Below are 144,179 nucleotides of genomic sequence, written 5' to 3'. Positions count from 1 at the left end.
ACAATGGTAGAACCGAGCGGCATCCTCCGAAAGAGTGGCTTGAATTCGCTCCCCATAGAGGTAATCAAGCTCATTGTTTCGCGTGTGGACAATCTCAGTACCATGCCGCTCGTCGCGTGCTCGTCGGGGCTGTACCGTTTACTCAAAGCCCTCAGGCCGGATCTTTTTAAGCTAGCTCCTTGCTTGCTGATGCCGCCTGATCTTCAGAAATGGCGTGTCACGCAGCATAACGATCATAGGGTGGAGAGCATTAACCCCCTTCACTGCGATCCGATCCCCGTCAGCCTTAGCTACATTAACGGTATGTACTGGGTCGGCATGAACACGTCTTGGATGGTGCTCGTCGACGATCACGGCAGCTGGATGCTCATGGAGCTCTACACCCGGTGATTGATCCCCCTTCCTTCGATTAACACTGCACTGCTTTGGCACCACGGCCCAGAATACTCGGAATCTTACAGTAGCCAACATGATACCAAGTTTGATTTGCTCAAGGTTGTAATCTGCCAAGTGCCCACAAGATCTACGAATTATAAAGATTTTAGGCTAATTGCATTCTTCAACCGCGGTCTCGCCTATCTGACAGGTCACTGCGGTAAGTGGATAAATCTGCACGTCAATCGCAGGATCATACATCCTCCATGGTTCTCTGATGCCATTGAACACAAGGGCTTCATTTACGCTGTCGACTCCTTCTATGGCTGGACGTATTGCTGGCCTACTCTAGTCATCGCTACAAGCGGCTGTTACAGCAGTATGTTACTTTCCTATGATATCATGATGGCTTGCTTATATTACTGTCAACATTTACTGAAAAAATATTCATGCTCATAACATGTTGTTCTTAAGATTGACTAAATCAAGAGCCCTTTTTTATTTGACTCCAACTTGATATGATGTTGTAGGCCGCCTGGTGTCCCTACCCTTCCTAATACCAGAACCTTTCAAAGAAAAGCGGCATGGCAGTTGCAGGTGGTTCCTGGCTCGATCAGACAACGGTGAAAGATTAATGATCGTTCACACATACCGGACGTGTTGTTTCACGGAATACAATCACAGTCACTGCAAGGTCTTTGAGCAGGATCCCAGCTTCTCTGGGCCTTCAGGAATTTTTGACTGGAGGCTGGTAAGTAGCCTTGGTACACGCTCTGTGTTTGTCGGACTGAATTATCCGATTAACCAGGAGATAACCAACGGCAAGGATCATGATGGCAGCACGGTTTCGTTCATCAGGCAAAACTGTGTGTACACAGCATACCATGCGTCTCTGCATGCACCATACCCTGATATGTGCCGCCACGCTCTGCAGCCCAAAGTAGGAGAGAGGGTCGGAAGTATCAGACTTCGACCTGCTGGCTGGAGTTTCCCCCGTCAGGCACCCATCTGGTTCAAGCCATCAGCCAATCTCCACAGCTTAGCAAATAATAACGTCTAACTGAGCCAGTTAGTTAGATGCGTACACTTGGTGTAGTAGGATCTTTATTTAGTTTGATGAATAGGCTTGTTCTTTTTTTGTATCCCTTTTGTAATGATGGCTGATGTTTGGTTTGGAAGAGAGAGTTGCGTCTTCACTCTTCTGGCATGCTTACTGCTTCTGTTGCACCCCCAGCCCTGGTTGCTGCTGCTGTTGTTTTCAATGTACAATCAGTAGTATATTTCATCTGTTGGTTGAATAAATGTGTTGTTAGAACGACAAACACGATGTTTTGGAAGTCGTTGCATGGTTCGATCCTTTAGAGCCCCGTACCGTACGTAGCTCATACTATTTTTCGTACGGAACACATTTTCCACTTGTTCATAACATGCAGCCCGCTAATGAAGGCCCAATAGAGAAGCCCATAATTGACTGGAAGGGAGGCTCTCACATGAATCCGGTCCAGGTACATGCTCATGGTCCCCTAAACATAAATAAGTAAATAAATAAATAAAGCTAAATGCTCATGCACCAGTTCTTTGGGAAAATAGGTAGCCCAGTATTTCTTTTTGAAGAATACCCAAGCTAGGCCTATTTGTTTTCTCTGAATTACTGGGCTGCAAATCTTTCAAGTCGAGGAGGGATGTATTCTGTCCTGGCCAAAGAGTATGGTCAATGTCTGTTAAAACTAATATCAAAAGGGTTGAAAATTCCAAAAAAAATATAGAAAATGGGATATTAGTTTTTTTTTAAATTTTGTTCTTCACTGATATCTTATACGTATTTCATTGGATTTAACATGACATAGTACTAATTTATTTTTAAATTATTTCAGTATGGCTATTTATTTTTGGATTAAGAATATTTCGTTCCCCAGCAAAAATTTCCCACATATTTAGTTAATTTTTTTACCCTGGTACTGACCAGAAAATGGCCGGCAATTCTAAAAATGGAAAACGGGCGGCTGACTTGTTTATGCAAGGCTTTGTTAGTGAACACACGATTCTAGCCGCCGTGCTTCTTCAATCTCTGATCTTCCTGCTCCAGCCGCCTAAACTAGCACCGGCGGGAGTGCCTGCTCCCTCCTCTCGTGGCCTGTTGTGATGCCGCGCAGGCTTCCCCGGTGTCGGTGTCAAAACCGGCGGATCTCGGGTAGGGGGTCCTGAACTGTGCGTCTAGGTGGATGGTAACAGGAGACGAGGGACACGATGTTTTACCCAGGTTCGGGCCATCTTGATGGAGTTAAAACCCTACGTCCTGCTTGATTGATATTGATATTGTGGATGTTTACAAGAGTGGATCTACCACGAGATCAAGGAGGCTAAACCCTAGAAGCTAGCCTATGGTATGATTGTAATGGTTGTTGTTGTTCTGTCCTACGGACTAGAGCCATCCGGTTTATATAGACACCGGAGAGGGCTAGGGTTACATAGAGTCGGTTACAATAGTAGGAGATCTACATATCCGTATCGCCAAGCTTGCCTTCCAGACCAAGGAAAGTCCCATCCGGACACGGGGTGAAGTCTTCAATCTTGTATCTTCATAGTCTTGGAGTCCGGTCGATGATGATAGTCCGGCCGATGATAGTTCGGCTGATGATGGTAGTCCGGCTTTCTGGACACCCCCTAATCCAGGACTCCCTCAGTAGAACCTGAACCAGGCTTCAATGACGATAAGTCCGGTGCGTATATTGCTTGGCATTGCAAGGCGGGTTCCTCCTCCGAATGATAGAATATTGTGAACACCAGGATAGTGTCCGGCTCTGCAAAATAAATTCCACATTTCATCGTAGAGAGAATAATATATACACAAGTTCGATCTGCTGACATTTTTTTGTGGCATGACGTCAGGCCACTACCAAGCCATTACTTGAATCGTTTTTTAATCTACCACCTCAGCGCATTTAGCGAAGCGGTTTCCTCGGCACGTCTTGTCGAAGCAGAGATCGTGTTCCCCCATAATCCGAGATTCTGATCAATATGGACGTGGGTAACCCAACCGCGCCCGTCGCCACGCCCCCTCCATCGAAGGCGAGTCCGAAACGGTCACGGAGACGGCTCTTGGTATTCTCCCTCTTTATAACGGGACCAAGGCTCGTTTCTTTTCTTCAATCCTCCATCGAATCCTCTCCCCGCTCCAAGTTCCAGCACCTAGAGATCCAGATTCGAGCGCTTCGGACCTTCAATGATGTCCGGTTCCGACCTCCAGGGCCGGTGGATGCCCTCCTCCGTCACGGAGGAGGACGTGCTAAAGCTGCGGGAGGCCAAGTACCTGGCTTATGAGATTTTGCACAGGTTGCCTGCCGAAGGGCAGGCCATCCCCACCCCCGAGCCTAGAGAGTATGTCGTCTTTGTATCCCACCTCCATCGGGGTTTAGGCTTCCCAATGGATCCTTTTGTGAGAGGGCTCATGTTTTACTATGGGTTGGAATTCCACGATTTGGCTCCGGAGTCCATCCTCCATATTTCTGCATTTATTGTTGTCTGCGAAGCCTTCCTCCGCGTCGCCCCTCACTTCGGCCTGTGGCTGAAGACCTTCAATGTGGCGCCGAAGATGATCGGGGGGCGTCAAGCAGAGTGCGGCGGGGCGGCCATAAGTAGGAGGGCCGATGCCCCGTGGCCTGCTGGCTCCTTCCAAGAGGAGCTCGGCCTGTGGCAGCAAGAGTGGTTCTATATCACCGTTCTGAGGGGCCGCAGACAAAAGCCGCCACCCTCATTCCGCCTGGGACCTCCACGACGGTTGATGTCGTGGGTCAACCAAGGGCTCAACTGGGGGCCGTCAAAGGACGTTCCCCAACTGCAGGGCCGGGTTCGAGATCTCCAAACGAGGGAGTTCGATATGGTGGTGGTAATGCAGGTTATGCTGATTAGGCGTATCCCGCCCTGCAAACGCCGCCCTCTCTGAGTGTGGGAGTTCAATCCGGAGGGCCCACGGATTATTCAACACTTCATGGGTATGACACCCCTGGAGATGTACAAATTATTCTTCGGATCGCAAGAGGCGCGTCCGGAATTGACCGAGGATGCTGGCCTAAGCTGCAATCGCCCGGATACTCAAGTAAGTAGTTCCAAGTTCGGACATGCCGTTTGTTTGCCTTTCGATAATTTGCCTTATGACCAACTTCCTTCTAAACAGGAGTGGATAGCGGCAGCAAAATTGATACGGTGTCCGGCCCCCCTCCCCGAGACCACGCCGGATTCCATGCTGGTTTGGATGCTTGAGGTTGCGCCTCCAGAGGAAGGTGAAGGGGAAAGCAGGAAAGCTACTGCCTCGCCTAAGGAGGCTCTTGAAAGAGGGGGGATCGAGAATCCCTCCCTCCGAGGGGAGAAGAGGACTGCCTACGAGGACCCGGGGGCAAAAGCCCCTAAACGGGGGAAGAAATCTTCGCCAGAGGGTACTGTGTCCGGGGAGGCCCCGGCCGCACAATCTCCCTTAAAGAGTCAGCCCTCCAACGAGCCGTAAGTAGAAAGAAAGGAGTTTTATAATAAGGGACATCCCTATTTGTGCTTCTGAGGATAACTAAAGTTTTTACCTTGTAGTTCGGATCTCCGTCCTTCGCAAATGAGCTCGTCTTCGGGGGACCTTCGTCCGAAGATGATGGAGAGCGAGACGCCTCCGTCCGGGGCACCGTCGGATAGGGCGGACGAGCCTTAAGTGTCATCACGGAGGGAGCCCCCTGGTTTGGCAGAGCCGGATAGTTCGGCGCCAACTGGTGTACGGCTGAAGGATCTGCTTGAGAAGGCGTCTATCTCAGAAGATCACCACGCATTGATGAGCATGGTGATTGAAAGGATTTCGTCCGCCAAAGGCGGGTTGCATAATGCCGTCAGGAGTTTGCTGGCGGGGTTTGAGGTGCGTAAAAATGACACACCTTTTAACAGTTTAGCATATAGAATGCGCCCTGTATAGATAGTAGCCCCTGAGACTCGGTAGGTTGTCGAAATCGACAGCGTGCCGAGGATCAAAATCACAGGTTTAAATTTCCGCCGTGCCGATGCAGGTGGCGGGTCGTCCAGGGGCCAGCCAGACTGATGGAGTTGCTGAACTAAAGCGGCAACTCGCTGTTGCGGATGCGGACATCACGCTAGTCAACAGGCGACTTGATGAGTCGCAAGGTAAGTGTTTTTATGCGGTCACTTGGTAAGGGGGCCGAGGCCAGCTCCTTACAACATGTGCGTGAAATGCAGATAGTGCCGCTGCTATGGAAAGCCTTCGGGCCGAACTTTCTCAAGCCAAGGAGCAGGCCAGAAGGAGTAATGCGGCGGCCTCGAGGGCGGCCGAGGAGTTAGCGGCAGAAAGGGCCGCACACTGCCGGAGCACGGAAGAGATGGCCGAAATGGCCGTGAAGTTAAAATATGCTACCAACCGCAATGAGGCTCTTGGGAAGGAGCGCCTAGCGGGGCAAGAAGACCTGGAGAAGGCCACCGCTGAAGCCAAGGATGCCCGCTCTGCAATGCGGGCTATAAAGGAAGAGCTACGCCAGGCCGGAGATATTGTAGCTAGCAAGCCTTTTCTGCTGTGCCGAAGGTTTACGGATCCAAAGTATGCTCACCTGGGCCAACTGTGGGGTCCCGAGGACCCTTATAAGAACTTAGCAGCGAGTGCGGCGGATGCCGTTGTGCATTTTCGAAGCCAGAAGGATCACAAGACGGAAGAGCTCTACTGGTCTCAATTCCATAGTCCGGAGCGTTCACTTCCGCTGACCGATCGTTTGGCCGAGTGGGATGAGCTAAATAGGTTGTCCGGGCTTGCTATGAAGGATATAGTGACCCATGTCCGGCCGGATAGGCCCGAGCCGAAGAGTTACTTTGGCTTATTGCAGCAATTTCTTGGGGCGGTGCCGCATATCAAGGCGATGAAGCGGTCGGCCTGCATAGAGGGTGCGCGGATGGCACTCGCTCGTGTGAAGACACATTGGACAGAGATGGATGCCACCGCTGTTGCGACCCCGGGTTTGGATGACAACCAGTTACCCGCCGAGCACCATTTTGGCGAAGTGATGCATGGTTCTTGTGTAATAGAGTCGCAGTGCTCAAAAAATGTTACGTTCGAATGAACGTTTTTATGATGTAAAACAATATTTAAGATGTAAGCGCCTTTTATACTTATGTGTTCAAGTAATAGAATATCTCCTATGCGGCCGTTCATGTATACGTGTGTATAACCTAAAAGATGGCAGTCGTCGGCTTCAGCCCCCACACACAAGGTGCGGGGGTGTTCGCAACAAATAGCGCGTTTTCACACTTAATCCGACGTCTCGGTCCTGTAAAGGAGGTGGTAGCGTAGCAAACGAGGCAACCGGACTATAATGCTTTATCACTTTCACTTAGCCATGGAGTTCGAGGGTGGGGCTACGACATAGCCCCTGGGGGCACCGCGCATTCCGAATTTGGGCTGCGTATGTGCCTGACCGGGAAACGGCCCTTCGTCAAAGCGGAGGAATTCTAAACATTCCCATGGTCGATCGAGTGGTTGACCAGTCTCTCGCTGTATCATGACAGTCAGTTTTCGGCTTTCTCTACTGAGGTGCTCGCCCAGCCGAACTGGGGCACAATCGCAGTAGTTCTCCTGGTGCCGCGTTAGCCGATGATACGGAACGTAAGGCAGCAAAACACAGGAGCTGGGCAAACCCAACATTTGACCAAAGACATGATTCAGAGCTGATGCATATAAGGCCTAACTCGAGACGCCGAACACTCCCGAAGGTGTTCGGTCTTTACAATAGCGGGCAAAACAATGCCCTAAGCCCCATGTGTCCAGGTACGGGCAAGTTCTTCTGGCGCGGCCGATGCCAAAACGCCAGGCTCCACTCTGGTTATAATGAGAAAACAGGGGATTATAGAAACAAGAGACAGTAAGAAAGGTTTACGTAGGGTCTTAGTCTGAAAAGAGTCCTTGCAACGGGTCCCTACTGCACATCTGCGCCTGTGTCTCCGTTGTGCCGTATCCTAGACGGGTGTGCACGCTGTTCATCTGTAAAAAGAGAGGAACTTAGTTTGGAAAAGAAATCGTGCGAGAAAGTGCATAAAAATTGAAATATAGATTAATAAAGCTGAGCATATGCTAGCTCATTATGGCTTATATGTACAAACCCTTGTGAAGTGGTGTGCGGCTAGGTAGCCCCTAGCTTATTCATTCCGGACTCGTCCAGCCGTGTCCGGGGTCTCAGGCGACCTTTTAATGAAATGATGCCACGTGGACCGGGCATTTTAAGCGTAAGAGACGCGTAATGTGGTATTGCATTGAAGCGGACGAAAGCTTCCCGTCCCAGTGATGCTTGATAGCTACTTTTAAATGGGGCGGCATGAAAGGTTGGCTTTTCTCGTCGAAAGTTGTCAGGTGACCCAAACACAACTTCTAGTAATAATGAAACTGTGCACCTGGCGTAAGGGCCTGGCGCCACTCCTTTGAAGGAAGTGCGGCTATGCCGAATTGTAGTAGGGTCTATCCCAACTTGCGGATTGTGTCCGGATATAGCAGGTTTAAGTCACTGCCGCCGTCCATCAAAACCTGCGTGAATTGTAGTCCGTCTATTATGGGATCCAGTATCAGGGCAGTCTATCCTGCGTTCCGGATACTTCTGGACTAATCCAAATGGTCGAAAGTGATTGGTTTTGACATCCAATCTCGGTGTTCCGCTGGGGTGGACCGTGCGATACTTGTCTTAGCAAGTGCCGTGTTGGTTTTCCGTATTATCACATGAAGTGAGTTTACTATTTTGACTTCTTGTGGGAAAGTCTTTTGACTTCCGGTGCTCTGCTGGTGGGGTTCGTCATCGTTCTCGCTTGGCGCATCGAGCCCCTTGTGTCCAGCGTTGAATCTGCCGGACTGTTTAAAAACCCAACAATTTCGGTTGGTATGGTTTGCAGGCCTTCCGGAGGTACTGTGGATTTGACATATCCGATCTAAGATTTTGTTTAAATTTGATAGCTCGTCGCTGTTGTCCTTAAGAGGCGGTGTTTTATTGTTTGGCCGCGAGCTTTTGAATCCGGCGTTGACCGCCGTGCCCTTTGGGCTTTTTTCTTTATTCCGGCGCTGATCTTTCCTGCACCGTGATTTTTCGTTTCCATCTCTGATCTCGGATGTACTCAGGTCGCTGGTGCTACATCTTGCTAGCCAGCTGTCTTCTCATGCGCAAAAGCGCGTCATGAGGCTTGTTAGTGCGGCCATTGTTCTTGGCTTCTCTTGGCTGAGGTGTCTGGCGAGCCATTCGTCTCGGACGTTGTGTTTAAAAGCTGCTAAGGCTTCCGCGTCCGGACAGTCGACTATTTGGTTCTTTTTGGTAAGGAACCTGTTCCAGAATTTGCGCGCTGACTCTCCGGGTTGTTGGGTTATATGACTCAGATCGTCTGCATCCGGAGGGCGGACATAAGTCCCTTGAAAATTTGCTCTAAACGCGTCCTCAAGCTCTTCCCAACTTCCAACAGTGTTTTCTGGGAGGCTTTTGAGCCAATGCCGAGCTGGCCCTTTGAGCTTGAGGGGTAAGTATTTTATGGCGTGGAGATCATCTCCTCTGGCCATGTGTATGTGTAGTATGTAATCTTCTATCCAGACTCCGGGGTCTGTTGTGCTGTCGTATGCCTCTATGTTTATGGGTTTGAACCCTGCTGGAAATTCATGATCCAGCACCTCATCGGTAAAACATAGCGGGTGTGCGGCGCCCCTGTATTTGGGTGTGCCGCTGTCTTCGAACACTTGTCATGTTGTGTTACTTCCTGGGGCCCTCTTTTTTGGCCCGTAGATGGACCTAGTTGGGCCGTCTGTTTTCCCAGGATCATAAGTCGGCTTTAGGCCTGTCATCTGGCCGTCTATCCGGCCAGGCGGCCTCTTTATTTTTTGACTGGGAGGGCTCTATGGCTTCCTCGTCAAATTCTGGCAGCAGCTTGCGCTTCGGGTAGCTCTTTGTTTGATGGCCATTGCCATATCTGTCTGCGGACTTGAGTATTTTGCTCCACTTCATTCTGAGTATGTCTTCCACTGTTTTGAACTTCCTTTTTTCCTTCTTCAAACTTCTTGCAGTGGCGACGAGTCTTTTGTGAAGGTTCTTATGCTCCGGTGGTGTGTCCGGACTGTTGATTGCTCCGTGGAGGGGTTGATTATCCGGTTCGTCCTGTTCGGATGGTTGCTTGGTTGTATGTTCGTCGTCCGCTAGTTTCCCTGCTCTATCGCTGGGTCGTTAGGAATGCTGCTTTGATCGAGGCGGGACTTAGGGCGGCGTCTACGTCGCCGTTTTGATTGTTTATCGGCGGGATTATCCTCTGCCGCATCCCGTTGTTCCTCGGTATCGCTTCCCCTTGGGGTGTCCACCATATGTATGTCATGTGACGAGGTGGCCTTCCAGTGCCCTGTAGGCGCTGGTTCTTGATCGTCTCCGGCATCGTCATCCATACCGTTGATGTCTTCGGAGTCGTAGCTTAGCACGTCGGTTAGATCATCGACGGTGGCTACGAATTGGGTGGTGGGTGGGCTCTGAATTTCTTCATTGTCCGCGTCCCGACCATCCTGGCCGTAGTTCGGCCAGGGATCTCCGGATAGTGAGAGATGCTTCAGCGAATTTAAGATATCCCCGAAGGGTGAGTGCTGAAAGGTGTCCGCAGTGGTGAATTCCATGATCGGTGCCCAATCGGATTTGACTGGCAGGGGCGCAGGAGGTTCGGAGTCCGGCAGAGAGTCCGGCACCTCGGAGCCATGGGCTTTATGCGGGACAAGGTAAGTGTTCGGCTCCATCGCCGTAGAAGTTGTAGCTCCCGAGGCGGTGTCCAGCCATCCGTCCTCGATCTGAGCGATCGGCTCCGGACTATGGGTCGGAGCGGATTCGGGTGCGGCCTCCAAGGTGCTGTCCGGTGGCAGAGTTGGGTCGCGCCCATCGTGACAGCGCGGCCTGCTCGGCTGTGGCTCAGATCCATCGAAGATCAAGTCCCCGCGGATATCGGCCGTGAAGTTTAGGCTTCCAAACCTGACCTGACGGCCAGGGGCGTAGCTTTCGATCTGCTCCAGATGGCAAAGTGAGTTGGTCCGCAGTGCGAAGCCGCCGAATACGAAGATCTGTCCGGGGAGAAAAGTCTCACCCAGGACCGCGTCGTTGTCGATTGAAGAGGCCAGCAAGCCTATCGGTGACGACACAAAGGAACTCTCAATGGAAGCACCAATGTCGGTGTCAAAACCGGCGGATCTCGGGTAGGGGGTCCCGAACTGTGCGTTTAGGCGGATGATAACAGGAGACGAGGGACACGATGTTTTACCCAGGTTCGGGCCCTCTTGATGGAGGTAAAACCCTACGTCCTGCTTGATTGATATTGATATTGTGGATGTTTACAAGAGTGGATCTACCACGAGATCAAGGAGGCTAAACCCTAGAAGCTAGCCTATGGTATGATTGTAATGGTTGTTGTTGTTCTGTCCTACGGACTAGAGCCATCCGGTTTATATAGACACCGGAGAGGGCTAGGGTTACATAGAGTCGGTTACAATAGTAGGAGATCTACATATCTGTATCGCCAAGCTTGCCTTCCACGCCAAGGAAAGTCCCATCCGGACACGGGGTGAAGTCTTCAATCTTGTATCTTCAAAGTCTTGGAGTCCGGTCGGTGATGATAGTCCGGCCGATGATAGTTCGGCTGATGATGGTATTCCAGCTATCCGGACACCCCCTAATCCAGGACTCCCTCACCCGGCCCACCCTACTCCCTCCGCTGGCTTGGCCGCACGCAATCAACTACCTCCTTATTACGCGAAAAAATGATTCCTCCCACTGACATCTGGGGCGCACCGATTGGGAGGATGACCTGTGGGCCTACTACGTTGACGTGTACACAGGGCTTGTCAACTTAGTCAACAAACGATTCTAGCAGCACTAACCGTTGGATTTGAATCAAACGGTCATGCTGCTTCTTCAATCGCTGCTCTTCTTGCACCAGCCGCCCAAACCAGCGCCGGGGAGACCGCCTACTCCTGCCTCTAGTGGCCGGCTGTGCTGCCGTTGAGGCCTCATCGCCCCCTACTACTCATACCGCTAGCCAGGCCCTGCGGCGACGGCAGCCTCACACCGCAGCCGAACCAATGAACCCTCGCACTCCTCTCCGCGTGGGCATCCACTGCCGTGTCTTCCCTGGCTCCGCGTCATCCCCTTCCTAGGCCTCGCCGTCGTCCACCGCCTTGGTGCTCTCGGCGCGGCGTGGTCAATGTGGTCAACGACATTCCATCGGAAGAGTACTGTACATGGAGAGGCTGACAGCTGGGTCCACGGCCACAGCCTGGTATTTTTGTGATTTGCCAAGTAAGTCGGTTTGCAGGCCTGTTGCGCTGCAAATCTTTCAAGACGAGGAGAGCTTTCATTCGGCTGGCCGAGAAAATGGCCCATCAGTAATGAGAAATGGGTTGTACATTTTTAAAACACATCAAACCGGCAATTAGTTTCAAATATCTTTTTTTTCATTTCGAGATTTTAAATTACATTAATTTTTATGCATGGAGAATTTGTTGGATTTTATATTGATATACATTTATTTTTAAAATTAGTTTGAATGTGAGTCGAAATTTCGGGATTAAAAATAGTTCGGACCGCACCGAAATATGCAAAATTTCATATAAGTTTTTAACTGTCGCCACAATATGGGCTATAGTGCTAACAAAAAGAATATGGGCTCCAAAAAAACATTAAGAATTAGCAAATGGGCTGTAAATTATTAAAAATAATGGCAGATGGGTTGTATGTTGTTTTCCAAAGATTTGAGGATTTCCTAAAAAAAGGTTGACGCACAAGCAGTTACTGTTGGATGGCCATCCAACGGCTTTCGTGCTTCTTCAATCTCTGCTCTTCCTGCTCCAGCCGCTCAAAGAAGCGCCGGCGGGACTGCCTGCTCCCTCCTCCCCGTGGCCGGCTCTGACAGCTTGGACCCACCAGCTATATCTTCGTACGCAAGGAAGTGCCTCCTTATTACGCACAAAAAAACTGAATACTCCCCCTGTTAGCTGGGACCCAGTATAGTGGCAGGCTGACTTGTAGGCCTACTAAGTTGATGGGGAAGTAGGGCTTTGTCAACTTAGTCAATATGCACGATTCTAGCTCCAGTGACTGTACGAAGTCCATCCAACGGCCGTAGTGCTTCTTCAACCTCTGGTCTTCTTGCTCCAGCCGCCCAAACCAGCCCCGGTCGTGCTTCGTGATCCTTCCTCCCGTGGCCGGCTACGATGCGGTGGAGGCCTCACCGCCCCCTACTACTCCCACCGCTGGCCAGGCCATCCCTCTACTCACCCACACCCCATGTTATTCTGCGGCGACGGCATCCTCACACCTCAGCGAACCAGTGAACCCTCGTACTCCTCTACGCATGGGCATCCACTGCTGCGTCTTCCCCGGCTCTGCGTCGTCCCCTTCCTAGGCCTCGCCGTCGTCCATCGCCCTGGTGCTCGCGGTGCGGCGTGGTCAACATGGTCAAGGAACGGCTTCCATCGGACGTGGACTGTACGTGGAGAGGCTGACAGCTGGGTCCACGGCCGCAGCAAGGAAGTGCCTCCTTATTACGTGCAAAACAATTATTCCTCCACCTGACAGCGGGGACCCACCGGACGGGCCACCATATTTTGCAAAAAAAATGTTTCCCCCCTGACTGCTGGGACCCACCAGCTACACCCTCGCACGCAAGGAAGTGCGTCCGCGCAAAAAAACGATTCGCCCCCCTGACTGCTGGGACCCATCAGCTACACCTTCACACACAAAGAAGTGCGTCCAGGCAAAAAAAACATTCGCCCCCCTGACTGCTGGGACCCACCAGCTACATCTTCGCACGCAAGGAAGTGTGTCCGGGCAAAACAAACGATTCGCCCCATTACTGCTGGGACCCACCAGCTACATCTTCGCACGCAAGGAAGTGCCTGATAGTCGGGACCCACCTAGTCGAAGCGTATGTAGAGTTGTCATTATGGTCGCGAACGTGTACGTACATATATACTGGTGGATGTAGAGGCGCGCACGTGTCGTAGTAGAGGCGCGCACGTAGCATGTACACGTACGTACTGCGGCGAGGGTGCTCGAAAGAAAATACGGCCACGTACGTACATACGGGAAGGGTCTCGAACGCCTACTCGCGCATACGTACATGGCTGGGTCAGAACGGAGAAACAGTGTCGTCGTCGTGTTCATGGGGAGCCAATCGGCTGGGTCAGAACGGAATGTGTGGTCGTGTTCATCGGGAGAGCTTGGACGGAACAGACGATTGAAACGAGGCCTAGCGTCCCGCACAACGGAGGAAACAGACCTGCTACGTTCGGAACGGGGTCCTGTTGATTGGGAGGGGTGTGGTGTACCGCAAAACGAAGGAAACGGACCTCCTACGGTCGAAACGGGGGTCCTGTTGATCGGGACGGGTGTGGCGTACCGCAAAACGGACAAAACGGACTTGTGTTGGAGCGCTACGGTTGAAACGGGGGTCCTGTTCATCGGGAGGGGTGTGGCGTACCGCAACACGGACGAAACGGACTTGTGTTGGAGCGCTACGGTCGAAACGGGGGTCCTGTTCATCGGGAGGGGTGTGGCATACCGCAAAACGGGACTCCACGGGATACTGTTCATCTCCACCATCGACCTCCTCCAGCCTCCACGGGGTACCGTCGACCTCCTCCAGCCTCCACGGGCTCCTGTTCATCCAGCCTCCACCGCGTGCAACTCCACCGGCTACTATTCAACTACCCCTCCACGGCCACCCCTCCACCTGTTGGGGAACGTTGCAGAAAACAAAAAAATTCCTATAGTTTCACCAAGATCAATCTATGAGTTCATCTAGCAATGAGAGAGAGGAGTGCATCTACGTACCCTTGTAGATCGAGCGGAAGCGTTCAAGAGAACGGGGATGAGGGAGTCGTACTCGTCGTGATCCAAATCACCAGATATCCTAGCGATGAACGGACGGCACCTCCGCATTCAACACACGTAAGGTCAGTGTGAGGTCTCCTCCTTCTTGATCCAGCAAGGGGGGAAGGAGAGGTTGATGAAGATCCAGCAGCACGACAACGTGGTGGTGGATGGAGCAGGGATCCCGGCAGGGCTTCGCCAAGCGTCTGCGGGAGGGAGAGGTGTAGCAAGGGGGAAGGGAGGCGCCAAGTGCAAAGGTGCGGCTGCCCTCCCTCCCGCCTCTATATATAGGGTCCCCAGGGGGGGCGCTGGCCCTAGGAGATGGGATCTCCTAGGGGGGGCGGCGGCCAAGGGGGGTGCCTTGCCCCCCAAGGCAATTGAGGCGCCCCCTCCCCTAGGGTTGGGGGGCCCAAGGGGGGGTGCACCAGCCCACCAGGAGCTGGTTCCCCTCCCACTTCAGCCCATGGGGCCCTCCGGGATGGGTGGCCCCACCCGGTGGACCCCCGGGACCCTTCCGGTGGTCCCGGTACAATACCGGTGACCCCCGAAACCTTCCCGATGGCCGAAGCTCGACTTCCCATATATAATTCTTTACCTCCGGACCATTCTGGAACTCCTCGTGACGTCCGGGATCTCATCCGGGACTCCGAACAACTTCCGGTTTCTGCATACAAATATCTCTATAACCCTAGCGTCACCGAACCTTAAGTGTGTAGACCCTACGGGTTCGGGAGACACGTAGACATGACGGAGACGGCTCTCCGGTCAATAACCAATAGCGGGATCTGGATACCCATGTTGGCTCCCACATGCTCCTCGATGATCTCATCGGATGAAACACGATGTCGAGGATTCAAGCAACCCCGTATACAATTCCGTTTGTCAATCGGTATGTTACTTTCCTGAGATTCGATCGTCGGTATCCCAATACCTCGTTCAATCTCGTTACCGGCAAGTCACTTTACTCGTACCGCAATGCATGATCCCGTGACCAAACACTTGGTCACTTTGAGCTCATTATGATGATGCATTACCGAGTGGGCCCAGAGATACCTCTCCGTCAAACGGAGTGACAAATCCCAGTGTCGATCCATGTCAACCCAATAGACACTTTTGGAGATACCCGTAGTATACCTTTATAGTCACCCAGTTATGTTGTGATGTTTGGTACACCCAAAGCACTCCTATAGTATCCGGGAGTTACACGGTCTCATGGTCTAAGGAAAAGATACTTGACATTGGAAAAGCTCTAGCAAACGAACTACACGATCTTGTGCTATGATTAGGATTGGGTCTTGTCCATCACATCATTCTCCTAATGATGTGATCCCGTTATCAATGACATCCAATGTCCATAGTCAGGAAACCTTGATTATCTGTTGATCAACGAGCTAGTCAACTAGAGGCTCACTAGGGACATATTGTGGTCTATGTATTCACACATGTATTACGATTTCCGGATAACACAATTATAGCATGAATAAAAGACAATTATCATGAACAAGGAAATATAATAATAATCCTTTTATTATTGCCTCTAGGGCATATTTCCAACAGTCTCCCACTTGCACTAGAGTCAATAATCTAGTTACATTGTGATGAATGAAACACCCATAGAGTTCTGGTGTTGATCATGTTTTGCTCGCGGAAGAGGTTTAGTCAACGGATCTGCGACATTCAGATCCGTATGTACTTTGCAAATATCTATGTCTCCATCTTGAACATTTTCACGGATGGAGTTGAAATGACGCTTGATGTGCCTAGTCTTCTTGTGTAACCTGGGCTCCTTGGCAAGGGTAATAGCTCCAGTGTTGTCACAGAAGAGAGTGACCGGCCCTGACGCATTGGGTATGACTCCTAGGTCGGTGATGAACTCCTTCATCCATATTGCTTCATGTGCTGCCTCCGAGGCTGCCATGTACTCTGCTTCACATGTAGATCCCGCCACGACGCTCTGCTTGCAACTGCACCACCTTACTGCTCCATGATTCAACATATACACGTATCCGGTTTGTGACTTAGAGTCATCCAGATCTGTCTCGAAGCTAGCATCGACGTAACCCTTTACGACGAGCTCTTCGTCACCTCCATAGACGAGAAACATGTCCTTTGTCCTTTTCAGGTACTTCAGGATATCCTTGACCGATGTCCAGTGTTCCTTGCCGGGATTACTTTGGTACCTTCCTACCAAACTTACGGCAAGGTTTACATCAGGTCTGGTACACAACATGGCATACATAATAGATCCTATGGCTGAGGCATAGGGGATGACACTCATCTCTTCTTTATCTTCTGCCGTGGTCGGGCATTGAGCCGAGCTCAATCTCACACCTTGCAATACAGGCAAGAACTCTTTCTTGGACTGATCCATATTGAACTTCTTCAATATCTTATCAAGGTATGTGCTTTGTGAAAGACCTATGAGGCGTCTCGATCTATCCCTATAGATCTTGATGCCTAATATGTAAGCAACTTCTCCAAGGTCCTTCATTGAAAAACACTTATTCAAGTAGGCCTTAATGCTGTCCAAAAGTTCTATATCATTTACCATCAGAAGTATGTCATCTACATATAATATGAGAAATGCTACAGAGCTCCCACTCACTTTCTTGTAAACGCAGGCTTCTCCATAAGTCTGCATAAACCCAAACGCTTTGATCATCTCATCAAAGCGAATGTTCCAACTCCGAGATGCTTGCACCAGCCCATAAATGGATCGCTGGAGCTTGCACACCTTGTTAGCATTCTTAGGATCGACAAAACCTTTCGGCTGCATCATATACAGTTCTTCCTTAAGATAGTCGTTAAGGAATGTCGTTTTGACGTCCATCTGCCATATCTCATAATCATAGTATGCGGCAATTGCTAACATGATTCGGATGGACTTCAGCTTCGCTACGGGAGAGAAAGTCTCATCGTAGTCAACCCCTTCAACTTGCCGATAACCCTTAGCGACAAGTCGAGCTTTATAGATGGTAACATTACCATCCGCGTCCATCTTCTTCTTAAAGATCCATTTGTTTTCTACCGCTCACCGATCATCGGGCAAGTCTGTCAAAGTCCATACTTTGTTTTCATACATGGATTCTATCTTGGATTGCATGGCTTCGAGCCATTTGTTGTAATCTGGGCCCGCCATTGCTTCTTTATAGTTCAAAGGTTCACCATTGTCTAACAACATGATTTCTAGGACAGGGTTGCCATACCACTCTGGCGTGGAACGTGTCCTTGTGGACCTACGAAGTTCAGTAGCGACTTGATCCGAAGTACCTTGATCATCATCATTAATTTCCTCTCCAGTCGGTGTAGGCACCACAGGAACATTTTCCTGAGCTGCACTACTTTTCGGTTCAAGAGGTAGTACTTCATCAAGTTCTACTTTCCTCCCACTTACTCCTTTCGAGAGAAACTCCTTTTCCAGAAAGGATCCGTTCTTGGCAACAAAGATCTTGCCTTCGGATCTAAGGTAGAAGGTATACCCAATGGTTTCCTTAGTGTATCCTATGCAGACACATTTTTCTGACTTGGGTTCGAGCTTTTCAGGTTGAAGTTTCTTGACATAAGCATCGCATCCCCAAACTTTTAGAAACGACAGCTCAGGTTTCTTCCCAAACCATAATTCATACAGTGTCGTCTCAACGGATTTAGACGGAGCCCTATTTAAAGTGAATGTAGCTGTCTCTAGAGCATATCCCCAAAATGATAGCGGTAAATCGGTAAGAGACATCATAGATCGCACCATATCCAATAGAGTGCCATTACGATGTTCAGACACACCGTTACGCTGAGGTGTTCCAGGCGGCGTGAGTTGTGAAACGATTCCACATTTCCTTAAGTGCGTACCAAATTCGTGACTTAAATATTCTCCTCCACGATCTGATCGTAAGAACTTTATCTTTCGGTCACGTTGATTCTCTACCTCATTCTAAAATTCCTTGAACTTTTCAAAGGTCTCAGACTTGTGTTTCATAAAGTAGGCATACCCATATCTACTTAAGTCATCGGTGAGAGTGAAAACATAACGATATCCTCCGCGATCCTCAACGCTCATTGGACCGCACACATCAATATGTATGATTTCCAATAAGTTGGTTGCTCGCTCCATAGTTCCAGAGAACGGAGTCTTGGTCATTTTGCCCATAAGGCATGGTTCGCATGTGTCAAATGATCCATAATCGAGAGACTCTAAAAGTTCATCAGCATGGAGCTTCTTCATGCGCTTGACACCAATGTGACCAAGGTGGTAGTGCCACAAGTATGTGGGACTATCGTTATCAACTTTACATCTTTTGGTATTCACACTATGAATATGTGTAAAATTACGTTCAAGATTCATTAAGAATAAACCATTGACCATCGGGGCATGACCATAAAACATATCTCTCCTATAAATAGAACAACCATTATTCTGGGATTTAAATGAGTAGCCATCTCGTATTAAACAAGATCCAGATACAATTTTCATGCTCAAACTTGGCACTAAATAACAATTATTGAGGTTTAGAACTAATCCCGTAGGTAAATGTACAGGTAGCGTGCCGACAGCGATCACATCGACCTTGGAACCATTCCCGACGCGCATTGTCACCTCGTCCTTCGCCAGTCTCCGCTTATTTCGCAGCTCCTGATTTGAGTTACAACTATGAGCCACGACACCGGTATCAAATACCCAGGAGCTACTACGAGCACTCGTAAGGTACACATCAATTACATGTATATCACATATACCTTTAGTGTTGCCGGCCTTCTTGTCCGCTAAGTATTTGGGGCAGTTCCGCTTCCAGTGACCCTTCCCTTTGCAATAAAAGCACTCAGTTTCAGGCTTGGGTCCATTCTTTGACTTCTTCCCGGCAACTGGCTTACCGGGCGCGGCAACATCCTTGCCGTCCTTCCTGAAGTTCTTCTTACCCTTGCCTTTCTTGAACTTGGTGGTTTTATTGACCATCAACACTTGATGTTCCTTTTTGATTTCTACCTCTGCTGACTTCAGCATTGAAAATACTTCAGGAATAGTTTTCACCATCCCCTGCATATTGTAGTTCATCACAAAGCTCTTGTAGCTCGGTGGGAGCGACTGAAGGATTCTGTCAATGACCACCTCATCCGGGAGGTTAATGTCCAGCTGGGACAGGCGGTTGTGCAACCCAGACATTTTGAGTATGTGCTCACTGACAGAACTATTTTCCTCCATCTTACAACTATAGAACTTGTCGGAGACTTCATATCTCTCGACCCGGGCATGAGCTTGGAAAACCATTTTCAGCTCCTCGAAAATCTCATATGCTCTGTGTTGCTCAAAACGCTTTTGGAGCCCCGGTTCTAAGCTGTAAAGCATGCCGCACTGAATGAGGGAGTAATCATCAGCACGTGACTGCCAAGCGTTCATAACGTCTTGGTTCTCTGGGATGGGTGCTTCACCTAGCGGTCCTTCTAGGACATATGCTTTCTTGGCAGCTATGACGATGATCCTCAGGTTCCGGACCCAGTCCGTATAGTTGCTGCCATCATGTTTCAGCTTGGTTTTCTCTAGGAACGCGTTGAAGTTCATGTTGACATGAGCGTTGGCCATTTGATCTACAAGACATTTTTGCAAAGATTTTAGACTAAGTTCATGAGAATTAAGTTCATCTAATCAAATTATTTAATGAACTCCCACTCAGATTGGACATCCCTCTGGTCATCTAAGTGTTACATGATCCGAGTCGACTAGGCTGTGTCCAATCATCACGTGAGACAGACTAGTCATCATCGGTGAACATCTCCATGTTGATCGTATCTTCCATACGACTCATGTTCGACCTTTCAGTCTCTTGTGTTCCGAGGCCATGTCTGTACATGCTAGGCTCGTCAAGTTAACCTAAGTGTTTTGCATGTGTAAATCTGTCTTACACCCGTTGTATGTGAACGTTAGAATCTATCACACCCGATCATCACGTGGTGCTTCGAAACAACGAACTGTCACAACGGCACACAGTTAGGGGGAACACTTTCTTGAAATTATTATGAGGGATCATCTTATTTACTACCGTCGTTCTAAGTAAACAAGATGCAAAAACATGATAAACATCACATGCAATCAAGTAGTAGTGACATGATATGGCCAATATCATTTAGCTCCTTTGATCTCCATCTTCGGGGCTCCATGATCATCTTCGTCACCGGCATGACACCATGATCTCCATCATGATGATCTCCATCATCGTGTCTCCATGAAGTTGCTCTCCAACTATTACTTCTACTACTATAGCTAACGGTTTAGCAATAAAGTAAAGTAATTACATGGCGTTAAATAATTGACACGCAAGTCATACAATAATTAAGACAACTCCTATGGCTCCTGCCGGTTGTCACACTCATCAACATGCAAGTCGTGATTCCTATTACAAGAACATGATCTCATACATCACAATATATCATTCATCATTCATCACAACTTTTGGCCATATCACATCACAAAGCAATTGCTGCAAAAACAAGTTAGACGTCCTCTAATTGTTGTTGCATCTTTTACGTGGCTGCAATAGGGTTCTAGCAAGAACATTTTCTTACCTACGAAAAAGCCACAACATGCTTTGTCAACTTCTATTTACCCTTCATAAGGACCCTTTTCATCGAATCCGCTGCAACTAAAGTGGGAGAGACAGACACCCGCTAGCCACCTTATGCAACTAGTGCATGTCAGTCGGTGGAACCTGTCTCACGTAAGCGTACGTGTAAGGTCGGTCCGAGCCGCTTCATCCCACAATACCTCTGAAGCAAAATAAGACTAGTAGTGGCAAGAAAGTTGACAACATCTACGCCCACAACAGATTTGTGTTCTACTCGTGCAAAGAGAACTACGCATAGACCTAGCTCATGATGCCACTGTTGGGGAACGTTGCAGAAAACAAAAAATTTCCTACGGTTTCACCAAGATCTATGAGTTCATCTAGCAATGAGAGAGAGGGGTGCATCTACATACCCTTGTAGATCGAGCGGAAGCGTTCAAGAGAACGGGGTTGAGGGAGTCGTACTCGTCGTGATTCAAATCACTGGAGATCCTAGCGCCGAACGGACGGCACCTCCGCGTTCAACACACGTACGGTCAGCATGATGTCTTCTCCTTCTTGATCCAGCAAGGGGGGAAGGAGAGGTTGATGAAGATCCAGCAGCACGACGGTGTGGTGGTGGATGCAGCAGGGATCCCGGCAGGGCTTCGCCAAGCATCTGCGAGAGGGAGAGGTGTAGCAAGGGGGAAGGGAGGCGCCAAGTGCAAAGGTGAGGCTGCCCTCCCTCCCCCCCCCCTCTATATATAGGGTCCCCAGGGGGGCGCCGGCTCTAGGAGATGGGATCTCCTAGGGAGGCGGCGGCCAAGGGGGGTGCCTTGCCCCCCAAGGCAAGTGGAAGCGCCCCCTCCCCTAGGGTTCCCAACCCTAGGTGCAGGGGGGGCCAAGGGGGGCGCACCAGCCCACCAGGGGCTGGTTCCCCTCTCACTTCAGCCCATGTGGCCCTCCGGGATGGGTGGCCCCACCCGGTGGACCCCCAGGACCCTTCCGGTGGTCCCGGTACAATACCGGTGACCCCCGAAACCTTCCCGATGGCCGAAACTCGACTTCCCATATATAATTCTTTACCTCCGGACCATTCCGGAACTCCTCATGACGTTCGGGATCTCATCCGGGACTCCGAACAACTTTCGGTTTGCTGCATACAAATATCTCTACAACCCTAGCATCACCGAACCTTAAGTGTGTAGACCCTACGGGTTCAGGAGACACGTAGACATGACCGAGACGGCTCTCTAGTCAATAACCAACAGCGGCATCTGGATACCCATGTTGGCTCCCACATGCTCCTCGATGATCTCATCGGATGAACCACGATGTCGGGGATTCAAGCAACCCCGTATACAATTCCCTTTGTCAATCGGTATGTTACTTGCCCGAGATTCGATCGTCGGTATCCCAATACCTCGATCAATCGCGTTACCGGCAAGTCACTTTACTCGTACCGCAATGCATGATCCCATGACCAGACACTTGGTCACCTTGATCTCATTATGATGATGCATTACCGAGTGGGCCCAGAGATACCTCTCCGTCAAACGGAGTGACAAATCCCAGTCTCGATCCGTGTCAACCCAACAGACACTTTCGGAGATACCCGTAGTATACCTTTGTAGTCACCCAGTTATGTTGTGATGTTTGGTACACCCAAAGCACTCCTACGGTATCCGGGAGTTACATGATCTCATGGTCTAAGGAAAAGATACTTGACATTGGAAAAGCTCTAGCAAACGAACTACACGATCTTGTGCTATGCTTAGGATTGGGTCTTGTCACATCATTCTCCTAATGATGTGATCCCGTTATCAATGACATCCAATGTCCATAGTCAGGAAACCTTGACTATCTGTTGATCAACGGGCTAGTCAACTAGAGGCTCACTAGGGACATATTGTGGTCTATGTATTCACACATGTATTACGATTTCCGGATAACACAATTATAGCATGAATAAAAGACAATTATCATGAACAAGGAAATATAATAATAATCCTTTTATTATTGCCTCTAGGGCATATTTCCAACACCACCGTCTACTGTTCATCCAGCCCTCCACACCACGGGGTCCTGCAACGCTCAGTGTTCATCCAATCAATCGGCTTCAGTTAGCAGCAGTAGCGAAGGAATCGCTCCATCGGGTGTAGTTAACAACCATCGATCGATCGCTCGGGTTCAGTAACGCGTAGCCTACAGTGCAATTGCTCGGGTTCAATTAGAGCCCAATGCCTCGCTCGGGTTGAGTTAGAGCCAACACCTCGCACACACGCGCGTACGTGTATGAGAGAAACGCGCATCGCTCGGCCCCCGGCCTCCCACCGTAACCGGTAACTCCCCGAAATTTTCCTCCCCTCACTTCTACCACGGTTTTTTCCGTCATGGACGGCCCAAAGAATGTCATGCAACTGCGTCTCCGGCCCACCCAGGACGAAAATCCCATTTTCTGTCATGATTTTTTGTCATAGAAGTAGGAGCCCACCACATCTATGATGATACTGGGTTTTTTCACAATTATCGTCATAGAAGTGTCATATGTATGACAGAAAAAAATTCGTTCAGTCCAAAATGTCACGGGTGTGTCTTTTTTTGTAGTGATGAAGGCTTTTTACCCTGAAAAAATTGTGGGCAAGCTTACGGGACGAAACTGCGCCGTCACGAGGCTGAACCTTGGCGAAACCAATCTAGATCTCCGGCAGAGCTGTTCTGCCGAGGACACTTCCCTCCGGGAGGGGGAAATCATCACCATCGTCATCACCAACGATCCTATCATCGGGAGGGGGTCAATCTCCATCCACATCTTCATCATAACCATCTCCTCTCAAACCCTAGTTCATCTCTTGTATCCAATCTTGTATCCAAAACCACAAATTGGTACCTGTGGGTTGCTAGTAGTGTTGATTACTCCTTGTAGTTGATACTTATTGGTTTACTTGGTGGAAGATCATATGTTCAGATCCTTAATCCATAGTATTACTCCTCTGATTATGAACATGAATATGCTTTGTGAGTAGTTACCCTTATTCCTGAGGACATGGGTGAAGTCTTGCTATTAGTAGTCATGTGAATTTGGTATTCGTTCGATATTTTGATGAGATGTATGTTGTCTTTCCTCTAATGGTGTTATGTGAACGTAGACTACATGACACTTCACCATTATTGGGCCTAGAGGAAGGCATTGGGAAGTAATAAGTAGATGATGGGTTGCTAGAGTGACAAAAGCGTAAACCCTAGTTTATGCGTTGCTTCGTTCGGGGCTAATTTGGATCCATATGTTTAATGATGTGGTTAGGTTTACCTTAATACTTTTTTTGTAGTTGCAGATGCTTGCAATAGGGGTTAATCATAAGTGGGATGCTTGTCCAAGTAAGGGCAGTACCCAAGCACCGGTCCACCCACATATCAAATTATCAAAGTACCGAATGCGAATCATATGAACATGATGAAAGTAGCTTGACGATAATTCCCATGTGTCCTCGGGAGCGCTTTTCTCATTATAAGAAATTTTCCAGGCTTATCCTTCGCTACAAAAAGGATTGGGACACCTTCTGCACTTTATTTACTTTTATTGCTCGTTACTCGTTACAATTTATCTTATCACAAAACTATCTATTACCTACAATTTCAGTGCTTGCAGAGAAAACCTTACTGGAAACCGCTTATCATTTCCTTCTGCTCCTCGTTGGGTTCGACACTCTTACTTATCGAAAGGACTACGATAGATCCCCTATACTTGTGGGTCATCAAGACTCTTTTCTGGCACCGTTGCCGGGGAGTGTAGCGCTTTTGGTGGGTGGAACTTGGTAAGGAAACATTTATATAGTGTACTGAAATTTTTTGTTACTTGTTACTATGGAAACTAATCCTTTGAGGGGCTTGTTCGGGGTATCTTCACCCCGACCAGAAGAGCAAAGATTTGCTCCTCAACCTACTGAACTTTTTGAAAATATTTACTTTGAGATTCCTTCGGGTATGATAGAGAAACTGCTAGCTAATCCATTTACAGGAGATGGAACATTGCATCCCGATTTACACCTTATCTTTGTGGGTGACGTTTGTGGATTATTTAAGCTTGCAGGTATTCCCAATGATGTTTTCAAAAGGAAGGTCTTCCCTTTATCTTTGAAGGGAGATGCATTGACATGGTATAGGCTATGTGATGATATGAGATCTTGGAATTATAAATGATTGAAGTTGGAATTTCACCAGAAGTTTTATCCTATGCATCTTGTTCATCCTGATCATAATTACATATATAATTTCTGGCCTCGCGAAGGAGAAAGCATCGCTCAAGCTTGGGGGAGGCTTAAGTCAATGTTATATTCATGCACCAATCATGAGCTCTCCTGGGAAATGATTATTCAAAAAATTTATGCTCAGCTTTCTCTCAATGATCGCAACCTGCTCGATACTTCCTATGTTGGTTCTTACATGCTGAAGACTATTGATTTCAAATGAGATTTATTGGAAAGAATTAAACGCAACTCTAAAGATTGGGGTTCCGACGATGGTAAGGAGTCAGGTATGACACCTAAGTTTGATTGTGTTAAATCTTTTATGGATACTGATGCTTTTCGTGGATTTAGCGCTAAGTATGGACTTGACTCTGAGATAGTAGCTTCTTTCTATGAATCTTTTGCTACTCACGTTGATCTCCCTAAAGAGAAATGGTTTAAATATAATCCTCCCGTTGAAGTGAAAGTAGTTGCACCTATTACAGTTGAAGAAAATACTATCACCTATAGTGATCCTATTGTTCCTACTACTTATGTTGAGAAACCTCCTTTCCCTGTTAGGATAAAGGATCATGCTAAAACTTCAACTGTTGTTCGTAAGAGTAATACTAGGACTTATACACCTCCTGAGAAAATCAAAGTTGAACCTAGTATTGCTATGGTTAAAGATCTCTTGGATGATGATTTAGATGGGCATGTTATTTATTTCTGTGGTGAGACTGCTAATATTGCTAGACCAGATACTAAGATACATAGACCTGTCGCAGGCATGCCTGTTATTTCTGTTAAAATAGGAGATCATTGTTATCATGACTTATGTGATATGGGTGCTAGTGCTAGTGCAATACCATATGATTTATATAAAGAAATTATGCATGACATTGCACTTGTTGAATTGGAAGATATTGATGTTACAATTAAGCTTGCCAATAGAGATACTATTAAACCTTTTGGGATTGTTAGAGATGTTGAAGTCTTGTGTGGGAAGGTCAAATACCCTGCTGATTTTCTCGTTCTTGGTTCTCCACAAGATGAATTTTGTCCCATTATATTTGGTAGACCCTTCTTGAACACTGTTAAAGCTAAGATTGAATGCGAAAAGGATGTTGTTACAATTGACTTGGATGATATGACTCATGAGTTTAACTTTGCTAAATTTCATAGACAACCTCATGATAAAGAATCACCTAGTAAGGATGAGATTATTGGTCTTGCTTCCATTGTCGTACCTCCTACTGATCCGTTAGAACAATATTTGCTAGACCATGAAAACAAAATGTTTATGAAGGAAAGAAGGGAAATAGATGAAGTGTTCCTTAAACAGGAACCTATGCTGAAACATAACCTTCCTGTTGAAATTCTTGGGGATCCCCCTCCACCCAAGGGTGATCCCGTGTTTGAACTCAAACCATTACCTGATAATCTTAAGTATGCTTATCTTGATGAGAAGAAAATATATCCTGTTATTATTAGTGCTAACCTTTCAGAGCAAGAAGAAGAAAGATTATTGAAAACTCTGAAGACGCACCAAGCTGCTATTGGATATACTCTGGATGATCTTAAGGGCATTAGTCCCACGTTATGCCAACACAAAATTACAGTGGAGAAAGATGCTAAACCAATTAGAGATCCTCAACAACGACTGAATCCCAAGATGAAAGAAGTGGTAAGAAAGGAGATACTAAAGCTCCTTGAAGCAGGTATAATTTATCCTGTTGCTGATAGTGAATGGGTAAGTCATGTCCATTGTGTCCCTAAAAAGGGAGGTATTACTGTGGTTCCTAATGATAAAGATGAATTGATTTTGCAAAGAATTATTACAGGTTATAGGATGGTAATTGATTTCCGTAAATTAAATAAAGCTACTAAGAAAGATCATTACCCTTTACCTTTTATTGATCAAATGCTAGAAAGACTATCCCAACACACACATTTCTGCTTTCTAGATGGTTATTCTGGGTTCTCTCAAATACCTGTGTTAGCGGGGGATCAATCTAAAACTACTTTTACTTGTCCTTTCGGTACTTTTGCTTATAGACGTATGCCTTTTGGTTTATGTAATGCACCTACTACCTTTCAAAGATGCATCATGGCTATATTCTATGATTTTTGTGAAAAGATTTGTGAGGTATTCATGGATGATTTCTCTATTTATGGATCCTCTTTTGATGATTGTTTGAGCAACCTTGATCGAGTTTTGCAGAGATGCGAAGACACTAGTCTCATCTTGAATTGGGAAAAGTGACACTTTATGGTTAATGAAGGCATTGTTTTCGGGCACAAGATCTCCGAGAGAGGTATTGAATTTGATAAAGCTAAAGTTGATGCTATTGAAAAGATGCCATGTCCCAAGGACATAAAAGGTATAAGAAGTTTTCTTGGTCATGCCAGTTTTTATAGGAGGTTCATTAAGGACTTTTCTAAAATCCCTAGGCCTCTGACTAATCTATTGCAAAAAGATATTCCTTTTGTCTTTGATGATGATTGTGTAGAAGCATTTGAAATACTTAAGAAAGCTTTGATCACTACACCTATTGTTCAACCACCTGATTGGAATTTACCTTTTGAAATTATCTGTGATGAAAGTAATTATGTTGTAGGTGCTGTTTTAGGGCAAAGAGTTGATAAGAAATTGAGTTTTATCCAGTATGGTAGTAAGACTGTTGATACTGCCCAGAGAAATTATGCTACTACTGAAAGAGAATTCTTAGCAGTTGTGTTCGCATGTGATAAGTTTAGACCTTATATTGTTGATTCCAAAGTTACTATTCACACTGATCATGCTGCTATTAAATATCTTATGGAAAAGAAGGATGCTAAGCCTAGACTCATTAGATGGGTTCTCTTGCTCCAAGAATTTGATTTGCATATTATTGAGAGAAAAGGAGCTGAGAACCCCATTGCAGACAACTTGTCTAGGTTAGAGAATGTTCTTGATGACCCACTGCCTATTGATGATAGCTTTCCTGATGAACAATTAGCGGTCATTAATGCTTCTCGTACTGCTCCGTGGTATGCTGATTATGCTAATTACATTGTTGCTAAATTTATACCACCTAGTTTCACATACCAGCAAAAGAAAAAGTTCTTTTATGATTTAAGACATTACTTCTGGGATGACCCACATCTTTATAAAGAAGGAGTAGATGGTGTCATTGGACGTTGTGTTCCTAAGCATGAACAGGAACAGATCCTACGCAAGTGTCACTCTGAATCATATGGAGGACATCACGCTGGAGACAGAACTGCACATAAGGTATTCCAATCCGGTTTTTATTGGCCTACTCTCTTCAAAGATGCCCGTAAATTTGTTTTGTCTTGTGATGAATGTCAAAGAATTGGTAATATTACTAGACATAAAGAAATGCCTGTGAACTATTCTCTTGTTATTGAACCGTTTGATGTTTGGGGCTTTGATTATATGGGACCTTTTCCTGCATCTAATGGTTATACACATATTTTAGTTGAAGTTGATTACGTTACTAAGTGAGTAGAAGCTATTCCAACTAGTAGTGTTGGTCATAACACTTCTATTAAAATGCTTAAAGAAGTTATTTTTCCGAGGTTTGGAGTCCCTAGATATCTTATGACTGATGGTGATTCACATTTTATTCATGGTGCTTTCCGTAAGATGCTTGCTAAGTATGATGTTAATCACAGAATCGCATCTCCTTATCACCCGTAGTCCAGTGGTCAAGTAGAGTTGAGCAATAGATAGCTCAAATTAACTTTACAAAAGACTGTCAATAGATCTAGAAAGAATTGGTCCAAAAAAACTTGATGATGCATTATGGGCCTATAGAACTGCATAAAAATCCTATGGGTATGTCTCCTTATAAGATGGTTTATGGAAAAGCATGTCATTTACCTCTTAAACTTGAACATAAAGCGTATTAGGCTATTAAAGAGCTCAACTATGACTTCAAACTCGCCGGTGAGAAGAGGTTGTTTGACATTAGCTCACTTGACAAATGGAGAACCCAAGCCTATGAGAATGCCAAGCTATTCAAAGGAAAAGTCAAACGCTGGCATGACAAAAGAATACAAAAGTGTGAGTTTAACATAGGTGATTATGTGTTATTATTCAACTCTTGTTTAAGATTTTTTGCAGGAAAACTTCTCTCTAAATGGGAAGGTCCTTACGTTGTCGAGGAGGTCAATCGTCCTGGTGGCATAAAAATCAACAACTTCGAAGGCACAAGTCCGAGGGTGGAGAACGGTCAAAGAATTAAACATTATATCTCAGGTAATCCTATCAATGTTGAAACTAATATTATTAAAACCGTAACCCCAGAGGAGTACATAAGGGACACTTTCCAGAATGTTCCAGACTCCGAAAAGGAATAGGTATGTGGTACCGCCGACTCTAAAACAATTCTAAAGGCATTTTTTATCAGTTTTGGAATATTTAAGAATTTTAGGAAGAAAGAAGTAGTCCGGGGAGGACACGAGGCCTCCACGAGAGTGGAGGGTGCGCCCACCCTTACTGGCGCTCCCCCCTGTCTCGTGGACACCTCGTGTGTCTCCCGGACTCCGTTTTCTTGCATGTTACGTATTTTGGTCGATAAAAATTCATTATATAAACTCTCGAAAGTTTTGACCACCGTATCACGCAAATATCCTCTGTTTTCGTTTCGAGATGTTTTCTGTTATAGAGCTAGAGCACCATGGCGTCACCCTCCTTCAACAATGAAGACCGGGATGCTTGGCTATTGAAGATAGAGCTGAAAAGAGAAGAACCGGAAGAGATCAACAAGGATGAATGGATTAAGAAGGCCATTGAGGTTCAAGCCCCGGCAGTGAAAGAAGAAGACATCCCTCAACCATTACCTAACCTCTTTACTGCAGCTGAGATTGAAGCTTTCAAGATGATTGAGTTAGCTCGCATATAGAATAAGTATCTCACACAGGAGAATATTTTGTTGAAGAATCATATCGCTGGACTCAAGGGCATTATCTGCAAGTTGGAGGAGCTTTTACGCTCGATGTGCGATTATCCATCATCATCACCACCTCCATCACCTCCGAGGACATAATCACGTGGGTATGGCACTCCCCTTGGCAATTTCCAAGCTTGGGGGAGGTACCCCGGTATCGTATCACCATTGCACTCCTATCTTTACCGTTTTATTTAGTTTGATCCTTTTAGTAGTATCTTGATCTAGTAGATTGAAGTTTTAGAAAGTAGTTTTGAGTTTTGCTTTGTGATCTCTTTATGTAATCGAGTCCGTGAGTTCCTATAATAAAGATTAGTGTTGAGTCAAGGGCTTTGCTATCTTGCTATGATCTTGAAAGAATAAAAAGAATAAAAGAGTTCCTATTGATCTTATAGATAGTGATGACTTCACACATAGAAAGTATGAGGCATAAAAGTTGTTGAGAGTTGATAAACGTAGTTTTGGTCATTGTTGCAATTAATAGGAAGTAATAAGGAAAGAGAGGTTTCACATACAAATATACTATCTTGGACATCTTTTATGATTGTGAGCACTCATTAAGTATGACATGCTAAAAGAGTTGACATTGGACAAGGAAGACAACATAATGGTTTATGTTTTCTCACATCTCAGTTAAAGTATATTGTCATTGACCTTCCAAACATGTTGAGCTTGCCTTTCCCCTCATGCTAGCCAAATTCCTAGCACCAAGTAGAAATACTACTTGTGCTTCCAAATATTCTTAAACCCAATTTTTCCGTGAGAGTCCACCATATCTACCTATGGATTGAGTAAGATCCTTCAGGTAAGTTGTCATCGGTGCAAGCAATAAAAATTGCTCTCTAAATATGCATGACTTATTAGTGCAGAGAAAATAAGCTTTATATGATCTTGTTATGGAAGCAATAAAAGCGACGGACTGCATAATAAAGTTCCATATACAAGTGGCAATATAAAGTGGCGTTCTTTCGTACTAAGATTTTGTGTATCCAACCCTAAAAGCGCATGACAACCTCTCCTTCCCTCTGCGAAGGTCCTATCTTTTACTTTATGTTTTTACTTTATGTCCTCTCTTATGTCCATGCTTGGTCGACGCTACGTACTATACATAGAGGCCCTCGACACGCTAGCTAGTAAGAAAATGAAGGGAACCATTAAGTACAGAAGTCGTCATGCATACCGAGAGAAGTGATCGATCGACCTCTCCTTCTCCGAGAGATTGGTCGAACAACAAGTTTTTGTATTATCTATCTGACGCTACTAGCTACATACATATACAATATGTAAGATCTCTTACAATCCTTCTTGCACCGTCATTGGGTCACCGGAGCCGTCCTCATGGTCTCCTTCTTGCACCAGCATTGGGTCAAAGGAGCCATCATAATTGCCTGCTTCTTCACCCTGTTCTTCCAGACCATCAATGTCGTTCAGAAATGATAAGACGGCATCACTTCCATGTGCGATTATCTCCTCCAACATCACTTCCGTTGCTTCGTCTCGGGGGGTGTCCATAGTTTCTACAAATATTTACAACATGGCAATTATTATTCAAACATGATAGATTTGGATATATTAGTGGCAAACGTAGAACTAGCTAGCTAATCACAGTAAGGAATCATATTAATTAGTGGCCTCCACGCTGCTTCTCTAGGGTTTGGGGTGGCCTCGACAACGCTTCAAGGGTTTGGGGTGGCCTCGACACAACGCTTCAAGGGTTTGGGGTGGCCTCGACGACAACGCTCTTTTAACTTGGTAAATTTGGGTGGCCTCGAGAGAGTTTGTCGGGTAGGGGCGCGACGGGAGGGGGTAGAAGACCAACATAGTTTTTTTCTCTAGGGTTTGGGTGTCCTCGAGAGTTTTGGTCGAGTGAGAGGGCCGATGGGTTGCTGCCGTGGTATAAGTTATCATGGTCGAAAGGGGTTGTATATATCGACCACCCCTCATGTCGAAGTTATCCGGGAGGGGTTATATCGACAACGACGACATACATACATGAGAAAATAATGTTATCGGGGAGGGGGTATATCGACCCCCCCCCCTCGTGTTGTAGTTATCGGGAGGGGGTATATGGACAACGACATACACGATAAAAATTAAGAAGACAAAAGAAGAAATAAAAAGAGGAGAAGAAGAAAGGAATAGAAGAGAAGATCGAAGAAAAAAAATAAGAAAAAAAAGAGGAGAAGAAGAAAGGAATAGAGGAGAACAAGAAAAAATAGAAAATATTCTATTTTCTCTTCTTCTCCTCTATTCCTTTCTTCATTCTATTTTTTCTTGTTCTCCTCTATTCCTTTCTTCTTCTCCTCTTCTTTTTCTTCTTTTTTCCTCTTCTTATTTATTTCTCCTCTTCTTCCTCCCCTCTTCTTCTCCTTTCTTCCTCTTCTATTTTCCTTTTTCCTCTCATTCTTTCTCTTCTTCTTCCTTTCCTAGCTAGATATATAAAAAATTTCTAAAAAATAAACTAACCTGAAATGTACTAAATCATAGAACATATATAGATAAAACTTTTCTAAAAATCTAACTTTTGCATATATGTATACTTTAAAACATCATTAAAATTGAAAAAATACATACATACATACAAAAAACATGTAAAAAATGCATACATGCATATATGAACAGACATAAAAAATACATATATCTAAAAAATACATACATACATATATGAATCTAAAAACATATAAAAAATAGCATGTATAACTAAAAAAATAGCACGGCGGCGGCGGGGCCGCAGAGGCGCGGTGCTCAAAGAGGGAGGAGTGCACGGCGGGCGGTGTCGGGGCGAACAGGGGCACGGGGAGTGGCGCCGCGACGGCGTCGGGGAAGGAGCGGCGCGCGGCCGGGCAGGGGCGGCGCGTGTCGGGGCAGGGACGGCGCGCGGCGACGGCGTCGGGCGAGGGTGCGGGCGACGGCGAGGGCGCGGGCAGCAACGACGACGGGCGCGGGCGACGGCGACGGCGACGGCGGGGGCGGCGGGCGGCGTCGGGGCAGCCTAGCGGCGACGATGTGCTCGGCGTCGTCGGGGGGCAACTATGGTGATGAACTCTGCAAAATTGCTAAGTGCTACTTATATACTACGAGCATTGGTCCCGGTTCGTGGCACCAACCGGGACCAATGCCCCCTTTAGTCCCGGTTGGTGCCACCAACCGGGACCAAAGGCCTCTTTTCAGCAGCCCAAAGGGCGGGAAGCGGCGGCCTTTGGTCCCGGTTGGTGGCACGAACCAGGGCTAAAGGGGGGGCATTGGTCCCGGTTGGTGCCACGAACCGGGACCAAAGGGTGGCATTGGTCCCGTTCGTGGCACCAACCGGGACCAATGGCCTTGCACAGCGGCGTGATGGTGGGAGTTTAGTCCCACCTCGCTAGTTGAGAGCGCCCCGCACCTATTTTATAAGCACTGCTGCCTCCTCTCTCTCAAACTCCTCTGAACTGCAGGCCTATGGGCCTAATCTGACACTGCTTTGCCTGTGGACCTGCTGGGCCTTCTGCGGGCCTGGATCCTGGCCCATGGTAGGGTTTCTAGTCGTATTCAGGCCGTGGGGGCCCAGTAGGAGGCACTTTTTTGTTTTTTGTTTTCTTTACTTATTATTGCTATTTTTATTTTTTGTCCAGTTTTTTTGTTTTGTTTTCTGCATTATTTATTTTCTTTTGTTTTTTGCTTTATTTTTTAATTCTTTTTGCTTTTAGTTATAGGAAAATTATAAACTTTCTGTTAGTTCCATTAGTTTTCAAATTTGAAAACACTTTTTTTTTGTTTTTTTGTTTTCTTTCTTGCTTTATTTATTTTATTTTGTTTCTACTTACAACAAAATACTTATTGTTTCCATTTTTTATTTTTTTCTAGTTTTTTTGTTTTGTTTTCTGCATTATTTATTTTCTTTTGTTTTTTGCTTTATTTTTTAATTCTTTTTTGCTTTTAGTTTTAGAAAAATTATAAACTTTTTGTTAGTGCCATTAGTTTTCAAATTTGAAAACACTTTTTTTCCTTTGTTGCTTTATTTATTTTATTTTGTTTCTACTTACAACAAAATACTTATTGTTGCTATTTTTATTTTGTTTCCAGTTTTTTTGTTTTGTTTTCTGCATTATTTATTTTCTTTTTTTGCTTTATTTTTAATTCTTTTTGCTTTTAGGTCAGCAAATTTATAAACTTTCTGCTAGTGCCATTAGTTTTCGAATTTGAATAGTTAAAATTTGAATTCTTTGAAATTTGTTTGAATCACAAGTTTGTGATTAACTTTACTAAAAAATGAACATAGATGCGCCTATAGAGAAAATTCAACGTAAATTCATAATAAATTTCTATGAATTTCAGAGAAATTCACTATGAATTTAGGTCAAATTCCCTATATAGGGAGCATCTATTTTCACTATGAGAGGAGCTCAACAAGGCAGAGAGGGACGGGCTTATAAACCGGTGTGAGAGCCCTTCGGTTGGCGAGGTGGGACTAAACTCTGAGCGCAACGAGGACCAACCCTTTAGTCCCGGTTTGTGGCACAAACCGGGACTAACGGTCATGGGCCAGGGGCGAGGCGCATTGGGCCCAGTTCGTGCGTGGAACCGGGACCAAAAGGTCGAGACGAACCGGGACCAATGGCCCACGTGGTTGCCCTCTTGAGAGTGTTCTTGGTGAGAACATAGTTGACAAGGAGCGAACCGGGATTAATGGTATTATGAGGGCCGAACCATAAGACATTAAAGCATTTCAAATGAACCCTGGAAAAGTTGAAAGTTGGCATGGTATCATAATTTCACCCACATAGCATGTGCATGTACAAAACAGATAATGGTATCATACTCGTCTGTTACAAAGTTGGCATGGTATCATCATAATAGTTGCGGGAGAAAGTCTTCACTTTTTCATCGCTTGTGTCATTTGCTTATTGCGCCGTAACCATGGATAATCTTCATCATTTATCAGGATGCTGGGGTCAGCCTTGACTTTGAAAGGAGGAATTTCATGAAACTTTTCATAATCTTCAGACATGTCTGTCTTGCCTTCCACTCCCATGATGTCCTTTTTTCCTGAAAGAACTATGTGGCGCTTTGGCTCATCGTATGATGTATTCGCTTCCTTATCTTTTCTTTTTCTCGGTCTGGTAGACATGTCCTTCACATAGATAACCTGTGCCACATCATTGGCTAGGACAAACGGTTCGTCAGTGTACCCAAGATTTTTCAGATCCACTATTGTCATTCCGTACGGTGGGTCTACCTGTACCCCGCCTCCTGACAGATTGAGCCATTTGCACTTAAACAAAGGGACCTTAAAATCATGTCAGTAGTCAAGTTCCCATATGTCCACTATGTAACCATAATATGTGTCCTTTCCCCTCTCGGTTGTTGCATCAAAGCGGACACCACTTTTTTGGTTGGTGCTCTTTTGATCTTGGTCAATCATGTAAAATGTATTCCCATTTATCTCGTATCCTTTCCAAACTGTAACAGTCGAAGATGGTCCCCTGGACAACAAGTACAGCTCATCACAAATAGTGTTGTCACCTCTGAGACGTGTTTCCAACAAACTGCTGAAAGTCCTGATGTGTTCACATGTAATCTGGTGGTCGCACTGCTCCGGGTGTTTGGAGCGCAGACTGTTCTTGTGTTCATCGACATACGGGGTCACCAAGGTAGAGTTCTGTAGAACTATGTAGTGTGCTTGAGACCAAGAATATCCGTCCCTGCATATTATTGAGTCCCTTCCAAGCGTGCGTTTTCTAGTCAGTCTCCCCTCATACCGCGATTTAGGGAGACCTATCTTCTTAAGGCCAGGAATGAAGTCAACACAAAACCCGATGACATCCTCCGTTTGATGGCCCATGGAGATGCTTCCTTCTGGCCTAGCGCGGTTATGGACATATTTCTTTAGGAGTCCCATGAACCTCTCAAAGGGGAACATATTGTGTAGAAATACGGGCCCCGGAATGACAATCTCGTCGACTAGATGAACTAGGACGTGCGTCATGATATTGAAGAAGAATGGTGGGAACACCAGCTCGAAACTGACAAGACATTGAGCCACATCACTCCTTAGCCTTGGTACAATTTCTGGATCGATCATCTTCTGAGAGATTGCATTGAGGAATGCACATAGCTTCACAATGGCTAATCGGACGTTTTCCGGTAGAAGCACCCTTAATGCAACCGGAAGTAGTTGCGTCATAATCACGTGGCAGTCATGAGACTTTAGGTTCTGGAAATTTTTCTCTGGCATATTTATTATTCCCTTTATATTCGACGAGAAGCCAGTCGGGACCTTCATACTGAGCAGGCATTCAAAGAAGATTTCTTTCTCTTCTTTCGTAAGAGCGTAGCTGGCAGGACCTTCATACTGCTTCAGAGGCATGCCGTCTTTTTCGTGCAAACGTTGCAGGTCCTCCCATGCCTCAGGTGTATCTTTTGTCTTTTCATACACGCCCAAGAAGCCTAGCAGGTTCACGCAAAGGTTCTTCGTCACGTGCATCACGTCGATTGAAGAGCGGACCTCTAGGTCTTTCCAGTAGGGTAGGTCCCAAAATATAGATTTCTTCTTCCACATGGGTGTGTGTCCCTCAGCGTCATTCGGAACAGCTAGTGCGCCGGGACCCTTTCCAAAGATTACGTGTAAATCATTGACCATAGCAAGTACGTGATCACCGGTACGCATGGCGGGCTTCTTCCGGTGATCTGCCCCGCCTTTGAAATGCTTGCCTTTCTTTCGACATTGATGGTTGGTCGGAAGAAATCGATGATGGCCCAGGTACACATTCTTCCTGCAGCTTCCCAGGTATATACTATCGGTGTCAAGTAAACAGTGCGTGCATGCGTGGTATCCCTTGTTTGTCTGTCCTGAAAGGTTACTGAGAGCGGGCCAATCGTTGATGGTCACGAACAGCAATGCCTTTAGGTCAAATTCCTCCCGTTTGTGCTCATCCCACGTACGTACACCATTTCCATTCTCACAGCTCTAAAAGTTCTTCAACTAATGGCCTTAGGTACACATCAATGTCGTTGCCGGGTTGCTTAGGGCCTTGGATGAGAACTGGCATCATAATGAACTTCCACTTCATGCACATCCAAGGAGGAAGGTTATACATACATAGAGTCACAGGCCAGGTGCTATGATTGCTACTCTGCTCCTCGAAAGGATTAATGCCATCCGCGCTTAAAGCAAACCATACGTTCCTTGGGTCACTTGCAAACTCATCCCAGTACTTTCTCTCGATTTTTGTCCACTGTGACCCGTCATCGGGTGCTCTCAACTTCCCGTCTTTCTTACGGTCCTCATTGTACCATCGCATCAACTTGGCATGCTCTCCATTTCTGAACAGACGTTTCAACCGTGGTATTATAGGAGCATACCACATCACCTTCGCAGCAACCCTCTTCCTGGGGGGCTCGCCGTCAACATCACCAGGGTCATCTCGTCTGATCTTATACCGTAATGCACCGCATACCGGGCATGCGTTCAGATCCTTGTACGCACTGCGGTAGAGGATGCAGTCATTAGGGCATGCATGTATCTTCTGCACCTCCAATCCTAGAGGGCATACGACCTTCTTTGTTGCGTATGTACTGTCGGGCAATTCGTTATCCTTTGGAAGCTTCTTCTTCAATATTTTCAGTAGCTTCTCAAATCCTTTGTCAGGCATAGCATTCTCTGCCTTTCACTGCAGCAATTCCAGTATGGTACCGAGCTTTGTGTTGCCATCTTCGCAATTGGGGTACAACCCTTTTTTGTGATCCTCTAACATGTGATCGAACTTCAGCTTCTCCTTTTGACTTTCGCATTGCGTCCTTGCATCGACAATGACCCGGTGGAGATCATCATCATCGGGCACATCGTCTGGTTCCTCTTGATCTTCAGCAGCTTTGCCCGTTGCAGCATCATCATGCACATCGTATGGTTCCTCTTGATCTTCAGTAGCATCACCGTATTCAGGGGGCACATAGTTGTCATCGTACTCTTCTTCTTCGCCGTCTTCCATCATAACCCTATTTCTCCGTGCCTCGTCCAAACATTATAGTATGGCATGAAACCCTAGTAAAGCGGGTGGTGTGAAGGATTTTCTGGTCAGAGTAAGACTTCGTATTCCCACATATAGGGCATGGACAACACATAAAACCATTCTGCTTGTTTGCCTCAGCCACTTCGAGAAAATCATGCACGCCCTTAATGTACTCGGAGGTGCGTCTGTCACCGTACATCCATTGCCGGTTCATCTGCGTGCATTATATATAATTAAGTGTGTCAAAAATCATTACAGAACATCATGAATAGATAATTAAGTGACCAAATTAATAGAAGTTCATCACCACATTAAAACCAAAGTACATACATAGTTCTCATCTAGCAGCATAAAGCTCTGCAGAGCATCTAAATTAATTAAACCATACATTGAAACCATGTAAAATATTTCAATGCGAAAACAAATGCGATCATAATCGCAACCAAGGTAACAACTTATCCAATGGCATAATGATACCAAGCCTCGGTATGAATGGCATATTTTCTAATCTTTCTAATCTTCAAGCACATTGCATCCATCTTGATCTTGTGATCATCGACGACATCCGCAACATGCAACTCCAATATCATCTTCTCCTCCTCAAATTTTCTTATTTTTTCCTTCAAGAAATTGTTTTCTTCTTCAACTAAATTCAACCTCCCGACAATAGGGTCGGTTGGAATTTCCGGTTCAACAACCTCCTAGATAAATAAAATCTATGTCACATTGGTCGGCATAATTGTCATAAACAATAAATGAACCAAATAGTTATGAAAAGATAATATATACCACATCCGAATCATAGACAGGACGAGGACCGACGGGGGCGGATACCAAAACCATCGCACTATATAAGATGCAATAATAAAAGTAAGAAAATAATACAAGTATCTATCTAAACATACAAGTAAGAATATTTTTCCTTTCAGAAAGAAGATAAGAACAAGAGGTTCACCATGGTGGTGCCGGCGATGAGATCGGCGCGGGTGATCGGCGGCGGTGAAGACGGGGACGGGGCGTGACGGACCGCTAAACCTAGACAAATATTGAGGAAAATGGAGTTTGGAGGTCGAGCTTGGAGAGGAGAAAGCTTAAGTAGTGTGGCTCGGGCATTCCATCGAACACCTTGTGTGCATAGGAGGTGAGCTAGAGCACCACCAAGCCCTCTCCCCCTCGGCGGCCAGAAAAAACAGAGTAGCGTGCTCTACTCTTACGCGAGGGGATATATATAGGCACCTCATTGGTCCCGGTTGGTGGCACGAACCGGGACCAAAGGCCCTTTGGTCCCGGTTCGTGCCACCAACCGGGACCAATGGTGGTGGGACAGGAGCGAGGCCCATTGGTCCCGGTTCGTCCCACCAATCGGGACCAAAAGGTCCAGACGAACCGGGACTAATGGCCCACGTGGCCCGGCCGGCCCCAGGGGCTCACGAACCGGGTCCAATGCCACCATTGGTCCCGGTTCTGGACTGAACCGAGACTAATGGGCTGACCCGGCCTGAACCATTGCCCCCTTTTCTACTAGTGATATCGCAACAGAAGAAACAAAAGGCTTTGAGGGCGAATATGAGATTTGGGCAGTTAAAATCGTGTTGTTAGTGTTTTTCTACAGGAAAGTCTATCAAGAGACACGTCTTTTTTGCCGAGAGACTTACCTCCTTCACATCAACCATTATATCTCTCCCGCTATGCTCACCACCACCAGATCTAGCTGCTCCCAGCCATGGAGAAGGATCATGATACCAATAGTCTATGGACTATTTGTAGTAGAATGAAAAAATTAGTCCACAAATGTAATTTTGACTGGGCAGGATGATTTTCCATGGAAACACAAAATAAATGTGACTATTCCCTAGCCAATTCAAGCACAACCAGAAGTTTCTATCACATATAAAATGGCTCATTTGCGTGTTTACCTTACAAGAAAATAATGGTGAATAGTTTTCACCCGGTCAAAAAACCATCCTCGGTGAAATCTCTGGTTCCTTCTCTTTGTACAAAACGTGATTAAGCTTCTTTGAAAGAAACGGTATTAATCATTTTGTAGAAATTATAGAAGTGGTTAATTAAATACTTAGGAATATGGTTTTGAATTTTGTGTACTACTACTTGACAATGTTGCAGTTTGGCAAACTTATTGATAACTAAATGAAGAGTCGACTCTCATATGTTGCTCAATTAGCAATGGTGATCATTGTCATGCTTACATCACCTCTAGCAGATTCTTCCTCTTCCTCGCCTCTGATGGCCTCTCCCTACCCCTCTTCCTCTCCACCGTTGTCCACGTATTAACATAATTACCTTCCAGGCAAAAAGGTTGAACACCTTGCTGGCATCAGGAGCACCAAAAGTCGGTGCATTAAAGAGAGTTGTGGAGGAGTCATCGGGTTGGCAAGAGGAGCATGTGATGTCCCTAACCCCTTGTCGGGGCAACCCGACCTTGTGTAGGATGCTATCGAGCTGGTGGTGGCAAAGGATGAGACGGGTGGGTCGCACATGAGGAGGAAACGACACAGAAGTTGGGGAGACCTACAGGGTCTGAAAAAAGGTTGTTGGACATTGTGGAGGCCTCAACGAACGGTGACAATGCCTTAGAGGAACAGGAGCCAGCGCTGTCACATGACCCGACAAGTCTACGGTTGGCGGTGGCATGGCGGACGCATCATTGGTCACGGACATTGTTGGGTGGAGATATACAGTTGAGAGGAGGTGGTCAGAGGGCGGAGCGGGGTTGTCCCGAGGCGGCTATCAAACCTGGGGAGTCGGGCAGTGCACATGAGAAGAAGATGACATTCGCCGAGGGAGGGGGTCCGCTCCAACGGTCGGAACCATTACACATACTAGATGGTGCTTTTTAAGGAGTGTTTGTTGGATAAATAAAGGACAATGAATTTGCTAGAGAGGGTATTTTATAAATAATAGTTGTGAGAAAATTGCAGTAATACACAACATTTAGTGCTGACATAACACAAAACCATAAGTCCAAGTGTTTTTAACTAATACCCACAACTCAGGAGGTAATTAGTAACAAAAATTAAACCACAAGCATGTCAAGAAGTTCAACAAACTTAACAAGTACACTGGCATCAAAACTGATTTAGCTCAAATCCTCGTTTAGGTTTTATCACCACCACCAGCTAGCTGCCATAAACTGCCCAACAAAATTATGCTCCATTGGTGGCCATTGCCTGAAATGCTTTGTTGAGATGATTCACCTCACTTTATTTTTTTTTTCGAAACAGAGGCAAAAGTTTTGCCTCATCCATTAATTAAGCAGAAGAGAGTTGCTCGGTTAATTACTGGGAAACCGGGCGAAAACCATCACAAACCGCTGAGCGGCACACACTGGATACCCCCCCCCCCCCCCACACACACACTCCAACAAGGGCATCATCGAGACAGTACGCGGGCGTCATCGTCATCACTTCTCCCCTAGTGGCCTCATCGCCAATCCTTAAACACCGAGCAAACGACTCCGACTTTGCCGTAGACGATCATCCACCCAACCCATACTGAAGAGGCCATGAGGAGCTACATGAAGACCCATGCCAGAACTCAGCCACCTGCGGCAAGACAGCGCAACTCCAACTCTGATGAAGAACTACGAAGGAGAACTAGGCAAGGTTGGCGCCATGGAGGATCACCGAACGGACCACCCATCACACTTTATGAACCAAAAGGGCTAGGCTGCATAAATGAAGTTACAATATTTTGTCACTACAGTTGTCGTGTAAGTATATTGAGAATTGACCAATAATTTAGATATCTGTTTGTCATAACATAAAGAATGGAAGGCCTATAATTGTATGATGCCATATTCGACAATAATTTTTAGTTAATAGAGATCCACAATTAATAGGCATAAGATAAGCTTAATTTATGTCTCTAGTTATAAGAAGGTTAACAAGTAGAAAGAATTGAGCAAAACTGACCTGCTCATTGGTTCTTGCTCCTCTCCACTTCACCACTTTTATTGTCAGCTACGTACCATAGGAGCAATACTATGTCTTGCAGTACTATTGTTCTGGAATATAATTGCAAGTGGTGTAAAATTTTCAAATAGTAGGCACAGATCAAACGATATAAATTTAGCACGAAAATACCTTTAACTGTAAGTAGTCACTAACATCTGGGTTGTATGGAAGATCCAATACCTCATTTTCATACATTAGTTCGTTTATATTTTTCAGTAGCATCCCATCAAAATCACTACAAGATAACCCGTTGATTAGATAGATATGCAGAAAAAAAACAGAGAAAATATTTAGAGATGAGGCTATAACGTATTATCTCATATATTGTATATAAACCTGAAGAATCCTTTGCGGGCATGGCATGCAATATTTGTTAGAGTATGAAGCGCACTATGACCATTCGCCACCTGAGGTAAAATGCATGCAATATTTTAGACTAGTCCAGATATGACCTACATAAATAAAAATACAGAAGCATTAAGATACAAATAAATTACCTTGTCTTCAGGGGCAAATAATGGTTTGTAAGGTGGCGCTACAAAAACTCGTCGTTTATCTCTCTCATCCCAAACATCCCTACGGTCATCAAGCACCATGGCCATACTTGGATGACATAAGCTATCTCGAAACACAAGTTCAAGTGACTTCTTGGAATCTGACATCCAACAAAAAGAAAGAGCGTGAGGTACGAGCAAGAGACATAATCAGTGTTACTCAGTGTTCCATCCATCGGCATATGTCTCATTAACTCATATGTAAAGATTTTATAGTGTTTATGTTTGTATTATTAGTTTGTTTTAAGTCAAAATGCTATGCAACACTAGCTACATAAAATTAACACAAAGAAATATATTATCTGTTTTCGTGTATAGTGTTCAAGAAATACTACTTGGCAGCTAGTAATCTACGTACTTATTCCTATCCAGCGTAGCTATCACTATTTAGCATGCAACCAGCGTGAGTCTTATGATCGAAAATAATCAAAATTCGTGCTTAATTTTACCTGGCCTCACACATATTAAACGTTGTGAAATCTCATTTAGGCTGATCAAACGGCCTTCTGGATCAAGCAGTCTCCATATCTCAAGAGCATAATCTCTTCCGGCCATTGTGCAAACATAGACTTTAAATCTTTGGCGCCCACCGGCAGTAATCAAATAACCCTTCAAATCATCCCAACCAGGCCTTATGTTTACAAAATAACCAGTGCTTGGATCCTGAATGGCATGTAATATTGCAAGAAGTAAGAAGCGATGATATAAGTAACTAAATATTGACAAGAAAATATACGAAGATTTCAAACATATATTGGAAAATCCCGAAAAACATATACTTGAAAATAACTGGTGCATAATAAATTAAGAAAACAGAATCGAGCATGTAAATTTTAGGACAGGAAGAGCTGCGAAAACATCCACAATTAACGTTGTACAGAGAACGCTATTTTAGTATACATGTGATGTGAGCATGCTGCTACTAGCACAGGTGTGGTTCTTCTGGACTTTGTTTATTTGGCTTGCATAAACCAGCTTATTTGGAACTAGACCTACATAATACACAGATAATAACATTTCAAGAATATTGACCTGATTAAATTGGGTTCAATCTTGAGATCATGTCACAGTCGCTTGAATCCAGATTAAACTCTGTATTTTATGTTGGCTTCTCGTTATAAGCTGGAAGCCCGAAACCATATGCCAAATGTCTAACAGAGTAATATCATTGACGTCTAGAAAAAGAAGGAACTTCTATGATAAATTAAACAAAACAATGTAAAGAACAATATAATGATCATTTATGGACTTTTAAGATTAGTTTGTATGCAACGTATATACTAATCAGCTACAAAAAATATTAATCTGCTACAACAAAAATACTATGGATATTGTGGCTTAATTTGATGAGCATCACTGAAGAAATTTTCAAACAACATTTCAAATAGCAACTTATTATATTAAGGATACTTTGGTGATTTACAGTATAGTATTAAACTAGGTCATACCATTGGAGCGATGCGAGTCAGTACCGCATTCCTGCCCGGTACCCTGATTATAGGACGGGTAATAAGCTCGAGCTGTCCATTGGGTTTACGCAACATGCCCTGTTCACCATGGCTCCTCACTGTCTCGAGACAATTTGTAGTTATAGTACCTGTTTCGTTGAAATCGACAAGCAACTGTTTATCGTTAAAAGTCCGATTGAACTCGTCGGACATTGCTGATTCGTTAGCAGCATCAAGCTCTGAATCGTCCAAGCCTGACATAATCTTGTCCAAACGTCTTTCGAACATTTCCGCTGTGTTAGAAAACACAACGGTTTCATCAAGGTCAAGCACGAGGGCTAGACATCGCTTATTAAGCATCTGATGGCAAGCCGTGTATAGCCCCGTTGGTGCAGACCAACACCAGAAGCAAGCTAGACCTTTCACCTGCTTGCTTTGCATCGCAATGAGGTGTAATTCCTCCTCTCCGGCCTCCACCACAGCAGTCTACACAGCACAATGATTTGATGAGACGAATTAATAATTTACACATATCCACATACCTCGGTTAATTGAATCAGAAGTCATGGGAAGTTCATGTCATCCTATGCTACGTCTCAACTATATGTATATTATTGGTTCTACACATGATTATAATGCAATATGTGTACCAAAACATGGAGCTACTGCACTCGAAGGATACAATTACCTTGAACCTTCCGGCAAGTATGAAGTGCACTACTAGTGGAGCAAATCAAGGGGGACCACTATTTACCTGATGTATCCTTGTTAACTGTTAAATGAGTTGATATGATGTTGGTTCGGATAAGAACCATGAGACTTTGTCGCCTGGATAAAAACCAGAAATTCGGGATACTACATCTGAACTATATATATTATTGGTTCTACACATGATTTAATCCAGTATTATTTGTAACAAAACATGGAGCTACTGCACTGGAAGGACACAGCCTTGAACCTTGAAGCAAGTATGAAGTGCACTACTGGTGGAGCAAATCAACAAGACCACTTTTTACGTGTTGTATCCTCCTTGTTAATTCTAAAATACAAAAATAATGGAATTGATATGATGTTGGTTCGGTTAATCCAGTAACATGAGGCTTTGACGCCCAGCTAGAAACCAGAAATTCGGGATGTATATCCTAAACCTAAAAATGTGCAAGCCATGGGAGATCCCAAAAAACACAAATCGTAGGCCATAGATGGCTAGACGAGATGCTATACGTACCATGCCCTTCTTCCAGCAGGAGTCGTGGAGCCTGTGCAGGAGGGATGTGGGATGGAGATCCGCTGCTTTGGCCTGGAGCTTGCAGCGCAAAGAGTAGGCGCTGATCACCTGTAGCACGGCCAGCGGAGGGCACCTCTCGCTCGCCGGCGACCGGCAGCTGATCCGGATCTCGTTCCTGGGGAACACGGCCGGTTGGCGGAGATCCATGCAAGATGACGATGCGCTTTCAGTTCCTGGTGGGAAGAGCACGTCGACGTCGCCAAGGAACACGCTGCCGTCGAACAAGGGCATGCTCCTCCTGGTCACAGCGCCGGCGGCGGCCATCATGGTGGTGTGCTTGCTGATGGTGGCAGGGGGCGGGGGTTGGTAGGTGGGAGCCTCGGAGATGGGTGTGAACTGTAACGAGAGACGTCGCCCGGTTGGCCGGCTCCGGCTGGAAATGGAAGGTATTTCATGCATGGCTCCGGCAGGAAATGGTAGCTATTTACATGGCTCCCCAAGGAAATGGTAGGTATTACATGCGGGGGGCTGGCTGGATGTGGGCCCGGACTGCCATGGATCGGGTGAGCGTTATTCAGAAAAAAAAACAATTCTAGAAAGCCTGCTCGGGCTACATTTCCCCAGAGGCTCTTGTTGGGAGGGAAATATCTATTGAAGTTTTTCCAAAAAAAATCAAAAACTATGCTGCTGTCTTTTTTTATAAAGTATTCCCTTCGTTTCTAAATATAAGACCTTGTAAATATTTGAATATGGACCACGTGTGGAGCAAAATGAGTCAATGAACACTCTAAAATACGTCAATATACATCCGTATGTAGTCGGTATTGAAATCTCGAAAAGGTCTTCTATTTAAAAACAGAGGGAGTACAATTTGTTCGTACCAACAAAATACCAATTACACATGTCTTTTGTAACAACACGATATAAAGTGTTAGTCAACAACTCAGGATCGAGAATGTATTATACAATCAAATTCTTAAAGACAACAGGACAGTTCCCCTCCCCCCCCCCCCCCCCCCCACCCACCCTCCCGCCGCCCGCGGCGCTCCTGCGGCGGCTCGGGCGGAACCCTAGCCCGCCGCCGCCACCACCTCCTTTGTGCGTCCTTCCCCCTCGCCGCCGCCGGAGCTCCTTCGCGCACCCACACCTCCTATGGATGGGGAGGCTCCACCTTCCGATCTGCTCCACTCCGGCTGTCGGCGTAGCCCTGGCGCGGTCCGGCGGTCACCAGGCGGCGCGCTCCTCTGGATCTGGCAGCCCCCGGCGCGGTCCTGTGGTGGTGACCTTGGGAACTTTCGGTCGTGACATCGCCCCTGCCCTCCGGATCCGGCCGGCCTGGTGCGGCGGGCTGGTGACCAGGGCTCCATTGGCTTGTTGGTGTGCGTCCTCTGGGTGCTGACGGCGGATGGCTGTGTGGATGGTGCGTATTTGGGTGGTTGCCGGTTCTGGACGTGCTGCTAGCGTTCGTGGGCAGTGAGACAGAGCTTCTGGTGGCTCTCGGTGGTCGACGCAAGGGTTTTGCGGGAGGTGTGCGGGCTAGCAGAGGCACGGTGCGTGGGGGTGTGGTGTTGGGCGGTGCTCCTGGCGAATGCTTGCTGGCCTCTTTCGGCCAATGGCGCTGGCAGCCGTGGTCGCCATTACACCTTCTTGGAGGAATCGTCGAGGAGTTCACCCCATGCACACCTCGGATTCGGTTCTTGGATTCGTCGTCGAGGTGATGTCCAGGTTTGCAACGATGATGATGGCTAGCGGTGCAAAGTCGTGGCAGGGCTTCGGTTATCGGTTCTTCCCCGACGTGCTTGATAGGTCTCTTCTACATCTCCCCATGCCATCGCGGAGTCGGAGCTACCCTGGAGTGCTAGGTGGTGATGATGACAAGTGGCTGGTGGTCTTCGAGGAGGTGTTGGTTGGCGCCAACTCTGCCCATTTCTTCTGTATTTTGCTGGTCTTCTTAGTCGGAGCTGTCTTGGCATCTACACTAGCGGTCGCTGTTTGGCATGGGCCGGCTTGGGTTTCGGCGTTCGTGGCGACGAGGGCTTCGTTGGCAGAAGTCAATGGTGAAGTCGGAGTCGCTGGATCGTGGAGGAGTGATGACGATGACGCTTGGTGACAACCTCGACTTTGTGGTTCTTCTCTATGATGTTTGTGTTTCTCCGTGTGGGTGGCCAGGTCGGCCCGTTTTGCCCTGTGTGAGTTGTTGCAACACTTTTAGCCTGGTTTTCCATTAATTAATCGGGCAACCACCTTCTTTTTTTATGAAATCGAGATCCTTAGGGGCCGAGTTTGAAAAAAAAGAGACAAAAGAACAATGGTGATCCACATGGACAGCGAGAATGGTTCTCAAGCAACCAACTAAATATGGTCCATCGCTTATAACACATGGACTGCAAGAATGATTCCACAAATGTAACACCCCCAGAAATGAAATGACACGCGATCGTTATTGCTGAATCCAATCACTTATCATTTAAGGCTAGACCATGGGTTTTTACCTGATGTCAAGACTGAGCAAGCTGCAAACAGTACATTCAAGAAGGGAGCAGCACGAAAACACCATCATTGTCTTGAATATATTTTTGTCATTAGTTCCGGCCATCGTGGTTCGGCTTAAGGATTGAAGTTTTTTCCCATGTCATTTTGTCCTTAGTTTCAATCATCGCGGTTTGGATCAAGGACTGCATATGTTTTTGTCCTTAGATCTGGCCATCATGGTTCGGATTATGCTCCGTACATGGTTTTCTTTACGGAAATTCCTTTGACGTGAGCCATAAATAACTACAACGCAAGCTATCCTCGACACATGACTTCTCCAACATGAATTCTATGACATGGGGCATAAAATTCTAAAATGTTTGATTCTTATGTTATACTCAGTGCATTTCTTCTCTATGAATTCCATGACATGAGCACAAAATGTTTTCACAAGTTATGCTCTAGGCATGAGTACTTTCTATTTGTATTCGATGACATGGTCAATAAAATATTTAAAATACAAATTATGTTTTGCGCATGGATTCTTTATGTGGATTCCATGACATGAGCACAAAATGTTACAATCACAAGTTTCCATTTGTGCATCGGTTCTTTTGTATGAATTCTATGAAATGAGCCATAAAATACTTAAAATATAAATTATGATATGTGCATGGATTTTTATATATTATTCCATGATATTAGACATAAAATACTTACAATACATATTATGCTTGGAGCATGGGTTTTTACATGATATCGTGACATGAGCCATAAAACACTTAAGAAATATAAGTCATACTCTGGGCATGCATAGGTTTGTTTCTGAATACCACAACATGATTCACCAATTTTGCAAAACATATATCATAAAAGTATGGGTTCCACAAGAATGTAAAATTATGTCATAAAGCTTCAATTGGTTATGCTAAACATGGGCACTATGTTGGTGTTACACGGTGTTAGGCCAACTCCAACGCACGTCCCCAAACAGAAGCCCGTTTTGTCCAGATCTCGTCTGTTTTGGTAGGGAAATGGGGTAGCGTCCAGCCGTTTTCGTGGATGCCCTGGTCCTCCGCCCAATGCGCGGACGCATCTGGTCCGCCACGGCTGGCTAGTTCCCTTATGTATACATTTTTTGGCCATGTTTCTTTTATTATTTCATCAACGGAATTTTGATACATGGGAGTACATTCACCAATTCTTGACTAGAATAGCAAGATAAAAAAACAAGAACCACAATTAGATTTTAAATGATATCCAATTTCCATAACTGCTCCCACAAGTTGGATTAGTATCTTCTCAATGCCTTCATTGTTTATATGTGGCTTCTCAATCTTGCAAACTTCTTTCTTTTTCGATTCTAAAGAAGTAGACGTTGATTCGCGTCTAGTCTCATCTCTAGCCTCTATTCTAGCAACGAGTGCACGAACTTCTATCAAATTTCTTCCTATCAATAGATCGATGTATTCTTCTCCCCAATACCAAAACATGCATCCATCCTACATATAAATTTGAGTATAAGAAAAGAGCTACAAAAAATACGCCGAATCCGAGAGCACAACAGAAGGAAAACAGCACATACCCCATCGGTTTTGCACTTGACGAACACCCATACGGGATATTCTGGCATTGTATATATGCGGCGCACGACCTACCATGGGCAGCCGTCGCACTTTATGGCAGCAACGGTGAGTCGGCGAGACGCTGGGCAAGCACTGAGCCCGGACAACGGCCGAGTGTGTCTTTACTAGGGAACCACTGAAGGGATAGATCCGAGCGGCTAGAGGAGGAGTCAATACCTGCATGCGACATGGAGGCATTGCCAGGGCCGTGCGGTCCGGTACCCGGCCAATCCATGGCAAGGCGCTCATATCCGGCGGCCGGATGCGCTCAAATCCGGCAGTCGGGCTGGATAGCGAGGTGGGCGAGAGCAGCGGCTATGGCGGGGGTAGGGCCGGGGGCAGCCGTGCTGGACAGCGAGGTGGACGAAAAAATAGCGGTAGCGGCTACGGCAGGGGTAGGGGGCGAGGGCGGCTGGAGGGGGCAGTGGAATGAAAAAGGGTCGTCTGTGTCGCCGACGGGCGGGCCAGGGGAGGACAAGGGCACGCGTCTCGCCCGTCCACGCATGTCCATTTCGAGGCAAACGCGGCCCTAATTTGGGCTGGAAATGGGTCGAAACTCAACGAAAAACGGACGTTTGTCTGTTTGCTCCCGCGCGCTGGGCCGCGTTTTGTCTCCATTTACTCCCAAACGGATGTAGCCGGACCATTTGGAGTTGTGAGTTGGAGTTGGCCTTAGTCATATATAACGTACAAGTATGGCAGAACCTAATGATAAAATGTTTGATGTACATGCGCCACTTGGTAAGCGAAGCAGGAACCACAAAAACGAAGGCGCATATCATGAAGGCGACCTCCAAGGCAACAAGTTACATGTTGCACCGTCACATCCGGTGTGTCCAGAGAGCTATTGGACCGCCCCAGGGTCTACTCAGAACCTCTAGGCCGACATCATACAGAGAGTTGCTAGATAGCCCGGAACCTGACCCGGAACTTCTGAACCGATGTCATAAATCCTCTGGATAAGTCAAAACCCGGCGGGAGGAGCCTTGGAACCTCCAGACCATGCCTAAACGCACCAAAACAGGCTAGCCCGCATATCTATTCCTTCCAACCCGCCCCTTCATGAGAAACATATAGAAGAAGGGGCAGATGATGCGAAGCAGCCTACTGACATCACCATCTTGAATTCTGCAACGCCAAGTGACAAGCGTACAAGACCTACAAAGGTGAATCTTCTCCTATTTCTACTTTCCACTTTCGAGGATGGTATAATATTTGGCATTCCTATTGGTTTGATATGAGCATCATGCAAGCCGCAGAGGAGGTCATGCACAGGGAGTGCCTATGCCATCTATGAGACAAGCATGGAAGCAAAGAAGAAAATGTGAACACGGACGCCTGGAACACATAGGAGGGCTCCAAGTCAACAAGGTCGGTGATGGTGGACTTGGGAGTCCTGTACAATTTCATCAGATTATCAAGCACTTTTTTTGGCACCGCTTCAGCTATGGAGGGATGTTTTAGTGGAAGAAAATTAGCATATTTCATGTAGCTATCCACCTCGGCCAGATGAAGCTGCATAAATTCGAAGTGGGATATTATATCTAGAAGTATTGAAGTCCTCACAGGACATTTTTTTTATCAAATATAGGTTTCATTTAATATAATTATGTGTAGTACATTAGTTGGAGGTAGTGAATTCTGAACTTATGTATGTGCAGATGTAGCCCAATCCTATCAAATCTTATGCAAAACAAGTTGACAGTTATTTGTTAGTGAAATAAGAAAATCAGAAGTCTCGGCCAATGAAGTCGGCACACTTTGGTCGTTATTTGTTTAGTTATGAAACTTCAAATTAACATGCACTTGAATGTATTGTGATCCTTGCTAAATAGTGCACCTCTATGGAATTCAAGAATTGTCTTCTTTTAGAATGTGGCGGAGTCAAGGAATTGATGGCTGCAAACACGCAAATGTATGCCAGGGTGGATAGAGTGGGTTGGCTTTTGGGCTCGGCTTGGGACTCACTCCAGCCCGTCCGAAGAAGGAAACAGGCTGAGCCAAGCTCCGTAATGGGGCTCGTCAAGCAGGGATCCTATTTATTGCACGGGCTGGAGAATAGCTAGCAAACGCGGACTCCCTCCTTCCTTTTTTTTTAGGTAAACATGACCGCTTTATTGATCAATAATAATGGGTACAATAATACTAGTGTCGTTTGGCTGTAGAACCAAACATGGCGGCCATGATCTAGTGCTAGAGTGCTCTTTACAAAAAAATGAAAGATCCAGCAATCGTTGGCGTTTCATTGATTGATAGCAGGAAGCAGCTGGAAAATATAAAATGGAGTTTGTTCTAGAGTGAGGAGGCTAAACCACAAGTTGGTTAGGCCTCCCAATATAAAAAAAATAACAATTCCTCACGGTGGCTCCCCAGAGGGGCTCTCAATACACTTGGCGCCAGCTAGCCTCCATTATTTCTGTAGTCCTCTTCTCTACGGCCCTGCTGCATGGAAACTTCTTTTTGAAAGTGCATTGGTTGCATTCTGTCCAGATTGCCCAACATGTTAACAGCAACATTGTCCTCGCCCCTTTCCTCCATCTCTTCTAGGTTTCTTCGTGAATGAGTTGCACAATGGCCTTGCGCTTGATGTGAATCCAGTCATCGTTGGGGATGAATGCAGAGCAACCTCACCATTGCCCGATCTACAACCATACAGCTTGGCCCTTCGGGCATGCCCAGAACAGGTGTTTGCATGTTTCCAGATTCCGAATGCAGAGTTGTCAGGAATATTCATTGGGCCATCCTCTTCTCTGCAACCTATCATTACACCAGAGCATGTTCTGAAACATAAGCCATGCCAGCATCTTCAAGCCCCCGGACGCCCACACCTTCTAGGTGAGTTGATCAAAATTGGTAGACATCCTCCCCTGGAATTGCATCTGATATGCCGATCTGGTTGAGTACTTGCCTGAACTCTCTCTAATCCAAGAGATGGTGTCTTGCATACCTTCTTGAAGCTGTCCGGCGCCATTCCCATCGTCCCTGTGCATCGACTGGAAATCATGCAACGGGTTCTACGCATCTTCGTGGGAGAGATCCTTGATCCAAGTCTACATAGTTAGAGCCTCTCTGATCGACTTGTTCTTCCTTTTTGAGTGGCTGTATAGGGACGGATATTGTTGTGCAAGGGTACCTTGTCCAGTCCAGGACGAGTTTCAAAAAGAAGACGTTGCCCTTTCCCCAATCGGCATGCTCGTCGCTGCCGCAAACAAGGCCCGATCGTCTGTGTCTCAGGGGAGTTCTGAGCCCACCCACGGCCCCTCCGGGCGGTGCCATGCTATCCAGAGCCAATGGAGCTGGAGTGCCCGCCCGGACCGCTACAGCTCGTGAATTCCCAGTCTTCTGAATTCTTTTGGTGAGCACACCGTCGGCCAATTGATCTTGCAGCTCACCCCCGAAGTTTCTTTATGGTGGCGTCACAGGAAGTGTCGCATGCACTTGCCCACCTCCCGGAATAGCTTCTTTGGCACCCATAGCACAATGAACGCGAAGGTTCGCATTGTGCTAAGAACGCACCGGACCAGGACACGCGACCTGCGGACGGCAAGAGTCTCCCCTTCTAGCCTGCTAGCCAACCTCAATTGATGATGAACTGGAGATGGACGAGTCGGAGGTGCTCCGGTGTGACAGGTGGCCCTAGATATTTGATTGGGAATGGCGCGACCACTCCCCCCAAAACCCTGCACCACTTCATGTATATCAATTCCATCGCGTCTAATCGGTGACACCGAAGACTTAGCTGCATTTATGCGAAGGCGATATGCAATCCTGAAATCATGTAGGATGATCATAAGGGCGTCGATCTCCTGCCGCTTAGGGTAGACAAAAATTACTGCGTCGTCAGCGTACAGACACACACGGAGCCGGAGGTCTCGTCCCAGAATGGGCTCTAGAAATTTTTGTTCTGTTGCCGTCGTGAGGAGGTGATGGAGGGGGTCGTTTTATAAAATAAAGAGGAGAGGTGATAAGGGATCCCCCTTCCTTACGCCGTAGCGATGTGCAAGTAAGATAAAAGCAAATAAAATGTAGAGGGGTTGTCAATCCCTCAAAGGTATTGAAATATGATAAATACATAGGTTGATAGATGCAAATAAGATAAAAGCAAATAAGACGCAACAAAGTATTTTTGGGTTTTTGGTAATATAGATCTGAAAATATATGATACGAAATAGACCCGGGAGCCGTAGATTTCACTACTGGATTCTCTTGAGGAAATATCATACCGTGGGTAAACAAATTATTGTTGGTCAATTGATAGAAAAGAAATAATTATGACGATATCCAAGAAGATGATCATGTATATATGCATCACGTCCAAGATTAGTAGACTGACTCCTGCCTCATCAACCACTTTACTTCACACATCGACTGTTATCCAGCATGCATCTAGTGTATTAAGTTCATGGAAAAATGGAGTAATGCAATAAGAATGATGACATGATGTAGACAAGATCTATTCATGTAGGAATATGCCCCATCTTGTTATCCTTAATAGCAATGATACATGCGTGCCATGTCTCCTTCTGTCACTAAGATTGAGCTCCGCAAGATCAAACCCATTACAAAGCACCTCTTCCCATGGCAAGATAAATCAATCAGTTGGCCAAACTAAACCAAAATATCAAAGAAGAAATACGAGGCTATAATAATCATGACCCCTGGGGCGATGGCCCATGACCCCTGGGGGCATAGGTTTAGTCCGGTGTGCTGGCCTCTCTATTAAGTCTAGGTCGGGTGGCGGCGTATTGTTTGGCCGAGGCCGGACATGACCCAGAAAAAGTGTGTCCGGCCGGAGTTAATCAAGCGTGGTGGGTAAGTTGGTGCACCCCTGCAGGGAAGAAAACATCTATCGATAGCCTGTCCTACGGTAACGGACACTTGGAGTTGTATCCCGATCGATAAAACTAGAACTGGATACTTGTGATGAGAATTGGATTGTGATGAGTAATGTATAGTACGGCTCTGGGATTTCTTTCTCGCAGGGAGTCGAGAAAGGATCTCTGGCCGAGGTTGATAACACTACTACTACTTTACTTTATGCTACTCTACTCCCTCCTGTTTGCTACAAGATGGTGGTTTCCAGAAGATGCTAGTCTTCGATAGGACTAGGCCTTCTCTCTATTCTGGCATTTCTGCAACCCAGTCAACATATACAGCCTTCCTTTGATAATGTTGCATATGTAGTGTAGATTCTTGCTTGCGAGTACTTTGGATGAGTATTCACGGTTGCTTTGCTCCCCCTTTTCCCCCTTTCTTTTCTTTCCAGTTGATGCAACCAGATGTCGGAGCCCAGGAGCCAGATGCCACCGCCGTTGCCTACTACTACGTGGAGCCCGCTAATGACCAGGAGTGGATAGGAGGCTCCCAGGCAGGAGGCCTTGCCTTTTCGTCTTAAGGCAAACTTGTTTAAATTATGTCTGTACTCAGATATTGTTGCTTCCGCTGAATCTTGTGTTATCGAGTTTATGTATTCGAGTCCTCGAGGCCCATGGCTTGTAATATAAAGCTTGTATTATTTTATTTATGTCTAGAGTTGTGTTGTGATATCTTCCCGTGAGCCCCTGATCTTGATCGTACACATTTGCGTGTATGATTAGTGTACAACTGAATCGGGGGCGTCACAACGTGAGACCTAAATGTTATTGTGAATATGCTTAGTTCATGATCTTTACTGAAAACTTGAATGTTGGCTTTACATATTTGAAACGACAAGATCAAACAGAGTTTATAAAAGTTTTTCTTTATCACTTTCAGTTTGTCAACTGAACTGCTTCAGGACAAGCAATGGGTTAAGCTTGGGGGAGTTGATACGTCTTCATCATATCTACTTTTCTAAACTCTTTTGCACTTATTTAGGAACATTTTATGAATTTTGTGAACAAAATTTGAAATGCATGAACATTTTAAAATCGATGATCATCTTTTGAGATGTAGGAACAATCTTTGAAAATGTCAACAGTTTTTGAATCGATATTTATTTTTGAAATTTATGCACACTTTTTGGATCGATGGAGATTTTCTGTAACTCGTGAATATGTTGTGAATATATTTAACATTTTAGAAATATGTGATAAATTTTCCGATTTACAAAGATTTTCCAAAATTTCCTGAATTTTCAAAAAATAAAATCACTGCTTGTTCAGTTTAAATTCCCACATTAGCCATGTTTTAAAAAGAAAAAAGACTCAAATCCAGTTTAGTTTTTTTTATTAAAAAACCAGTCTAGCAACCTGCTTAATGCCAGGAAAAAAACAGCAAATCGAATAAGTGGGCCGGCCCCATAGCATGCGGCAGCCAAGGCCAACAAGCGCGTCTGCTGACTATCCAGTGCGCTCCGTGCTAAATAGGACGTCCCCTCGTCAAGGGAAAATCCTATTTGACGCTAAGTGCTTCAGAATGTCGAGCTTTGGCATAGGGCGATCACATAAACGCGAAAACTGGGCCGGACCACATCCCCACAGTGAGGCAGCCGGTTTTGGGAACCTTCCAGAAGGTTCCCTAAACCCATTTTTATTGTTATACTAGTTTTCTGGTTTTCTTTTGTTTGTTTGTGCATTTTTCTTTCTTTTTCTTCTTTCTTTCCTTTTTATTTTTCCTTTTTTATTTATCATTTTTCTGAAAATTGTTCGGAATTTTCAAATTTTGTTCGTATTTCTAAAAAACGTTCAAAATTTTAGAAAATATTTGGATTTAAAAAAATTGTTAATAAATTTTTAAAAAATTAGCATTTTTCAAAGATCGTTTCGGGATTACAAAAAATGTTCTTGTTTTGCAAAAATTGTTTGGAATGTTTTTCTTTTGTTTAATTTTCTTTTAAAATGTTCCCTTTTTGTTTTTATTTTGCCTTTGTCTAATTTAATTTTTATTCTTTATTTTGTTAAAAAAATTCGAATTTTGAGCAGATTTTCAAAAAATGATCCTCTTATCAAAAGTTGTTCGGACATTAAAAAAATTTCACATTTCAAAAATCTTCACAAATGTCCCTCTTTTGAAAACTTGTTCATAAATTCAAACAATGTTCTCGTTCTCTAATTTTTGTTCACGTACTAAAAAATTCTTCCTGCTTCATATTTGTTTGGGATTTCAGAATTGTACACCATTTCGAATTTTGTTCTAAAAATTCAGAATACGTTCGTGATTTTAAAATTTTGTTCACAAATTCGAAAAATGTTCATGTTTACGAAAAAGTTCGAAAATTCACCTTTCAAAATTTGTTCAAAAGCCCAAAAACAGTTTTTTTCTAATAAAGTTCCCATTTCCAAAAAAATCACAAATTAAAAAAAGTTCACATGGTTAAATTTTGTTCACAAATTGGAGAATGTTTGGGAATTTCAAAAAATATTCATGTTCACATGTTCAAAAAATATTTTCCATTTCAAAATTTGTTCACATATTCATGTTTCAAAATTGGTTTACAAATTCAAAAAATGTTTGCATGTTTCTTTTTTGTTCAGAAATTATAAAATGTCTCCTGATTTCAAAAAATGTTCTTGTTTTAAAAATTTGTCAAAAATTCAAAAAAATTACAGTTTCAAAATTCTCGTCTTAAATTTTGTTCTTTCTTTTGCGAAAAATGTTTGAGATTGCCAAAAACTGTTCACGTGTATACTAGATGTTTATGTTTTAATTTTATTCGACAATTTTTTTAAAATGTTCGTTATTCAAGAAAAATGTACTTTTGTCAAGAGTAAAATGAGGTTCAAAATTTCAGAAAAGTCCGTGGCTTATAATTATTCAAACAGGGTTTTTATTTATAGAGAACAAATCGCAAAAACTATAGTAGCTGGCGACACGATTGACTCATGGAGGTCGTGTGTTCAACTCCTCCTGTTCACGTACAGTTTTTTCAGATTTCTATTTAATTTTTGTCCCTGACGCTCGTTTCTTTAAACTTCAGGCTGCTAATATTTCACTCATGCGAGCTGGTTGCGTTGGTAACAGCTCGGCCAGATTTGTAGGTGGTCGCGGGTTTGATTCCCAGCCCGTGTACTGATTTGTTGATTTTTATCTGCGTGCTACCGCCAATGGGCCGGCCCAAGTCAGCTCTCCCCTGTGCGAATCCACGACTAGCTGCCGCAGTAAGCGGCATATAGGAGGTCTCCTCGTCAAGGGCGTACGAGCCGAGGCTTTTCTAGTCCTGGTACATGGTATTCTTCAGTACGGCGCCGCCGCGTCCACGAGGGCGCGGCGGTGGAGGAGCTGTGTTTTTCCGGCGGATTTAGGGGATGGGCAAAAAAAAAACAGCCCGACCAGGTCTGGTAAAAACGGCATGGCTCGTAAAGCATTTGCAGGAGGCCCGTAAACGGCCCTCCATTCAGGTATATATGTCGGCTCCCGGTCGATTTAGGGTATCCGTCCGCCTTTTCCCCCATCCTTCTCCGCCGCAATTCGTGTACTTCGGCGAGAAATTGAGCGAAATCCAACTGCGTTTTGCGGCTCGGTTTTCCACCGGAAGCTGCCGGACATGTCGGTGGCGGGTGCCAGTCGTGGTGGCGGCGGGGGCTTTTCGAAATTGGGCAACAACACATAAAATTGGGGCTAGAAAATGGATAGGGAGACTCCAAGGTGTGAATCAATCTAAGCTCTGATCCAAGATGATGTAAGGTGGAACCCTAACACTACTAAGGTGGAACCCTAACACTACTAGGGAAAATCCTAGCAGTAGCGCGGGTTTGTGGCCTAACAGTAGCCCGCGCTACTGATGTGGCGCTACAACTAAACTTTAGTCGTAGCACGGGTTGGACCCCCACTACTGCTAACTATATGTAGCAATAGTGTGTTTCCCTAAACCGCGCTACTGTTAAAGCCTGGCTGCTGCTACGTGCAGGCCCCATGCTACTATTATTTTTTTTCTTTTTTTCTGCAGCGTATTTCATTTGTATTTGTACATGTTTTATATATAGAATAAAATCATCATATCGTACACATACAAATAGTCTCATCAAATCATGTCATCATCATCCAACACAAATTATGTCTCTCATCATCATCGATCTCGAAATAGCGATACAAGTTATGATATGTCTCAGAATATACACCTACAACTTTATTATTGTCTCAAATATACACATACAACTTTATTATTGTCTCTAGGCATATTTCCAACAAGATTGCCACACATGCTAACAATTCGATAAAGGCATGCATCATCATTCCGATATCGCAACAGAAGAAACAAAAGGCTTTGAGGGCGAATATGAGATTTGGGCAGTTAAAGTCGTGTTGTAAGTGTTTTTCTACAGGAAAGTCTATCAAGAGACACGTCTTTTTTGCCAAGAGACTTACCTCCTTCACATCAACCATTATATCTCTCCCGCTATGCTCACCACCACCAGATCTAGCTGCTCCCAGCCACGGAGAAGGATCATGATACCAATAGTCTATGGACTATTTGTAGTAGCATGAAAAAAGTAGTCCAGAAATGTAATTTTGACTGGGCAGGATGATTTTCCACGCAAACACAAAATAAATGTGACTATTCCCTAGCCAATTCAAGCACAACCAGAAGTTTCTATCACATATAAAATGGCTCATTTGCGTGTTTTCCTTACAAGAAAATAATGGTGATTAGTTTTCACGTTGTTTGCTCTTTTAGGTCGAAAAACCATCCTTGGTGAAATATCTGGTTCCTTCTCTTTGTACAAAACGTGATTAAGCTTCTTTGAAAGAAACGGTATTAATCATTTTGTAGAAATTATAGGAGTGGTTAATTAAATACTTAGGAACATGGTTTTGAATTTTGTGTACTACTACTTCACAATGTTGCAGTTTGGCAAACTTATTGATAACTAAATGAAGAGTCGACTCTCGTATATTGCTCAATTAGCAATGATGATCATTGTCATGCTTACATCACCTCTAGCAGATTCTTCCTCTTCCTCGCCTCTGATGGACTCTCCCTACCCCTCTTCCTCTCCACTGTTGCCCACGTATTAACATAATTACCTTCCAGGCAAAAAGGTTGAACACCTTGCTGGCATCAGGAGCACCAAAAGTCGGTGCATTAAAGAGAGGTTGTGGAGGAGTCATCGGGTTGGCAAGAGGAGCATGTGATGTCCCTAACCCCTTGTCGGGACCACCCGACCTTGTGTAGGATGCTATCGAGCTGGTGGTGGCAAAGGATGAGACGGGTGGGTCGCACATGAGGAGGAAACGACACAGAAGTTGGGGAGACCTACAGGGTCTGAAAAAAGGTTGTTGGACATTGTGGAGGCCTCAACGAACGGTGACAATGCCTTAGAGGAACAGGAGCCAGCGTTGTCACATGACCCGACAAGTCTACGGTTGGCGGTGGCATGGAGGACGCATCATTGGTCACGAACATTGTTGGGTGGAGACATACAGTTGAGAGGAGGTGGTCAGAGGGCGGAGCGGGGTTATCCCGAGGCGGCTATCAAACCTGGGGAGTCGGGCAGTGCACATGAGAAGAAGATGACATTCGCCGAGGGAGGGGTCCGCTCCAACGGTCGGAACTATTACACATACTAGATGGTGCTTTTTAAGGAGTGTTTGCTGGATAAATAAAGGACAATGAATTTGCTAGAGAGGGTATTTTATAAATAAGTTGTGAGAAAATTGCAGTAATACACAACATTTAGTGCTGACATAACACAAAACGACAAGTCCAAGTGTTTTTAACTAATACCCACAAGTCAGGAGGTAATTAGTAACACAAATTAAACCACAAGCATGTCAAGAAGTTCAACAAACTTAACAAGTACACTGGCATGTGGCATCAAAACTGATTTAGCTCAAATCCTCGTTTAGGTTTTATCACCACCACCAGCTAGCTGCCATGAACTGCCCAACAAAATTATGCTCCATTGGTGGCCATTGCCTGAAATGCATTGTTGAGATGATTCACCTCACTTTATGAACCAAAAGGGCTAGGCTGAATAAATGAAGTTACAATATTTTGTCACTACAATTGTCGTATAAGTATAATGAGAATTGACCAATAATTTAGATATCTGTTTGTCATAACATAAAGAATGGAAGACCTATAATTGTATGATGCCATATTCGACAATAATTTTCAGTTAATAGAGATCCAAAATTAATAGGCATAAGATAAGCTTAATTTATGTCTCTAGTTTTAAGAAGGTTAACAAGTAGAAAGAATTGAGCAAAACTGACCTGCTCATTGGTTCTTGCTCCTCTCCACTTCACCACTTTTATTGTCAGCTACGTACCGTAGGAGCAATACTGTGTCTTGCAGTACTATTGTTCTGGAATATAATTGCAAGTGGTGTAAAATTTTCAAATAGTAGGCACAGATCAAACGATATAAATTTAGCACGAAAATACCTTTAACTGTAAGTAGTCACTAACATCTGGGTTGTATGGAAGATCCAATACCTCATTTTCATACATTAGTTCGTTTATATTTTTCAGTAGCATCCCATCAAAATCACTACAAGATACCCTTTGATTAGATAGACATGCAGAAAAAAAACAGAGAAAATATTTAGAGATGAGGCTATAACGTATTATCTCATATATTGTATATAAACCTGAAGAATCCTTTGCGGGCATGGCATGCAATATTTGTTAGAATATGAAGCGCACTATGACCATTCGCCACCTGAGGTAAAATGCATGCAATATTTTAGACTAGTCCAGGATATGACCTACATAAATAAAAATACAGAAGCATTAAGATACAAATAAATTACCTTGTCTTCAGGGGCAAATAATGGTTTGTAAGGTGGCGCTACAAAAACTCGTCGTTTATCTCTCTCATCCCAAACATCCCTACGGTCATCAAGCACCATGGCCATACTTGGATGACATAAGCTATCTCGAAACACAAGCTCAAGTGACTTCTTGGAATCTGACATCCAACAAAAAGAAAGAGCGTGAGGTACGAGCAAGAGACATAATCAGTGTTACTCAGTGTTGCATCCATCGGCATATGTCTCATTAACTCATATGTAAAGATTTTATAGTGTTTATGTTTGTATTATTAGTTTGTTTTAAGTCAAAATGCTATGCAACACTAGCTACATAAAATTAACACAAAGAAATATATTATCTGTTCTCGTGTATAGTGTTCAAGAAATACTACTTGGCAGCTAGTAATCTACGTACTTATTCCTATCCAGCGTAGCTATCACTATTTAGCATGCAACCAGCGTGAGTCTTATGATCGAAAATAATCAAAATTCGTGCTTAATTTTACCTGGCCTCACACATATTAAACGTTGTGAAATCTCATTTAGGCTGATCAAACGGCCTTCTGGATCAAGCAGTCTCCATATCTCAAGAGCATAATCTCTTCCGGCCATTGTGCAAACATAGACTTTAAATCTTTGGCGCCCACCGGCAGTAATCAAATAACCCTTCAAATCATCCCAACCAGGCCTTATGTTTACAAAATAACCAGTGCTTGGATCCTGAATGGCATGTAATATTGCAAGAAGTAAGAAGCGATGATATAAGTAACTAAATATTGACAAGAAAATATACGAAGATTTCAAACATATATTGGAAAATCCCGAAAAACATATACTTGAAAATAACTGGTGCATAATAAATTAAGAAAACAGAATCGAGCATGTAAATTTTAGGACAGGAGGAGCTGCGAAAACATCCACAATTAACGTTGTACAGAGAACGCTATTTTAGTATACATGTGATGTGAGCATGCTGCTACTAGCACAGGTGTGGTTCTTCTGGACTTTGTTTATTTGGCTTGCATAAACCAGCTTATTTGGAACTAGACCTACATAATACACAGATAATAACATTTCAAGAATATTGACCTGATTAAATTGGGTTCAATCTTGATATCATGTCACAGTCGCTTGAATCCAGATTAAACTCTGTATTTTATGTTGGCTGCTCGTTATAAGCTGGAAGCCCGAAACCATATGCCAAATGTCTAACAGAGTAATATCATTGACGTCTAGAAAAAGAAGGAACTTCTATGATAAGTTAAACAAAACAATGTAAAGAACAATATAATGATCATTTATGGACTTTTAAGATTAGTTTGTATGCAACGTATATACTAATCAGCTACAAAAAATACTAATCTGCTACAACAAAAATACTATGGATATTGTGGCTTAATTTGATGAGCATCACTGAAGAAATTTTCAAACAACATTTCAAATAGCAACTTATTATATTAAGGATACTTTGGTGATTTACAGTATAGTATTAAACTAGGTCATACCATTGGAGCGATGCGAGTCAGTACCGCATTCCTGCCCGGTACCCTGATTATAGGACGGGTAATAAGCTCGAGCTGTCCATTGGGTTTACGCAACATGCCCTGTTCACCATGGCTCCTCACTGTCTCGAGACAATTTGTAGTTATAGTACCTGTTTCGTTGAAATCGACAAGCAACTGTTTATCGTTAAAAGTCCGATTGAACTCGTCGGACATTGCTGATTCGTTAGCAGCATCAAGCTCCGAATCGTCCAAGCCTGACATAATCTTGTCCAAACGTCTTTCGAACATTTCCGCTGTGTTAGAAAACACAACGGTTTCATCAAGGTCAAGCACGAGGGCTAGACATCGCTTATTAAGCATCTGATGGCAAGCCGTGTATAGCCCCATTGGTGCAGACCAACACCAGAAGCAAGCTAGACCTTTCACCTGCTTGCTTTGCATCGCAATGAGGTGTAATTCCTCCTCTCCGGCCTCCACCACAGCAGTCTACACAGCACAATGATTTGACGAGACGAATTAATAATTTACACATATCCACGTACCTCGGTTAATTGAATCAGAAGTCATGGGAAGTTCATGTCATCCTATGCTACGTCTCAACTATATGTATATTATTGGTTCTACACATGATTATAATGCAATATGTGTACCAAAACATGGAGCTACTGCACTCGAAGGATACAATTACCTTGAACCTTCCGGCAAGTATGAAGTGCACTACTAGTGGAGCAAATCAAGGGGGACCACTATTTACCTGATGTATCCTTGTTAACTGTTAAATGAGTTGATATGATGTTGGTTCGGATAAGAACCATGAGACTTTGTCGCCTGGATAAAAACCATAAATTCGGGATGCTACATCTGAACTATATATATTATTGGTTCTACACATGATTTAATCCAGTATTATTTGTAACAAAACATGGAGCTACTGCACTGGAAGGACACAGCCTTGAACCTTGAAGCAAGTATGAAGTGCACTGCTGGTGGAGCAAATCAACAAGACCACTTTTTACGTGTTGTATCCTCCTTGTTAATTCTAAAATACAAAAATAATGGAATTGATATGATGTTGGTTCGGTTAATCCAGTAACATGAGGCTTTGACGTCCAGCTAGAAACCAGAAATTCGGGATGTATATCCTAAACCTAAAAATGTGCAAGCCATGGGAGATCCCAAAAAACACAAATCGTATGCCATAGATGGCTAGACGAGATGCTATACGTACCATGCCCTTCTTCCAGCAGGAGTCGTGGAGCCTGTGCAGGAGGGATGTGGGATGGAGATCCGCTGCTTTGGCCTGGAGCTTGCAGCGCAAAGAGTAGGCGCTGATCACCTGCAGCACGGCCAGCGGAGGGCACCTCTCGCTCGCCGGCGACCGGCAGCTGATCCGGATCTCGTTCCTGGGGAACACGGCCGGTTGGCGGAGATCCATGCAAGATGACGATGCGCTTTCAGTTCCTGGTGGGAAGAGCACGTCGACGTCGCCAAGGAACAAGCTGCCGTCGAACAAGGGCATGCTCCTCCTGGTCACAGCGCCGGCGGCGGCCATCATGGTGGTGTGCTTGCTGATGGTGGCAGGGGGCGGGGGTTGGTAGGTGGGAGCCTCGGAGATGGGTGTGAACTGTAACGAGAGACGTCGCCCGGTTGGCCGGCTCCGGCTGGAAATGGAAGGTATTTCATGCATGGCTCCGGCAGGAAATGGTAGCTATTTACATGGCTCCCCAAGGAAATGGTAGGTATTACATGCGGGGGGCTGGCTGGATGTGGGCCCGGACTGCCATGGATCGGGTGAGCGTTATTCAGAAAAAAAAAACAATTCTAGAAAGCCCGCTCGGGCTACATTTCCCCCGAGGCTCTTGTTGGGAGGGAAATATCTATTGAAGTTTTTCCAAAAAAAATCAAAAACTATGCTGCTGTCTTTTTTTATAAAGTATTCCCTTCGTTTCTAAATATAAGACCTTGTAAATATTTGAATATAGACCACGTGTGGAGCAAAATGAGTCAATGAACACTCTAAAATACGTCAATATACATCCGTATGTAGTCGGTATTGAAATCTCTAAAAGGTCTTCTATTTAAAAACAGAGGGAGTACAATTTGTTCGTATCAACAAAATACCAATTACACATGTCTTTTGTAACAACACGATATAAAGTGTTAGTCAACAACTCAGGATCGAGAATGTATTATACAATCAAATTCTTAAAGACAACAGGACAGTTCCCCCCCCCCCACCCACCCTCCCGTCGCCCGCGGCGCTCCTGCGGCGGCTCGGGCGGAACCCTAGCCCGCCGCCGCCGCCACCTCCTTTGCGCGTCCTTCCCCCTCGCCGCCGCCGGAGCTCCTTCGCGCACCCACACCTCCTATGGTGGGGGAGGCTCCACCTTCCGATCTGCTCCACTCCGACGGTCAGCGTAGCCCTGGCGCGGTCCGGCGGTCACCAGGCGGCGCGCTCCTCTGGATCTGGCAGCCCCCGGCGCGGTCCTGTGGTGGTGACCTTGGGAACTTTCGGTCGTGACATCGCCCCTGCCCTCCGGATCCGGCCGGCCTGGTGCGGCGGGCCGGTGACCAGGGCTCCATTGGCTTGTTGGTGTGCATCCTCTGGGTGCTGACAGCGGATGGCTGTGTGGATGGTGCGGATTTGGGTGGTTGCCGGTTCTATACGGGCTGCTAGCGTTCGTGGGCAGTGAGACAGAGGTTCTGGTGGCTCTCGGCGGTCGGCAAGGGTTTTGCGGGAGGTGTGCGGGCTAGCTGAGGCACGGTGCATGGGGGTGTGGTGTTGGGCAGTGCTCCTGGCGAATGCTTGCTGGCCTCTTTCGGCCAATGGCGCCGGCGGCCGTGGTCGCCATTACACCTTCTTGGAGGAATCGTCAAGGAGTTCACCCCATGCACACCTCGGATTCGGTTCTTGGAGGCGTCGTCGAGGTGACGTCCAGGTTTGCAACGATGATGAGGGCTAGCGGTGCAAATTCGCGGCAGGGCTTCCGTTATTGGTTCTTCCCCGACGTGCTCGATAGGTCTCTTCTACATCTCCCCATGCCATCGCGGAGTCGGAGCTGCCCTGGAGTGCTAGGTGGTGATGATGACAAGTGGTTGGTGGTCTTCGAGGAGGTGTTGGTTGGCGCCAACTCTGCCCATTTCTTCTGTCTTTTGCTGGTCTTCTTAGTCGGAGCTGTCTTGGCATCTACACTAGCGGTCTCTATTTGGCATGGGCCGGCTTGGGTTTCGGCGTTTGTGGCGACGAGGGCTTCGTTGGCGGAAGTCAACGGTGAAGTCAGAGTCACTGGCTCGTGGAGGAGTGATGACGATGACGCTTGGTGACAACCTCGACTTTGTGGTTCTTCTCTACGATGTTTGTGTTTCTCCGTGTGGGTGGCCAGGTCGGCCTGTTTTGCCCCGTGTGGGTTGTTGCAACGCTTTTAGCCTGGTTTTCCATTAATTAATCGGGCAACCACCTTCTTTTTTTATGAACTCGAGATCCTTAGGGGCCAAGTTTGAAAAAAAAAAGACAAAAGAACAATGGTGATCCACATGGATAGCGAGAATGGTTCTCAAGCAACCAACTAAATATGGTCCATCGCTTATAACACATGGACTGCGAGAATGGTTCCACAAATGCAACGCCCCCAGAAATGAAATGACACGCAATCGTTATTGCTGAATCCAATCACTTATAATTTAAGGCTAGACCATGGGTTTTTACCTGATGCCAAGACTGAGCAAGCTGCAAACAGTACATTCAAGAAGGGAGCAGCACGAAAACACCATCATTGTCTTGAATATATTTTTGTCATTAGTTCCGGCCATCGTGGTTCGGATTAAGGATTGAAGTTTTTTCCCATGTCATTTTGTCCTTAGTTCAATCATGGCGGTTTGGATCAAGGACTGCATATGTTTTTGTCCTTATATCTGGCCATCATGGTTCGGATTAAAGATTGCATAATTTTTCTTATGGGCATACATATCCTTAGTTTGGGCTATCATAGTTCGGATTCATCATATTTAGTCATTCCTCGCATATCTCTACGGGTCATTCTCCTCTTAGGTTCGGTCCTCCAAAAAGGTATACATGTCAAGATGGTAAAGAAAACCACTCTGACAATAGCGCATGGGAAACACATGAAATACCTAAAGCACAAATTATGCTCCGTACATGGTTTTCTTTACGGAAATTCCTTTGATGTGAGCAATAAATAACTAGAACGCAAGCTATCCTCGACACATGACTTCTCCAACATGAATTCTATGACGAGGGGCATAAAATTGTAAAATGTTTGATTCTTATGTTATACTCAGTGCATTTCTTCTCTATGAATTCCATGACATGAGCACAAAATGTTTCACAAGTTATGCTCTACGCATGAGTACTTTCTATTTGTATTCGATGACATGGTCAATAAAATATTTAAAATACAAATTATGTTTTACGCATGGATTCTTTATGTGGATTCCATGACATGAGCACAAAATGTTACAATCACAAGTTTCCATTTGTGCATGGGTTCTTTTGTATGAATTCTATGAAATGGGCCATAAAATACTTAAAATATAAATTATGATATGTGCATGGATTTTTATATATTATTCCATGATATTAGACATAAAATACTTACAATACATATTATGCTTGGAGCATGGGTTTTTACATGATATCGTGACATGAGCCATAAAACACTTAAGAAATATAAGTCATACTCTGGGCATGCATAGGTTTGTTTCTGAATACCACAACATGATTCACCAATTTTGCAAAACATATATCATAAAAGTATGGGTTCCACAAGAATGTAAAATTATGTCATAAAGCTTCAATTGGTTATGCTAAACATGGGCACTATGTTGGTGTTACACGGTGTTAGGCCAACTCGAACGCACGTTCCCAAACAGAAGCCCGTTTTGTCCAGATCTCGTCTGTTTTGGTAGGGAAATGGGGTAGCGTCCAGCCGTTTTCATGGATGCCCTGGTCCTCCGCCCAACGCGCGGACGCATCTGGTCCGCCACGGCCGGCTAGTTCCCTTATGTATACATTTTTTGGCCATGTTTCTTTTATTATTTCATCAACGGAATTTTGATACATGGGAGTACATTCACCAATTCTTGACTAGAATAGCAAGACCAAAGAAAACAAGAACCACAATTAGATTTTAAATGATATCCAATTTCCATAACTACTCCCACAAGTTGGATTAGTATCTTCTCAATGCCTTCATTGTTTATATGTGGCTTCTCAATCTTGCAAACTTCTTTCTTTTTCGATTCTAAAGAAGTAGACGTTGATTCGCGTCTAGTCTCGTCTCTAGCCTCTATTCTAGCAACGAGTGCACGAACTTCTATCAAATTTCTTCCTATCAATAGATCGATGTATTCTTCTCCCCAATACCAAAACATGCATCCATCCTACATATAAATTTGAGTATAAGAAAAGAGCTACAAAAAATACGCCGAATCCGACAGCACAACAGAAGGAAAACAAGCACATACCCCATCGGTTTTGCACTTGCCGAACACCCATACGGGATGTTCCGTCATTGTATATATGTGGCGCACGACCTACCATGGGCAGCCGTCGCACTTTATGAGCAGCAACGGTGAGTTGGCGAGACGCTGGGCAAGCACTGAGCCCGGACAACGGCCGAGCGTGTCTTTACTAGGGAACCACTAAAGGGATAGATCCGAGCGGCTAGAGGAGGAGTCAATACCTACATGCGACATGGAGGCATTGCCGGGGCTGTGTGGTCCGGTACCCGACCAATCCATGGCAAGGCGCTCATATTCGGCGGCCGGATGCGCTCAAATCCGGCAGTCGGGCTGGATAGGGAGGTGGGCGAGAGCAGCGGCTATGGCGGGGGTAGGGCCGGGGGCACCCGTGCTGGACAGCAAGGTGGACGAGAAACTGGCGGTAGCGGCTACGGCAGGGGTAGGGGGCGAGGGCGGCTGGAGGGGGCAGTGGAATGAAAAAGGATCGTCTGTGTCGCCGACGGGCGGGCCAGGGGAGGACAAGGGCACACGCCTCGCCCGTCCGCACATGTCTGTTTCGAGGCAAACGCGGCCCTAATTTGGGCCGGAAATGGGTGAAAACTCAACAGAAAACGGACGTTTGTCTGTTTGCTCCCGCGCGTTGGGCTGCGTTTTGTCTCCATTTACTCCCAAACGGATGCGGCCGGACCATTTGGAGTTGTGAGTTGGAGTTGGCCTTAGTCATATATAACGTACAAGTATGGAAGAACCTAATGATAAAATGTTTGATGTACAGGCGCCACTTGGTAAGCGAAGCAGGAACCACATAAACGAAGGCGCGTATCATGAAGGCGACCTCCAAGGCAACAAGTTACGTGTTGCACCGTCACATCCGGTGTGTCCATAGAGCTATTGGACCGCCCCAGGGTCTACTCAGAACCTCTAGGCCGACATCATACAGAGAGTTGCTAGATAGCCCGGAACCTGACCCGGAACTTCTGAACCGAGGTCATAAATCCTCTGGATCAGTCAAAACCCGGCGGGAGGAGCCTTGGTACCTCCAGACCATGCATAAACGCACCAAAACAGGCTAGCCCCCATATCTATTCCTTCCAACCCGCCCCTTCATGAGAAACATATAGAAGAAGGGGCAGATGATGCGAAGCAACCTACTGACATCACCATTTTGAATTCTGCAACTCCAAGTGACAAGCGTACAAGACCTACAAAGTTGAATCTTCTCCTATTTCTACTTTCCACTTTCGAGGATGGTATAATATTTGGCATTCCTATTGGTTTGATATGAGCATCATGCAAGCCGCAGAGGAAGTCATGCACAGGGAGTGCCTATGCCATCTATGAGACAAGCATGGAAGCAAAGGAGAAAATGTGAACATGGACGCCTTGAACACAAAGGAGGGCTCCAAGTCAACAAGGTCGGTGATGGTGGACTTGGGAGTCCTATACAATTTCATCAGATTATCAAGCACTTTTTTTGGCACCGCTTCAGCTATGGAGGGATGTTTTAGTGGAAGAAAATTAGCATATTTCATGTAGCTATCCACCTCGGCCAGATGAAGCTGCATAAGTTCGAAGTGGGATATTATATCTAAAAGTATTGAAGTCCTCACAGGACAATTTTTTATCAAATATAGGTTTCATTTAATATAGTTATGTGTAGTGCATTAGTTGGAGGTAGTGAATTCTGAACTTATGTATGTGCAGATGTAGCCCAATCTTATCAAATCTTATGCAAAACAAGTTGACAGTTATTTGTTAGTGAAATACGAAAATCAGAAGTCTCGGCCAATGAAGTCGGCACACTTTGGTCATTATTTGTTTAGTTATGAAACTTCAAATTAACATGCACTTAAATCTAATGTGACCCTTGCTAAATAATGCACCTCTATGGAATTCAAGAATTGTCTTCTTTTAGAATGTGGCGGAGTCAAGGAATTGATGGCTGCAAACAGGCAAATGTATGCCAGGGTGGATAGAGTGGGTCGGCTTTTGGGCTCGGCTTGGGACTCACTCCAGCCCGTCCGAAGAAGGAAACAGGCTGAGCCAAGCTCCGTAATGGGGCTCGTCAAGTGGGGGTCCAATTTATTGCAAGGGCTGGAGAATAGCTAGCAAACGCGGACTCCCTCCTTCCTTTTTTTAAGGTAAACATGACCGCTTTATTGATCAATACTAATGGGTACAATAATACTAGCGTCGTTTGGTTGTAGTAGCCAAACATGGCGGCCATGATCTAGTGCTTGAGTGCTCTTTACAAAAAAAATGAAAGATCCAGCAATCGTTGGCATTTCATTGATTGATAGCAGGAAGCAGCGGGAAAATACAAAATGGGGTTTGTTCTAGAGTGAGGAGGCTAAACCACAAGTTGGTTAGGCCTCCCAATATAAAAAAATAGCAATTCCTCATGGTGGCTCCCCGGAGGGGCTCTCAATACACTTGGCGCCGGCTAGCCTCCATTATTTCTGTAGTCCTCTTCTCTATGGCCCTGCTGCATGGAAGCTTCTTTTTGAAAGTGCATTGGTTGCGTTCTGTCCAGATTGCCCAACATGTTAACAGCAACATTGTCCTCGCCCCTTTCCTCCATCTCTGGGAGGTTTCTTCGTGAATGAGTTGCACAATGGCCTTGCGCTTGATGTGAATCCAGTCATCTTTGGGGATGAATGCAGAGCAACCTCACCATTGCCCGATTTACAACCATACAGCTTGCCCCTTAGGGCATGCCCAGAATAGGTGTTTGCATGTTTCCAGATTCCGAACGCAGAGTTGTCAGGAATATTCATTGGGTCAGCCTCTTCTCTGCAACCTATCATTGCACCAGAGCCTGTTCTGAAACATAAGCCATGCCAGCATCTTCATGCCCCCGGGCGCACACACCTTCTAGGTGAGTTGATCAAAATTGGTTGACATCCTCCCCTGGAATTGCATCCGATATGCCAATCTGGTGGAGTACTTGCCTGAACACTCTCTAATCCAAGAGATGGTGTCTTGCATACCTTCTTGAAGCTGTCCGGCCGCCATTCCCATCGTCCTTGTGCATCGACTGGAAATCATGCAGCGGGTTCTACGCATCTTCGTGGGAGAGCTCCTTGATCCAAGTCTATGTAGTTAGAGCCTCTCTGACCGACGTGTTCTTCCTTTTTGAGTGGCTATATAGGGACGGATATTGTTGTGCAAGGGTACCTTGTCCAGTCCAGGAGGAGTTTCAAAAAGAAAACGTTGCCCTGTCCCCAATCGGCACGCTCGTCGCTGCCGCAAACAGGGCCCGATCGTCTGTGTCTCACGGGAGTTCCGAGCCCACCCACGGCCCCTCCGGGTGGTGCCATGCTATCTAGAGCCAATGGAGCCGGAGCGCCCGCCCGGACCGCTACAGCTCATGAATTCCCAGTCTTTTGAATTCTTTTGGTGAGCACACCGTCGGCCAATTGACCTTGCAGCTCACCCCCGAAGTTTCTTTGTGGTGGCGTCACAGGAAGTGCCGCATGCACTTGCCCACCTCCCGGAATGGCTTCTTTGGCACCCGTAACACAATGAACGTGAAGGTTCACATTGCACTAAGAACGGACCGGACCAGGACACGCGACCTGCGAACGGCAAGAGTCTCCCCTTCTAGCCTGCCAGCCAACCTCTATTGATGATGAACTGGAGATGGACGAGTCCAAGGCGCTCCGGTGTGACAGGTAGCCCTAGATATTTGATTGGTAATGGGGCGACCACTCCCCCCAAATCCCTGAGCACTTCATGTATATCAGTTCCATCGCATCTAATCAGTGACACCGAAGACTTAGCTGCATTTATGCGAAGGCGACATGCAGTCCCGAAATCATGTAGGATGATCTGCGTCGTCAGCGTACAGACACACATGGAGCTGGAGGTCTTGTCCCAGAATGGGCTCTAGAAATTGTTACTCTGTTGCCATCGTGAGGAGGTGATGCAGGGGGTCGTTTGCTAAAATAAAGAGGAGAGGTGATAAGGGATGCCCCTTCCTTACGCCGTAGCGATGTGCAAATAAGATAAAAGCAAATAAAACGCAGAGGGGTTGTCAATCCCTCAAAGGTATTGAAATATGATAAATACATAGGTTGATAGATGCAAATAAGAGAAAAGTAAATAAGACGCAACAAAGTATTTTTGGGTTTTTGGTAATATAGATCTGAAAAAATATGATACGAAATAGACCCGGAGCCGTAGATTTCACTAGTGGCTTCTCTTGAGGAAATAGCATACCGTGGGTAAACGAATTATTGTTGGTCAATTGATAGAAAAGAAATAATTATGACGATATCCAAGAAGATGATCATGTATATAGGCATCACGTCCAAGATTAGGAGACTGACTCCTGCCTCATCTGCTACTTTACTCCACACATCAACTGTTATCTGGCATGCATCTAGTGTATTAAGTTCATGGAAAACGGAGTAATGCAATAAGAATGATGACATGATGTAGACAAGATCTATTCATGTAGGAATAGGCCCCATCTTGTTGTCCTTAATAGCAATGATACATGTGTGTCATGTCTCCTTCTGTCACTAAGATTGAGCTCCGCAAGATCAAACCCATTACAAAGCACCTCTTCCCATGGCAAGATAAATCAATCCGTTGGCCAAACCAAACCAAAATATCAAAGAAGAAATACGAGGCTATAATAATCATGTATGAATATATCTGATCATAAAATCACAATTCATCGGATCACAACAAACACACCGCAAAAAAGAGTTACATCAAATAGATCTCCAAGAACATCGTATCGAAGTTCAAAAAGCGAGAAGAAGCCATCTAGCTACTAACTACGGACCCGTAGGTCTGTGCTACACTACCCACGCATCATCGGAGGAGCACCAATGAGGATGATGAGCCCCTCTGTGATGTGTTCCCCTCCGGCAGAGTGCCGGAAAAGGCCTCTAGATTGGATCTTGTGGTTCTGGAACTTGCGGCGGCTGAAACAATTTTTCGTCGACTTCTCTAGCGTTTCCGGAATATTATGGTATGTATAGAGTTGGAGATGGGTGGAAAAGCCTCCTGTGGGCCCCACTACCCACCAAGGCGCGCCAGGGGCCTCTTGCGCGCCCTGGTACCTAGTGGGCCCCACGGGCCTCCTCTGGTGCACCTCTTGGACTCCCTGGGTGTCTGGTGGGCAGAAAAAATCTCTAAAAAGTTTTGTAGCAATTTGGACTCCGTATGATATTGATATTCTGCAAAGTAAAAAAAAACAAGCAAAAAAAGCAACTGGCACTGGGCACCATGTCAATAGGTTAGTCACAAAAAAATAATATAAAGTTGCTAGAAAAGGTATGTAAAACATCAAAGATTGATAATATAACAGCCTGGAACAATCAAAAATTATAGATATGTTGGAGACGTATCAGTCACCGCTCCCAGCTGTAGGGATTGTGATAGTGCTGCCCTGAGGGTGTGTCTTGCGAGGGACAACGCCGTCCCCAAGTCCAGCCCGCGTCACCACCACCGCACCCAGCTCCATCCTCCTCCATGAAGCTCAGTGGCTTGTTTGTCTTTGGTGCCGCAACCGCGTTGATGTCGTGTGCCCTCTAGTTGTTGCGTGATTGAGCGGGCAGCTCCTTGTCTTGCTCAGCGAAGAACGCAGCAACCGGGTCCGGCTCAGCTTTGGGTGGTACAGCCTTGGTCATTGGCCGCGGTGGGGCTGGGAGAGGGTTGCACGTTCGGGCAGCCGCCTTGTACGTCGATCTGCATGTTGGCTCCTTGCTCCGGCTCGTGGTTTTCGCCTACTGCGCACTGCCAAGGCCCAGACTGCCATGGTGATCACATGGTTCTCCCTCTCAGTGTCAGGAGACAGGAGTGCGACTCTGGTGACACATGGATAGAGAGACCGTCAGCGCCATCTCCTTCCCACGGATCCTACTGAGCAGCGCGTCCTTCCATGATCTTTTATGACCACCGTTGTCATCATCGTCTTCATGTATCCGCCTTGTCCCGGTCGATGGCATGCCCCGACACCCAGTGGATGCCACGTGCGCTTGAGGGCGCGCACGTGCATCCTGCCCCGACGCCGGCCTAACATCTTCGACTCTATGCACTCACCCGCCGGCGGCCGGCCGGCGTGGGTACGGGCGATCGCATCTTCATGTGAGGAGGGCAAGTGTAACACCCACTACAAAAAAATACACTTCCTTGATGATACGTGTTTGTAACAGTAGGTCACGTTTTTTGTCATGCATGTACATTCATGACGATTTTATGACAGAATCAAGATAGTCATACATGTGCTGTCGTAGAAGTGTTCCATGACATTACCAAAATTATCATCATGGAAGTGTCCATTTCCACGACGATAAATCACGTGTCACAGAAGTGCTTTCGTCAAGGGTGACCGACACGTGGCATCCACCATAACGGAACATCGTTAAGCTATCGGGTCGGGTTTTGGATCCGATAACCCGTTAACAGCCCCGACCAATGGGAAATTTCCACGTGTAAAATTCTTATTGGCCGGATAAAACACGTGTCAGCTCGTCAGTGGGTCAGATAGGTGCCTAGGATATGTCGACACATGCCACGGCCCACCACTGGCCCATTTAGCTTACAAAGTCGGTCCGTTTGACTTGGTCAAAAGTTAACGGGCTGGCCCATGAAAAGCTTGTTAACGGTCTCTTCGCAAATAGCCCATTTTATGGTCCGTTAACTCATGGCCCGTTAGGCCCTGAAGGAAATCGGACCAACAACGTCATGTGGGCCGTCGAATATAACACCAGCCCATTTCACTTTCGGCCCATGTATGGCCCACGACGTCTTTCGGCCCATATGAGGCCTTCATATCTTTCAGCCCTTTACAGGCCCACGGTGACTCTAGCCCATAATGAACAATAATTTTCTTTGTACCCGTTAATGGCCCATGATTTACATGGGCCGTTTCCAGCTCGTGTTAGCTTTCGGCCTATTGACGGCCCATACGTTCTTGGGCTCCTTTTCGGCCCTCGATTACTCCTGGCCCGTTACTGGACTGTTCCCCTAACGGGCACAATTCGGCCCATGGCAAGAGTCGGCCCGTTACTGGCATGTTACCCTAATGGGCCAAATTCGGCCCATGGCAAGAGTCGGCCCATTTCTGGCATGTTGCCCTAATGGGCCAAATTTGGCCCATGGCAAGAGTCGGGCCGTTACGGGCATGTTACCCTAATGGGCCAAATTCGGTCCATGGCAAGAGTCGGCCCATTTCTGGCCTGTTAACACGTTGCGCCATATCCAGCCCGTCCTATATTCTGGCCCATTAACGACCCGTTATGCCTGTGACAGAATTAAGCCTTTGCTGTCCTACGGCCTGTTAACGGCCCGTTACCGTGCTGGGCCGATACCAATTACGCACGATTACGGCCCATGTAGACCCATTTATCCTACGGCCTGAGGCTGACCGATTCTACGGCCTTGTTGGAGGCCCATTTATCGACGGCCCGTAGGAGACCCATGGATCCTACGCCCCGTAGGAGACCCATGGATCCTACGACCCGTATATGGCCCATGGTAGTTGCGGCCACTAGCAAACCAGGGAAAAAGAAGACTAGGAAATAAATAAGGCCGAAACTAACGCTAGGCTATTAAGGCGATTGCAGAGATTACATCCACTCCGCATCAAAGATCGCCACCAGTGCAAATATAGGGAACACCCTACACTATACAAAAATGGCTTGTTGTTTTCTTCAGCCGGTGGCTGCACGTTAACAATAAATTTTGTTTCGCACCAAAACAAATTACAACTATATAACAAAAGGAAGGTTGGCATAAAACTTAATAGTCTAGCAGATAAATGCACCACCAGAAGTTCAGAAGCTCAGTTCATTTGACCTGACTGTTACGTTTTCATGTTGTATTGTCCGATGGAGCACCATAACCCTCGCCTTCATTTCCCCTAGGCTCCTGAACAACATAGCAAATGTCTGATAGTCTGGTTTCAAAACCATGCATATCTTGACGACATCGAACAATGTCTCTCCTTGTTTCACAAAGGGTCTCTGTTAGGGAATGGACTTGTGTCTGGAGCGCAGATACAACATTGCTTTGAGCTTGCATATCTTGATCATGAGGCAGTTTGGACGATATTGCCTTAACAACCAACCCAGTATTACGCAGGAACGTGCTTTTGGCACTGTTAGTGGACAGGTACTGACCCACTGCAGCAAGAGCTGACATTGCGGTTATAGTTGCCTCGCCACCTTCAGAAGGTGGCGGTTCCACCATTTTTTCCATAGCTCGCTGAAAAGTTGAGGTTTTACATTAGTAGTACCAGAACAGAAGATATTAAGGAGGCAGCAAAACCAAACAAAATAGCTTTGGTCTATATACATAACTTATTCTGGTGAACCCATGTAAAATATTAGTTGTATTTTATTGCAAAGTACATAATAAAACCAGGTTCCAAACATATGACCATGTACCATCGCTAATGTATTGTCTATTTCTTCACATTGTATTGAGGGCTAAGGATAAAGAGACGAAGTTTATAATACGGTAAGCATAGTATGACATCATTCATATCACAAAACAACTGAGAACAGACAAACAGGCAATTGTAACATTGTGTGGGCAAGTCCAGCACGGAACTAGATTATGGGTCAAGATCAAAGGAACATCACTCCTCTCTAAACCTTGTAAGGTGCAATGATACGCTAAGACAATTGTGTATAAAATTGAAAAGAGTAATAGACATTGGCTGCAAACCATGCAGTTCAAGGCACAAGTCAGAGTAAGTAGTAGTTAAAAGGCATGAGGATTAAGGACTTACAACAGCGGCTTTGACTGGTGTAGTCATGCCCTTCTTCTTGCTGGTGTGACAGTCCTTGAAGATTTCCACAACATTTGGTTCAGGTACTTTTTGGTCCTTGCGGGCTTTCCTCTGCATTTCGAACAAGTCAATATAGATCTGATAATATGGTACAGCGAAAAGAGTGAAACAGCAACTAATTACAAGAGCCTCGCAGTGTGCAATATAGCTACGAGATCCTGTCGTCTGTTGGAATTTCACTTTCGTACGGTTGGCCTTGTTCTTTGAACAGTTCACCTACAAGAAGATAGATTTGTGTGGCACATGCGTAAATAGGACTTCAACATGTGATCTGATCACATATATATAATGTACCTGATACTTCGGATCAGACCAGTGTTTAACAAGGCCCCTCCAGTCTTCATCCGATATATTTTCCACTGGAGATGTTTGGGAAAGTTCACTGTTAGCCTTGCCTTCAAAGTGAGTTTTCCTCAAGTTATACCGATACTGTCGCAGAGCAGACTTGAAAACATGGGTGCAAGCTTGTCTGGTTGCATCATCTTGGCTATCCAACTTGAACCTCATCTGTTGAAAATTATGGGAGTCTCATTATCAGCAACCTAGAAAGTATGGGACAGAGCAAGACGATATTACTAGTTTCCATACATAACCATACTTACAGATAAATGGTCGAGGAAGGTGTTGAACTGGGTTTCGTCTTTGTCATTCCTGTACTGAATCCATGTTGGGAGGATACGTACATGACACCTAACGGCAACCGCTGCCTCTGATACTAACTTGGCTGACTCTGTAGCATCACGTGGCCTTTTTAAACCTGCCTCAAAATGGATCTCCATTCTTCCTCCTCTAGATTTAGTTAACCTATCGAGCAATATCCCTGATGTTTGTTTCCTCTTGCGCCTAGGTGCTAGTCCAACAACGAACATAGGAAGTGTTAGTGTACATCAAACTGTGAGACTACATATAAAGAAGCATGCAACTGTAACTTGACTCCAGCAACTACCTTCTTGCTGTTGAAGCTCACAAGGTTCATCTGATATTGCCAACTCGTCTTGTGTCAAGAGTGCTTGGGAAGTAGTGTCAGGTGGCAAGGGAGCTTGGGAACGTGCTGCTAGCTCAGTTGACGCACGAGTAAGTCGTGCAGCTGGTAGTACTGTGGTAGGTGTTGCAAGAACTAGGGTTGTCTCTGCTTGTTTGGTGGCAGCTATTTGTTTCTGTTTGGCTTTTTTTGCAGCTCGTGTAGCATGGGATGGCGTGTTTGTAGAATTTTCCGCTGGACTTTGACCTTCTATTGCACCATCAGTACCAGCAGAATCTGCAGGATTCATCCGCTTCTCATTCCCTGCCATTCTGTGTTTCTTCCTCTTTCTCTGTGCCATGTTAAGTCAAGCCGACAAGAAAAACGAATAACAATTTAGTTCTTCAGAACAAATTGATGCGTGATGCAGACGAACTGAACTTTGATGTTAGACAACCACATGATAGGAGGATGTAATATGTATGAAAAACAGGACGGAAGAGATAACCAGAACTATGATGTGTAAACTAAGAAGAAGACATTTCACCAAATTAGAAGCAATGCAATGGAAGGTAGACACCATATGAAAGATGCTACAAATATCGCTCTGCCAAGTTAACAGTGTCTCATCATAAATGGCGTTTAAACAAATGTGAAGCAGTACAAGAAATAAATCATATGCAAGATGCAAACAACATCACACTACCATGTTAGAGGTCTCTCGTCATTAGTGCCATTGCATATTCACAACATTGCATATTCACAGCTTATGATGTGTAAACTAAGGAGAAGGCATTTCAACAAATTAGAAGCAATGAAAGCTAGACACCATATGAAAGATGCAACGAATATCACTCTACCAAGTTAAAACTGTCTCGTCATAAGTGCCATTTCAACAAATTAGTAGTACAAGCTAGAAAAGAATGTGAGATGTAACCTATATCACACTCTGAAGTCAAACGTGTCTTATGATAAGTGATTGTTGCAGGTTACACAACAGTAGTAATTTGATGTAAGAACATGGTGTGATAGACAGATATTGTATGTTCTAGAAACAGGAACACGTGTCTTATTCAAGTATAATGTGTAAAGTAAGCAGATGGAATTCAACAAAATTAGAAGCAATACAAGCTAGACATCACACATAACATGCAACCACATATAACAGTGCCAAGTTAGAGGGAGCACCGGTGATGCTGCACTAGGGGAGACGTGCTCATCATAAACACAACTTTGTTGAGTGTCTATGCATGTGTTGTCTTGGAAATCATCTTGGGGTGTGGAGGAGTAGAAACTGTAGAGGCCCTCCGTTCGGAAGGAGCACCTTTATCCGCTGCCTTGCTAACTTCCTTCCGCTTTATTGATTTTGAATTGTCAAGTAAAACCGACAAGAAAAAGCAATAAAATTCTCTCTTCAGAACTCATTCATGCATGATACTGACAATCACTACTTTGATGTAAGGCAAACACATGATACCAGGATGGAATATGTATGAAAAACAGGATGGCATGGCATGTTCACAACTGTTTGTGTAAACTAAGCAGAAACCATTCCAGCAAATAAGAAGCAATGCAAGCTAGACACCACATGAAAGATGCAACCAATATGACTCTGCCAAGTTAAAAGCGTCCCATCATAAATGGAATTTCAACAAATTAGAAGCAGCGCATGCTATAAATCATATGAAAGATGCAACTAATATCGCACTGCATATACTAAAGGTGTCTCGTCATATTGATTGATGCGGGATACAAAAAAACAATAGTTTTATGTAAGGACATGCTTAATAGACAGATGTACTATGTACTAAATACAGGAAGGCATGTCACATTAACAGGTATAATGTATAAGCTAAGCAGACTAGCACATGCAGTTTAACCAGATTGGAAGAATTACAATCTAGACACCATATGCAACATGCAACCACATATCACGCTGCCAAGTTAGAGCAAGCACATGCGATGCTAGTGTAGGGGAAATGCTGTAATCAACTGCATAGCTACGTTCACTATCTTCATCTAGCATTTCTGTTTCTTGAGAATCATGTCGGGAGGCTGACGATGCATTCTTTAAATGAGGAGTAGTCCCCTTGCCTGCCTGCCTCGTCATAAGTGATTGATGAGGGATACACAAGAACATTAGTTTGATGTAAGAACATGGTTAATACACAGATGTACTAGTATGTACCAAAAACAAAAAGGCATGTTATATTCAAAGGTATAATGTGTAAGCTAAGCAGATGCAATTTAACCAAATTAGAAGCAATACAAGCTAGACATCTGGCTGGAGTGGTGAGCATGATCATCTAGGACCTGAGAGCCTGGTGGGAAGCGGGCTGCTTCGCCAACATCGCAGCTTTTTAGTTGGCTTCCAGGTGGTGCCTATCTTTGCTGAGCTTTTCACTGGCTCGGCCAGTGCCCTTACTAGCTATTTGTCTTCTGGTGCTCACGGGATGGTAGTTCATGTAAAAAAATATCTTTCCTTATCAGACCGACTTTGGCCTTTGGAATACAAGCTAGACACCATATGGAACATGCAACCACATATGACACCGTGAAGTTAAAGCAAGCACCTGGGATGGTGGTTCATTGTGAGCGAGGTCATCAACTCCAGAGCTACGTTTACCGTCTCCATCTGCTGACAATGCACCCTTTGTAGCGCTATAACGTGTCGTGCATACCCGCGAAGAAAGTTGGCGCGACTTCTCTCTTTTCTTTGCTGCTTCTCTTTCGGCAGACTCTGAAATACCCTTGCATAAAAACATAATAGTGAGAGTATGGGTGAAGTCTGTGCATAACTAGTGCACTGTAAAAGTAGCAGATAGCAGGTGGCTGAAAAATAAATGACAGGAGACATATGATAGCTCTACAACATTTCAGGGCAAACAAAATTAGATTCTACTCCGTATGATTTTGTAATATATGAGCACAGGAAATGCAGGTACTCCTCCAGCACACCACCACATGTGGTCATATATAAGATAACAGTCGACTGAAAATAAATAGGTCAGTCGATTTTTTTAATGAACTGTCTGATCTATAAGGAACGGGCAGATGGCCTTCGTCTACCTCCCGCCAGTCACTGTTGACGATCTTTCTCGAACCGCCAGCGGCACCAGCCCAGACCCCTGCCTCCGCCGCCCCGCCCTCCCCTCGACCTCACACCACCGCCGTGCTTGGCAGCGCCCCCAGGCCATCCCTTTAATCCCGGCCGACCTCCAGTCTCCAGATCGGGCGCCAATAGATCTAGGCCGCACACGCCCCTAAGATAAACACCAAGGCGCTGCTTCCCCGGCGTAATAGGCGTACTAGCGCATGTTACGCTGGGGAATGCTTCCATTAATTGGGAATCGACTGGACAGAAATTGAAATTCAGGGGGGCGACGGACCTCTAGCTAAGGTGAAATAGTATATGAGGAGAAACCTTGTGCATTGCGAGTTACTAGGAACATCTAGTATGAAGAAGAAGCGGTCAACTAGTGTCTTCTGTGGGATGAATACCGTGCAAGTAGACACGTAAGATTTGCACGAATAAGGGAAGAGGAGTACCCGTATCAGTTGCCAGTGTGGTGTCGATATGTCACAGCGATCTTCTTGTTTTTCCTGGGGGAACCGATGTTTTGGAGAGCCATTGTTCCTTGGACAAACCCATGGCCAAATTTTTGACTGTGTTGCTGTGGCCGTATATCGGCGGAGGGGAAGCAGATCCGAGGCGGCGAAGGACGGCGTAGCAGGAACAACTCCAGTGCGGTGGACGGTGGCAAAGTTGGAGCGGCAACGGTGAGGCGCAGGACGGCATGGTTGAACTGGCTCGGGTACGGACTGCTCGGCCTCGGCTTCAACTACTAGCCGTGGAGGGCGTTGCAGTTGAGGTTGTGGTGGACGCCGACGTCGGGGTATCGGCTCCGACGTGATGGAGGAAGGCGGCGTTTGATGGTTGCGATGGGGTGGTGGACGGAGGACGTCGGGGTTTCGCGGCTGGTGGAGAGGTAGTTTTGGCGCCCACGGAGTATGAATGGGGAATCAAACGGGTGGAGGGGAGAACCATGTTTCGGTCTGGGACGCGCTTGTTTTTGGCTTTTTTGAACAGAAGATGGGATGCGCTTGTTTAAAATTTGGGGAAAGTACAAACTTTGCCCCCCTCTTAAATTTCGGACCTACTGCGGGTCGGGGGTAGGATGGTAATCCCGGGTGTCCCAAATAGTGGGCGGGAGCGATTTCGGCCGCGCACATGTGTGCTTAGGCGTCCATTGTGTATGAATGTTTTTCGGAGGCGGTTGTGTGGCGTCTAGATGAAGCTACAAACCTACCCCGGTTTAGACCTTTGGACGTCGGGCCGGTAGGTTTCACGGGTCGGAGTTATTAGAAAAGTAGTTTCTTGTACTACCATACATTGGTCTCATGCGGTTTCGGGCGAGTAGAGGCTCTTTTGGCGCTTCGTTTGAAATTTTGAAACACAAGCATTCACGTTTAGAGTACTCTTGAACTATGAGGATTGACCTAAATAGACAACGTTATATTTGACCTTGTATGTTTGAAAACCTCATTAAATTATCCGCTTCTTTTTGAAATTTTGACACTTGAAAATCCTATAACTATGATTATTTTGGAATGGAGGAGCTAAATTTGAATCTATTTTGTACACGACTACACGGCCGGCTAGTTCCCTTATGTATACATTTTTTGGCCATGTTTCTTTTATTATTTCATCAACGGAATTTTGATCCATGGGAGTACATTCACCAATTCTTGACTAGAATAGCAAGACCAAAGAAAACAAGAACCACAATTAGATTTTAAATGATATCCAATTTCCATAACTGCTCCTACAAGTTGGATTAGTATCTTCTCAATGCCTTCATTGTTGATATGTGGCTTCTCAATCTTGCAAACTTCTTTCTTTTTCGATTCAAAAGAAGTAGACATTGATTCGCGTCTAGTCTCGTCTCTAGCCTCTATTCTAGCAACGATTGCACGAACTTCTATCAAATTTCTTCCTATCAATAGATCGATGTATTCTTCTCCCCAATACCAAAACATGCATCCATCCTACATATAAATTTGAGTATAAGAAAAGAGCTAAAAAAATACGCCGAATCCGAGAGCACAACAGAAGGAAAACGAGCACATACCCCATCGGTTTTGCACTTGATGAACACCCAGATGGGATGTTCCGGCATTGTATATATGTGGCGCACGACCTACCATGGCAGCCATCGCACTTTATGAGCAGCAATGGTGAGTCGACGAGACGCTGGGCAAGCACTGAGCCCGGACAACGGCCGAGCGTGTCTTTACTAGGGAACCACTAAAGGGATAGATCCGAGCGTCTAGAGGAGGATTCAATACCTGCATGCGACATGGAGGCATTGCCGGGGCCGTGTGGCCCGGTACCCGGCCAATCCATGGCAAGGTGCTCATATTCAGCGGCCGGATGCGCTCAAATCCGGCAATCGGGCTGGATAGCAAGGTGGGCGAGAGCAGCGGCTATGGCAGGGGTAGGGCCGGGGGCAGCCGTGCTGGACAACAAGGTGGACAAGAAAATGGAGGTAGCGGCTACGGCAGGGGTAGGGGGCGAGGGTGGCTGGAGGGGGCAGTGGAATGAAAAAGGATCGTCTGTGTCGCCGACGGGCGGGCCAGGGGAGGACAAGGGCACACGTCTCGCCCGTCCGCGCATGTCCGGTTCGAGGCAAACATGGATCTAATCTGGGCCGGAAATGGGTGGAAACTCAACGAAAAACGGGCATTTGTCTGTTTGCTCCCGCGCGTTGGGCCGCGTTTTGTCTCCATTTACTCCCAAACGGATGTGGCCGGACCATTTGGAGTTGTGAGTTGGAGTTGGCCTTAGTCATATATAACGTACAAGTATGGCAGAACCTAATGATAAAATGTTTGATGTACAGGCACCACTTGGTAAGCGAAGCAGGAACCACATAAACAAAGGCGCGTATCATGAAGGCAACCTCCAAGGCAACAAGTTACATGTTGCACCGTCACATCCGGTGTGTCCAGAGAGCTATTGGACCGCCCCAGGGTCTACTCAGAACCTCTAGGCCGACATCATACAGAGAGTTGCTAGATAGCCCGGAACCTGGCCCGGAACTTCTGAACCGAGGTCATAAATCCTCTGGGTCAGTCAAAACCCGGCGAGAGGAGCCTTGGAACCTCCAGACCATGCATAAATGCACCAAAACAGGTTAGCCCGCATATCTATTCCTTCCAACCCACCCCTTCATGAGAAACATATAGAAGAAGGGGCAGATGATGCGAAGCAACCTACTAACATCACCATCTTGAATTCTGCAACGCCAAGTGACAAGCGTACAAGACCTACAAAGGTGAATCTTCTCCTATTTCTACTTTCCACTTTCGAGGATGGTATAATATTTGGCATTCCTATTGGTTTGATATGAGCATCATGCAAGCCGCAGAGGAAGTCATGCACAGGGAGTGCCTATGCCATCTATGAGACAAGCATGGAAGCAAAGGAGAAAATGTGAACATGGACGCCTGGAACACAAAGGAGGGCTCCAAGTCAACAAGGTCGGTGATGGTGGACTTGGGAGTCCTGTACAATTTCATCAGATTATCAAGCACTTTTTTTGGCACCGCTTCAGCTATGGAGGGATGTTTTAGTGGAAGAAAATTAGCATATTTCATGTAGCTATCCACCTCGGCCAGATGAAGCTGCATAAGTTCAAAGTGGGATATTATATCTAAAAGTATTGAAGTCCTCACGGGACAATTTTTTATCAAATATAGGTTTCATTTAATATAGTTATGTGTAGTGCATTAGTTGGAGGTAGTGAATTCTGAACTTATGTATGTGCAGATGTAGCCCAATCTTATCAAATCTTATGCAAAACAAGTTGACAGTTATTTGTTAGTGAAATAAGAAAATCAGAAGTCTCAGCCAATGAAGTCGGCACACTTTGGTCGTTATTTGTTTAGTTATGAAACTTCAAATTAACATGCACTTGAATGTATTGTGATCCTTGCTAAATAGTGCACCTCTATGGAATTCAAGAATTGTCTTCTTTTAGAATGTGGCGGAGTCAAGGAATTGATGGCTGCAAACAGGCAAATGTATGCCGGGGTGGATAGAGTGGGTCGGCTTTTGGGCTCGGCTTGGGACTCACTCCAGCCCGTCTGAAGAAGGAAACAGGCTGAGCCAAGCTCCGTAATGGGGCGCGTCAAGTGGGGATCCTATTTATTGCACAGGCTGGAGAATAGCTAGCAAACGCGGACTCCCTCCTTCCTTTTTTTAAGGTAAACATGACCGCTTTATTGATCAATACTAATGGGTACAATAATACTAGTGTCGTTTGGCTGTAGAAGCCAAACATGGTGGCCATGATCTAGTGCTAGAGTGCTCTTTACAAAAAAAATGAAAGATCCAGCAATCGTTGGCGTTTCATTGATTGATAGCAGGAAGCAGCGGGAAAATACAAAATGGGGTTTGTTCTAGAGTGAGGAGGCTAAACCACAAGTTGGTTAGGCCTCCCAATATAAAAAAAATAGCAATTCCTCATGGTGGCTCCCCAGAGGGGCTCTCAATACACTTGGCGCCGGCTAGCCTCCATTATTTCTGTAGTCCTCTTCTCTATGGCCCTGCTGCATGGAAGCTTCTTTTTGAAAGTGCATTGGTTGCGTTATGTCCAGATTGCCCAACATGTTAACAACAACATTGTCCTCGCCCCTTTCCTCCATATCTGGGAGGTTTCTTCATGAATGAGTTGCACAATGGCCTTGAGCTTGATGTGAAGTCATCTTTGGGGATGAATGCAGAGCAACCTCACCATTGCCCGATTTACAACCATAAAGCTTGCCCCTTCGGGCATGCCTAGAATAGGTGTTTGCATGTTTCCAGATTCTGAACGCAGAGTTGTAAGGAATATTCATTGGGCCAGCCTCTTCTCTGCATCCTATCATTGCACCAGAGCCTGTTCTGAAACATAAGCCATGCCAGCATCTTCATGCCCCCAGGCGCACACACCTTCTAGGTGAGTTGATCAAAATTGGTTGACATCCTCCCTTAAAATTGCATCCGATATGCCAATCTGGTTGAGTACTTGCCTGAACTCTCTCTAATCCAAGAGATGGTGTCTTGCATACCTTCTTGAAGCTGTCCGGCCGCCATTCCCATCGTCCCTGTGCATCGACTGGAAATCATGCAGCGGGTTCTACGCATCTTCGTGGGAGAGCTCCTTGATCCAAGTCTACGTAGTTAGAGCCTCTCTGACCGACATGTTCTTCCTTTTTGAGTGGCTATATAGGGATGGATATTGTTGTGCGAGGGTACCTTGTCCAGTCCAGGAGGAGTTCCAAAAACAAGACGTTGCCCTGTCCCCAATCGGCCCGCTCGTCGCTGTAGCAAACAGGGCCCGATCGTCTGTGTCTCAGTGGAGTTCCGAGCCCACCCACGGCCCCTCCGGGTGGTGCCATGCTATCCAGAGCCAATGGAGCCAGAGCGACCGCCCGGACCGCTACAGCTCGTGAATTCCCAGTCTTCTGAATTCTTTTGGTGAGCACACCGTCGGCCAATTGACCTTGCAGCTCACCCCCGAAGTTTCTTTGTGGTGGCGTCACAGGAAGTGCCGCATGCAATTGCCCACCTCCCGGAATGGCTTCTTTGGCACCCGTAGCACAATGAACGCGAAGGTTCGCATTGCACTAAGAACGCACCAGACCAGGACACGCGACCTGCGAACGGCAAGAGTCTCCCCTTCTAGCCTGAGCCAACCTCTATTGATGATGAACTGGAGATGGACGAGTTTAAGGCACTCCGGTGTGACAGGTAGCCCTAGATATTTGATTGGGAACGGGTGACCACTCCCCCCAAATCCCTGCAGCACTTCATGTATATCAATTCCATCGCATCTAATCAGTGACACCGAAGACTTAGCTGCATTTATGCGAAGGCGACATGCAGTCCCGAAATCATGTAGGATGATCTGCGTCGTCAGCGTACAGACACACACGGAGCTGGAGGTCTTGTCCCAGAATGCGCTCTAGAAATTGTTGCTCTGTTGCCGTTGTGAGGACGTGATGCAGGGGGTCGTTTGCTAAAATAAAGAGGAGAGGTCATAAGGGACCCCCCTTCCTTACGCCATAGCGATGTGCAAATAAGATAAAAGTAAATAAAACACAAAGGGGTTGTCAATCCCTCAAAGGTATTGAAATATGATAAATACATATGTTGATAGATGCAAATAAGAGAAAAGTAAATAAGACGCAACAAAGTATTTTTGGGTTTTTGGTAATATAGATCTGAAAATATATGATATGAAATAGATCCGGAGCCGTAGATTTCACTAGTGGCTTCTCTTGAGGAAATAGCATACCGTGGGTAAACGAATTATTGTTGGTCAATTGATAGAAAAGAAATAATTATGATGATATCGAAGAAGATGATCATGTATATAGGCATCACCTCCAAGATTAATAGACTGACTCCTGCCTCATCTACTACTTTACTCCACACATCAACTACTATCCAGCATGCATCTAGTGTATTAAGTTCATGGGAAAACGGAGTAATGCAATAAGAATGTTGACATGATGTAGACAAGATCTATTCATGTAGGAATAGGCCCCATCTTGTTGTCCTTAATAGCAATGATACATGCGTGTCATGTCACCTTCTGTCACTAAGATTGAGCTCCGCAAGATCAAACCCATTACAAAGCACCTCTTCCCATGGCAAGATAAATCAATCAGTTGGCCAAACCAAACCAAAATATCAAAGAAGAAATACGAGGCTATAATAATCATGTATGAATATGTCTGATCATAAAATCACAATTCATCGGATCACAACAAACACACCGCAAAAAAGAGTTACATCAAATAGATCTCCAAGAACATCGAAGTTCAAAAAGCAAGAAGAAGCCATCTAGCTACTAACTACGGACCCGTAGGTCTGTGCTACACTACCCACGCATCATCGGTGGAGCACCAATGAGGATGATGAGCCCCTCTGTGATCGTGTTCCCATCCGGCAGAGTCCCAGAAAAGGCCTCTAGATTGGATCTTGTGGTTCTGGAACTTGCGGCGGCTGAAACAATTTTATGTCGACTTCTCTAGGGTTTCTGGAATATTATGGTATGTATAGAGTTGGAGATGGGTGGAAAAGCCTCCTGTGGGCCCCACTACCCACCAAGGCGCGTCAGGGGCCTCTTGTGCACCCTGGTACCTAGTGCGCCCCACGGGCCTCCTCTGGTGCACCTCTTGGACTCCCTGGGTGTCTGCTGGGTAGAAAAAATCTCTAAAAAGTTTTGTAGCATTTGGACTCCATGTGGTATTGATATTCTGCAAAGTAAGAAAAACAAGCAAAAAACAGCAACTGGCACTGGGCACCATGTCAATAGGTTAGTCGCAAAAAATGATATAAAGTTGCTAGAAAAGGTATGTAAAACATCCAAGATTGATAATATAACAGCCTGGAACAATCAAAAATTATAGATATGTTGGAGACGTATCAGTCACCGCTCCCAGCTGTAGGGATTGTGATAGTGCTGCCCTGAGGGTGTGTCTTGCGAGGGACAACACCGTCCCCAAGTCCAGCCCGCGTCACCACCACCGCACCCAGCTCCATCCTCCTCCATGAAGCTCAGTGGCTTGTTTGTCTTTGGTGCCGCAACCACGTTGATGTCGTGTGCCCTCTAGTTGTTGCGTGATTGAGCGTGCAGCTCCTTGTGTTGCTCAGCAAAGAACGCAACAACCGGGTCCTCCTCAGCTTTGGGTGGTACAGCCTTGGTCATTGGCCGCGGTGGCGCCGGGGGAGGGTTGCATGTTCGGGCAGCCGCCTTGGGCGTCGATCTGCGTGTTGGCTCCTTGCTCTGGCTTGTGGGTTTCGCCTACTGCGTGCCGCCAAGGCCCACACTGGCATGGTGATCGCATGGTTCTCCCTCTCAGTGTCAGGAGACAGGAGTGCGACTCTGGTGACACATGGTCAGAGAGACCGTCAGCGCCATCTCCTTCCCAAGGATCCTACTGAGCAACGCGTCCTTCCATGATCTTTTATGACCACCGTTGTCATCACCATCTTCATGTATCCGCCTTGTCCCGGTCGATGGCAAGCCCCGACACCTAGTGGATGCCACGTGCACTTGAGGGCGCGCACGTGCATCCTGCCTCGAGGCCGGCCTACCATCTTCGACTCTATGCACTCATCCGCCGGCGGCCGGCAGGCGTGGGTACGGGCGATCGCATCTTCATGTGAGGAGGGCAAGTGTAACACCCACTACAAAAAAAATACACTTCCGTGATGATACGTGTTTGTCACAGTAGGTCTCGTTTTTTGTCATGCATGTACATCCATGACGATTTTATGACAGAATGAAGATAGTCATACTTGTGCTGTCGTAGAAGTGTTCCATGACATTACCAAAATTATCATCAGGGAAGTGTTCATTTCCATGACGATAAATCACGCGTCACAGAAGTGCTTTCGTCAAGGGTGACTGACACGTGGCATCCATCGTAACGGAACGCCGTTAAGCTATCGGGTTGGGTTTTCGATCCGATAACCCGTTAACAGCCCTGACCAATGGGAAATTTCCACGTGTAAAATTCTTATTGGCCGGACAAAACACATGTCATCTCGTCAGTGGGTTAGATAGGCGCCTAGGATATGTCGACACATGCCACGGCCCACCACTGGCCCATTTAGCTTACAAAGCCGGCCCGTTTGACTTGGTCAAAAGTTAACGGGCTGGCCCATGAAAAGCCTGTTAACGATCTCTTCGCAAATAGCCCATTTTACGAGCCGTTAACTCACGGCCCATTAGGCCCTAAAGGAAATCGGCCCAACAACGTCATGTGTGCCGTCGAATATAACACCAGACCATTTCACTTTCGGCCCATGTATGGCCCACGACGTCTTTTGGCTCATATGAGGCCTTCATATCTTTCAGCCCTTTACAGGCCCATGGTGACTCTAGCCCATAATGAACAATAATTTTCTTTGTACCCGTTAACGGCCCGTGATATACATGGGTCGTTTCTAGCCCGTGTTAGCTTTCGGCCTATTGACGGCCCATACGTTCTTGGGCTCCTTTTCGGCCCTCGATTACTTCCGACCCGTTACTGGCATGTTCCCCTAACGGGCCAAATTCGGCCCATGGCAAGAGTTGGCCCTTTACTGGCATATTACCCTAATGGGCCAAATTCGGCCCATGGCAAGAGTAGGCCCGTTTCTGGCATGTTCCCCTAATGGGCCAAATTCGGCCCATGGCAAGAGTCGGCCCGTTACGGGCCTGTTACCCTAATGGGCCAAATTCGGCCCATGGCAAGAGTCGGCCCGTTACGGGCCTGTTAACACGTTGCGCCATTTCCAGCCCGTCCTATATTCTGGCCCATTAACGACCCGTTATGCCCGTGACAGAATTAAGCCTTTGCTCTCCTACGGCCTGTTAACGGCCTGTTACCGTGCTGGGCCGATACCAATTACGCCCGTTTACGGCCCATGTAGACCCATTTATCCGACGGCCTGAGGCCGACCGATTCTACGGCCCTGTTGGAGGCCCATTTATCGACGGCCCGTAGGAGACCCATGGATCCTACGACCCGTATATGGCCCATGGTAGTTGCGGCCACTAGCAAACCAGGGAAAAAGAATACTAGGAAATAAATAAGTCCGAAACTAACGCTACACTATTCAGGCAATTGCACAGATTACATCCACTCGGCATCAAAGATCGCCACCAATGCAAATATAGGGAACACCCTACACTATACAAAAATGGCTTGCTGTTTTCTTCAGCCGGTGGCTGCACGTTAAGAATAAATTTTGCATCGCACCAAAACAAATTACAACTATATAACAAAAGGAAGGTTGGCATAAAACTTAACAGTCTAGCACATAAATGCACCACCAGAAGTTCAGAAGCTCAGTTCATTTGACCTGACTGTTATGATTTCATGCTGTATTGTCGATGGAGCACCATAACCCTCGCCTTCATTTCCCCTAGGCTCCTGAACAACATAGAAAATGTCTGATAGTCTGGTTTCAAAACCATGCATATCTTGACGACATCGAACAATGTCTCTCCTTGTTTCACAAAGGGTCTCCGTTAGGGAATGGACTTGTGTCTGGAGCGCAGATACAACATTGCTTTGAGCTTCCATATCTTGATCATGAGGCAGTTTGGACGATATTGCCTTAACAACCAACCCAGTATTACGCAAGAACGTGCTTTTGGCATTGTTAGTGGACAGGTACTGACACACTGCAGCAAGAGCTGACATTGCGGTTATAGTTGCCTCGCCACCTTCAGAAGGTGGCGGTTCCACCATTTTTTTCATAGCTCGCTGAAAAGTTGAGGTTTTACATTAGTAGTACCAGAACAGAAGATATTAAGGAGGCATCCAAACCAAACAAAATAGCTTTGGTCTATATACAGAACTTATTCTGGTGAACCCATGTAAAATATTAGTTGTATTTTATTGCAAAGTACATATTAAAACCAGGTTCCAAACATGTGACCATGTACCATCGCTAATGTATTGTCTATTTCTTCACGTTGTATTGAGGGCTAAGGATAAAGAGACGAAGTTTATAATACGGTAAGCATAGTATGACATTATTCATATCACAAAACAACTGAGAACAGACAAACACGCAATTGTAATGTTGTGTGGGAAAGTCCAACACGGAACTAGATTACAAGTCAAGATCAAAGGAACATCACTCCTCTCTTTTAAACCTTGTAAGGTGCAATGATACGCTAAGACAACTGTGTATAAATTTGAAAAGAGTAATAGACATTGGCTGCAAACCATGCAGTTCAAGGCACAAGTCAGAGTAAGTAGTAGTTAAAAGGCATGAGGATTAAGGACTTACAACAGCGGCTTTGACTGGTGTAGTCATGCCCTTCTTCTTGCTGGTGTGACAGTCCTTGAAGATTTCCACAACATTTGGTTCAGGTACTTTTTGGTCCTTGCGGGCTTTCCTCTGCATTTCGAACAAGTCAATATAGATCTGATAATATGGTATAGAGAAAAGAGTGAAATAGCTGCTAATTACAAGAGCCTCGTAGTGTGCAATATGGCTACAAGATCCTGTCGTCTGTTGGAATTTCACTTTCGTACGGTTAGCCTTGTTCTTTGAATAGTTCACATACAATTAGATAGATTTGTGTGGCACATGCGTAAATAGGACTTCAACATGTGATCTGATCGCATATATATAATGTACCTGATACTTCGGATCAGACCAGTGTTTAACAAGGCCCCTCCTGTCTTCATCCGATATATTTTCCACTGGAGATGTTTGGGAAAGTTTACTGTTAGCCTTGCCTTCAAAGTGAGTTTTCCTCAAGTTATACTGATACTGTCGTAGATCAGACTTGAAAACATGGGTGCAAGCTTGTCTGGTTGCATCATCTTGGCTATCCAACTTGAACCTCATTTGTTGAAAATTATGGGAGTCTCATTATCAGCAAACTAGAAATTATGAGACAGAGCAAGACGATATTACTAGTTTCCATACACAACCATACTTATAGATAAATGGTCGAGGAAGGTCTTGAACTGGGTTTCGTCTTTGTCATTCATGTACTGAATCCATGTTGGGAGGATACGTACATGACACCTAACGGCAATCGCTGCCTCTAGTACTAACTTGGCTGACTCTGTAGCATCACGTGGCCTTTTTAAACCTGCCTCAAAACGGATATCCATTCTTCCTCCTCTAGATTTAGTTAACCTATCGAGCAATATCCCTGATGTTTGTTTCCTCTTGCGCCTAGGTGCTAGTCCAACAATGAACATAGGAAGTGTTAGTGCACATCAAACTGTGAGACTACATATAAAGAAACATGCAACTGTAACTTGACTCCAGCAACTACCTTCTTGTTGTTGAAGCTCACAAGGTTCATCTGATATGGCCAACTTGTCTTGTGTCAAGAGTGCTTGGGAAGTAGTGTCAGGTGGCAAGGGAGCTTGGGAACATGCTGCTAGCTCAGTTGACGCACGAGTAAGTCGTGCAACTGGTAGTATTGTGGTAGGTGTTGCAAGAAATAGGGTTGTCTCTGCTTGTTTGGTGGCAGCGAATTTGTTTCTGTTTGGCTTTTTTTGCAGCTCGTGTAGCATTGGATGGCGTGTTTGTAAATTTTCCGCTGGACTTTGACCTTCTATTGCACCATCAGTACCAGCAGAATCTACAGGATTCATCCGCTTCTCATTCCCTGCCATTCTGTGTTTCTTCCTCTTTCTTTGTGCCATGTTAAGTCAAGACGACAAGAAAAACGAATAAAAATTTAGTTCTTCAGAACAAATTGATGCATGATGCAGATGAACTGAACTTTGATGTTAGGCAACCACATGATAGGAGGATGTAATATGTATGAAAAACAGGACGGAAGAGATAACCATAACTATGATGTGTAAACTAAGAAGAAGACATTTCACCAAATTAGAAGCAATGCAATGGAAGGTAGACACCATATGAAAGAAGCTACAAATATCGCTCTACCAAGTTAACAGTGTCTCATCATAAATGGCGTTTAAATAAATGTGAAGCAGTACAAGAAATAAATCATGTGCAAGATGCAAACAACATCACACTACCATGTTAGAGGTCTCTCGTCATTAGTGCCACTGCATATTCACAACATTGCATATTCACATCTTATGATGTGTAAACTAAGGAGAAGGCATTTCAATAAGTTAGAAGCAATGAAAGCTAGACACCATATGAAAAATGCAACGAATATCACTCTACCAAGTTAAAATTGTCTCGTCATAAGTGTCATTTCAACAAATTAGTAGTACAAGCTAGAAAAGAATGTGAGATGTAACCTATATCACACTCTGAAGTCAAACGTGTCTTATGATAAGTGATTGTTGCAGGTTACACAACAGTAGTAATTTGATGTAAGAACATGGTGTGATAGACAGATATTGTATGTTCTAGAAACAGGAACACGTGTCTTATTCAAGTATAATGTGTAAAGTAAGCAGATGGAATTCAACAAAATTAGAAGCAATACAAGCTAGACATCACACATAACATGCAACCACATATAGCAGTGCCAAGTTAGAGGGAGCACCGGTGATGCTGCACTAGGGGAGACGTGCTCATCATAAACACAGCTTTGTTGAGTGTCTATGCATGTGCTGTCTTGGAAATCATCTTGGGGTTGTGGAGGAGTAGAAACTGTAGAGGCCCTCCGTTCGGAAGGAGCACCTTTATCCGCTGCCTTGCTAACTTCCTTCCGCTTTATTGATTTTGAATTGTCAAGTAAAACCGACAAGAAAAAGAAATAAAATTCTCTCTTCAGAACTCATTCATGCATGATACTGACAATCACTACTTTGATGTAAGGCAAACACATGATACCAGGATGGAATATGTACGAAAAACAGGATGGTATGGCATGTTCACAACTGTTTGTCTAAACTAAGCAGAAACCATTCCAGCAAATAAGAAGCAATGCAAGCTAGACACAACATGAAAGATGCAACCAATATGACTCTGCCAAGTTAAAAGCGTCCCATCATAAATGGAATCTCAACAAATTACAAGCAGCGCATGCTATAAATCATATGAAAGATGCAACTAATATCACACTGCATATACTAAAGGTGTCTCGTCATATTGATTGATGCGGGATACAAAAAAAATCAATAGTTTTATGTAAGGACATGCTTAATAGACAGATGTACTATGTACTAAATACAGGAAGGCATGTCACATTAACAGGTATAATGTATAAGCTAAGCAGACTAGCACATGCAGTTTAACCAGATTGGAAGAATTACAATCTAGACACCATATGCAACATGCAACCACATATCACGCTGCCAAGTTAGAGCAAGCACCTGCGATTCTAGTGTAGGGGAAATGTTGTAATCAACTGCATAGCTACGTTCACTATCTTCATCTAGCATTTCTGTTTCTTGAGAATCATGTCGGGAGGCTGACGATGCATTCTTTAAATGAGGAGTAGTCCCCTTGCCTGTCTGCCTCGTCATAAGTGATTGATGAGGGATATACAAGAACATTAGTTTGATGTAAGAACATGGTTAATACACAGATGTACTAGTATGTACCAAAAACAGAAAGACATGTTATATTCAAAGGTATAATGTGTAAGCTAAGCAGATGCAATTTAACCAAATTGGAAGCAATACAAGCTAGACATCTGGCTGGAGTGGTGAGCATGATCATCTAGGACCTGAGAGCATGGTGGGAAGCGGGCTGCTTCGCCAACATCGCAGCTTTTTAGTTGGCTTCCAGGTGGTGCCTATCTTTGCTGAGCTTTTCACTGGCTCGGCCAGTGCCCTTACTAGCTATTTTTCTTCTGGTGCTCACGGGATGGTGGTTCATGTAAAAAAATATCTTTCCTTATCAGACCGACTGGTCATATATAATGACCAGGTGATTTTGTAATATATGAGCACATGAAATGCAGGTACTCCTCCAGCACACCACCACATGTGGTCATATATAAGATAACAGTCGACTGAAAATAAATAGGTCAGTCGATTTTTTTAATGAACTGTCTGATCTATAAGGAACGGGCAGATGGCCTTCGTCTACCTCCCGCCAGTCACTGTTGACGATCTTTCTCGAACCGCCAGCGGCCACCAGCCCAGACCCCTGCCTCCGCCGCCCCGCCCTCCCCTCGACCTCACACCACCGCCGTGCTTGGCAGCGCCCCCAGGCCATCCCTTTAATCCCGGCCGACCTCCAGTCTCCAGATCGGGCGCCAATAGATCTAGGCCGCACACGCCCCTAAGATAAACACCAAGGCGCTGCTTCCCCGGCGTAATAGGCATACTAGCGCATGTTACGCTGGGGAATGCTTCCGTTAATTGGGAATCGACTGGACAGAAATTGAAATTCAGGGGGGGCGACGGACCTCTAGCTAAGGTGAAATAGTATATGAGGAGAAACCTTGTGCATCGCGAGTTACTAGGAACATCTAGTATGAAGAAGAAGCGGTCAACTAGTGTCTTCTTTGGGATGAATACCGTGCAAGCAGACACGTAAGATTTGCACGAATAAGGGAAGAGGAGTACCCGTATCAGTTGCCAGTGTGGTGTTGATATGTCACAGCGATCTTCTTGTTTTTCCCGGGGGAACTGATGTTTTGGAGAGCCATTGTTCCTTGGACAAACCCATGGCCAAATTTTTGACTGTGTTGTTGTGGCCGTATATCGGCGGAGGGGAAGCAGATTCGAGGCGGCGAAGGACGGCGTAGCAGGAACAGCTCCAGTGGGGTGGACGGTGGCAAAGTTGGAGCGGCAGCGGTGAGGCGCAGGACGGCATGGTTGAACTGGCTCGGGTACGGAATGCTCGGCCTCGGCTTCAACTACTAGCCGTGGAGGGCGTTGCGGTTGAGGTTGTGGAGAATGCTCGGCCTCGGTCTGGGATGCGCTTGTTTTTGGCTTTTTTTAAAAGAAGATGGGAGGCGCTTGTTTGAAATTTGGGGAAAGTACAAACTTTGTCCCCCTCTTAAATTTCGGACCTACTGCGGGTCGGGGGTAGGATGGTAATCCCGGTGTCCCAAATAGTGGGCGCGAGGGATTTCGGCCGCGCGCATGTGTGCTTAGGCGTCCGTTGTGTATGAATGTTTTTCGGAGGCGGTTACGTGGCGTCTAGATGAAGCTACAAGCCTACCCCGGTTTAGACCTTTTGACGTCGGGCCGGTAGGTTTCACGACTCGGAGTTATTAGAAAAGTAATTTCCTTGTACTACCAAACATTGGTCTCATGCGGTTTCGGGCGAGTAGAGGCTCTTTTGGCGCTTCGTTCGAAATCTTGAAACACAAGCATTCACGTTTAGAGTACTCTTGAACTATGAGGATTGACCAAAATAGACAACGTTATATTTGACCTTGTATGTTTGAAAACCTCATTAAATTATCTACTTCTTTTTGAAATTTTGACACTTGAAAATCCTATAACTACGATTATTTTGGAATGGAGGAGCTAATTTTGAATCTATTTTGTACACGACTACATATGCTATATGTACAAAATCAGAGCAAAGATTGGTGCCCCATAATTTAGGTATGGTTTACAAATGCCATGATATCAAATTCAAATAATTGAATGGACTTCATGTTGAATTCGGTTTTTTTAAACCACCTTAAGTTGAATTCAAATGTATGCTAGTTCATAAGTAGCTATTTATAATGTTCATTGTGTAACTTTCGTATGTATAATGTGCTTTACACACACAACATGAACTATACTCACGTTTATATTCGATTGCTAAAGCGATGCATTGTATGGAGTTCAAAATACTAACTATGTGGATCAATTGTGTCGAATAATAACATAGACATGCTCAAATTCGATAGAATCTAGATGTCTGATGGATTAATGACCGCTCCTTACGCGAATTGCAAATATCATGATCCCATCCGAATATTTGGATACAATTTATATCTTTAATCAATGTGTACAGCAATCTTTTACGTGTAGCTTCACTCTCCATCGGTGGTCTCTCACACATGCTCACACACTCTCTCCCGAGGTGTCTTTCTCGCACACATGCTCTAGATATTACCCTCCCTCCCTCTCGTAACCATTTACAACTGTTTTCACTAACCTTTATTACAAGCACTCTTCCTCTCGCAAACATACACACTCGCAATCCCCATCGACCCTTTCTATATACATGGACCTGCCTACATGTCTCATGTACGCACATTATCTTTAGGCATGTCTCTCACGCATTGTCTCACACCTCTCTTCCTAGTCGACGAGTATGATTCTAGTAGAACATTCTGTAGGATACCCCTTAAAGTTAGGTTGGATGAATAGTAATATCAGAGATAAAGGGGTTACCTTAGTCCGAGAACCTAGGGTTACAAATCCTAGCCGGCTTTGTCAGTGGACACAGAGTCCTTCACAATTCTGCTATATTTGTCTTGTACGACTAGTCATCCATGGGTCTTCCTAAATGCGTCATGGGCCGACCAATGTGGCGCAGGAAGGAACCGAATGAAGGGCCTCACCTCGACCCACCGGACCTCACGCGGTGACACACCCTCTGCCCCCACGTCTCATTATCTACTCACACCCACACATACCAACACAAACACCACACACACAGAAAATTTCTCCTGGTGCCTCTATTCCCTCCCCCCTTGCATATACACACTCAAGGATTGGAATCTCTCGTCGTGACGTCATATTCGTCTCTCTCTCTCTAGACCACTCTCATTTCTCGTGCTATCTCTCACATGCCCCCCCTCCCCATCGGCCCCTTTATCCATGCCTCTCTCGAATACGTAATACACACATGTACCTCCCTAGGCCCCGCCAAATGCAACAACTACACATTCACACATGTTACATCACGTACCCCATTGATCTAAAAAGCCTTCTCTTCACGTTTATTTTGCATACAACATTCCTTTTGAATAAAGTGTGGCCAAAAAATTATTTTAGAGTTTCTACATATATACAGCATTACAAAGTTATATGGAGGAGTACGAACGCTAATTTGCATTGCATGGTGCCCACAATGATATTTATTCCGCACTGTGAATTTGTATATTTTTATACTATATACAAAGTTAGTCATAATAAAGAGAAACGAAGAGCATCTCTCTCTCCATCGCATACCCCCCTGTACGCCCCTTTCACGTATGCACACAAAACTATCTCCAGGTCCTCTAAAAGTAAGCGCCCAGAAAATTCACGCATGTTTCATCTTTCTCTCGCGATAGTTGCAATGATGATCATTGTATTTGAAGCGAAAGCACAATACGCACATTGGACTTCAGAATCCACTCATTACGGTCATCATTTACGTTTAGTGGTTATTATAGAGTCACGGGCTCACCGTACAACTCTGTATTTGCTCATGACATGACTAGTTGACCAGTTAAACGCTCCACGTGGCACCTCTAGTGTTGCATCACATTATCTCACTACCATCATGCCCACCTGTCGACTTGTATCTACTCTACATCTACACTCTTATAAAATACATAAAATACACTCTTATAAAAAATAGAGTTGGTGATGATGGTGTGCCTGCCATCCTACAATATAGGCCGTCCAATTTATATCTGACGGATTGGAAAGAAACTATGACAATTTTGCAAAAAGGTACCCACACACCTCTCCACATTTGCAAATAAGGCCTTCCCTCATTCATCATTTTCTCTCACAAGATAAACAAGTCATACAAATGCATCTTGACGTTACATGCAATGCACGGGCATCTTGCTAGTAAGAATGAAAACAAACAACAATAAAATATTAGGACGGTGGTTCGAAGTCATGACCGCGGGCACAGTGGACAAGGTGGCCTTGTATTGGTATGCTGAGCCGTCTGTTTTAACACACAGGAGCTGGTGTGGTGATTATACACACACGCACGCATGCACACGAACTACATCCACGCAACACTCACACAAACACATGCACCCACGCACGCACGCAACACTCACACATGCACACGCAGCCACGCACGCACGCAACACTCACACGCACACACGCACGCATGCATGCACACACTAGTACACCACACGACCAACACACACTCTCACGCTCAAGTGCTCAACCTACACGTGCATGCGCACACATCAGGCCCTGACAGACACATACACAACTAGGTGATTCCCGCGCACGGGTTGGAGCCTTGTCCCGCCTGTGTAAATTTGTGTTTATCTAACCTTTTCCCTATGCGAACTGACATGTGGGACCCACAAGGAACATGGTAAATTTAACTAGTCAACATGGCGCCACGCAGACTATTTGGCCAGTCAACAGAGTGCAATCCGATACTGAACCGTGACCAAGCGACCGTATAATCACCACAAAACATATATGGTGACCGTAATCAGCTTATTCTGAAGTTCGGTGACCGTATTACATTTTTCTCTCTGTAGGGCCTCCAAAACTACATCTCTACACGTTCTCGCATGTTACAGCACTACTACTACACTCTAACACAATAAATCATATGTGTTTTTAGTTTTACTAGATATCATATTGTTACTTATAATTATTCAGTTCGCATACATTAAAATTGCCTTTGAAATGTATGGCCAGTATCATCTACCGCGCAGGAAAAATCCCGCCCTTTCCTGTTTAATCGGGTTTGTATCGATGGATCGTGCGAAACAGCAAAACTATAGTACTATATAGTACAAGTGACAGTTCACTGGGCCGTCGTGTCGTCTACTCCTCCGTCGTAAGAGTGGAGCGCTCGCTTTCATAAATCTTCTAGTCCCTTTCGCCGACATGTGGGACATCAAGCTACTGGGTCCACGTGCCATACCGGAATACAGTGCAGAGCAGCCGGGGTGAAGCACCCCAGTCATGGCGCCGGCGTAGTAATGAGCAATGAGGCGTCAAATCACAAAGCTGCACCTTTCCCACAGTTAAGTTGGAGGGACGAAGTAATAATGCTAAAAAAAGAAGTTGGAGGGACGAAGCAACCATCATTTCACTCGTTGCTGAATCCGCTTCTCCCTCATCTTCTTCAACTTAACCACGTGTTGCTTCTGCCGTTGTTCTGCCTCATGTGGGACGCGGATCGGCTTGGTAAAGCACTGACACGTGGGACCGCATGTTAGCAAACCGCCAGGACAACATCCTCCGAAAATAAGAAACCTCCCCCGCCATCCGCGCGGCAAAATCACCTCCTTTTTACTAATCTTGATTCTATAATTTTTTAGATCAATATAATTGAGATTTGTATAGATAGCACACAGGAGCAAACCAAGTGGTACGGTTAAGGGCATCCACAATGTGTAGCCAAATGTGAAAATAGCTTTTGGCATCGTGGGAACCATTGTGGACGGTGTTGCCAAAGCCAAAGAGATGGAACCAAAGCTCCCTGATTGATTGATTGAAGGAATAGAAAAATGCAACGTCTCTCCTCTTTCTCCCATGCTTGGACGCATGTAGTACAGTATAGAGCACAGAGTCTACTCCCCTGTCCCTTCTATCACAAATCACAAAGCAGTGAGGCGTCAAATCACAAAAGCACGGACGAAGCAACCATCATTTCACTCTTCGCTGACTCCGCTTCTCCATCGTCTTCTTCGAGAAACCATCTCACCGCACTAGTACTCCTAGTAGTACTAGTCCTTTGGTTCAACGGACTTCCTGGATGCAAATAAGGCGGTTGTCTCGGCTTGCAGGCGGCACTTGTGAATGACTTACCGTGGTCTCCCTCAATGGTGTTCTCCGTCGAACGCACTTCGCCAAACCACAAAAAAAAAAGATATCCTCGACGTCACCACAATGGGGAAGGAAGTCAAATATAGTTACTACCTCCATTTTTTTGTACACAAGGCCAGTATATCAAAATTACAATTTGCAAAGGGCCACTAACACTAATCGAGGAAAAATTGATGGGGTTAGCAACCAAGGACATTAATATCCCATGCATGCATGCGGAAGTGAGAAGGTTGGTTTGCATGGCGCTGCATTAATCAAGCGATGAGGAGTGAGATGGTTAGCTCTTTGGTCTTTGGAGAAAAAATACGCATTAATTGACACGTGAAACGAGGATTTGTATCGATTAAATCCCGCGAAGGAAAACCCCGCCTTTCTTTTTTAACACTAGTACTCCTAGTACGTACGTACTTATCCTGTTTGGGTCTAGGCCTTGCATTGCCAAACTTCGCCACACATTTTTGCCAAGCTTGCCTAAAGTTCTCAAAATGAGAAGGAGGTACAATTGCGCACGGCTGTCGCGGTCGCACCGCACCCTCACATGGTCGCTCCTGCATGCCGCGGTCGCACCTCACCCTCACACAGTCGCTCCTGCATGCCACAAACCCAACCAAGGGAACGCACCTTCACTGACACGTGTTGTCGCATGTGAACAAACCAAACTCAGCCATCCTATCGCTGACACATAATTTTCGTTCATAGAGTATGTTTATCCAACCGCATGTTGGGGAGTATCTGTACGGCCCGTGCGGTGGTCTGTTGGGGAAGAAGAAGAGGTGAGGAAGAAGGAAAGAAGGGTTAGGAGACGTAGGATATTCATCCAACCGCCTGAAATGGTAGTCTGACCCAAGTCAGGCGACTTTCATAACAAATATAAGTTTTTACACAGCAAAAGATCCATAAAAACAACAACATAAAGAAAAACTATCACTGCTCGCGGAAAGAGACGGCCTTGTCGTCTTTGGCTGCCGGCGCGAACCAGCCATAGCTGTCGACGTGTGTCTCTGCACCGTGGTTGTCCTCGGCCTCCAGCTACTCGTTCAAGCGGACCGTGCGGGCGCTCTGCACGGACGAGAGCACAGCTCGGTTCAAGTCGAGGACGTCCGGTTCCGCTTGCAGGAGGGCCTCGATGGCAGCGGCATCCATGCGCTCCGCGCCGAGTCGAGCCTCCGCCGCCCAGTTCAAGTCCAGGACGTCCGGTTCCGCCTGCAGGAGGGCGCCGATGAGAGCGGCATCCGTGCGCTCTGCATCGAGTCGAGCCTCTGTCGCCCGATTCAAGTCCAGGACGCCCGGTTCCGCCTGCAGGAGGGCCTCGATGGCAGCGGCATCCACGTGCTCCGCCTCAAGTTGAGCCTCCGCCGCCCGGTTGACATCCACGACATCCGGTTCCGCCTATAGGAGAGCCTCGATGGAAGCAGCATGCATGCGCTCCGCGTCGAGTTGAGCCTCTGACTCTCGGTCCTCCTTTAGTATTGCCATGTTGAACCGCTGGTCCACCTGCACCATGGGGGACTCAGACGCCGGCACAAAGTCGACGTCCATCGTCTCATACCCATCGGGGGCCTTCTGCGCCGCGATCTCCGCCATGAACATTGAATCGGCTTCCTCCTCCTCGTAGCTTGGCTCCAGAGAACTCCGGGATTGTCCCGCCGCAGAGCGAGCTTGGGAACGGATGTCTATGGCACCGACCGCCGCCGGGATTTCTGCGCGGTGCTCCGGCGTCAGCATCTTGTAGTAAGTGATCTTGCGGCGCACCATGGCTTTCCGGCGAACTAGGGGACGCTTGATGCGGGCTAGGGGATCGAAAGGTGGGGCAATGGGCTGGAGATTTGGTGTGGTTTTAGGGCAGTGGCTGGCGTAGGCCGAGCAGTGAAGGTTCTGGTGTGAATAGTGGTTCCGGTGACGACCGGTCAATCGGTTTTGACTATACATCGCTCTTGTCGCGTTCGCGTTGCAGCCCGGCATGCTGTATCCTCCACGTTGCTCACCGAATGGAACGCGCTTCGTCTTGCGTTTTCGCTCGCTTGTGGGACCGCAGTTGAGAGCAAACCGACATCCGTCCCCCTCCCCTGCCTGCGTCATTTATTATACTACCACTCCCTCCGTTTTATGTGGAGTAAATAAAAACAGAGGGAGTATACTACAAATGAGGATCCCCTGACGTGGCCGAACCCATTGAGGAACTAACATGCGGGGCCTAGCAAGCATGGGGTCCGCCAGTAAGTGACCGAAAGGGAGGGCAAGGTAGGGATACCTACGTCAGAGGATCCACTTCCACTACTACTCCCTCCTTCCATTTACTATACAGGGCCTAATGCGTTTTTCGAGGCTAACTTTGACCAAATGTTAGAGTAATAATATATGACATGCAACTTACACAAAGCATACAGTCAAATTCGTATGTGAAAGGAGTTTCCAATGATATAATTTTCACATTATACATCTCATGTACTATTAATCTTGTCAATAGTCAAATTGGAAACCATCTCGAGTACAAATCTAGGAGTACGTACGAATCTAACAATATTGATTGGGCGTTGTTGAATGTTGATACCTTCTTGATCAAAGTAGAGATACTTTGACTACACATAAAACCTATATGTAAACTAGAAAGGATAGGAGGGAGTATATTGGACGTTCAAAAATGAAACGAACATTGAATACCCTTTATATATGATTTGCGTATGCTATGATCACCGGTTCAAAATTTTGAATTTGCCTTAGGTATCACGTGCCCCCACTCGTTCCCTCTCGATTTCATCTCGGGGTCCGGAGATCTATTGAAAGAGGACTAGGGTGGGTACATGCGAATGATACTTGGCAGAATGTTCAAATGAGGCATGCGGGAGGATGGACTCGACTGGAGGGCGACATGATCGATGGAGAAGAGGGTTGGAGAGGAATGAGAAATAAGCAAACGCCACATGATTATACTTGAATGGCTCAAATAAACAATAAGTTGTCTCGCTTGGCCTACATAGTGAAAGGCCTAATGCGCAACGCGGAGCATTGACGCTCGAATATGGCCGGGAAAACAAGGAAACCGACATGTGGGGCACACCCGTAGGGACGATGTAGCGCAGACTAGTCCAATGGAGGAGCTGGCTCACGACCTCCTCGCCGCCGACAACCATTCATGTGGGTCGTTGGGGCCAACAACGGGGCCCAGCTCCAGCGCCGCCTCTGGACACAGTGACCGCGGTGAGTGACGCGCTCATATCGTCTCTAGAGACGGTCGGTTTCAGTGTGCCGAGGGTGGCATTAGTGTTGTGGCACGACCAACAGTATGTTTGGTTTGTGCCCAAGGTTGCCCCATCAAAGCATTGGGTAGCCAAAATTTTGGTTGAGGTATTGGTTGCCCATGATTTGGCCGACATTGGCAAGAAAAATGAACTAGAGTTGGCTAGAGTTCATTGGCATGCCAAAAAAATGGCAACCATCCAAACAAAGACCAATCTTTGGGTCATGACCAAAATTTTGGTTGAGGTATTGGTTGCCCATGATTTGGCCGACATTGGCAAGAAAAATAAACTAGAGTTGGCTAGAGTTCATTGGCATGGCAAAAAAATGGCAACCATCCAAACAAAGACCAATCTTTGGGTCATGACCAAAATTTTGGTAAGGTGCACTTTGGCCACATTCCAAACACACCCCAACACCCGGCTCGTCGAGGATGCACGGGGCGCCGCGACGCATCCGTGGAGTGGTGTAGCGCGGCCAACTGCATCCTCTGGACCTGAGACCATGCCGGGTCGTCTTGCTTTTTCAATGTCATGCAGGGATCGCATGCGAGCAAAGGGCATCTCCAACGTTGCCACAACCACAGCTGACTACCCTGGCACACCAAAACCCTCGTCCCTCGCGCCGTCGCGCGGTGCGTTCCCAGCCGGTGCCAGTTGCCTGCATTCATGACGTCCATTTGTATGTCGTCGTTAAGAGGCTTGATGCCCGAGGAACCAACTCCGGCGACTTAATAACGCACCCGGATGCTTGGCCTCACCGGAATGCGCTACTTAAAGTGGCAACGCCCAGCTAACCTCCACACCATAGCGCATCGTCCTCCTACCTGGCACCACATCCGCCATGACCGCAAGTGTGAACGCTCTGCGGGAGAGCTTGTCTTCGGGGATGAAGCTCGAGGTCGCGGCCCTCGCTCAAGTCGCCTCTCGCGATGCAATAGCGGCATAGCCAGACGCAGACGCGACCGCACAAGCGGTGGCCACGCTGGCGGCCGACGACGGGAGCACCGTCAGCCATGCATCCTTCTTGCCGCCGTCCAACATCCGGCACCGCTGAGGTCGAGGACTCCTTCGAGGATGAGTAGGGCATGGGAGGCGGCAGGGCATGGTGTGCCAACTGGCCGGTCCACCTCCCGTGTTCTACTTTTCCTCGCCGGAGACCGCACCTTCACTTCACGGGTCTTGAACCCCGCCCCCATACATAGAGATCGCAGATGGAGGACGTCGGTCGCTGCCGTAGAATAGGTTTAGGGTCGGGTTTCTTTTATTTTTCTGTCATATAAAAGTTCGAAATGTAATGAAAATCTGCCGTGTTTGCATTAATCTCGTCCGGTGTATATGAACTTTCACAATAATATACATATTGTAGGAGTACTAGCAAGATGCCCGTGCGTTGCACGGAAGATCAAGATCTTGTGAGAGAAAAGGATGAACGAGGGAAAGCCTTATTTTCAAATGTGGAGAGGAGTGCGGGTAAACTGTCATAGTTTCCTTCCTATCCGTTAGATATAGATCGGATGGCCTATATTGCAGGATGACAGGCACACCATCATCACCAACTCTGCTTTTTATTGAACCGAGACAAATCTAACATGCGAAGTAAAATAAACACATAGGGTCTACACATACACAAATTATCTTAGGCACTCCAATAGTACGTTCACTACACATTCACGCATTTCACATCTTTCTACATCTACGGGAACCTACGAAAGGGTTAACATAAATTGCCTCTCTCTCTCTCTCTCCTCCCCTGATTTTCATGGTAGTGGGCCCCTCCCTCCCCCCAATCTACAATCAACAGCTCACATGTTTCACATTACGTTAATTACGTAACTAGGATTACGTAGGTGTAGCATTACTCGTCCTAAAAAACCCAACTAAGCCAACCTCCCAGCATATCGCGCGGGAAAAGACCCGGCCGCGCCGTTTTAGTCGGGATTACCGGATTACTAGTAGTAGTATCGATGGATCGCGTGAAGCAACAACTTTTTTTGAGGGGGCGAAGCACCTAGTTTAAAAGGAAAAAAGGTGGTACACTCACAGCACTCTTGTCGCGATCGCATTGCACCCCACACACGTTCGGTCCTGCACACGGCTCACACAAATGGAACGTGCTTCGGCTTGCCTCTTCACTGACATGTGGGACTGCACTTGCAGAAACCGACCATGCACCAAACTCCCCCCGCCCACTGCGCGAAAATCCTCCCCCCCCCCCACACACACACAAAAATTCCCCCCAAGTCCGATTCATCCGCCCTTCGGCCAACTAGCCAATAATATTCCACAACCCCCCCCCCATCCCCCTCGACTCCATTCGCTCCGCCAAAGCTGCCCTCCCCGCCACGCCGATACGTCGGCGCCGCGGTTCATCGAGGGGATGCATAGCGATCCTCTCGCTCCCACAGTACGCTCTCATAGACTGTCGTCCTCTAGCCACGCCACCACCTCTGGCTACGTTCTTGTGGAGGGGCACAGCGGTCAGCGCCGCCACCACTGGCGATGTTCATGTGGAGACGCACGGCGGTCAGCTTCTCCCACAGTACGCGCATTCTAGATTGAGGCCCCGTTCATGTCGGTGTAGCGCTGAATGTTAGCTGATAGACGCTGTTAATCTCACTGTTTGCCGAAGTAGTTTACTATCAATATGCTCTGCTTAAGAAGCTTCCTTCCCCTGTTCTACACTCAATCTGCTTAGCTGAGATGGCATGCCAAGGCCAATTAGTTGCTAAAATATCCTACCATATATTTATTGTGACGTAGATTGCCATGGTCTAGTAGCCAATCTGTTAGGTGAAATAGCTCTACACCATTTTATACTCGATCTTTGTTGCTGTGATGGCCTTTGATAGTTTGATGGTTGTGTGCTTGGCCTCATTGACTGCCGAAACAGCCTGCCATAAGTTAGCACTCAAATCTGTTTGTTGAATTAGCTTTACATATATTTTGTTACTTATAACTGCTCGTCCAAATATCTTTCCATAGCTTTAGACATTGAACTAGGTATTTTTTTTCTTGACTCCATAAAAAAGCATATATGTTTTTCCTGTAATATCTAGTAGAAGAACTAATTTGTATGTCTAACAGATGGACAGGACTTGGATAACTTCTGCTCGAAGATTCTCCGCTGCATATGTCGAGGGGGTTGAAAACTTCATGAACTTTATCAGAGCTGAGTATGGTGGTCTGAAATCAGATGTTCTCTGCCCGTGTAGCAGTTGTATGAATTCAGTTACAAGACCCCAGTCAACTGTGCAAAATCATCTACACTTGTATGGGATGTCGATCACATATACTAGGTGGGTTCATCATGGTGAAGCTGTGAACGTCAATGTTATTAACTACGTGGAAGCAACAGATCACCATCTTGATCTACCTGATGCTCAGGTGGAAGAGGAGGAGGAGGTGGTGGTGGCGGAGCCAGTGATTTTGACCAACATTGAAACAATGCTACGAAATGCTCGTGCATTCCGTGAACTTTCACCTGCAGAAGAAAAACGGTGGGCCCGCATGTTGGAACAATGCAACGTTGCTGTCACACCAGGAAATAAGCTGTCAGTATTCTCAGCTATGGTCACCTTTCTTCAGGTGAAGACATCTGAGCGGATGACCAACAAATCATTCGATGCGATGTTGGCTGCTTTGTGCAAATCTTTCCCAGATGCGTCTGAGCTGCCACACACCTACAGTAAAATGAAGAATTTCCTTCGTGCAGTTGGAATTGGATATGATATGATCCATGTTTGTAAGAATAATTGTGTTCTGTTCCGGAAGGATTATGCCAACTTAAGTGAATGCCTGAAATGAAAATCATAAAGATGGAAAGATGGCGATGCTGTGAAGAGGATTCATCATAATGTTCTGAGACATTTTCCAATTACACCAAGATTGCAGAGGTTGTTTCATGATGCTGAAACAAGAGAGGATGTACTGTGGCATTCTAGGAACCAGGAGTACAGAGATCAGAATGTAATGAGCCATCCATCTCATGGTAGTGAGTGGAAAAGCTTCAATGATAAACACAAAAAGTTTGATGCTGAACCGAGAAGCATTAGACTTGGCTTATCTTCAGATGGATTTAACCCATTTGGCCACCAGAGCGCCACATATAGCATGTGGCCAGTGCTTGTTATCCCTTACAACAAGCCTCCAAATGTCAGCACCAAAGAATCAAACTACATGATGGCCTTGCTCATCCCAGGTCCAAAAAGTCTTGGAAAGGATTTTGATTTGTTCATGGATCCTCTTGTGGAGGAACTTCAACAGCTATGGAAGGGTGTTCTCACTCGAGACCTATATAGCAGCCCACCAGCTGATTTCTTTCTGCGTGCTGTTATAATTTGGTGCATCCATGATTATCCGGCTTTGGGCACTATGCCTGGGCGAACGACACATGGTTACAATGCATGTGTTCATTGTGACAGGAATCCGCTGTCATACACAATACTTAGCAAGATTTGTTACATTGGACCCCGTCATTTCCTTGCCAAGGACAAGCCGCATCGTAGAAAATACCGAAGACATGTGTTCAATGCAAAGCATGAAAACCGTGATGCGCCAAAGAGGCTGACCGCCGATGAGTTGCAAGTGGAATTAGAGAAGGTCAGGCATATTACACCAGGAAACCATCCTGGTAATGGTAGCGGGAAAAGGAAGCATGGCAGGGCAGAAGACAGATTATTGTTTACCCGCAGGTCCACTTTGTGGGACTTGGAGTATTGAAAAGATTTGGATCGGCGGCATAATCTTGATGTGATGCACATCGAGAAAAATATATGTGACAGCATTATCGACACACTTCTTAATATTGAAGGCAAGACGAAAGATACCTTAAAATCTAGGATTGATTTGACACACCTGGGTATCAGAAAGGATTTGTAGGTGCAAGATGAAGGTAAACCACGGGATATGGCACCAGCTGTGTAGGTCTTGGACAAGGTAAAAAGAAAAGAATTCTGCGAGGTCCTGTCACATGTGAGATTCCCACATGGATTTGCTTCCAACCCTGAAAGGAGAGTTAGTGCAGATGGAAACAAGGTACAAGGGTTGAAAACTCATGACTGCCAAGTCCTACTTCAAAGGGTTTTACCTATTATCCTTAGAGGATTGGGCCGCCCTGACTTATATAGAGAAGTTGCAGAGTTGGGACAATTCTTCAGGGAACTCTGCAGTAGAAATATCAGGATAGATGCTTTGGAGCGTCTTAGAGACAAGATACCAACTATCCTATGCGACCTTGAGAAGATATATCCTCCAGCCTTCTTTGATGTGATGGTGCATTTGGTTGTTCATCTACCTGATGAGGCACTACTTAGAGTTCCAGTACAGTATGGCTGGATGTACCCTATTGAAAGGCGGCTAGGCACTTTCAAGGGCTATGTTAGCAACAGAGCTAGACCTGAGGATTCCATTGCAGAGGCCTACATTGCTACAGAAGCGTTGACATTCTGCTCAAAATACATTGAAACGGCTGATTAGCTTAGCAAAGAGGTGGGTGAAGACAATCCCGGGCTCAATGTTTTCGATTATTCTGTTCGAGTTACAGGGAAGAGTCGACAAGAGGACAAACCTAAAGATTTGGACAAACTAAAACATGATGACATTATTGTTTACTTGTACTCATGTTTGGCTGTGAAACTTGAATTTGATGACATAGTTTGCTGTTGGACTGCAATTTGCTCGACGTCTTTGAATGAGAACAAAGCTGGCCCGACAGGGCCTCTGCTATTTATTTATTTATGAGCAAAAGGGGATACCCCCTTATTTCCGTTAATAGAAATCATTAGATGTTCACAACACTACACCCAGCCTGCTACACAGGTTTCATTCATTACTAGTTTCAGCAAAGTTCTCATGTCATAGCCATTGAATACATCACGAGTGCTACATACACTGCAAATAAAGAGACAATCATCCTACAGAGCACATCGATTTTGCCCATTATCTTCACAAGCTCTTTCATCTCCTCATTGCTGTCAAGGCCGTTCAGCAGCTATTGCTTGGCCATGATCAGAGGAACTGCATCTTTAACCTTCTGCTCTGCATCTTCCTCTTCTGACGTTCCTTCAGTTACTTGTCCAACACCCCAACCTGCTGGTATTGGGATTCCTCGGCTAACCAAATAATCAGCGTAGTTGCATTCCCCCACATCAGCAACTTCCCAGAAATACAAATCACACGAATCTTTCCTTTTCTGCACGAATCAAATTAGAAGATCATCAACCAAACTATTAAAAAAAATAGCAACTGAAAGCAGCGGAACAACACTTAAACATATTATTACCCCATGATTCGGGCATTTGTAGAAGACTCGGTCAGGGTTGAGGATTGTGGTTGAGACGCGATGGATGACTATGCGTGATTTGCAGAAGTGGCACCACACCAACGGCAGCGGGTTGCGATGAGCAATCGGCTGTGGTGCGCGTGCCGGCGGGGCTGTGATGAGACCCCACAGGTGATGGTACGGGTGGCGACTTGGCGCATATCTGGTTGTTGCCTGCTGAAGAGCAGGTGAACGAGTAGCCAGCGGAGATGGTTGCTGCGGCCAGAGCTTCTGATGCTAGGCAGAGTAAGTAGAGAAGAGGAGAAGCGAACGTTGGATATGTCAGTTTCATTACTTGCATAGTAGCATAGCACCATATATAGTCATAGTCTAGGTTTGGATTCGAACCAGCTACAGGAACACATCTCTCTTTTTTCTAAAACTCGGCAACGTCTCTTTACTGGTACACTAGCTTGTTCTGTACGCCTTCCCAAGTCTTTGATTTTCTTTCCCTTTTTTGCGAGGAAGGAAGGAGGACAAAATTTAGAGTTCCTGGGACTCGAACCCAAGACCTCTCGGTTGAAAACCAAGGGTGTTAGTCACTTATGTGGCGAACGTTCCCTGTGAGGAGGACGGCAGACGAACGCATTTTCCTTGCATTTTTCTTCCTATATATAAAAAAGTATGCTACTTGCTGTCCGCTTAGTCAACAAACGATTGTGCCAACCTTGACTGTTGGATTGACATTCAACGTCTGTCGCGTTTCTTCAGTCTCTTCTTCCTCGAGCCGCCAAAGCCAAACCAGCGCCGGCGGGACCGCCTGCTCCCGCCTCCCATGGCTGGTTGTGATCTTCCCCGGCTCCTGTTCGTTCTCGTCCGAGGCCTCACCATCGTCCTCCGCCTTGGTTCGCTCGTTGCGGCGCCGCCCTCCGGTTTTGTCAACATGGTCAACAATCGAGAGGAATAAGGAGATGACTGTACATGGTGAGGATGACAGTAGGGACCCAGCAGCGTGTGCAGTAATTTTGTTTTTTCGGGACGGAGAAGGGTATCAGCTTGGTTGTGCAGGACCAGTGACCCATCTAGCCTGGGATTTTATTTCATATGTTTAGCACATGACCAGCCAAGTTTGTTTGTTTTCATTCTAAAAAATGTCTAGCCAGCTATTTTGTTTTTTTGCAGAATAACCAACATAGGCCTACTTGCTTTTCTACGCCCTGCTAGGCCGGAAATCTTTCAAGACGAGGAGGGATGCATTTTGCCTAGAAAATGGGCTATAAGTAATAAGAAATGGACTATAAGTAATAAGAAACGGGATATAAGTAATAACAAATGGGTTGTAAGATGAAAAAATACAGCAAACAGACAATTAGTTCCAAAATATTGTTTTCTTTCGGATTTTGATATTTTAAATTTCATTGTTTTTGTGCGGGTAAAATTTCATTGAATTTAAATTAAGGTATATTTAGATTTAAAATTAATTTGAATCTGGCTAGAAACTTCGAGTTGTATGCTGTTTGGGACAGATTTGGAGGCTGACTTGTGGGTCTACTAGGTTGACGTGTACTTTGGCTTTGTCAACTTAGTCCACAAACGATTCTACCAGCAGTGACCATTGGATGTTAATCCAACGGCCGTGCTGCTTCTTCAATATGAACGATTCTAGCTCCAATGACCGTACAATGTCCATCCAACGGCTGTAGTGCTTCTTCAACCTCTGGTCTTCTTCCTCCAGCCGCCCAAAGTAGCACCGGTCATGCCGCATGCTCCTGCCTCCCGTGACCAGCTGTGCTGCCATGGAGGCCTCACCGCCCTCTACTATTCCCACCGCTGGCCAAGCCCTGCGGCGACGGCAGCCTCACACCACAGCCGAACCAGTGAACCCTCATACTCCTTTCCGTGCGGGCTTCCACTGCCGCGTCTTCCCCGGCTCCGCGTCGTCCCCTTCCTAGGCCTCGCCGTCGTCCACCGCCATGGTATTCTCGGTGCGGCCTGGTCAACATGGTCAAGGAACGACTTCCATTGGACATGGACTGTACGTGGAGAGGCTGACAGCTGGGTCCACGGCCGCAGCAAGGAAGTGACTCCTTATTACGCGGAAAATAATGATTCCTCCACCTGACAGCTGGGACCCACCAGACGGGCCACTGTATTTCGCGAAAAAAACGTTTCCCCTGACTGATGGGACCCACCAGCTACATCTTCGCACGAAAGGAAGTGCGTCCGGGCCAAAAAAACAATTTGCCCCCCTGACTGCTGGGACCCACCAGCTACATCTTCGGACGCAAGGAAGTGCGTCCGGGCAAAAAAACGATTCGCCCCCTAGACTGCTGGGACCCACCAGCTACATCTTCGCATGCAAGGAAGTGCATCCGGGCAAGAAAAACGATTCGCCCCCTGACTGCTGGGACCCACTAGCTACATCTTTGCACGCAAGGAAGTGCGTCCGGAAAAAAATGATTCGCCTCCCTGACTGCTGGGACCCACCAGCTACATCTTCGCATGCAAGGAAGTGCCTAACAGTCGGGACCCACCTGGTCGAAGCGTACATAGCGTTGTCATTCTGGTCGCGAATGTGTACGTACATATATACTGGTCGATGTAGAGGCGCACACGTGTCGTAGTAGAGGCGCGCACGTCTCGTAGTAGAGGCGTGCACGTAGCATGTACACGTACATACAGCGGTCAGTGTGCAAGAAAGAAAATAAGGCCATGTATGCGTACATACGGGTGGGCTCTAGAACGCCTACTCGCGCATACGTACGGCTAGGGCTCGTGTACATGGTTGGGTCGGAACGGAGAAACAGCGTCGTTGTCGTGTTATGGGGAGCCAACCTGCTGGGTCGGAACGGAATGCGTCATCGTGTTCATCGGGAGGGCTTGGACGGAACATTCGATGGAAACGAGGCCTGGCGTACCACAGAATGGAGGAAACGGCCTTGTGTTCGATCGGCCACGTTCTTAATGGGATCCTGTTCATCGGGAGGGGTCTGGCGTACCGCAAAACGGAGGAAACGGACCTCCTATGGTCGAAACGGGGGTCCTGTTGATCAGGAGGGGTGTGGCGTACCGCAAAACGGACGAAACGGACTTGTGTTGGAGCGCTACAGTCGAAACGGGGGTCCTGTTCATCGGGAGGGGTGTGGCGTACCGCAAAATGGGACTCCACGGGATATTGTTCATCCACCGTCGACCTCCTCCAGCCTCCACCTGCGACTGTTCATCCACGGGCTCCTGTTCATCCAGCCTCCACTGCGCGCTACTTCACCGGCTACTGTTCAACCACCCCTCCACGGGCACCCCTCCGCCGTCTACTGTTCATCCAGCCCTCCATGGGGTTGTCCTATTCATCCAGCCCTCCACGGGGTCCTGTTCATCTAGCTTCAACCGACTCGATCGATCGGGGTCCTATTCATCCAGAGGCAACACCATGGGTCATGTTCATCCACTCCCACCGCTCACTGTTCATCCAACCCCCCCCCCCCGCAACGTTTACTGTTCATCCAGAGAGGCAGCATCGATCGGCTTTAGTTAGCAGCAGTAGCGAAGGAATCAATCGCTCGGGTTCAGTAACGCGTAGCCTGCAGTGCAATCTCTCGGGTTCAGTTAGAGCCCAACGCCTCGCTCGGGTTCAGTTAGAGCCAACGCCTCGCACACACACGCGTATGTGTACGAGAGAAACGTGCGTCACTCGGCCCCCGACCTTCCACCATAACCGGGAACTCCCCAAAATTTTCCTCGCCCTCGCTTCTACCATGTTTTTTTCCATTATGGACGGCCCAGAGAATGTCATGCAGCTGCGTCTCCGGCCCGCCCAGGACGAAAAGCCCATTTTCTGTCATGATTTTTTGTCATAGAAGTAGCAGCCCACCACATCTATGATGATACCGAGTTTTGTCACAATTATCGTCATAGAAGTGTCATATGTATGACACAAAATAATTTCGTTCGGCCCAAAATGTCACAGATGTGTCTTTTTTTTGTAGTGACCCTGGGTGTCGTGCTACAATAAACTCCTGTTAATGGTGCCAAGATATCATAATTAATTTTTGCTAATCATCACTTTGTTCCTAAACTGACCTCAAATTCAAGTTAAAAGACAAGTCAAATTATTATTTCTTCAAACTATAAAACTAAAATGTTCAAATTTTAGTATAAACTCCTTGACCATTGTCATGTAGAAACCAACATCATTTGACTCACAGATAATTTCCTAGGAGTTGAATAAATGGTCTGGCAGCAATTAGTTTGGCCTTTTCAAAATAAACAAATATTATAGTCTTTCAAAATAATCTGAAAACTTGTGGGTGGTCCCTAAACATTGTGCTTGAATTATGTACTAAGTTACAATTATAACAAAAATCATTTGGTACTAAATTAAAATACAAAACAGGAAAGAAATAAGAAATAGAAAAAAACAAAAAAAGGATAGAAAAATAATATAAAAAGAAAAGGGCTAGGCAGACTGGACTCTAGTCCAGAGTGGACGGCCCAGCCTGCCTCCTCGCTGTCTCCCTCCTCTCTCCCCTCCCCGTGTCAACACTCGCGCGCCCACGGTCGTCGTTGGCGTCGCACCACCTCGTTGCCTTACTGCTACAGGAGGGGGTGATGGATAAGCACTCCACCGAGGACCCCGTGGAATCGCCAAAAGATCCCTCCCCTCTCCCCACACCTCCCTCGTCGAGCTCAAGCACGCCGAGCGCCACCGTCGCCATGTCTCCGCTGTAGGCGCAGCCAAAGAGCTGCTCTCGTCGCCTCTCCATATCTGGTAGCACCGCCGGCGACTACCACTTCCTCCCCGACCACGTGTTCGAGCCCAAGAGCACCACAACGCTGGGATCTCTAAATTCCTTTATGTCGGCCACCAGGCGTCACCGTGTCGATCCGTCGCATCCCAGCTAGCCCCGGCTCTCCTGACCTCGCCATCGGCCGCCTCATGGTGAGCCTCCTCCACCCCTTGTTTCCCCTTCTTTCCCCGTTGCAGGTCCCAACTAATGCACGCCCGCAGCCACCGCGGCCCGTCTCTACTCGCGCCTACTGTGGTCGCGTCCCTGGACTACGGCCTATAGCAGCCCCGCACTTGCTTCGCGCGTCCTGGCCGCGACCGCCTGTGCCCGGCGCGCCCTTGCCCGCACACTCGTGCTTGGCCTCACTATCGCCTGCTGCTGCTCGCTCGCAGCTGCCCGTGCTGTTGGGGAACGCAGTAATTTCCAAAAAAATCCTATGATCACGCAAGATCTATCTAGGAGATGCATAGCAACGAGAGGGAAGAGTGTGTCCATGTACCCTCGTAGACTGAAAGCGTAAGCGTTTAGTAACGTGGTTGATGTAGTCGAACTTCTTCACGATCCAACCGATCCAAGTACCGAATGTACGGCACCTCCGCGTTCAGCACACGTTCAGCTTGATGATGTCCCTCATGCTCTTGGTCCAGTTGAGGACGAGGGTGAGTTCCGTCAGCACGACGGCGTGGCGACGGTGATGATGATGCTACGCACGCAGGGCTTTGCCTAAGCACTACGATGGTATGATCGAGGTGTGTAACTGTGGAGGGGGGCACCGCACATGGTTAAGACGAACTTGTGTGTTCTAGGGTGCCCCCCTGCCCCCATATATAAAGGAGGGAGGAGGAGGCCGGCCGGCCCTAGGGGGCGCGCCCAAGAGGAGGAGTCCTACTAGGACTACTAGTCCTAGTAGGATTCTCCTACAAGGAAGAGGGGGGGAAGGAAGGAGAGGGAGAGGGAGTAGGAAAGGGGGGCGCCGCCCCCCTTTCCCTTGTCCAATTCAGACTACAAGGGGGGAGGGGCGCGGCCTGCCCTGGCGGCCCTCCTCTCTCTCCACTAAGGCCCATGGTGGCCCATTAGTTCCCCCGGGTTTCCGGTAACCCCTCCGGCACTCCGTTTTTACCCGAAACCACCCGGAACACTTCCGGTGTCCGAATAACATGGTCCAATATATCAATCTTTATGTCTCGGCCATTTCAAGACTCATCGTCACATCCGTGATCTCACTTGGGACTCCAAACAAACTTCGGTCATCAAAACACATAACTCATAATACATATTGTCATCGAACGTTAAGCGTGCAGACCCTACGGGTTCGAGAACTATGCAAACATGACGGAGACAAATCTCTGGCCAATAACCCATAGCGGAACCTGGATGCTCATATTGGAGCCTACATATTCTATGAAGATCTTTATCGGTCAAACCGCATAACAAAATACATTATTCCCTTTGTCATCGGTATGTTACTTGCCCGAGATTCGATCGTCGGTATCATCATACCTAGTTCAATCTTGTTACTGGAAAGTCTCTTTACTCGTTCCGTAATACTTCATCCCGCAACTAACTCATTAGTCACACTGCTTGCAAGGCTTATAGTGACGAGCATTACCAAGAGGGCCCAGAGATACCTCTCCGAAACATGGAGTGACAAATCCTAATCTCGATCTATGCCAACCCAACAAACACCTTTGGAGACACCTGTAGAGCATCTTTATAATCACCCATTTATTTTGTGATGTTTGATAGCACACAAGGTGTTCCTCCGGTATTCGGGAGTTACATAATCTCATAGTCTGAGGAACATGTATAAGTCATGAAGCAAGCAGTAGCAATGAAACTGTAACGATCATAATGCTAAGCTAATGGATGGGTCATGTCCATCACATATTCTCCTAATGATGTGATCCCGTTTATCAAATGACAACACATGTCTATGGCTAGGAAACTTAACCATCTTTGATTAACGAGCTAGTCAAGTAGAGTCATACTAGGGACACTATGTTTTGTCTATGTATTCACACATGTACTAAGTTTCCGGTTAATACAATTATAGCATGAATAATAAACATTCATCATGAAATAAGGAAATAAATAATAACTTTATTATTCCTCTAGGGCATATTTCCTTCATGCGCACCACTGCTTCTACAAGCGGTGCTGCCCGCTGATGCATCCGCTGCTGTTGCCGCCTGCAACTCGCACTGCCAGTGCGCGCCTTCTGCCCCCAGCCAAGCCCTCCTCCGCCTCGCGGCTGCCCGGGCCACACCCTGCCTCGCCCCGGGGCGGCGCTGCACCCCGCCCGCCTCTGGCTATGTCCATGGCCGTTGTGCGCGCGTGCGTGCCCACCTAGCCTGTTGTACCCCTACCAAATGGGGTCGGCCTTGCTTAGATTAGGATTAGCTTAGGTTAGTTAATTATTTAGTTAGTCTAAATGTGCATATGACATGTGGGGGTCGTTGTTAAAATTAAAAGCTAAATCAAAATAAAATATCTAAGTCTATGACATGCGGGGTCCACTTTTACTATCCATCGGTTAACCATTCAATATGTTGACTGGGTCAAACCAGCCCCTGGCCCCACACGTCATTGATTGTGGCTCGCACTGCACTAGGTGACAAAAGATATTCGGTTTTTAATTCGAATTTAAATAATTTTAGAAAATGTTTAAAACTTTGAAAAATCATATAAAATAAACCATAACTCGGATGAAAATAATTTACATATGAAAATTGCTCAGAAAAATGCAACAAATCCGTTTATGAAATTTGTTCATCTATCACATGCCCCTAACATGCTGAACATGGAACCGTCCAATTCTTTTCATCTGTCCGAAAAGTGCCAAACACTAGGAAAATCCCTCCAGGTGTTTTCCCTCTCCGTCTGCAACGTGTAGTACTACGTTAGATCATGCCTAGTGCTACATATTGTCATGTCATGCATAGTGTTTCACTTGTTTGATTCATATTCATTGTTTCTTCCCCCTCTCCTCTCCGGTAGACTCCAAGATCGACGATGCCACCGGGTACGACTACGCCTCTAACGTCCATCCACTTGCCGCAGAGCTTGCATGCAAGCAAACCCCTCTTGATCATTCCAATATCGCCCATTCCATTCTCTCTCATGCTTGCGTTAGATTCTGCTAATGTAAATGATTGCTCCTATTCTGATGCATAGCCTACTTTTGTAACATGCTTTTGTACCTTACCCACTTATCCTATATGCTTAGTATAGGTTGGTTAGTTATCCACCAGTGACCCCTCACCTTGTCCCTTATGCCCCCGTTGGATTACCAGATGAATCGATCGACGTCCAGGGCCCGACACATCACCTCACCCTTTAGTTGTACGACTCTACAGAGCTACTATCGAGTGCCGAGGGTGATACCTCATAACGCACTCCGATGATAACACTGTAGTGTAGCTAATCGGTCATGGTCTATCGAGGGTGCTTCCTCCTTCACCACTCCTGATATGACTCTGTCATGCAACCCCTCAAGTGTTAACCTCGAGGGTGATTCCTCTAAGTTCACCTTGATGGTTACATCGAGTGGAGTCCATCGAGGGTGATTCCTAGGATTTCCCCTTGTGTTATAGACACACGGTTACTTTGACTTTACCACAGAACCATGATGAAGTCGGGTCAGTCCCGAGGGGTACCCGCGAGATATATGTGATGAGAGATGTGGAGTCGGGTTGACCTGGAGAGTACCCGCGGGATTTCTACGCGACACGGCCAGACATTCTTATCCCTTGTCGTAAGTCCATGAGACGGGGCGACGGGACCACACATATCGTGGATCATTGATCGTTACCGCGCTCTCCCAAGACACTAACAAGACTGGGTATTTTATCTGAATTGGTCGTTGACCTATACGCACTAACCATCATGTGGGAACAGTTATGGGCACTCCGTGTTGTATGTATAAGTTGAAGCTCTTTGGACATCAGTGAATAAGCAGCGCGTGCCGGGTTGGACTGGTTGTGTCGGCGCTTGTATAAGGGGGCTAGGTCTGTTCACCGGCCGCGTACGCACATGCAGGAGTGCAAAGGGCGATGTGCCCAAGACCCATGCGCACTTAGGATGTAGACCGGCGTGCTGGCCTCTCTATTGAGCCTAGGTAGGGCTACGACGTGTTGATCTTCCGAGGCCGGGCATAACCCAGGAAAGTGTGTTCGGCCAGAGTGATCGAGCGTGTTGGGTAATGTGGTGCACCCCTGCAGGAAATTTAATCTATTCGAATAGACGTGTCCACGATAACAGGACGATTTGGAGTTGTATCCCGATCTATACAACTAGAACTGGATGTTGAGGCGTGAAATGGATATGATGGCTCCGTGATTTCTTTCTCACAGGGAGTCCAGAAGGGATCTCTAGGTGTTAATTCTACAACATACTTTTTACTTATATTATGTTACTCTACTCTTTTCTACTACTGCAAGATGGTGGCTTCGAGAAGATGCTAGTCTTCGATAGGCTAGGCCTTCCCTCTATTCTGGCATTTCTGCAGTTCAGTCCAAAGATATAGCCCCATTACTTTGATACTGATGCATACTTAGCATAGATCTCATGTAAGTCTTGCGAGTACTTCGGATGAGTACTCATGGTTGGTTTGCTACCATTTTTCCCCTTCTTTCTTCTTTTCGGATGTTGTGATCAAATGACAGATCCAAGGAACTAGATGCCACCACCAACGACTATTACTACCCCGACGGTGCCTACTACTACGTGGAGACCGCCGACGACCAAGAATAGATAGGAGGCTCCTAGGCAGGAGGCCTTGCCTTTCCGATTGTTGTTTCTTTTGTGCTAGCCTTCTTAAGGCAAACTTGTTTAAATTATGTATATACTCAGATATTGTTGCTTCCGCTGACTCATTTGTTTTCAAGCTTCTGTATTCAAGCCCTCGAGGGCACTAGCTTGTAATATAAAGCTTGTATGACTTTAATTTGTTTCTAGAGTTGTGTTGTGATATCTTCTCGTGAGTCCCTGATCTTAACCATACACATTTGCATGTATGATTAGGTACGGTAAAATTGGGGGCGTCCACCTCGGTGTTGGGTGGTACAACCTTGGTCAGCGGTCGCGGTGGCGCCAGGAGAGGGTTGCATGTTGGGGCAGCCACCTTGGACATCGATCCGCGTGTTGGCTCCTTGCTTCGGCTCATGGTCTTGGCCTACTGCGCACCGCCGAGGTCCACGTTGGCATGCATGGCGATCGTGTGGTGCTCCCTCTCGGTGTCGGGAGATAGGGGTGCGACTCCGGTGACACATGATCAGAGAGCCCGTCAGTGCCATCTCCTTCACGTGGCTCCTACTGAGCAGCGCGTCCTTCCATGATCTTTTTTGACCAATGTTGTCATTGTCGTCCTCATGTTCCCGCCTTGTTTCGGTCAATGGCATGCCCCGGCATCCCGCGGATGCCATGTGCGCTTGAGGGCGCGCACACGCATCCTGCCTGGGGCCGGCCTACCATCTTCGACTATGTGCACCCACCCACCGGTGGGCGGCCGGCATGGGTACGGGTGATTAGCGTCATCATGTGAGGAGGGCAGGCCACTCTGCCTCGAGTGGGAAGAGTGTGGGGAGAGGGGAGCCCAGTATTCTATGCGGCTGATGTGGACCAGTACGTCCTAGTGCAGCAATGCCGGTGACGGGGCGACGACATGGCTTGACAGGGAGAAGCCGTGCATCTCCTCTACACGGCTCGCCCCCTGGCATGCTTCCAGAATGTTCTACGTGAGGGTATGTGGGGAAGCTCCCTAACCCACACCCACACCACGAACGTCTTTGTTTCCGCACGCTCGAAGGTGTGGCTATCCAGCCGGTCGATGATGACCTTGTCGCCTAGCACATCCTTCGCACCCTCCAGCGTCTAGAGGTGCATGGGCAGCATCCCCAAGACAACCCAAATGTGAAGCATCCAAGTTTGATGGACCACGCGGGTGTCCTCTCTCCATGGCTCCATCATGAATGTGGCGCTGTCCACCGTCAGCCCCCCTGCCGAACCACCAGGTCCTTGTGGGCTGGCAGGTTGAAGGGGGTAAGGAAGTCATACGGGTCATGGCTGGTGACACGGAGGAGGTGTGTCAGGATCTTGAACTCCTTCTTCACCACCCTCCCGATGGAGTATGCGGCGTGGAGCGTGCTAACGGCGGTGACCACGACCGCGTGTTGTTGTTGCGGGAAGATCTACTGCTCCAGCCCTGGCAAAGACTCAATCGCCTTGTGGTTGTTGCATGGCCGGTGCCCTGGTCGATGCAGGGGGCGTCAACCGAAGCCAGCTGCCTGTCAAGCGGTCGTGCACTGGGTGGGTCGCGACAGACCGCTCAACCTCTCCTTCAATGTCCCCCACCGCTCTGATTCCTTGGGTTTGGGGGGCACTCTTTGCCAAAGTGGTCGCGCTACTTGCATATGATGCATTGGAGGAGATCGCGGCAGTCTACTCTACGATGATGGGTGTTGAGGCAACGAAACAAAGGCCCTTGAACTTGCATAAAAAGTCTGCGTGGATAGGCGAGGAACCGCGGCTAGACCGCCTCATGGAACCGCTCTTTTGTTGGATCGACGAACTACCCCTTGGATCCTTGCATGTGTGCTACAGGATTGATAGCGCGTCCATCCCTCATCAATGGTGTCGGTGGCCTCAGTTGCCTGAAGTGGCCATGGGGGAGGTCGGACTACGATGGGTCTGAGGTGGGGTTGCTCTAAACCACGGTGGATTTTAGGTGGGGGCGCTCGAAAGGGGGTTGCGCACCTGGAGATTAGAGAAATTCCGACTCACTACTAGGGAAAAGCTTATACATAGAAGCTTATCAGTAGTGTGTGTTAAAATCCTGCGCTACTGCTACTTAGTAGTAGCGCGTGGTAGGAAAAGGCACTACTGCTATCCACATAGCAGTAGCGCGTGGTAGCAAAACGCGCTACTGCTAGGTTTGAACTGGGCGCGCATGACGAGCCCTACTTAGCAGCAGCACAGATCGATATTTGGCGCTACTGCTATGCTCCATAGTAGTAGCGCTTGTCCCCAACCCGCGCTGCTACTAACCCTAGCTTACCGTCTTCCCCGCGTGGCTGGCCCTCACTCTCCCTCCCATCCACTCTTCTCACTCTCCCTCTCCACTCTCTCCCGGCCGTCCCCCTTGTCGCCGCCGCCGCCACATTGCCGCCGCCGTCCTCCTCCTCGGTATGCCCTCTCCTCCCTCCTCCTTCCACCGCCCTCCTCTCTCCTCTGATCGCGCCCTCCTCCTCCTTCTCCTCCTCCAGCCACTTCCTCCTCCTGCCGTGCCCTCCTCCTCCTCCGGTCGCGCCCTCCTCACTCCTCCCCCCGCCTACCGGCGCCCTCCTCCCTTCTTCCACTGCCCTCCTCCTCTCTCATTTCTCCTCCCTCTTCCCACTGCCCCTAACTCCTCCCTCCTCCTCCTCCTCACTCCTCCCTCCTCCCACCTCTCTCTGTATAGAAATTTTGAGTAAAAAAATTAGGTATACAAATTTTTAGTAATAAAAATTAGTTAGAATTTTATTGTAAAATAGGTAGGTAGTATTTTACTAATTTTGTTCATATATATGAACCCTGGGTGTTCGTATATATGAGCCCATTTCATCATTAGAGGATTAAACTAGTTATATGTAATTAACCCTAGGTGTTCATATATATGGGTGGAAGATATTTTTTTTGTAATGCTTTGATAGATAGATGGGTATACAGATGGATTAAACTAGTTTTTTTAGTAATGCTTTGAATAGATAGATGGATGGATGGATAGCTATTTAGGGTTAGAACTAGGTTTTACATTTTTTTTAGTAAATGTAGGTCTTTTGAATCAGCATAATAATGTTTAGTTCATATCTTATAGGGTTTCACTAAGTACTAAAATGAGGATAATAATGTTTTTGTTTATATTTTGTTTTTGCAGAAATCAAGGAGCCATGCATCATCCCCGCCGTCGTCGCCGTCACCGACCCCCACCGACCTCGAGTTGAGACCAGCCAAATCCCCATGTTGATGATGATGTAGATGTTTTCATATATGTAGTAGAGTAGTAGATGAGTAGCTGTGACAATTTCCATGGAATAGAAAATTTTCAATGTAGGTCTTTCAAATACGATGGAGATTTAGACATGTGATATGTAGTGTTGTGTAGTACTAGTGCTTGCCCAAGCAGCCTATGTTTGCAGGGAACACCTCACGATGGCCTATGTTTTGCCGGAGTGTTGATTAATTTCTATCCCAGCAAATTTCAGGTGCTCGATATATGTCCTTTTTAGCAAAGGTCATGCTGGATTTTTCGGTGAATTTTGGCATGGCTTGTGCTAGAATATGTAGGAAATATCGAGTGGCCTGGATTTGTAGAAAGATAATTAAACGACATTTCAGATTGACTTTAAGTCTGTCAGGACTCCACCATATATATGAGAGGACGAACAATCCCGACTGTTGTCATGTGGGTAGCTTCTTCTTCATTCCAAGGTGCTAGACATTTTGGTGTAATGCACTTTGGAATGACAGGAGTAGCTACCATCACCAACGGTCGCAAATGACAGAGAGGAAGAATCCCGACTATTGTCGTGGGGGTCGCTTCTCCTTTGTTCCCATGTGCTAGACATTTTGGTGTAATGCACTTGGGGACCAAGGGAAAAGCGGCCATCACCGACGGTCGAATATATACACCACGTGAGCTGAGAGTTTTCAAGAAAAGACTTGACAGACCGATCGCGATAGTCAACCCGTGATGAATAATAATGATCTAATTTAGTTTTTTGTAGTACATATATTTAATTGCACAAGTTTAATCTTTGAATTATGAACATAGGAAATGTCTAACGACGATGATAGGCTCCCGGAGTGCGACTGGTGCGGCAACGACCGGGGTCTATGCGACAGGCCTCACCTGGTAGACAATCGGCGCTTCAGTATTAAGCTCGATGAGACATTCGATGTTGAAATGGTACGCAACAACGACAATTGTGTTTTCGTAATTAAGCATGACTTATGCTTCTTCAACGTGTAATTTCCGTATTTTACAATTCGACTAGCTTATCCCATACCATGCAAGACACTATAACTTGGAGTAGCTGGATTTTGAAGATCATGAAAATATGGAGACAAAAATAGTTCACCTAAGGACCCATCATGGTTATGATTTTGCTGTAAATCTATACAAATCTGAGAGTGTATCCCATTTTGGTTGCTGGAATTGGGAAGCACTGTGCAAGGCGTATGATTTTCAGGAGGGTATGCTTGTCAATTTCGATCTTGATGATCCTGACATCGACGAAGAGAATATCGACATTTGGGTCCTTGTTGATATGCTTCCATTTCTACCTTTATGTGAGTTTCTCAAAAATATTTATTAAGTAATTTATATTGTTTATTTCAAAATAGTTGACAGCTTATTTTCATTCTTCAAAAAATGTATGGAAGATGGTAGACAGAACCTGCTACACCGATGGCGTGGAATTAACTTATCAGAAGAAAGATCATGTTATGTCATTTGTTATTAATGATGAGAATAATAATATCAATCATGAAACTCCTGCACATTTTGTTCAATACATGCCACTAGTGCACGTGTTGAATTACGGTAGCATCCATGGAGATGGCGTTGTAAGATTTTTTTTACTATTACGACATCTGTGCATCTTTTGCATAAATTCTTCTAAAGCTAAACCACATTGCTAACTACGACATTATTATTATGTTTTTCAACAGAAATCCTGAAGGATTGTGTGCCTGATCTGATGTTTCCGAAAGGTCGCCTTGATGTTATTAGCTTACGGCCAGGTCATCCTAGGCTTCACCATTGTTCATACTGAATTTATAAAACCGATGAAGACATGACAATCAAAGAATGGAAAAAATGTATGGACAATCATAGGGAGGTACTTGGAAGCAACATTGTGCGAAGCGCAAGAATTGGAGACAGGATAATCTCCATTCTCCATAATGGAGCGTCGGGGCCTATCTTGTTTTATGTTATTTTCCTTAGAGAGGGTAGTAGGTCCTAACTAATACTCATGATCATGTGTTAAGAACAATTAATTATGGTTGATTAGATGACTATGATGATGATGAGTATGACTTTTTATTATGATAACGATGAGGAGTTATTAGATTACTATGATGATGATGAGTATGACTTTTTATTATGATAACAAGTAGAAAGTCGTTAGATGACTATGATGATGATGAGTATGACTTGTTATTATGATAACGAGTCGAAGTTGTTAGATGACTATGATGATGATGAGTATGATTTGTTATTATGATAACGATGATGAGTTATTATTAATGATGATGATGCTTAGTTGTTATATCATTATGAGCATGGTTAGTTATTATATATATATATATATATATATATATATATATATTAGTGCGTGAAATAAACATGGATTAGATTCAAGTGGAGGCAATACATGGTGCAGATCGAAAGTTGTCGTGGATTTGTCACGGCAGATGTCCTTAGTGTAAGGACTTAGTCGCGAGGCCAACGCATCTATGCGGTAGCTTGAGAGGGGTTGGGCGGAATTGAGAGACGCAACACAAGACAAGAATTTAGACAGCTTCGGGCCCCGGGAAACATCATCCGGTAATAACCCTACATGATGTTTGCGGCTAGGTCTCATTGTGCTCATAAGGGAGTCGCCGCATAAGTCGGCTCCCCTTTAGTTGTGTCTAGCCTTAGAGATTATTCTTCTTGCCTGTCCCTCTTTGGGGAGCCCTGCCCCTCCTTATATAAGTTGAAGGGGCGGGTTACATGACTAGTCCTAGTAGGATTAGGATTACTCTATTACAAGTGGAATCCTAATCTTGCTTCCTTTGTAGGAGAATATTCCTTATGCCTTTTCTCTTAAGCCGGCCCACCAAAGCATGAGCCAGCCATCTGGGCCTTGGGCCTTGTCTTCTATCTGACCCGCCATCAGGGCCATCCGTGACTAGCCAGGCTTGTGAGTTGTCAGACCAGTGAGCCGCCAGACTCGTGAGCCGCCAGTCCTCCAGCGAGTTACCAATGAAAATGCCAAGCCCGTTCGGGTCATACTTCCGTCCGGGTCATACCGCGGGGTATATCCCCGACATTAGCCCCCAATTTAATTTGGATTTATCCATGTTAAACTAATCCTGTAAAATAAACACAAGAACAAACTTGATAGGTTATGCTCCGAGTTAAATATTTTCCTGAACCGGCACCTGATCATCCTTAAGTCCTTGTCATTTCCTCCTGGATGCATGCTCAAGATCTTATAGCAAATCTCCTTTAACAGATATGTTCAAATTTTGCCAATACAAAAAATCCAGGCACTTCTTCTAAAAAATCCGGGTCAATAGGCCAGCTTCATAACCAATTTGCTGGCATTGGCTCTTGTAGAGAAATATTATAAGAAATAATCCATTTGAGTCGGCCTTCAATGCTTTGACTTGACAAAAATATTGGTCTTGAAATATTCAATTGATATTCAGCCGGCTTAAAAATGTAGATCTTGCCGATTTATGATTGCCAAAATTGCCGGATTATAAATAAATGATGTCGGGTCATGATTGTTGCAGACACCGGGTTAATCTGGTCTACTCCAAACTGAGAATTTGAAGATTTTTTCTCCCTTATATGCATATCACCTATAGCCCCCAAGTGTCGGGTTGTCATGCTTACAGCAACCCGGGACTTGTAATTGCCTTATGCTCATGAAAACTTCAACCAGTGTAGCCTTCAAGGGCTGGGTCATTATGCAATAATGAGCTGGGACTTTGTAAATATGATCATGTAGACTTCAGCAGGAACGTGTAGCCCCCAAGGGTCGGCTCAGTAAGATAATACTGAGATGGGACTTTGTATATAATTCATTGATAATAACATCATATGATGTAATCTCCACCATGGGGCTTGAACCCACGTCCATAAGGTTAATAGATTTGTACTCTACCAACTGAGTAGTGGATCTTTCAATATAATGGGCAGAGGCTTGTGTACCTTGAATTTTTTACAGGAGCAATTGATAGCCCCCAAGGGCCAGTTCATTACAATGGGATGAGTCGGGTCTTCAATAAGTTGATAAAAAATGACTTTGCATTAGCCCCCAAGTGCCATGGTGCATGCTGGCAGTGACATGGGACTTGCACATTTGATGTAATCTCAATTTGAATAATGTAGCCCCCAAGTGTCGGGTCGTAAGCCTGCAGCGACTCGAGACTATTCCTTCCGTTGTAAAATAAATCATATCCATTGGTAAAATAATAGCCATTGCGTCAAAGAGACTTTGAATACCTTAGTAAATCCGGAGTTTAAATACACGGCGGCTCTTGGCCGATAGCGATTTAATACGCCTTCATTGTAAGCCGGAATTTTCATAACCCGGCGGCTTATAGCCTTTGAGAAAATCCAGAACGGATAATCATTTTGAAGCATCAATTTTAATGCTAAGCTTGGACTTAAGCATTTATATAAGTCATAGTTCTACAAATCCTGCACAAACAACATATGCCCTGGCGACTTAACGTCAAAGTCAGGGCGGGTAACAACGCAAACATAATATAGTCTTCATGCAATTATGGAAAATACTAGGGTTAAGGCCATTCAAGCCTGAACATACTGGCAACTTAACGTCAAAAGCCATGGTGGGTTATCCAACCTCACATATTTATATAATTAGGAAAACATACTTGTGGAAATTGGCTCATACTGCCGGCTTACATCGACGTATCCAATAAGGGCAATAATACAATGATTGATAAGCGCATGATTCGAATGGCGCAATCCAAAATAGACCGGCGACTTAAAGTCCATAGCCAGGGCCAATTTAAACATAATCATGTATAAACGATATCATACCTGTGATATTGAATCGTACTGTCGGTTTATGATACCAATGCAATAAGGGTGATAACCCAAATCTTAGAAGCCAAAACTTCCAAATGTTTATGATTGTCATATACTGGTGACTTATCATCCAAAGTCAAGCCGGGTTAATTGGAACCACACTTATACTTAGATTCTGAACAAAAAAGTCTCAAGACAAAATCAAAGATTGTGTTCAAAAAACTTAAGCCAAATAGAAAAAAAAATCGAGGCTTCTGATTCGAATACGATCAGTAAACCGTTCCAAAGGGGTTAAGCTAGGATTCGAATACGATCATGTAGCCCCCAGTGGCTTTGGCGTTGCGCCGATCAAGAGGGTACCGACAGCTATGTTCTCTTTGGTTCGAATACGACCTATGTTTGAACAGGAAGCCCCCTAATGATCTTGAGAGTTTTTTAACTACTCTGATTCGAATACGATCAAAGTCGGACCCAAAAGGGGTTAAGCTATGATTCGAATACGATCAAGAAGCCCCCTAGTGAGCTTGGCATTGTGTCGATCAAGAGGGTACAGACAACTATGTTCTCTTTGGTTCGAATATGACCTATGTTTGAACAGGAAGCCCCCAAGTGACCTTGAGAATATTTAATGACTCTGATTCGAATACGATCAGGGTCGGACCAAAAGGGGTTAAGCTAGATTCGAATACCATCAGCCCACAATGGTCATTGAAGCGGGGTACCTATGTTTGAGTTGTGCTTTGCAACAGACCCTCTTTGGTCCCTTTAATTTTTCCTGAGAACTTGAGCCTTGCGAGATATAAATTCTTCTTGAGCCGGATTTTTAAATCCGATATTTAGAGCTTTCAAAGCTTTGTGAGAGACAGATTTCTCTTGAACCGGATTTTGAACCGGAATTCTTCATTTTGAGCCAGAAATTTTCTGACAGCCTTTAAACTAGCAACATTTACTGAGCCATGTCCATGTAACCCCCGAGTCTCAAGGCGGCTCGAGGAATTGTTTTTGAGATTCTCTATATTTGACCATAGCAGAAGGTGTATATCATTGGTGTTGACAACGTGATGTGAATCCACAGAATATTTAAGGTGACTGCGGCGGGTTATAAATGATCCCATATGAGCCGTGTCAGCAACTCGGCCAATGGCTTCTTTCAACTGGATGTTTGAAGTTAACCAAACTGTAGTGGCGGCGACTCGTGCGCCTGCCCATTGAGCCGTCTGGTGCAGACGGCGTCTGATAATACATGATAATTTGCCTCCAAGTTGTTGGAAGAAAACCGGGCTACCCAAGCAGTGACTTGCTCATACTCAATAAACAGCTCATGCAGACAGGTGTGGTCTGGTATGTTGGTATAGACCAGGTCGCGAGAGACAGATGGTAAAGACGACTGTAGTATCAGAGACAGCACGGATACAAGCGAGCCGGCCGCGGGCACGGACAAATGAGTCGGCCGCGTCGTTGTAAACCAACGCGAACGGGCGAGTCAATCGCAAGCACGGTCCCAGTGAGTCGAAGTAGTCTGGGCCGCAGGGGCGGCGTCTTGCGCACGTCCATTGAGCAACAGTCAAGCGTGATCCCGGCAAGCTGGTATATACCGGGCTGCAAGGGTGGCGGCTTGCGCACGTCCATTTACCGGGTAATGTGGCACGGACGAACGCCGGGCGCAATGTTGCCAGTACGTGCTCTGTACCCGTGGTATAAACCACATTTGTAGTGAACAATTATCCTGCGTACAAAAAATACAGCAGGGCAAAGCAGTTGTTTGTCGAAGGAAATCAACATGCACTTAACAAAATATATGGGATAAATATCACCTGGTTTTAGGCGACGGATGATCACTATACGTCGTCCGTAGATAACCAGGAATTTTTGTGTTGATCCTTTCAAGGGCCTTGTCAATTTTTTGGTAGTTTGTATAATTTTCACGGCGTGCAATTGCAGTATAATCTTTAGACCGCACTTTTACAACAGAAATAGCTTCGAATAACTTCTGCTCATCGTTGTCATAATCATCTCCAAGAAATTGAGGCATGTTTATCCTTGGGAACGCCTCATATATCTTCTGACCTGATCAAAAGTTTTTTTCGTTATAACGGAACTGCACAGGGCAGCGTCTCGCAGGTGCGGCCGCAGTGAATGCGCGGCGGGGGAGGCCCCATTGCTGCTCAGGGCAGCTCGGCGGGTCAACGGGGCGGGTCAATCAGAGGAGACTGAACCCGTGAAGAATCTGCTTCCAGGTCGTCGCCCTCTGCTTTTCTTTTTGTCTCTCATCCTTGTGCGCAGAAGTTGTTGCTGCCTGTGATTTGCTTTGTCTTTTTCGGTTGCCACAATCCACGCTTCCACTACGTGATGTTTCCTTGAACCATATGGAAATATACGCATTGACTCAGCTAGTCTACCTTGGACCGTGACTTCCCTTGCCTAGACTGCTAGCCCGCCAGCGGCTTGGAGTCAGATGCGGAGCAAGGCGATTCACGGATCGCAGGTTTAACTCATCCACGTCCGGGTCTCCCTCGAGATCGGGGCCTTTTTTCCCTTTTTTTTTCTTTTGCGATGAACAGGAAACAGGCGGTGGCTGCACCAGAGGCCACATGGGGCTACCGCCGTGATTAGGTCAACTCCACCACGCGATCCTATCCTGTCCGCCCCCGTCCGTTTGGGGTAAAAGGGACAAAAGAGACGGCCCAGCGCGCGAGCGCGAACGGACTTTGTGTCCGCTTTGTGTCCGTTTTCGACTCATTTCCGGCCCAAATTTGCGCTGGTTTTGGGGTGAAACGGACAGCGCGCGGACGGGCGGGACGTGCGCACTTGTCCTCCCCTGGCCCGCCTGTCGGTGGGAGAAACCAAAACCCCCCCACGCCCATTTGGCGCCATTTGCCCCAAACCCTCCCGCCTCCCTCCCGCCGCCCCCTCTCTCCTCCGTCCATGGCCGACGCCCCGCCGAGTCCCGGCGGCCTGGCCGTCGACCCGCCCGCAAAGGTGAAGCAGAAGGAACCAAGGAAACCGCGGCCGGAGTGCACGCCGGAGGAGATCGCCAAGTTGGACGCGGAATCGGCGAAGAGGAGGGAACGGAGAGCGGTCGTCAAGCTCAATGCCGCCGCGGCCAAGAGAGCCGCCATGCGCGAGGAGCTGGAGGCCGCTGCCGACGAGAAGGAGGACCTCGTCAACAAAGCTCCCGCCATCCTCATGCTTGGCATGGGCCGTCCTGTCGGGTTCCCTGCAGCGGCCGTCGCCCCGGCGAGCACCAGCTCGTCGGTTGCGCGGCCTACGCACTACCAGTCGCCTACGTCGCGCACCACGCCCATGTCGCCCGGCTTCCCTCCGCCAAGGCACGACGGACAGGCCCGTTTCTCGGGGTCGCCAGAGGTGGGCTTGTTCGCGCCGTCCACACCGCGCCCCGCGGCCATCATCGACCTCAACGTCACGCCCGGGTCCAGCAGCGGCGGACGGCCGTCCGTCGAGATGCTAAGAAAGCAGGCACAGGCACCGTTCACGGGCACCATGCCGGCCCCTCGTGTCTTGTTTGACGGAATGCCAACCCCAACGCCAGCGGTCGACGACCCCTTCTACAACCGGTACATGGAGGACGTGATCTTCGACGGTGGCCATGGCCGTACCTACGACCTCGATGAGACCCAAAGTCAGGATGGCCGTGCCCAGTACGTCCCCGATGAAGAGGCCGACGAACGTGCTGACTACGACCACGGTGACTCGTGGCATGAAGACGATGACATCTATGTCAAAGGTGATGAAGAAGAAGAAGAAAGCAATGACGTTGATATTAGTGGTGCGTCATTGTTCATCGACGAGCTCACCCAAAGAGCCGAGGCACAAAAGAAGAGGAAGAGCATTCGCACGGGTTCATATACACAAGAAGAGGACAAGTTGATTTGCCAAGCTTGGATGGAGATTAGCCAAGATCCGAGGACCGGCGCGCAACAAAAGGGCATTGTTTTTTGGACGAGAGTCCACAAAACATTCCATGAAAGGAAGATGTTTAAGCCCTACCAAATTATAAGCAACCGTGGCATCGGCTCGATTCAAAAAAGATGGTTGTTCGCCGCCGAGCAAATGACGAGCGGCCAAGAGGAGGACGAGCAAATGAAGCAATACCTAGACCTTCAAAGACAGAAGCTTGAGATAGGAGGAGGCGGCCAAGAGGAGGAAGCTCGACATGGAGGAGGCGGCCCGGCAAAGGCAGCTCGACATGGAGGAGGCGGCCCGGCAAAGGCAGCTGGACATCAAGGCCGACAACGTCAAGGCCAGGCAGAGGCAGCTCAACATCGAGGCCACCAATGCCGCCACCAAAGCGAAGGAGGTGGCCCTTGCGATCATGAGCGTGGACTTGTCGAAGATGAGCGACAAGACGAGGGCCTGGTTCGGGGCCAGGCAGAAGGACATGCTCGACGCCGAAGGCCTGAACTAGGTCATCTGATCGGCGTGGCCGTTCTTTTTGAGGCTGGCATGGGTGCCGCCCGCCCGTCGGGGCCGCTGGCAGTGTGCCGGCGAGAAAACATTCATTTTGGAGGCCGATTGTGTTGCCGGCCGCCGGCTGTGTTGCCGGCGAGGAGAACTATTCATTTTGGAGGCTGGCTGTGTTGCCGGCCGCTGGCTGATGCCGGCGATGGACGTGTTGGCCGGCGTGATGAACCGGGGACGCTGGCTGAATTAGTTTTTTACGTGGACGCGGACAGGATGGGGCAAATGGATGCGGACGCGCGCTGCGCGCACGGCCACCGCATCCCAGGACACGCCCGGACACGGCCCCGAACCCCTACCCAAACGGGCAGAATCCGGACAAAACGGACGTCCGTTTGGGGTCGCGCGGTGGAGTTGGCCTTACCCTCAGGAGCAACAACCGCCAGAGTCCATCGTGTCGCGTCCATCATCTGGGTCTTCATGCCGCAGAAGAAAAATCAACCTTCGAACTTGATCCTAGCTTGGATGATGGAGTCGTTAAATCCTGTCGGTGATGGCGATTTCGAATCGTTGCCCGATTGATCCCGTGCATGCTTTCGATATGCGACACGGGCCACACGGCGGCGGCGTACTCGATGCACCCCAATTTCTTTTGATCCTGATCGCTATTCCTGGCGGCTTACGACAGAGCATCAAGATCGATCTGGCTCCAATTTCTTAACTGTATAGGGAAACAATGTCTGTCGGTCTCAGCGGATCATAGGACGTCGGCAGAGAATGCACATAGGCGCAGCAATTATAACTCTTCTTGAACTTAAACCTCATACTGTCCGCTTCGAAAGTTAATTACAATTCTGACCATCCAATGATGAATTTTGCCGCTGAACATTACCCCATGTCCGCTTCTTCTTCATCTAGTCAATAGTGAGCTTCTTATCCCTAAAAAGCTCCCTCCAAGAACTTATCACCACCGTGCGCAAGCCTCACGGTGGGCACCAACTGTCGTGGATTTGTCGCGACAGATGTCCTTAGTGTAAGGACTTAGTCGCGAGGCCAACTCATCTATGGGGTAGCTTGAGAGGGGTTGGGCGAAATCGAGAGACGCAACACAAGACAAGGATTTAGACAGCTTCGGGCCCCAGGAAACATCATCCGGTAATAACCCTACATGTTGTTTGTGGCTAGGTCTCATTATGCTCATAAGGGAGTCGCCTCATAAGTTGGCTCCCCTTTAGTTGTGTCTAGCCTTGAGATTATTCTTCTTGCCTGTCCCTCTTTGGGGAGCCCTGCCCCTCCTTATATAAGTTGAAGGGGTGGGTTAGATGACTAGTCCTAGTAGGATTAGGATTACTCTATTACAAGTGGAGTCCTAGTCTTGCTTCCTTTGTAGGAGAATATTCCTTATGCCTTTTCTCTTAAGCCGGCCCATCATAGCATGAGCCGGCCTTCTGGGCCTTGGGCCTTGTCTTCTATCTGACCCACCGAAAGGGCCATCCGTGACTAGCCAGGCTCGTGAGTCGTCAGACCAGTGAGCCGCCAGACTCGTGAGTCGCCAGTCCTCCTGCGAGTTACCAATGAAAATGTCAAGCTCGGCTGGGTCATACCGCGGGGTATATCCCCGAAAAAAGTACTACTAATCCAAACTGGATCATACGAATCCAAACTAAAGTGATCATGTTTGGATTAGTAGTACTTTGGATATGCACCATGTTGCCTCCACTTGAATCTAATCCATGTCTCTTTCACCCATTGAAATAATAACTCATCACGATCATAAAATCCTATGGTGAGAGTACTATAAACCAGTACAAATATAGCGGCAATATGCAGTAAAAAAGAAATGGCAAAATTTACCAGCTGGTAGCCCAAACGCGCTACTGCTATGGAGGTGTAGTAGTAGCGCTGGGCTGGGAAACACGCTACTGCTAGGAAGGATTAGTAGTAGTGCCGTCCTTGGAGGATCTTCCCTAGATGGGGTCTTGAATCCACTAGGAGATCATCTCACATGGAGGCCTTAGACTCAATGGGAGCATGGTAGTGGATGACAAATACTCAATCTCAAATGAGATAAACCTTTGCTAACCCTAGTTGGGAGGAGGGGAGGGTCTATATATAGTGTTCCACGAGATGAGAAGGGGAAAGAGGGGATACATGGGCCTCTGGCCCGGTTAGGCACTCGCAGGTGCCGGATGTCCGGGCTGAGGGCCAGATGTCCAGCTGCTCACGTCGAGCCGGATGTCCGAGCTGGGGGTGGCCAAACTTCTGTTGCTCTCGGGTGTCCTCGGGTCGAATATTCGGGGCGGAGGCTGGATGTCCGACCGTTGTAGCATTTCAGCGGCCCTCTTCATCCGTGTACTTGGGGATTTGGTCTTCATTCCGAGCATCCCCGAGGTGGTCTTCTTGATGCCTAAGCACACACGACATTCCCGATTAAGGTAGTAGTCATGTCTCGTGTGGTTCATACGGAAGCTTGTTAAGGGAAGATGTCACCTCGGTCTCGATAGCTCTTGCACGTGCTCGTGTCGTCGACCCACTTGGCGGGGAGACGAAGGTAGGTCCATGGGGACGACCGTAGGATGCTCCGCATCAATTGCTCTCGTTTGTGACAGTCGGGTTGTTGACTTCAACGTCCTCCCATTCTCCACATTCATCCATAGACCCGGTAAATTAATCATCCTTGAAGTTGGATCTGCACGTATATGAGCTGATTCACTGAGTATATTCTGCAACAATTGAAGGACTACATAATGAAAGCATGTACGATGGTAGCTATACATTCTCTTTGCTCTCCTTGTGACGGTGGATATTGCAGGCTTTGCAGCAACTGCATGAATGTCATAGACGGATCAAGCAGATTTCTCGCCTGAATTGAGATAATATGGCAATACGGATGGCCAAACCTATAAATTTACACGAACGTGCATCTTCGGTAACCCATATCTCACTCCGCAAATTGTAGAATGATGTAGAAATGTGTAGCTACTAACCCGGCCGAATTGATCCACACGCCGATCTCCGGGTCCATGTCGCAGCCGCCATGCGATGTACTGTTCCCGTACCCAAGCCGCCAGGAACAAACTAGATTGAGTACAGCCGTGCCACGCCTCAATGCTATGCCCTAGATAATGTCTAGCCCCGCACCTGATCCATACACCATACTGTATCCAATTTAATGATATCCAACATGTACAGGTGTACACATGGGTTTCGATTCGGTACACAACCTATCCTATACACGTTGATCGCTGAATACTGCAGAATCTCACGATAAATCGCGGATGGACATGCCATCACGCGCTGCCAATATCCATACCGCAGGAGCTCGCGAGATTCGTGCAACATTAATACGGTGCGAGTGTATAATCATTTCACTTATTTGTATAGCACTCAGTATTCACGCATATTGCCGCTGACACATGTCGTGTATGCCCCACAAGGCAGCGCAAGCATTTAGCGTTGCTGGCGGCCGACTCCGCCATGGCAGCGCCAACGGCTAGCTCCACGATGCTCCGCCGCAGCCTTTTTAAACTGTCTCAGCCCTTGTAGTTTCACATCCCGCTCAAGTTTTCGTACCACCTTTCTCCCCTTCTGCCTCGGCAAGCATGTGTTCATCCAAAGTCCGAGCTTAGCTCCCCCCCCCCCCCCCCGCGTCACACCACTCCTCCACCCAGATGCCACCGCTGCCTCTGATCCGTTGTCCGGAGTGCAATGCCGGCAACGTGCTCTGGTTCGTCTCTGAAATGGTAGAGAACCCAGGGAGGCATTTCTACAAGTGTGAACGCCATGGAGTGAGTATTTCGAGGTTCTTTCCGTCCATCTCCTGCAGTTCTTCCTCTGAAACCAAGTTTTTTTTCCTGTTTTTTCAGTTTGGTGGATGCAGGTTTTGAAAGTGGGAGAACAAGTATATTCAGTACTTTTTCTGTTTCAGTAGTTCACTTTGTATTAGATGTACTTCCAGCATGCAGTAGTTCTCTTGTATGCATTCAGCTGTATCACGTATGCACCATGCCTGTATTTTTTTTTTTAGAAAAGGAGGATGGCCCCCGGCCTCTGCATCTGGGAGATGCATATGGCCATTTTATTGATTATACTCGAGGACCTTACAAAGTATTACAACAATGTGCCTGAATCCACCATCTTGGCAACACATGCCGCTACTCCTATCCAAAATGATGAAGGGGTGCTAGCTGGGCCACTATCCAAACCACTCACCTAAGCCTAACATCAAAAGCCGGAAGCCGAAACATATTCGGAAGCCTCAGCCGAGCCACATACCGGGTCTGGGGCACAATCCGGTCAGACGCACTCGTGTGTCGTCAACGCCATCTTCCACAGGTCCGTCTTCAGATCATATTGAGGCTTCTACCTTGTCTGGCCACTCTGCCATCGACGTCACCATGATGCCAGACAGCAATCTCCTCCTGCGCGAGTCCATCTCCGTGCATCGGACGCCGAGCCTCCACAGCGCCATGCCGCCGATATCCGCCGCCATCGATGTGTGAGATGAAGCACCGCTCCACCATCCCCCCCAGGCAGCACTTACTCCAAAACGATGCTCCCAGGAGGGAAAGCGATAAAATACCATCATCGTCCGATCCGGAAGACCCAGATCTATGGTTTCCCCTGGAGCATCCCAAGCCTGATGACGCAGACTGCAACGACGATGCCTCGACAAGGGAACGACATCTAAGGCGCCGCCACCGTCCGCCATGACCGTAGTCGGCGCGATTTTCATCGGCAGTTGCTCCACCAGACGTGCGCTGCCGACGTCATTGGTCCCTTCAACCGGAGCAAACTCCAAAACAATGCCCTAAAGAGGGACTACAACACAAAGTGCCGCCATCGCTTGATCCCAAGGAGATCTAGGGTTTCCCCCGTAGTTGCCTGCGCTGTCAAGGGCCAGACAAGGGTAGAATCCCGTGGATCTGCCCCGCTGCCGACGAGTCGCACCCACCACCGTGCCGACGGCCGACCAGCGATCAATCCGGCCGCACCGCCGCGAACCGATTCGATCATGCCGCCGCCGTCCCTGGCGGCCGCAACGCACCAGATCGCAAGGCCTCCTGCCGCGGAGAATCGATGTCGCCGAGGCGCCGCCACCACCCGCCATGGCGACCGGCCCGCCGCCACGCTCCGGCCCGGCGGCGCCGGCCCGCGCCAGCACCACCCGAGCGAGAGGGCCCGAGTTCCCGTCGCCGCCGGCGACGGCTAGGCTTCGCCAGGCCGCACCCTTGGGCGGCGGCGAGGGAGGAGGAGGAGGAGTAGGGGAGGTTCGGCGGTGATGGGATCTGGGGCCTCCCGGTCGCCCACGCGGGGGGCGGCTCGCGAGGGACGTGCGGGGGATTACTATATCTATCGATCTATGTGCCCGTCTTAAAAATGGGGGATAATTTCACTTCCCCGGCCTCTGCACCAACTAAGGATGCATACGGCCATTTTAGTATGAGTATCAAGATAAACATGGTTCTCAAAAAATTTTAAATGAGTATCAAGATATTATTTGATGAGTGGTTCCACCCCACACCAAACTTGATCCTTAATAAATGGGGGAAACCCATGTGCATCACCTGTCAATTCTAGGAATTGAACTCGGGTCGTTAGACTGCACAACCGTATGCCCAACCACTGAACCAAGGCTCTCTATATGACGGTTTAGATGCATTAAATGGTAATTCTTTGCGAGCATCTTGTTAATTAAGCCCGACGGACCGCGTGAGAGGATACAAAGCCAAAAGCACACACCCCGCACCCACCTCATACAGTGCACAGGCAATAACTCGTCGGGCCGCATCACAATAACTACGCAACGGCCGAATGAATGCACCAGCTGCACCCTGCAAAACGTAAATCCTCCCAGCATCCAATTGATGATCGATGCACGGAAGGGGCTCCACACAGTGGGCTTATAAAATCATGTGGGATCATCATCGGTTTCACAACACACTCGCAACCTCTAGCACTGCACGGTTCTATCACTAGCAAGTAGGAAAATCCGATCATTGTCGCCGGCGTCTCCCAGCTGCTGGATCCGGTAAGCAACCGCCATTGTTTGCAGCTTGTCGTTCGTTTGTGAACCAGACGCGTCTTTCTAAAGCCTCCTACTTTTTTTGTTTTGCTTAAACTGCACATGGACAAGTTCATGCAGTCACAGGAGACGAGCGACAACATGGTCATGTCCATGCAACCTTCTTCTACATCAAGGTCATCTCCCACAAAAGTACGTGCCATGGTAGACTCCCTTGATGCTTTCACTAGTAGAAAAAGGGTCAAATGTGAGACACATTAGTCCTGGTTTGTAACAGAACCGGCACTAATGTGTCCATTAGTGCCGGTTCCAACGGCTAGCCGGGAGGAGCTCTTTAGTACCGGTTCGTGGCAAACCTTTAGCACCGGTTTGTGCCAGGAACCGGTACTAATGAGAGTGGTGGCAGGATGTTGTCAGAGTGGGGCCCTTCCAGCACCTTTAGTACCGGTTCGTGGCACGAACCGGTACTAAAGGTCGTCCTATATAAATCCTTCGTCCACCCACACTTTGTTCTTCCCCCTTTCCCCTCTCCCTCTCCCCTTTTCTTCCCTTCTTCCTCTCGAGTTCATCACAAAATTTGCCCCAAATTTGTCAAGATTTGCAGGCCCTCATCCATTCAAATGATCACCAAGGTTAGCAACTTTGTCCTTTCATCTCTCATTGCTAGATTAGCTCTTGCATTGGTTTATATAGTGATTAATTGTGGGTTTTAGTAATTTGGGAGGAATTATATGTGGTAGTATTTGATTTATATGCAATTTGAGGTCAAAATAACAATTAGTTTGCATATGTAGGTGTGGTTTACTTAGTGCCTTCTAAATCTCCGTCGTAACCACCGTCGATCGCCCGCACCGTCCCGTAGCCGGCACCACCTTGTGGTGAGCCTCTTGTTCATGAAATTTTATATAAAAAATTGATGTTTGTGTGATTTGGATATATAGTTACTCGTATAATAATTATCTTACCCGTAAGTTGTTTGTTATACATAGTGCCATGGTTTTGATATCCGTCCCCGTCAGCCCTCGTCCTTGTTATGATTCGGATGTGGTATATTCTCTTTTAAAACTATTTGTTGCATTTCGTGTTTATGACAAATTATGCCCATCAAGTTGACATAGATATTTTTATCTAGGAGGTATGTGAACCGGAAATTCCAACCGACCCTATTGTCGAGAGGTTAAATTTAGTTGAAAGAGAAAACGAGTACTTGAAAGAAAAATTGAAAAGAATTGAGGGGGAGAAGATGGAATTGGAGTTGCATGTTGCCGATGTCGTCGATTATCACAAAATCAAGATGGAGAAAATGCGCTTGAAGATTAGAAAGATTAGAAAATATGCCATCGATAGTGAGGCTTGGTATCATTATGCTGCTGGATCAATTGTTACCTTAGTTGCGATCTTGATCGCATTTGTTGTTGCATTTAAATGCTTTAGCTAGAGAGTTATTAGTTTGTTGCATTTAAGTGTTGTATGAACTTTATGTATGAACTTGTATTAATTTGGTCTATTCGGTGTTGTGTAATGAAGATGAGGTGGCAATGGATGTACGATGACCGATGCTCTCCCCAGTTCGTTGAGGGCGTGCATACTTTTCTGCTTGCGGCTGAGGCAAACAAGCGGGCGGATGGTTTTATGCCTTGTCCATGTGCTGGCTGTAAGAATGGTCGCAATTACTCTACGTCAAGAACCATTCACGTCCACCTGTTTAAGTCCGGTTTCATGCCCCACTATAATGTTTTGACCAAGCACGGAGAAAGAGGGGTTATGATGGAAGACAATGAAGAAGAAGAGGACAACGACAGCTATCCTGGCCATGGGTTCCCTGAATACGATGATACAACAATGGGGGAAGAAGCTGAGCCGGTAATGCGGGAAGAAGCTGAGCCGGCAATGCGGGAAGAAGCTGAAGAAGAGGCATCAGATGAGCTCGTTCATGATCTAGGTCGGGCCATTGCCGATGCAAAGAGAAACTGCGCAAGTGATTTGGAGAAGAAAAAGTTGCAGCGCATGTTAGAGGATCACAAAAAATTGTTGTACCCGAATTGCGTAGGTGACAAGAAAAAGCTGGGCACCACACTAGAATTGCTGCAATGGAAGGCAGAGAATGGTGTATCTGACAAGGGATTTGGAAAGTTGGTGGTAATGATAAAGGATATGCTTCCAAAGGACAACGAATTGCCCGAGAGTACGTACGAAGCAAAGAAGGCTGTCTGCCCTCTAGGGTTAGAGGTGCAGAAGATACATGCATGCCCTAATGATTGCATCCTCTACCGCGGTGAGTACGAGGATTTGAACGCTTGCCCGGTATGTGGTGCATTGCGCTATAAGATCAGCCGCGATGAGCATGGTGATGTCGAGGGCGAGCGCCCCAGGAAGAAGATTCCTGCCAAGGTGATGTGGTATTCTCCTATAATACCACGGTTGAAATGTTTGTTCCAAAACAAAGAGCATGCCAAGGCGATACGATGGCACAAAGAAGACCGTAAGAAAGACAGAAAGTTGAGAGTACCAGCTGACGGGTCGCAGTGGAGAAAAATTGAAAGAAAGTACGGGAAGGAGTTTGCAGATGACGCAAGGAGCGTATGGTTTGGTCTAAGCGTAGATGGCATTAATCCTTTTGGGGAGCAGAGCAGCAACCATAGCACCTGGCATGTGACTCTATGTTTGTATAACCTTCCTCCTTGGTTGTGCATGAAGCGGAAGTTCATTATGATGCCAGTGCTCATCCAAGGCCCTAAGCAACCCGGCAACGACATTGATGTGTACCTAAGGCCATTAGTTGAAGAACTCTTACAACTGTGGAATGGAACAGGTGTACGTGCGTGGGATGAGCACATGGGGGAAGAATTTGACCTAAAAGGCGTTGCTGTTCGTGACCATCAATGATTGGCCTGCTCTCAGTAACCTTTCAGGACAGACAAACAAGGGATACCGCGGATGCACGCACTGTTTGGATGATACCGACAGTATATATTTGAATAGTTGTAAGAAGAATATGTACCTGGGACATCGTCGATTTTTTCGGAGCAGGCATCCCGTAAGAAAGAAAGGCAAGCATTTCAAAGGTGAGGTGGATCACCAGACGAAGCCTCGCCACCATACTGGTGCTGATGTACATGATATGGTCAAGGATTTGAAGGTGATTTGGAAAGGGTCCTGGCAGACAACCTGTTCCAAAGGACGCTGACGGACGCGCACCCATGTGGAAGAAGAAATCTATATTTTGGGACCTACCATATTGTAAAGACCTAGAGGTCCGCTCCGCAATCGACATGATGCACGTGATGAAGAATCTTTGCGTGACCCTGCTTGGCTTCTTGGGCGTGTATGGGAAGACAAAAGATACACCTGAGGCATGGGAGGACCAGCAACGTATGCACGGAGAAGACGGCATACATCAGGGTCATGCAAGCTACGCTCTTACCAAAGAAGAGAAGGAAATCTTCTTTGAATGCCTGCTCAGTATTAAGGTACCGTCTGGCTTCTCGTCGAATATAAAGGGAATAATAAATATGGCAGAGAAGAAGTTTCAGAACCTAAAGTCTCATGACTGCCACGTGATTATGACGCAACTGCTTCCAGTTGCATTGAGGGGGCTTCTACCGGAAAACGTTCGATTAGCCATTGTGAAGCTATGTGCATTTCTCAATGCAATCTCTCAGAAGGTAATCGATCCAGAAATCATACCAATGTTACAGAATGATTTGGTGCAATGTCTTATCAGTTTCGAGTTGGTGTTCCCACCATCCTTCTTCAACATCATGACGCACGTCCTAGTTCACCTATGCGAAGAGATTAACATTTTGGGTCTTGTATTTCTACACAATATGTTCCCCTTTGAGAGGTTCATGGGAGTCTTAAAGAAATATGTTCATAATCGTGCTAGGCCAGAAGGAAGCATCTCCAAGGGCCATCAAAATGAGGAGGTCATTGAGTTTTGTATTGACTTTATTCCTGACCTTAAGCCGATTGGTGTTCCTGAATCGCGGCATAAGGGCAGACTAGATGGAAAAGGCACGCTAGGAGGGGAACAAATAATATGTATGGACGGACATTCTCTCACTGAAGCACACTACACAGTTCTACAAAATTCCGCCTTGGTGGCTCCGTATATGGATGAACACAAGAATTTTCTATGCTCCAAACACCCGGAGCGGTCTGATGACTGGATTACACGTGAACAAACCAGGAGTTTCGCCAGCTCGTTGCAGACACGTACCATGCATGACACCTCTATTGAAGATGAACTGTACTTGCTGTCTCAGTTACCATCTTCGAATATAATGACTTTCAAAGGGTACGAGATAAATGGTAATACATTTTACACGATCACCCAAGATAAGAAGAGCACTAACCAAAACAGTGGTGTCCGCTTTGATGCAGAAACCAAGACGGGAAAGGAAACATATTATGGTTATATACAGGACATATGGGAACTTGACTATCGACGTGGTTTAAAGGTTCCTTTGTTTCGGTGCAAATGGGTCAATATGACACGAGGCGGGGTAACGGAAGACCCGCAGTACGAAATGACAACAGTGGATCTCAACAATCTTGCGTATGCAGACGAACCATTCGTCCTAGCCAATGATGTGGCATAGGTTTTTTATGTGAAGGACATGTCTACCAAGCCAAGAAAAAGAAAAGATAAGGAAGCGAATGCATCGTACGATGAGCCAAAGCGGCACATAGTTCTTTCTTGGGAAGAGAAACATCGTGGGAGTGGATGACAAGACAGACAAGTCAGAAGATTATGAAAAGTTTGATGAAATTGCTCCATTCACAGTGAATATTGACCCGAGCATCCCGTTAAATGATGAAGATTTTCCATGGTTACGGCGCAAAGGGACACACGTGAAGAAAAAGTTTCACACCCAAAGATCTGGGATGTGATCGGCTTCACTAGCTATCATCACTTTCTTATGTGTTTCGCACCGAGAGGGGAATCTCTGTAATAGTTAGGGTAGTTATGTGTTTTGGCATTTGAAACACGAAGAAATTTTATGTGCAAACAAATTCACACTAATTTCAAATAATTCAAAATTTAAACTATTCAAATTTGAAAACTACGGGCACTAACAGAAAGTTTGTATTTTTTTGCCGGTCAGGCTATGGCCCCACCATCACCATTTAGTGCCGGTTCATACCACGAACCGGTACTAATGAGGTTGTGTCAGGTAAGACTGGGGCCCCACGAGCACCTTTAGTACCGGTTCATGGATGAACCAGACGTAAGCTGTTTTTTAGTCCCACCTTGCGAAGTGAGAGGGACTAGGAGCGGTTTATAAGCCCTGAGTGCAGAGACGATGAAGAAGAGGATCAATTGCTCACGTTGCTTAGCTTCAAGCCTTCAGGAATACGGTAGACTGCACGGAGCTATGCGCAGTGCAGTTTACACTATTCCGAAAGGCTTGAAGCAAATTAACGAGCATTGCACCTCTTTTTTATTTTTAATAACTTATTACAACTCCGGACTTCTTCTGTTATGGCAAAAACTAATTGCACATCGACATTTCTTTTTTTAAGTTATAACTCCAGACTTTGACCATCAAGTTTTGCAGAAAAGAAAAAATAGCAGAAAAGAAAGAAAAACTATAGCTGAAAAGAAAAAAACTATATAAAAAACTACTCAAAAATAAATAGAAGAAAATAAATATAGCAGAAAAGAAAAAACTACTCAGAAATAAATAGAAGAAAAAATAAAGCAGAAAAGAAAAAAATTATATTTGCTATTTTTCAATCGTTTACAAAATGACCGTGAAATTGAAAATCACTACA

This window comes from Triticum aestivum, chromosome 4A (assembly GCF_018294505.1).
Source record: "Triticum aestivum cultivar Chinese Spring chromosome 4A, IWGSC CS RefSeq v2.1, whole genome shotgun sequence".
Classification (NCBI taxonomy): Eukaryota; Viridiplantae; Streptophyta; class Magnoliopsida; order Poales; family Poaceae; genus Triticum; species Triticum aestivum.
This window is presented reverse-complemented; position numbering follows the sequence as displayed.